The sequence below is a fragment of the Ceratotherium simum genome, chromosome 13, assembly GCF_057802395.1.
Source record: "Ceratotherium simum simum isolate JZ-2026a chromosome 13, ASM5780239v1, whole genome shotgun sequence".
NCBI classification, from domain to species: Eukaryota; Metazoa; Chordata; class Mammalia; order Perissodactyla; family Rhinocerotidae; genus Ceratotherium; species Ceratotherium simum.
The window spans coordinates 51,897,569-52,041,190 of record NC_141912.1 but is presented as its reverse complement, the minus strand read 5'-3'; the positions used below and the strand labels follow the sequence as shown (position 1 = coordinate 52,041,190).

The 143,622-nt window shown below is 46.8% G+C and overlaps 1 protein-coding gene across 2 annotated transcripts; it reads left to right on the top strand.

Annotated features, from left to right (window-relative positions):
* Positions 1-65,914: 65,914 nt before the first annotated feature.
* Positions 65,915-141,955, top strand: TRAM2 (translocation associated membrane protein 2). 2 transcript variants are annotated; one of them, XM_087438710.1, is made up of 11 exons: positions 65,915-66,114; positions 105,881-105,944; positions 122,463-122,647; positions 123,130-123,246; positions 129,083-129,141; positions 130,377-130,461; positions 131,069-131,139; positions 133,755-133,859; positions 134,147-134,290; positions 135,124-135,287; positions 136,497-141,955. In XM_087438710.1, exons 1-11 carry the CDS (start codon positions 65,995-65,997, stop codon positions 136,568-136,570), a joined length of 1,188 nt encoding a protein of 395 aa, XP_087294836.1. In that variant the 5' UTR covers positions 65,915-65,994; the 3' UTR covers positions 136,571-141,955. The 2 variants fall into 2 exon arrangements, with proteins under 2 accessions (XP_087294836.1, XP_087294837.1); XM_087438711.1 differs by having other exon boundaries at positions 65,916-66,114; positions 122,538-122,647.
* Positions 141,956-143,622: the final 1,667 nt, after the last annotated feature.

Sequence of the window (143,622 nt, the reverse complement as noted above, 5' to 3'; positions counted from 1 at the left end):
AATTGGCCATAAAAACCTTGTGAATAGCAGCGGAGCATTGTCTGATATAGCGCCTGAAAGTGAGAGGATGGCGCAAAAGACCAGGCAGGGTTCTGCTCTGCTGTACTCAGGGGCACTAGGAGTCGGAATCAACTCCACAGTACTAAAAACAAATGGTAAGTGCATGTTTAGTTTTTAAAGAAAATGCTGAACTATTTTCCAGAGTGGCTATACTATTTTACCTTCCTACCAGCAAGGCCTGAGTGATCCAGTTTCTCTGCATCTTTGCCAGCGTTTGGTGTTGTCACTCTTTCATGTTTTAGCCCTTCTGATGGATGTGTAGTGACATCACATTGTGGGTTTAACGTGCATGTCCCTAATGGCTAATAACGTTGAACATCTTTTCATGTGCTTATTTGCCACCGTTTGGTGAAATGTCTATTCATGTCTTTTACCCATTTTATGTTGGATTATTTATTTTTTTACTGTTGAGTTTTGAGAGTTCTTTATATATTCTAGATACTAGTCCTTTGTCACATTTGTGGTTTGCAAATGTTGTCTCCCGCTCTGTAACTTGTCTCTTCATGCTTCCAGTAGAATCTGTTGCAGAGCAAAAGTTTTAAATTTTGATGCAGTCCAATTTATCAGTTTTTCCTTTTATGAATTGTGCTTGACGTTAGTCAAGTACTATCCAGCGTTATGCACTAAACAGACATTGCGTCAAAGAAGACAGAGTCCCTCACTACAAAAAGCTTTCATGTTAAAACTTTCCAGCCAGGATGAAGATGTTCACTTCTGTTTTCTTGTTTAGGGTGTTGACTTTTAAAAGATGTTTATGGTTTCAGAGATAGCCCATGGATGTATACATAGACTTAAAGCTTCCAAAGATTTCAATTGTGAGACTGCTATTGCTTATCAGATCTTGTCCTTGACATGTTAGGCAAGATCCTCTCAAAGAAAGAGCTCTGTACTTGTGGGCACATGGAGTTGCTGGATATAAGGATAATTTCTGGGCTGTCACACACAGGCCATACAACCTCAGCAAGTAAATAGCTCATTGTGTAAAGAAAGAAAGAACTATTGCCATGATGGGAAGAGGTCAGGAAAAGGCTCAGTTGTCCCAAATGTAATTGCAGCTCATTCCTTTGCATAGAATTACTATTCATGCATTTGAAAAATAAAATAGGAAGATTTAAGCACAGTCCATGGGGATTATAAATTATTGGCAGTATGTTCCCTTATTTAGAATGTAGAAGGAAGAAAAACTTTTGTATAGTCAGAACAATGAGTTTCCAGTTACTGGAGGTTTTTGACCAGATCCTGGACCACCACGTAGCAGGGCTGTTGGAGAGGTGAGTCAGGCACTAGAAGGTAAGGTACACTTGGTGAGCTTTGAGAGCCTATCCAATCCTGAGTGTCTCTGGCATCATGACCCCTCTCCAAGGTAAGATACAGAAGTATCCTGGAGTTGAAGAACACAGGCAGGACTGATCCCAAGAAATTTAGGCAAAGTCCCAGACAACTGGAGAAGGGCCTTCTCTAGATTAAGTCAGATTTATGGAGCTGGGAAAGACTTTGGAGGGAGGCTATCTTACTCTTGACAAAGAGATGGAGAAACTGTATTTGTCAGATAGGCTGGACTCTGATGAATAATAAACAAACTATGAATCTCAGTGGCTTAACACAAGAAAAGTTTATTGCTCCCTTGTGCAAAATCCTTCGTGGATGTTCCCGGTCAGGCATCCCGGTCACCTCCGAGTGGTGACTCAGTGATCCAGATTCCTTCCATCTTGCATGGCCCTTCAACACGTGACCTCTAGGTCACGTGTGGAAGGGGAAGAGAGCTCAAGATAGGTACCTGGATACTTTAGACATCCAGCCCTGAGTGTTTCTTGCATCACTTCCACTCACATCCATTATGCAGAATTGATCACACAGCCAACCTAATTGCAAGGGAGGCTGGGAAACGGAAGACCAGATGGATATTGGTGCACACCAATGGTTTCTGCCACAGGAAGCCAAGACCCGAAGGGATGCCAAGATTTCATTATGACCATTGTGTTAATGTTGACAGAACTAAGATCAGATTCCAGATAGGGTAACCTATAGGTTTAAATGTGGTATATGATAGAATTTGAAGACTTCGATGGCCTGGTCCTGGGCATTACACCATCCTTTTCTGACACTCCCCACCTGGCAGCTAGAACCTCAGCAAAACAGAGCTGTTTATAGTTCCTCATGTCCACTTGGCCTTATATCTTTGCTCATGCTGCCCCTTACTAAGGTGTGAATACCTTCTTCTACTTCTTCACCTAATTCCTCTGTCCACTTATTCTTCTGGACTTAACTAAAGCATCTGTTCTTCCAAGAAGCAAATCTCAATCTCCTGACACCCCACTCCCCAGATTGGGTTAGGTACCTTCTGTGTTCCCACATTATCCCATCCACATCTCTGCCATCATAGGTACTCAAGGCTATGTCATTATCCATTTATGAGTCTATCTCCCACACTAGATTGTGTACCCCTTGAAAACATAGGACACCACATAAAAAATTTTTTTAATTAACCTAAAGTAAATCTGACTTATTGTGTACAGTTTATGAAGCTTGACAATTATATATATTTATTAGAATTGCGATTTTCCTGGTTCTTGGTATGCTGAATAATTTTGGATTGTATCCTGAACATTTTGAAGATCATGCTATGAGACTCTGAGTCTTGTTCAAATCCTGTGGAATGTTGACATTTTTGTTTTAGCAGGTAATCAACCCAGTTGGTTGCAGGCTCCAAGATCTGACCAACCTTCTGTGGGTTGTGGTTTCAATGTCAGTTGTGTTTCCAAAGCCTTTGAGGTGCGGTTCAGATCTTTCTGATGCGTATGTCGCCTCGTGGCCAGTCTGACAGCTGGGCAGTGATCCCTCCCATGGTTCCTTTCTCAGTCTCTGATATAATCTTTATGGTCAGATCCATGCATGCACAGCTTGAGAATAAGCCCAAGTTCTTAAATAACCTGAGAAGTGCCTCCAGCTTCCTCCTCTCTGAGATCTCCCTGGTGCCTTCTGGTTCACTGAAGTGTCCCTTTTTGACCCTCATCTGCTGTGCGTTTCCCGTAACTGTGCCGCTGTCTGGAGCTATTGTAGTCACTCGGCAGAAATTAGGTGGATCTCCCTACCCCCCAGAAAATTTTTTTTTTTGGTTTGGATGTTAAGATCAATGATACCACACACGCAACAAGAGGGTCTGAAAAGGTTTACTACTCACATGATGAAACATTCTGGCGAGAGCAGGGAGGGCTCCCAAGCTGGTCTGAAAATGGCTCGAGATCCAGGAAAGGAGACTGGCTTGGTGTTTCTGACGGTTAGGGAGTGAGGCGGGGGGAGAGTTCCCGCAAGTGGCTGGAGCTCTGCGGTCTGAACTTCCCACGGGTTACAGAGATGTATCGGAGCTTTCTTCCCAGCTTTGCTCAGATGTGGGGCAGAAAGGGAAGCGGGAGTGGTGAGGCTTGAAAGCTATCAGCAATCAAACATCAAAAACAGAATCAGATTCTTCATTACAGGGGCCAAGTGGCCAGAAGACAGAGAGAAAAAAAGCAACAGGCATTTGTGCCACTCTCTTGGGCCATGATTCTTCCAACCAGAGAGGAAGGTTCCTCTCCCTCGGAGTGTTAGGTACCTGTGGGCTCTCAGAGGCTGGGTTGTGTGAGAGACTGAGGAAAAGAAAAAGAAGGAAAAGAAAAATGGGGAATTTTCCCCACTTTCTCTGTTAGGAGACCCTTTTCCCACTCCTCACGTCAGAACTAGAGGGCTTCTCCTGGAGCGTTCTATGCGCTTGCTAGGTTTGGGGCTGCCTCGGGTCTAGGCCAGGGGATACCAGGAGAAAAAAAGTGGTAGGCTCACCACCAGTTTAGTGGTGCTTCAAATTCTGGTCTTTTCCCCAATCTGTCTGCTGCTATATACCTTTCATGGTAAATACCTGCTCCGTGTAATGTGTGCAGGCTTTATAGCTGTGTTCAGTGGAAGAAACAAGGTTACTTACTCTATCTTACATGGAACCAGAATCTACCTTATTTCATTTTATTCACCCTGTGCCTAGTACAGTGCCTGGTACAAGGAACGGACTTAACAGATGTTCATTGAATAAACCAAGTGAGTGGAAGAATCACTGAGTGGGGGCCGGCCCCGTGGCGCAAGCGGTCAAGTGCGTGCGCTCCGCTGTGGCAGCCCGGGGATCGCCGGTTCGGATCCCAGGCGCGCACAGACACACTGCTTGTCAAGCCATGCTGTGGCAGTATCCCATATAAAGTGGAGGAAGATGGGCATGTCTGTTAGCCCAGGGCCAGTCTTCCTCAGCAAAAAGAGGGGGATTGGCAGATGTTAGCTCAGGGCCGATCTTCCTCACACACACACACAAAAAAAGAATGAATGAGTTAACAGATCAACGATTTATTTATTTATTTTATTTATTTATTTTTTATGATTTATTTACAAATAACACAGAAAAACTCATGTTTCCAAAGAACAAATTTCTGATAACCATTCCGTGGTCAATTCTCCTCTCTTCTCTTTGGAAGAGTGAGGGATACTATACAGAGAGGATCTAGCCTAGCTTAATAAAAAGATAATATTTTTCTTGCTGAATCTTTTAAATCAGATAAGTATTTCAAAACCCAAATTGGCTGTGTCTCTGAAAAGGGTTTGGATTGCACGGGTTTGGATTGCACAGGTTTGAATGGACTTTCTTAAATTCTGTTCCTCCCTTGCCTGTCCTAGGATTAAAATAAAATGAAACAAAATTGAGAGAGCACTTTCTTCAGTTGCATGTGTTTACAGTCTAGTTACCACCAAAACAGGCTGAACTGTATATTTAAAAAAAACACTGAGGACCTCTGTGGTTCATTCATCTCCTTCTAAATAGTCTGCATATAAATTATTGGATCTACTAACAATCAGAATGCTAGGAACCCCCAAGTATTGGAATAGCAGGCTCTTTTATTTCTGCCTCCTTAATCCTAAGCTGCTCCGACCCCTGCCTGCAACAGGACTTAGCTGATGAGTCCGACATGAAATAGATTCCAGCTCATCTTTTCTGTTCTTGCGTTTTACTTTGACGGCGACCACGAGAGTCAATGGGATCTCTGTACAGGGACAAGATTCTCAGGAGAGTCGGGAAGGGACTGATGATTTGTGATATAAAACATCCCAAAGGGACTCTGCTTCCCTTTTCATTTTGTATCCGTGTGAGGAATTCCCATCGTGAGCTAAACAGGATCCCTGATACAGAGGAAACACGAGCTTCTGAGAACCAGGATCCAGCTCTCTTTACACAGAGGCCACACCAGTGGAGAAGGGCACCCTGCCAAATAGTGTGCACGCTCTTTTAAATGTGACCCCCTTCTGAAGAACCTTTTTTCACTCTAATTCCATACCAACAAATCAGTTATCTGCTCCCAGTTATCGAATGCCATTTCTCTCTCAGTCTGCTTTTCTCTGCTCCCTTTTTGTTCTCTCTGGGAGCTTCAGCTTTTGAATGGCCTTTTCTGTTCTGGTTTATCACAGGTTTGAATGGCATCCATAGCAGGAATTCTCTCATATGGCAGGTCTGGCACCAAATGGAGAAGTTAAAACCTTCCATAAGTCAAACCCACTTCCAGGGAGCTCCAGGAAACATTCCCACACTTTGACACAGTGGTTTTGGTTTTATCTGAGCTGTGTGTTATTTACTGCAACCTGGAACGTATTTGGTTATGCAAGAATTTTTATCGACATGGGACTAGTCTGGCCACTGAATCCACTCCCTGCCCCGATCAGTGCAATTGCAAAGGCCCAGTAACCTGCCTCATTACATCCTCCCGGCGATTATTCAGTCTGAGGTAACTCTGTGAGGCGGAGTCCTGCAGGGTCCTCTCCAGACTGGCCTCTTTTGAGGCACCTCCCTGCCTCTACTTCTTTCTAGCTGCTCCCTGGGAATGTCTGTTCTTTCATTTACATCTGGATTCAGCTGATGGGAAAGAGAGCGAAACTAGGTTGGTTTCTTTTCTTCTGCTATTCCTCCCCTCCTGTCACACGCAGAGAAAGGCAGATTAGAATCATCAGTCTGGGGCTGGCTGGGTGGCGCAAGCGATTAGGTACGCACACTTCGCTGCGGTGGTCCAGGGTTCGCCGGTGTGGATCCTGGGCGCGCACCAACGCACTGCTTGGCAAGCAATGCTGTGGCGGCGTCCCATATAAAGTGAAGGAAGATGGGCACGGATGTTAGCCCAGGGCCAGTCTTCTTCAGCAAAAAAAAAAAAAAAAAAAAGAGGAGGATTGGCAGACATTAGCACAGGGCTGATCTCCTCACACACACAAAAAAGAATCATCAATGTATCTTCATGACAAGTTTTGAGTCCCCAAATTTTCTTTCATTTTAGAGGTTGTCCCCATTATAAAAACTATACAAGTAACAAATGTTTGTTGTAGAAAAATGAGAACAGATATGTAGAAACAAAAAAGAAACATCCAAAAAATTCCTCCCAATAAAAAATCAGGCTTCTCAGTCACTCACTCTTCAGTCTTCTGAGGCTCAGCTCCTGCGAACTTTCATCAAGTGTTGTTCTCTCCCTGCATCCAGACGGTGCCCCTAGCAACCAACTTTTTTTCCCCAGACCACTTTAGCTAAGTTGCTTTAAGGAAAATATTCTCCCAAATAAAGTACAAAAGGAACATGTATCCGTAATAGAACAAAATATTCTAATGGACAATTTAAACAATTCTCTTATAAGGAAGCTATGCCTCAATACTGTTTCTTAGGTTGGTTTCCTCTGACCAGCTTCAGTCCTAAGGTTTCTTGACCCCTGGGTAATCTTGCTTTTGTGGGTGACTTTCAGAATTCCCTTCTTAGACCCTCTGAACTGTGGTTCCTTGCCAGGCCCAACCAGTCTCGCCCAGCTCTCAGCCCTGTTAGAGGAGTCCTTTCCTTGCTTGTTCTTAACCCTATGTCTCTACAAACTCTTTTTCCCATTTTTGGGGGCAAGTGTGGCAGATACAAACCTCAATCCACAAATTCAGGAATGTGAAAAATTTAATATTCTTTTTCTATAAGCCAACTATTTTCTACCTCAAACCTTCATTTCATCTGCTGGCAGGAGTAGATCTGTCCGTGCGGGATTTACACACACACACGCACTTCCCTATTCTGGGTCACTATCTATCCATGCTGGCATCCTCTGAAGTATGTCTGCTCCTATCCGGCCTTTGGGCTATGCAGATCACTGCTAAGTCATCCCTGACCCAAGGTTCCTCCAGTTCCAACTTGCTCTCAGCTCAATTCTTTGCTACTTTGAGGTGCAAAGGATGGGCCTTCTCTTCCCACAGTTGCTGGGAAAAGTGAAAACCTCTGGGGGCCGTCTACGGCCCTTCATTACATCTCTGCTACACTGGGGCACAGAGGTCTCTGGGGGCTGTTTCAGGCCTTTGTGCCGGGCCAGCTACATCATTTGCTGGACCCATTGGAAAATGAAAACGCACAGCTAGGCGGGGTTGGAGAAGTCAGCTTCCCCTTCCCACGGGTCCACAGCGCTAACCCACAGCAGACAGACGATCCCCAAAGGATTGCAGTCCTCACACCGGTGCACACTAGATCCTGGATCTGAGGGAGGCGAGAGACCCCACTGAGCTGCACACCAGACGGCTGTGGAACCTGCAGCCTGAGGCCAAAAGGTGCATCCTTGAGTCCCACCCCCAGATACCATGGCGTGTGTGCACCAGGCTCTGAGAGCACTCAATACCCGCAGCTGCACCCAGGCCCAGGCCAGGCGTGGAAGGAGACAGCGGAGTGTGACCCAGGGAGAGGGAGGCCGAGCTGGGCCCATGGCACCAGAGGACAGGGGAGTGAGCGGTGGAGAACCCAACCCAGGGGACAGCGGGAGGCAGGACTGCACGGGAGCCAAGGCTCCCAGCCCCTGGTGCCTGCTCCATTGTCCTGTCCTACTCTACTCTGCTTCACAAATCGTAGATTCAAAGATAAAACTAGGAAGAATTTCAGACAGCCACCGCAAAGCATTAAGCCAAGTGCCCTTGTGGGCGCAGTGCCCTGTGCAGCTGCCCTGGCCGCACGCACATGAAGCCGGCTTGCCTGTGTACCCAGATGCATGAAAGCCAGGAAATAGACTTCTTGTTTCTTGTACTGCATCGTCCCTTCCTTGGTGTAATGAGAATTGAACAGTTCTAGCTGTTGCCTGAAAGAGTCAGGGGAGAAGCATAGATAGGCAAAGTTCCTGGAGTAATAGGAATTATGGGAAAGAAAAAAAGAAAAACAACCTGAATTTATATCTTAAAAACATTTTCTCAGGGGCAGCACGGTGGCATAGTGGTTAAAGTTCCACGTGCTCCGCTTCGGCGGCCCGGGGTTTGCGGGTTTGGATCCCAGGGGCAGACATAGACCACTCATCAAAGCCATGCTGTGGCGACGACCCACATACAAAACAGAGGAAGACTGGCACAGATGGTAGCTTAGGGACAGGCTTCCTCAAGCAAAAAGAGGAAGATTGGCAACAGATGTTAGCTCAGGGCCAATCTTCCTCACCAAAAAAAAAAAAAAATGTTTTCCCACCACACAAGCATCAGCAGATCCTAGCACTCATGGTCTCCTGGCTGTTGTCCTGCATCTGACTCACAAGCGAGCTCACTGCAGGACTCCAGGCCCCCACCGCCCCCCCCAACCATTGTCCAGGCTGCCCCTCATGCTCTAGGGCATCTCTGCGAGGAAGTGGGGAGAGAAGGGGTCTTAACTTCTAGGACTAGGGCAGAGCAGTGTTGAGGTTTTCTGTCAACTGGCCAAGCTCTTTTCAGAGTTGTATTCTTAAATCTAAACCCTATCTTCAAAGTGTAGTGCCGTCCAGACAAGCAGCATCAGCAGCACGCGGGAACTTTTCAGAAATGCAAATTCTCAGGCCCCACCCCAGACTCACTGAAGCTGAAACTCTGGAGTGGGCTCAGCAGTCTGTTTTAACCAGCCCTCCAGTGATTCTAATGCACAATGAAGTTTGAGAACCACTGCTCTAAACGTATGTTACATGGGAGACGTTTTTCAGGATTCTTCAGTAAGTTTTCATTTACGATCTTATAAAATAAGTATTGGACCCAGTGCTCACTGGCAGGCAGTTCAGAGAATTCTAAGAAGGTTCAGCAACTCCAAAGTATGTCCTCTAACTACATGCCACAATATTTGGGATTCCTGCATTAGAAATTTATTCCTTTCGGCCCTTTTTACTGTTCTCTTTTAAAAGGTAAAGGTTCTATTTGGTAAGTTCACATAAAAGTATTAGTGATACCTGTCATATTCTGCTTCCCATGGCTAGGAGGGGAGAGAGAGGTCATTGTAAGAGGGGAAATAGCTGAGCAAAAATAAGCATTGCCTGGGGGTGGCAATTTTGCTTAAGGCTCTCATTTCTGGAATTGACGTAGTCACTAGAGAAAAACATTTATTTGAAATGGGCCCTATAGCTTAATTTAAAAATTTATTAAGGGGGAGAGAATGAAACAGTGAGTTCAGGGGGTACATGGTAGGTGAAACCTCGGTTCATTTGCTGCCACCAGCTAGCTAAAATCTTCTTTAAATTACTTAAACTCGGTTTCTGTAGACTGTGGTGATATATGTTCTCCAAGACGTTAGGATTTGGTTGCAAGTGACAGAAAATCCAACTCAAACTGGTTTAAACTGTTAAAGAAAAAGGTAATCTATTGGCTGTTGTAAATAAAATGTCTAGAGATAGTTCTGACCTCAGACATAGCTTGATCAGTGTTCACAAGAGGCCAGGAGAACCCAGTTGGTCTTCATTTTACACTCCGCTGGTCTGCCTGTTGGCTTCATTTTCAGACTATGCAAGTTGGCAAAATGGCAGCCCCAGCTCCAGCTAACATGTCTCCATGGTTCAAGTCTGGATCTGAGGGCAAACCCAGGAGTCTAGACAAACCCCCAGAAGGAGACTGATTGGCTCTGACCTGTCTCCCTTCAGTAATGTGCCTATCCCGGAACCAGTCACTGACCACAGGAGAAACCGATGCTCTGGATCGTATGCCAAGCCTGGATCACACACTATCCCTGGAATGGAGAGTGGTGGGAAGGTACTGTCAACACCACAAAAACCACAGGGACTGAAGGTGGGGAAGGGTGGTTCCCCCACGAACATTGGAGGCTGTTACTGGAAACAGGGTAAATGGATAGGGGCTGGCCAAGAAACCACACATGTCCACCATGAGGGTCTCAGTTCCAACATTCTGTAGTTCTGTGAGGTCCTTCCATGGCCCAAAGGCTGGCATAGAAAGTTACGTTCACCAGACTGCACTCCAGATGGGGCATGAATTGCGCTTGGAGAGGAAGGAATCTTGCTTCCATTTAGAATGACTAAACTCATACCCCTCAACAGCCCTGAATGGAAAAGCTTTCCCTCCTAGAAAACCAATCCGGTTTCTCATTTCTCTGTGAGAACACGTATCAAACTTTCCACACTCCTACCTGGCTATACCTCTCTGCTCACCTCCGTCTCCCTGTTCACCTCCGTCTGTCTTCTACGCTCCTGTCTCTCAGCACGTCTGTCTCTTTCTTTCCTTCTCCTTTCATCTCTGACCATCTCTGTCTCCTGTTAGATTTTCTCTGCTGCCTCTGTTTCTCACTCCTTCCGTCACTGACTGGCTGTCTCTCTCTTTCTCTCTCTCTCTCTCTCTCCCTCTCTCTCTGCTGAGCACTCTCTGAGTTTCTGTCTCTGTTCCTCTCTATGCTCTCTTTCTGGGTTTCTCCCTGTCTCTTTCTCATTCATTCTCTGTCTTATGTTATCTCTTCTTCTCTGTCTCTGTCTGTCTGAGTACCGGCCTGTCACTTTCTCTATCTGCTAATTTCATTCTTTGTGTCTACTTCCCTTTCTCATCTACCTCTGTCTGAAATAGACAGTTATCGCTGCTCCAGACAGGACTCTAAAATGTTCATAAGTACGGCTTATTCCACGTGGCTCAGCAAACGGACCAACGGTTTATAAGGATAGAGGAGAGACCTTGAAAGGAGGGAAATTTAGAGAGAAAAAGGAAGCATTGATGGGACACCTGTGGCATAGCACTGTGAATAAGGGGTTATTCAAACCAAAAAAGACACAGCGCGCGCGCACACACACACGCACATACACATATACACACACATTAAAGTCACAAGTCACTTTCAAGCAGGCGCTGAGCCTCTCCATCACAATTACAGTTGGGTTTGGTTGAAGTTTTGCTTTTCTTAGTTTAATTTTTCTTAACTGAATAGCTACTCCCTGGATTTCTAAGCAGTTTGGATATCTGTAACTGACACACAATTTCAGCACCACAGCCTGCCAGTTTACGACACAGGCAGTGAGGGACCTGACTTTGCCATAGTGTGTGTCTTTGTGAGTCCCACCCTGTGGACAGCTCAGCCTCTATTTTCTTTATGGTGGTCACCCAGGTCTGGCTCTTCAATGGCTAAACACATCTCTAATGCCCAACTCAATAAGGACCGACATGGGGCCCTTCTTAACATTAATCTGCAGTTTCCAATTCAATAGGAGACATTGCTGGGTTTTGAAAAATAGAATATGGCATTAGAAGTTAATATGTATCCATCAGGCTTTGCACCCAGACTTCATTTCCGTTCACATTTGAAAACCTGCTTCACATAGCATCCTGAGGACTGTCCTAATCTTCAACAGAGCTGGTCTTCATTTACTTGTGCCTTTGTTTTCGAAGGTCAATACATTGGCTTCTGTAGTCACTAGCATACCCTTTAACTACTACAATGTAAATGGCAAAAAGGGTGTAAGGTCATAGGACTCTTTTTTTTCTTTTTAACTTTAGCACTTAACTGTTCTATAATAGTAAGCAAATCAACCTCTGAGTCCCATTTTCCACGTTGGTAAAATGAAGGATAACAGGCGCCTAGCACAGTGCTGGTACTTAGTAGGTGCTAATTAAATATGCTTGTTCATACAAGAGAGTGATGCTCAGCTTTGGCTACCCATTAGAATCTCCCGGGAAGCTTTTAAAAACCCTGAAGCCCAAGCTGTAGATTAGACCAATTATATAAGAATTTCTGGGTCTGAGACCTGGCAGCAGTATTTTCTAAAATCCTACCACACAGTCTGCCCCAAATGATTCCAGTGTGCAGCCAAGCCTGATAACCACTGATTTCAGAGGAGGTTTGCCTTCACTTTGTGCTTGTTTTGTACTTAACAAAGGGTCAAAGGCCTCTTTTTTAAAAGTGCCCTTCAGGACCCATAATTTAAACTTGGACCACAGCCTTCACAAATTAATGTCCCCAATTTCCACAGATAGCCTATTCCTATAAGCTCATCTAAAATGAAAAATACCCAGAAAATCTTCTTTATCTGGTCAAGGAGAAGTACATGTTAAACATTCAGGTCAACAAAATATATTGAATATTTTCCAGGTACTGAGAACTCTGCTAAACCAAAAGTCTCTATCTTTAAAAAATAATCCGTAACTTCAAAAGGCACACCACAAGTAAAAAGCAACACTTCATAAAACAAAACAAAATCAAAACTTCCTTCCCTTGGAAATTGATGCCTTTAAGCACACACTCTGCCAAGTTAATTTTCTGCTGAATATCAGCTCTCCTGCTGGCTGTAATGAGGGGCCTCAGAAGAGGAACAGCAGTTGAGAACAGGAAGTTTGCAATGATGTGGGAGGTTTACGGGAAAATTCTCTGCCAAGAAAATAATTTCAGGGGTCAACATTGCTAAGAAAAATACATTGGGCTGACAAAAAGAAAAGTGAACAAGCTTTGTACTTTGTACTTGGACACAGTGTTTTTAATCTAAAAAAAAATTATGTGTGTACGTTTATGAATTTCTTCCTCATTTTGATGATACTCTTGGCACGCTTTGGAAATGATATGTGTTTCTGTTTTCCTTCATTCTTTACTCTGCATTGGTTGTTCCCAGTCTGGAAGAGAGATGTAACCTCAGAAAAGAGATGTATGAAAGGGAAACCAATTCAAGAGAGTCCATCGGGGGCTCCTCTCGAATCTTCACCCTGTAAGCCATTGCTGTGATGCTCACAGGCAGCGTCTCACGTCTGGTCCCTACATCTCCACTTTCTCCCTCACTCACTGGGTCCCCAGTATCACAGTCTGTGCTCAAGGGAAGATTATCCCAAAGCTTGTTTTCTGCTCTGGCCCAGTTAACCAACACTACTCTCAAAAGCATTGAAACTGGCGTCCAGGGTTAATGGCCTGTCCAGTGGGGAAAGATTTGGAGACCGGAGGCCAGAGTTCAAGACCTCATTTTGTTCCTTACCATCTATATGACACCAAACAAGCACATAACCTCTCTGAGACTTCATTTCCTCATTTATAAAATGAGAAATCCTAATATTACCTACCTCACAGAATGGTCGTAAAAACTTAGTCAACTATAGGCTTACATGATGCTTTATAAATGTCCAGTGCTATTTTGTAATGCTCTGCATCTATTTTATTTTTCCTTTTTTTTTTTTAGGTTTGGTAACATTTTACCCATAATGTGACAAATTTATAAATGATGACTTAAAAGAAACAACTAAACATTTTCTACAAACTTTAACCTGCAAACCTCCCAGCGCACACCTTAGCACAACCCTGCCCCTTCCAAATAGGTGACCCTGAATACCCTAGGAAGAAAGTCAGATTTCAAAACACTTTACTTTCTCGTTTTCTCTTTTCCCAGGTAATTTATTACAGAGATCTGGGCGGGCTTCACAGGGAAGTCTGGTGGCTCTGTAGGGGGTGATAAAGGCAGAAATGAATCTTGTTTTTAACCAAAACTGAAGGAAGGGCAGAGAGTTGGCATTTGGCTACAAGAGAGAACTCAGTCTGCCAGCCCTCCCTGTCCACACTCTGGGGAGCATCCTTCAGGGTTTGAGGGTCATCCCTGCACTGACGTGAGTCTCCACCACCAGCTAAGGAGAAAGCTGGCCTCCCACACAGCAACCCAGTCCCAGATCAGTGCTTCTTAGTGAGAGATAGAAAATAAACAAAACAAAAACAAGAAGAAATGGCCTTCCACGTACATTTTCAAAGAGACAAATAGAAACTGCAAATAATATTTTCATCACCTGTTATTATAAAATGTTCATGATGTTCTAGGGCATAAAAAGTGAGAGTCAGGGTGGGCCTGGTGGCATAGTGGTTAAGTTCTAGCGCTCTGCTTCAGCAGCCCGGGGCTCGCGGTTTCGGATCCCAGGTGCGGACCAACGCACCGCTTGTCAAGCCATGCTGTGGCAGCGTCTCATATAAAGTAGAGAAAGATGGGCATGGATGTTAGCCCAGGGCCAATCTTCCTCAGCAAAATGAGAAGGATTGGCATCGGATATTAGCTCAGGGCTAATCTTCCTCACCGGAAAAAAAATAAAAAGTGAAGGTCTCTCAGCCCTCCCTCCCCCACCCACCTTGATCCACCTATAGCCACCTCACCTGTAAAATAGTTCAAATGGGACTTGTATAAATACCCCAAAGAATGTCCAGATTTCAGAGTGAAGGAGACAACATTCTTTATTCTTGTTTTCTGCTAAAGAGTTGAGGGAAGACAGTAATATTTACCGAGCTCCAGGCATATGTCAAGGCATTTGCACAGACAGTATTTAATCTTCATTATGAAACTTTGAGATAGATATTTTTACGCTTATTGATGTGGAAACTGAGGGTTAGAACGTTTAAGAAATTTATTCAATACTACTCAGCCATAAAAAAAGACAAAATCGTCCCATTTGCAACAACATGGATGGGCCTGGAGCGTATTATGTTAAGTGAAATAAGCCAGAAAGAGAAAGACAAACACTGTATGATCTCACTCATATGTGGAATATAAACCAACACATGGACAGAGAAAACTGGACTGTGGTTACCAGGGCAGTGGGGGTGGGGGGTGGGCACAAGGGGTGAAGGGAGTCATATATGTGGTGATGGACAAACAAAAATGTACAACCCAAAATTTCACAATGTTAGAAACCATTAAAACATCAATAAAAAAAAAAAAAGAAATTTATTCAAGATCACAAAGCAAATGATTGGTAAAAACATCCTTCTAAGCCCAATCTACCTCATTCCTTCCATTAATTCTTCTTTCAAGACATGAATGGAGAGAAGTACAGCATAAACTATCCTTGTAGTTCTTCACTTCGTGAATTAGAAAAACTATTGAGCCTACCTTAAAATAAATCAATCAGTCCTGGTTGTTTCCTCCTAAAAACAATGTTGACTAGTAAAAACCCCTAAAAAATGAAGCCCTGCTGGTATTTGAAAATGACCACATTTTTTCAATAGATGTCAATGGGTCAAATGCTGACATTCCATTGAAATCCCTGCGAAGGCTAGAAAATACTACCATTTCTCAAACCAGGAGACGTGTCAAGGGAGAAAAAAAGCCTTTCATTAGACAGTGAACACACAATCATTCGTGTCCCACAAACTTATGGGGATCAGTTATGATGTATGTCTTAAGCAATTTATTACCAGTAACTGAAGTTACCGAATGATTACTCAGATATGCTGGAGTGTTTATTATGTTATACTTTCTACTTTTTCCTATGTTTGAAAATTTACATTTACAAAAAGACTTGTTTTGTTTCTTTGTATTTTTTCCCATTTTAATTGACGTATAACTTCTACACAGTGAAATGACAGATCTTAAGTATACAGTTTGATGAGTTTCAGCAGTTGCATACATCTCTGTAACCCACACGCCATCACAACACAGAATACTGCCATAACCCCCAAAATATCCCTCAAGCCCCATCCCAGTTAATCTCTGCCTGCACCAACCTCCACGGCCAACCACTGGCCTGATTTCTTTTGCCATAGATTGGTTTTGCCTACTTTAGATGTTCATATAAATGAAATCATACAGCGTGTACCCTTTTACACCTGACTTCTTTCACGCAGTACAATGATATTGAGGCCCATCCGTGTCTTGTGTGTATCAGAAGTTGTTGTGTTTTTTTATTGCTGAGTAGTATTCCTTTGTATGAGGTATCCCTTGTGTTTATTCATTCTCCTGCTGAAGGACATTTGAGTTGTTTCTAGTTTGTTGCTCTTCTGGTTGTTGAGGCCAAGCCTGGGAAAGGAGAAAAGAACGACGTAAAATTTTTTGAAATCTGATTTTCTTCCGGGAGTATTCAGTCTTGTGAATAAAGCTGCTAAGAACCTTCATGCACGAGTCTTTTCTGTGTCCAGTGCTTCCATTTCTCCTGGGTAATTACCTACAAGTGTATTTGCTGGGTCGTCAGATAGGTGCCTGTTTAACGTTATGAGAAACCGTCAGACCAATTTTCAAAGTGGTTGTAAGGTTTTACATTCCCGCTAGTCATACAGGAGCGTTCCCCTTGTCTCCATCCTTGCCAACCTTTGGTGCTGTCAGTCACGGTGTCTCACTGTGGCTTTCATTTGCATTTCCTGGATGACTGAGAATGTTGAGCATGTTTTTCATGCGCTTTTTGGCGTATCCTCACTTGTGAAGTAAATGTTCCAGTCTTTTGTCCACTTTATTTGTTTTTTAACTTAAAAATCATGTCATCTCAACACCCAGAGATAACCATCATGAGCTTTTTGGGCTTTTTTCTTTGCAGTTATATTTACACAGATATATTCTTTACAAAAATGCGTTCATGTTGAATAAACTGTTCTGTAACTTCTTTTTTTATTTAGCAATTGGTCATGAACCTCTTTATCAATAAAGACACTTCTATGCCATCTTTTTTTTTTTTTTTTACATGAATGGTCATTGCAGCTTTATTCACAAAAGCCCAAACAAGATCTAACCCAAATGCCTTTCATCTGATGAGTGGATAAACAAAATGTAGTATATATCCGTACAACGGACTATGACTCAGCAAGAGAAAGGAATGAACTACAGATAAATGCAACACCATTATGCTGAGTGAAAAAAGCCAAACCCCAAAGTGCAAATACAAACTATAGTGAACATGCAAATGTAGTGACAAAAAAACCCCTTGGGGCTGAGGGATGGATTGCCAAGAGGCAAAATGAAACTTTTGAGGGTAATGAAAATGTTCTATATATTGATTGTGGTCATAGTTTCATTGGTATATGCATGGGTCAGAACTCGTCAAATTGCATATCTTAAATGGATGCATATTGCAGGCAAATTATAGCTCAATAAAATTGAAATCAACAAAAAGCATTGTTGAGGAGATGCAATATAGCATACAGGCTGGGCACTGAAGGAGGTGGGACAAGCATGGCCAACACAATTAAAGAGAAGAGAAGTAGTAAGAAGACTGGAAGGATAGGAAGTTGAGATAAGAAAGTAGAGTTTAGATATCAGAAAAAAATAGTTTTGCGTTGAATTAGGGCTCTTAGTTAAACCACATTAAAGTAGTTTAGGCTAAAAGGGTGATTCACTGCCTCATAGCATACAAAGAAAGGTTAAATAACTGGAATTAGAGACTCAAGTAAAGCCAGGACTTTTTCTCTAGCCCTGTGACCTCTGATATCACACTTCTCGGGGAGGGGTGGTCAGGGTGCCCCATTATAATCTCACAAGGGTGGAGCTGTGGGCTCCCTACGCGGCCTTTGCTGGCGAGGATGGGGATGGGGTTGCAGGTTTTTCTGTGGTGTTTGGCTGGAGTAGAGTAGTTGCTCTCTAACAGTTTTCTGTCTTCCTAGGCTGACCCCTTTGGGTCCTTTGGCTGGAGCCAGCAGGCTTTTCTAAGGGCGTCTGTGTCACTCATTGGCATTTCCAGCTTGCTGGCTTCTCCAGCATCCAATCTGGGATGTATGAGGCAAAAAGAAAACCCAGGGAACTCACCACCTGTTCCTCAGTTCCTGAGGTCTATAGTTGGTCTGCCTTCTCTCCACCTTTTGGAGTCTTCTTATCTTTGCTTTTTATATAGAGTGTCCAGAATTTTTAGCTGTACTTAGCAGGAGGAGTAAGAGAAAAATATGTCTACTCCGTCTTTCTGGAAGCAGAATTTTTCTTGACTACTTTTTAAAAATTGGTTTGTTCATCTTTTTATTATTGAGTCATAGGAGTTGTTCATGTATTCTAGATACAAGTCCTTTGTCAGATATGTATGTTGTGAATATTTTCTCCCATATATAGCTTGCTTATTCAGTGTCTTAATAGTGTCTTTTGATGAAAGAAGTTTTAAATTTTGATTAAGTCCATTTTATCAATTTGTTTCTTTTATGAGTAGTGCTTTGTGGGTCCTGACAAAGAAATATTTGCCCACCTCTAAGTTGCAAACATAGCCCCTTGTGTTTTTTTCTAGAAGCTTTAAGATTTCTGCTTTTACATTAAAAACTATGATCTATCTCAAATTAATTTTTGTGTTTGGTGTCAGGTATGAGTTGCAACTGATTTTTTTTCTGCGTAGATAGCCAGTTGTTTCGGCGCTGTTTGATGAGAGTATTATCTTTCCCTATTGAGTTTCTTTGGTACCTTGGTCAAAAATCAACACATATGGGTCTACTTTTATACTATATTCTAATCCAGTGATCTATTTGTCTGTCTTTGTGCTAATACCATACTCTCTTGATTACCATAGCATTATAGCAATCTTCAAATAGTGTACACTCTCCAACTTTGTTTTGTTTTTTTCAGAATTGCTTCATCTCTTTTAGGCCCTTCAAACTTCTATAAAAATTTTATACTCCATTTTTCCAGGATTCTGATTAGGTTTGTGTCAAATCTTTAGATCAATTCTTGGAGAACTGATATCTTAACAAGAAATAGTATGTCTTTCCATTTGTTTGTCTTCATTGATTCTGTTAGCAATACTTGTAGTTTTCAGGGTACATATCTGATATATATTTTATTAAGCGCATATCTAAGTATTTTGGGTTTTCTGTGTTATTCTAAATGGTATTATTTTAAGTTTAATTTTTCAAATGTTCATTTGCTAAAATATAGGAATACAACTGAGTTTTGTATATTGCCCTTGTATCCTGAAACCTTCCTAAATTCACCAATAGCTCTGGTAGATTTGTTAAGTTGTTTATGATTTTCTGTGTACGTGATCATGTCTGTCTTCTGCAAGTAAGGACAGTTTATTCCTTCCTTCACAGTTCTATGCCTTTTATTTCTTTTTCTTGCCTTATTACGCTGTTGAAGACCTCTGGTAAAAGCCTCTAAGCCCTTTACTAGGAGTGGTGAGAGTGGATATACTTGCCCTGATCTTGATCTTAGGGAGAAAGTGTTTTAGTCTTTCACCATTAAGTATGTTGCTAGCTGTAGAAGTCTATCAGGTTGAGGAAGTTTCCTTTTATTCTATGTTTGCTGAGAGGTTTTATCATGAATGAGTGTTGAATTTTGTCAAATGCCTTTCCTGCATCTATGGAGACGATCATATGAGTTTTCTTCTTTATTCTGTTAAATTGCATCCATTTGTATTCAAATGTTAAACTAACATTGCATTACTGGAATAAACTCTATTTGACTGTGATGACTGTTCTTTTTCTATGTTGCCAGGCTCCATTTGCTAAAATTTTGTTAAGGACTTTTACATCTACGTTCACAATAATATTGATCAGTAGTTTTCTTTTTTGTAATGTATTTTTCTGGTTTTGATGTCAGATTAACTCTAGTCTCATAAAATGAGTTTGTAAGTGTCCCCCTCCTCTATGTTCTAAAAAGAGATGTATAGGATTAGTATTATTTCTTCCTTAAATGTTTGAGATAATTCATCAGTAAAGTTTGTTTGGTGTGTATGTAACTTACCTTGTTTGTTTCCCTTCTTTCAGGAATTACAGTCCTCCCTGACTGTTGTCCAGTGCCTGAAAAAAGCTATTTCCTGTATTTTACCTAGTTTTATGGTTGTTTATAGTGGGAAGGCTGTATGATATTACTTACTCCATCATGGCTAGGACAGAAGTATCTAGTAAGAAATTTGTTTAAATTGATGTTATTATTAGGGTAATTCTAAATTCAGTAGATTCAACATTACCCCAATATTGAACCTACCTCAACAGATTGTACTAATAGCATTTCTACTGAATCTACCCCAAAATTAAATATTAATATAATTAGTATAATTCAATATTAGCAAAAATTAGTACAATGAACAGCAGTCTAGATTCGATAATTAATAACGTTGCTTTTACTCACTTCAATTTACACTTTCTTGTATGGAATACAAAGTAGTTAAATTATAGGTAGAGTTATTTTGCATAACTCTCATATACTGCAGGAGTGTGTTTTGCATTTCATCCATTATGCTTGTTAATAGATTAGAAGTTTGAAAGCTGTTATTTAGAGACTCCCATGTTTCAGAAAGGTTATTGTTTAAATGTGCAAACGTTTTCTAACAAAAAAAAAGTCTGTAACTGATTCTGGAATCTTAGCAGAAATGAGGTGTTTCCCAGTAGAGTGTACAAGAACTTTGCCATTACGTCTGTGTTTCCTGCCCGTCTTTGTCCCTGCTGCTTCTCATCGTGGGATCGGACCATGTAGAAAACAAGTATTTTCCAAAATGATACATAATATCGAGGTTAAGTAGGGGGAATTAGTAGGCTCATATCTCTCTGCATAAGGAACCATGCTGGAAACCTAATAAGCATATCAGGCCTGCTCTGGGCTTAAATCTACTTTCTTAGACAAATAATCAAATTACTTCAACTTCCTTTTTGGAATTAAGTAGGAATATTAAACAAATGATAAAGTAAAACCAAAAATGATTGGGCAGTTGTGGTTTTTGCCTTCACTTACAGTAGGTGAAATAGTTTGGTCTATGCTCACTTAAAGCGCCCCCATCGTACCCTTTGGACCACCCAGGATCTGAAGTCTGCATCCCACTCTTGGGTCCAAAGGGAGAAATTCTCAGAGCCACGTTCCAATGTGAACTTTGAAGCAGGAGTAGATTTTTTAAAAAAACACAAAAGAAATCCTGGCGTTACAGATTGTTATATTGACACTGTGATTAAGGGTAATGTTACATCCTTTGAAAAATCTTAAATGATATTACAATGCAGAAAACATGTAAAAACACGCTAAATGATTACCACTGGGGAAAATTGTTATTTAAAAAACACATTATAATGTAATGAAACAAGTAATATGTACCTTTGTTGATAGTGAATTCTGGTGAATTTTATCTATGATTTATTCTAGAACTTTTCCTACCCTCTGTCCCCTTTAAAATTAACCATTAGAACAATGGAGGGTCAAAGAATCTTGTTAATCTCTTCCAACAAAATTTACAATAAGAAAAGATTGATGGCTTATTTAATGCAGTGGATTACAAGCCCAGGGTGCTTCAGAATCACCAGGGAGACTTCAAAAATCAAATGCCCAGGCCTCCTCCCCAGATATTTGGATTTGATTGATCTAAGTAGAGACTAGTCATCACTACTTTTTCATAGAATTTTTAAATTGAGATATAATTCAATACCATAAAATTCACCCTCTTAAAGTATACACTTCAGTGGTTTTTAGTGTATTCACCAAGCTGTGCAATTGTCACCACTCCCTAATTCAAGAACATTTTCATCTCCCCCAGAAAGAAACCTATACCCTTTAACAGTCACTCCCCATTCCTTTCTCCTTCTACCCCCTGGCAACCATTAATCTACTTTCTACAATCTCCATGGATTTGCCTATTTTGGACATTTTATAAAAATGGAATCATACACTATGTGGCCTTTGGTGACTGACTTCTTTCACTTAGCATATTGTTTTCAAGGTCATACTTAGTGTCGCATGAATCAGTACATCATTCCTTTTTATGACTAAATAATATTCCGTTGTATAGCTATACCACATTTTATTTATCTCTTCATCAGTTGATGGACATTTGGATAGTTTCCATTTTGGCTGTTATGAATACTGCTGCTATGAACATTTATGTACATGTTTTTGTGTGGATATATGTTTTCAGTTCTTTTGGGTATATATTTTGGAGTAAAATTACTGGGTCATATGGTAATGCCCCGTTTAACTTTTTGAAGAACTGCCAATCTGTTTTCCAAAGTGGCTGCACCATTTTACATTCCCACCAGCAAAGCATGAGGGTTCCAATTTCCCTACTTTCTCCCCAGTAGCACTTGTTATTATCTGTCTTTTTGATTATAGCTATCCTAGTGGATATGAAGAAGTGGTATCTCATTGTGGTTTTGATTTGCATTTCCTTAATAACTAATAATGTTGAGCATCTTTTCATGTGTTTATTGTCCATTTGTGTATCATCTTTGCAGAAATGTCTATTCAAATTCTTTGCCCATTTTTAAATTGGGTTATATGTCTTTTTATTGTTGAGTTGTAAGAGTCTTTATATATTCTGGATACTAGAGTATAGATTTATTGATATGTGATATGTGATATATGATTTGCAGATATATGATTTACAAATATTTTCTCCCATTCTGTGGGTTGTCTTTTCCCTTTCTTATAATGCTCTTTGATTCACAAAAGTTTTTAATTTTGATGAAGTCCAATTTATCTATTTTTTCCTTATTGCTTATGCTTTTGGTATCAAATCTAAGAAACCACTGCCTAATCTAATGTCATGAAGATTTACACCTATGTTTTCTTCTACAGTTTTTTAGTTTGACCTTTTGCATTTATGACTTTGATGTATTTTGAGTTAATTTTTGTAGATGGCATGAAGTAGGAGCCCAACAGCATTCTTTTGCCTGGGGATATCCGGTCATCCTATCATTCTGATTCTGATCCCTCTTCTGATCACCAACTACAATTCTGCACCCAATTCCAGTGTATGGATACTTTCTTTGTATTCTATTATACATCTATCCATGTTTCTCATTTAAAAGAAAATGGGAAATTTCCTCATGAGAAAATGAAAAAGCAATGCATTACAATGATTTACAATTTTCTTAATTATTAATAGTACCTCAGTAATGAGGGCTAATTTGGGGCTTTGGAGAAAATGGGGCAAGCTGTGTAACTGTCTTTTCCACTGAAAAAAGCACACCACCAACATCAAAGGCACAATCCATGAAAGAAATAATTGATAAGCTGGACTCCATTAAAATTAAAAAATTCTGCAAAAGACAACATCAAGAGAATGAGAAGACAAGCCACAGACTGGGAGAAAATATTTGCAAAGACACATCTGGTAAAGAACTGTTATACAAAATATACAAAGAACTCTTAAAACTCACTAAAAAAAAAACAACTCGATTAAAAAAATGGACCAAAGACCTTAACAGACACCTCACCAAGGAAAATATACAAATGGCAAATAAGCATATGAAAAGATATTCCACATTATATGTCATCAGGAAAATGTAAATTAAAACAACAATGAGATACCACCACACATCTATCAGAATGGCCAAAATCCAGAACACCAACAACACCAAATCCTGGTGAGGATGTGGAGAAATAGGAACTCTCATTCATTGCTGATGGGATAGCAAAATGGTACAGCCACTTTGGAATACAGTTTGGCAGTTTCTGAGAAAACTAAACATACTCTTACCATATAATCTAGCAATCATGCTCCTTGGTATTTACCCAAAGGAGATGAAAACTTCTGTCCAAGAAAACCTACACACAGATGTTTTTGGTAGCTTTATTCATAATTGCCAAAACTTGGAAGCCACCAGGATATCCTTCGGTAGATAAATGGATTGATAAACTGTGTATATCCAGACAATGGAATATTACTCATCACTAAAAAGAAATGAACTATCAAGCTATGAAAAGGTATGGAGGAAGCTTAAATGCATGTTACTAAGTGAAAGGAGAAAATCTGAAAATGCTATATACTGTATGATTCTAACTATATGACATTCTGGAAAAGGCAGAAGTATGGAGACAGTAAAAAGATAAGTAGTTGCCAGGGGTTGGAGGGTGGAGGAAGAGATGGATAGGCAGAGTACGGAGGATTTTTAGGGCAGTGAAAATTCCCGGTGTGATACTATAATGATGAATACATGTCATTATACATTTGTCCAAACCCATAAAATGTATACCACCGAGAGTGAACCCTAATGTAAACTGTGGACTTTGGGTGATTATGATGAGTCAATGTAGGTTCATCAGTTGTAACAAATGTACCACTCTGATGGGGGATGTTGATAGTGGGGGAGGCTATGCATATGTAGGGGCAGGAGATATATGAGATATCTCTGTAGTTTCCTCTTAATTTTGCTGTGAACCTAAATCTGCTTTAAAAAACAGTCTTTAAAATTAAAAACAAAATTTTTAAAGCACATCACGTATGTAAGAACTGAGAGTGGTAATATTGAATCTGTTCTGATTTCTAAAAATCTCAAACTGCTATAGTATTTCACTATTATCAGTAAAACACTAATTGAACATGTTTCACAGTTAACTGGGCTGAGATCCTCTGGTCTAAACTGATGGTCTCGGGCTGGCCCTGTGACTTAGCGGTTAAGTGTGCGCGCTCCGCTGCTGGCACCCGGGTTCGGATCCCGGGCGCGCACTGACTCACTGCTTATCCGGCCATGCTGAGGCCACGTCCCACATACAGCAACTAGAAGGATGTGCAGCTATGACATACAACTATCTACTGGGGCTTTGGGGGAAAAAATAAATAAATAAAATTATTTAAAAAAATAAAATAAATAAATAAACTGATGGTCTCCAATTTTTTTTTGCATATACCCTTACCATTAAAAAAATATGAGCATGAACTCCCGACTATATGTATGTGCATTTATTTTAAAATTATATACATGTACCACTGGACAGATATATTCCATACACAGAGAAAATAGTACACCTTTTAAAAAGGTGACATGAAAATAAATATAAATTAAAATCCTAACATCTTCTTGCTCCATCCATATGGAAGTGTTGCACAGACCTTGGCAAGTTTATTTTCCCCTCCAATTTCCAGCAAAAATAAAGCAGGGAGTTATTTAAGGGTCCACCAGGGACACGGTCTCTGGCTTCAAATTTTGCTCTTTGGTAAAGAAGCTTAAAACTACTAAAAAGCAGGTCAGATGTTTGCTTATGCATGTAATCTATATTATGTGGGTGTTAGGAGGAATTTGGGTTCCCTCCAGAAGCTTCCAGATTGGATTGATTTTAATCTCTCCTGTGAACTCTGGAAAGAAGAGGAAAATGAGTCATTACAGAGGGTTGGGCTTTTTATTTTATTTCCTCCTTTTTTCCCATTGAAGGACTAGCATAGAATTTTATGCAGTTTTTATGGTCTTTTCCTTTTGGTAAATCATTGAAATGTTGAGCCTTTGTCAATTGTCTATAACACAAGGTGTGTCATGAGATTCTTCATAGAAGTATCCATTTGACTTTTGATCTATTCTGTGCTTTGTTGTTTTCATTATTTAAGTCTCCAGTGTAAATTGTCTGGAAACTGCAGTCAACCATTGGAAAGCTTTTATTTTATCCTCAAAGGAACTGAAACAATGACAATTTGTTTACTTTCCTTGCTTGCTTTCTTAAATAAGGTTTACTTTATAAAAGAAATACATGTTATTATAAAAAATTTTGGAAAATACAAAAAGCAAAAGAACAAAATTAAAATGTCCTATATTCCTATTGACTAGAGATAATACCAAACTAGTAATGTTTTTCCATACAAGTAATGTTTTTCAAAATTAAGATCATATTGAATTTCCCATTTTATTTCATCCATAAAGATAACTTATTGATTAATACCTGGCCATTATGAGTGTTTTTTCATGTCAAAAATTTTTCACAACCTAATTTTTAATGATTACAAACTATTTCATCAAATGGATATATTATAATCTAACCATTCCCTTATGACAGATACTTAGGCTATTTCTAATTTTGTGTGTGTGATTTATTTTTTTCCCGACTTTATCGAGGAATATTGACAAATATAATTGCATATATTTAAACGTCAAGAGAATGAGAAGATTTGAGATTTGGTATCAAATCTAAGAAACCACTGCTGGGCCAGCCCGGTGGCTTAGTGGTTAGGTGTGCGCGCTCCGCTACTGGCGGCCCGGGTTCGGATCCCGGGCGCGCACTGACTCACTGCTTCTCCGGCCATGCTGAGGCCGCGTCCCACATACAGCAACTAGAAGGATGTGCAACTGTGACATACAACTATCTACTGGGGCTTTGGGGAAAAAAAAAAAGGAGGAGGATTGGCAATAGATGTTAGCTCAGAGCCGGTCCTCCTCAGCAAAAAGAGGAGGATTAGCACCGATGTTAGCTCAGGGCTGATCTTCCTCACAAAAAAAAAAAAAAAAGAAACCACTGCCTAATCCAATGTCATGTACACACTCTTTAAAGTGTACAACGTGATGATTTGATATACATATACATTTTGGAATGATTACCAAGATCAAAATAATAAACACATCCATCACCTCACATAGCTGACTCTTCTTTTTTGTGATGAGAATGCGTTAAGATCTACTCTGAATAACCTTCAAGTATACGATACCGTATTATTAACTATAAGTCACCACGTTGTACATTAGATCCTCAGAACTTATTCTCCTTTAATTGAAAGTTTGCATCCTTTGACATACATTTCCCCAATTTCCAATTTTTTGATATCATTTTTGCAGTGATAAGCATTCTTATAAGTAGATTTTTTTATTACCTCTCATATTATTTGCTTAGGATAGATTCCAAGAAGTTCAATTCCTTCCTTAGTAAAGAATTTAAACATTATCAATAGTTTTGACAATATTATAAAATTGCTTTATAGAAAGCATCCACTAATTACCCTACGGTTAATGTTGTATGGAAGTGCCTGTCACACGACATAATTGCAGGAGCTGAGTATTATCTCTAAAACATTCTGGAGGAGGATTGATTGGGAAGCGGCATGAGAGTCTTCTGTAGTTTTGATAGTATTCTGTGTCTTGATTTGTGTGGTTTCACCGTGTGTGTGTGTGTGTGTGCGCGCGCATGTGAGTCAGAATTCACTGAATATTACGTTTAAGATTTTTATCCTTTACTGTCTGTATATTATTTCTCAATATGGTTTTTTTTACATTGTATTTCTGTTTTATATTTGCCAGCTTGGTAGATGGGAATAGTATATCTATTTTTTTTTTTCATTTTACCATGTGGATCATTATGCCTGAAAGAGGGATCACTAAATTTCTTTGACCATCAATACATTTTTTTCAACAACTGGAATTTTGCACTTTAGTCAATGAGTGAAAGCCTTACTTGCTTTGTATCTGTAAATCAACATTAAATCTCCTTGGTGGATGCTACTTTTGAAAGTTGTAATTCATTATCTCTTTTCATTGTACTCATTGCTTTGTTCAAATGCTGTTTTGTTATATCCTCCAGATAACTAGTATAAAATAATTTTTAAGAGTATCAAAGCTTTGAAATTCTAGGTACAATATGAGGGGTTTTAGTATGTAGAATAGTGCATCTCAAATCCACCTGGGGTTCTTCTTTTTTCTTTTTTAAAAGATACATAACATAAAATTTACCATCTTAGCCATTTTTAAGTGTACATTTCAGTAGTGTTAAGTATATTCACATTGTTGCACAGCAGATCTCTAGAACTTTTTAATCTTGCAAAACTGAAACTCTATACTCATTGAACAACCACTCCCCATTTTCCCCTTCCCCCAGCTCCTGGCAACTACCATTCTACTACATTCTGTGAGTTTGACTATTCTGGATACCTCATATAAGTGGAATAATACAGTATTTGTGTATTTGTCTTTTTGTGACTGGGTTACTTCCCTTAGCAATAATGTCCTCAAGAGTCATCTGTATTGTAGCATATAACAGGATTTCCTTTTTTAAGGTGGAATAATATTCCATTATGTGTATATACCTCATTTTGTTTATCCATTCATCGGTTGATGAACACTTGGGTTGCGTCCACCTGTTGGCTATTGTGAATAATGCTGTCATGAACATGGGTGTGCAAATATCCCTTTAAGATTCTGCTTCTAATTCTTTTGGACATATACTCAGAAATGGGATTGCTGTATCATATGATAATTCTATTTTTAATTTTTTGAGGAACCTCCATATTATTTTCTATAGCAGCTGCACCATTTCACATTCCCACCAACAGTGCACAAATGTTCCAATTTCTCCACATCCTCACCAACGCTTGTTATTTTCTGATTTTTTGATAGTGGCCATCCTAATGAAGGTGAGGTGTGGTTTTGATTTGCATTTCTCTAGCCATTAGTGATGCAGAGCATCTTTTTATATATTTGTTGGCCATTTGTGTATCTTCTTTGGAGAAATGTCTATTCAAGTTCTTTGCCTATTTTTTAATTGGGTTGTTTTTTGTTATTGTTGAGTTGTAGGAGTTCTTTATGTATTCTGGATATCAACTCCTTTTCAAATATATGATTTGCAAATATTTTTTCCCATTCCATAGGTTGCTTTTTCATTCTGCGGATTGTTTCCTTTCGTGTGCAGAAGCTTTTAAGTTTGCTGTTGTCCCATTTGTCTACTTTTGCTTTTGTTGAGTATGCTTTTGGTGTCATATCCAAGAAATCACTGCCAAATCCAATGTCATGAAGGTTTTTGCCTATGTTTCCTTCTACGAGTTTTATAGTTTAAGTCTTACATTCAGGTCTTTGATCCAGTTTGAGTTGATTTTTGTATATGGTGTAAAGTAAGGATCCAGCTTCATTATTTTGCATGTGCATATCCAGTTTCCCCAACCATTTGTCGAAAGGACTGTCCTTTCCTCTTTGAATGGTCTTGGCACCCTTGTCAAAAATCCTTTGACCATATATATGAAGGTTTCTTTCTGGGCTTTCTGTTCTATTCCGTTGGTCTTCATGTCTGTCTTTATACCAGTACCATGCTGTTTTGATTACTGTAGCTTTGTAATAAGTTTTAAAATCATGAAATATGAGACCTCCAACTTTCTTCTTTTTTTTTCAGTACTGTTTGGCTATTGGGGATCCCTTGAGATTCCATATGAGTGTTAGGATGGGAAGGGTTTTTCTATTTCCATTATACCATTGAGCTTTTGATAGGAATTGCACTAAATTGCACTAAATTTGGATAGTACTGACATAGAGACAATATTAAGTCTTCCAATCTGTGAACACAAATGTCTTTCCAAGCTTGCTCTCTTTTATGAATAGCTTTTTCATATCCTTTGCCTTTCCTAGGCAATGTTAGTATCATTCACGTTCAACATTTATGAACTCTTTATACATTAAGGATATTAACCTTTTGTCATATTGTGGCAAATATTTTTCCCAGCAATATACCATCATTTTATAGACTATTTTTGGACTATAAATGAGGTCAAATCCTTTTTGAAATGTATTGGACAAGTGTATTTCCTTTTTTGCAAATTATCTGTTCATACCTTTTTGTTTTTAAATTCGAGATTGGCATTTTTTATAATTGATCTGAAAGAGTTAATTTTATGTTGTAGTAGACACCTATTGGCTTATCTGCTTAACACCCCTTGTTATGAACTTTTCTATCTGTACAGTTGCAGCAGGGAAGCCATGGTTTCACACTGAACTTCTGACTTCCACCTCCACCCTGGCCTCAGTGGATTGGTCCTAGGATAGATATCAGTCCAAACTGAGTTATTCATAGCCTTCCCCAGGGATTTGCAATAGAACCAACAGAGTCAGGTCATCCTCTCTCCAAGTAGCTGAATAAGTTATAATAAAACTTGGGTGGTTCTGGAGGCCATTTGACCATCATGTGCTCTGGGAAACAGAGATGGGGATCTGTAGGGAAAGCTAAGTAGGAAGCAGAGAAGAGAGAGAACAATTTCAGATCTTGATAATGTTCTAGTGCTGGTTTTAGTAAGTGAGGTCCAGCTGCCTTCCCACCCTTCGTCAGTTTTAACTTGTTAGCTCCAACGGTTCTCTGTAATTGTAATAAAAAGTACTAACTAACAAGTGTATTTATTCAGTCGTTTAACAAATAAATCCTGAGTACTACCTGCAGGCACTGTCCCAGATGCTGGAGATATAGGAGTGTTCAAAGTAGACACAGACTCTGCCCTCATGGAGCTTACATTCAAGAGGCAGGGAGACAGGAAACAGAGAAACAAGTAAATACATAGAATGTCAGTGGGGATTGATACCATGGAGGAAAATAAAGCAAGCTCCCGGGAGGGGCACCCCTACTGAAAAAGTGACCTAGATGTCTGAAGAAAGTGAGGGAGAGAGCCTTGAGGCAGAGTGAAGAAGAACAAGAGCAAAGGCCTGGGAATGGGAGTGTGCTTGGTGGGTTCAAGGTACAAAATGGCCAGTGTGGCTGGAATAGAGGAATAGAGAGGAAGACTAGAGGGAGAGGAGGTCAGAGAGGTGCCATAGGGCCTTGAGGCCACTGGAAAGACTTTGGCTTCAACTTGGAGTGAGATGGAAGCCACTGGAAGGATTGAAAAGAAGAGGGAAGTGATCTCCTGCATTGTAAAATGATAGCTGTGTCTGAGTTTCTTTGCCATATGTGATGAAGAAGTGCTTTTCAATTCTGCCTTAATTTAATTTGGATGATGGTGTTTTTTGATAGACAGAAGCAAGACTGTGGGGCTATGAAGGCTCCCAGAGTCACCATTCTTCCTCTGTAATTGTGTAACTCAAAAATCCTGTAAAAGGGGCCGGCCCCGTGGCTTGGTGGTTAAGTGAGCGCGCTCCACTGCTGGCGACCCGGGTTCGGATCCCGGGCTCGCACCGACGTGCTGCTTCTCCGGCCATGCTGAGGCCGCGTCCCACATACAGCAACTAGAAGGATGTGCAGCTATGACACACAACTATCTACTGGGGCTTTGGGGGGAAAAAATAAATAAATAAAATCTTTAAAAAAAAAAAAAAATCCTGTAAAAGAGTTTTACTTTTTTGTGTACTTTTTACATGATCTTTCCTTTTATAATCTTTCTTTTTTTTTTTTAATTTTTTGTTTATTGCAGTAACATTGGTTTATAACATTGTATAAATTTCAGGTGTACATAATTATACTTCTAGCTCTGCATAGATTACATCATGTTCACCACCCAAATACTAATTACAACTCATTACCACACACATGTGCCGAATTATCCCTTTCGCCCTCCTCCCTCCCCCCTTCCCCTCTGGTAACCACCAATCCAATCTCTGTCTCTATGTGTTTGTTTATTGTTGTTATTTATGATCTCTTTCTTTATGTTTGGAACGTTCTTCTCTATAAATATCAATTATATCTTAATCTACATTTTCAAGTAAAATTATATATCTTATGGTTATATGCAAATTTTGAAGCCAAAACACTGGAATAAGCTTGGTTTCGTTGTTCTTTTCATATAACCAATTAAAAAATATATCATCAGTTGAATAATCATTCCTTTCATCATTGGATTGTGGTATTTACCTCAAATACATCCATTGATAGCAAAACAGACAGAAAGATCTGTTTCAGGACTATATTCTATTCTGTTGCATTAATTTTTCTTTTGATTCTTATATCAATATCACAACATTTTCAAAATTGAAGTTCTGTGCTATATTTTAATATATTGTAGAACATAAAAATCTTGATTTTTCTCATCAGTTTATTCTTCCAAGTGAATTTGGAATTATGTCCTCAAATTCCAACAATAAAACAAAATCCCACTGGGATTTTTCAATGAGATTGCCTTCATCTTATAAATTAATTTGAGAAGTATTTGTTCATCCTTTACAATACTCAGTTTTTTCACCAGGAATATAATCTACCTCTCCACTATTTCAGTCTTCTTATATATTTCTTAACAAAGTTTTGGTCGTATAGTTCCTGTATATTCTAGAATGTTTTATGCCTTTCTGCTGCTATTATGAATGCAATTTTTTTCATTAGTGTCTTCCAATTAATAATTGCTTATATATTGGAAAACTAAGCAGAACTCTGGATATTTTATTCAATTTCACTTTATTTTGAGAGTTTCCTTATTTACTCTCAAGTTTACTTATTAAGTAGTTCCTGGTAATAAAGGTTTTCAGTAAGAAAGTCTTTACATTTTCATTTGGTTATCTGTTTTGTAGTAGTCTCAAAACATCGACTAATGGAAAACATGGTTTTGTAGTCTCAATACACTAACACTAATGGAAGTTCTTCCTTAAGAAGTCTAAGTTTCTTCAAGGTTTTTTTTGTTTTTCCTACGTGAATTCAGCAGATATCCAAGTGGGATCCTCATATTACTAACCCTAAAGCGTGTTCTTTTTCAAGTTAACTTATTATGATTTGTTTGATAATTATTACTAATTTATAATTACACAACAAATGGATGAATATATATGCTTATAAAAAATTAAATATTTTAAATAAAACTGAAGTCTCCACTTTGTCCTCATCCTCTATCCTGTCTTCTCTAGAAGTAATCACTCTTATCAATTTGCTATGTATCTTTCCAGAGCTTTTTCCAATACATTTACTCTCAGAAAAGATACAGAGTTGCTCAAATTTAGTTTTACTTTCTATTTTTTAATACACAAGTATTGTCAAACTGTACGTATTGTTCTGCAATTTATTTTTTTCGCTCAACTGGATGACAAGGAAAGCTAGCCCTCGAAATGCTTATTAGTGCCCATTTGTACTTCTTTATTCCTTGCTGCATGGTATTCCACAATATTACTACACTAGTGGATTAGCCATCTCCCATTAATGGATATTTAGGTTGTTTTCTGGTTTTTTTGCAATGACAAGCAATGTTGTCATGAGCATCTGTGTGCTTGCTTCCTAGGGTTGATAGTAAGTGGTGGAATATCAGCTGAAATATTCTGATTTCTCGTTGAGTTCCTAAACTATTTTTAAGGTCTCAGATCATTTTCGTTATTTTTTCCATTATTAAAGAGTAAAACAATATTGAGATCCAGAGTTATCCTCTCAGAGTTGAACTGGTTAACAAGCAGCTTTTGGCCAGTGTTTTCTTTATTGGGCAGGGGGTGATTCCTGGAAACCTCATGTGAGCGAGCTGCTGGTGTTTATTTTTCACCCTGTGCCGTTTGGCTTGGAACATTTCTGAAGTCATTCAGTTCCTGCACATCTAAATGAATGACTGTTTCTGGGTACAGGTTGGTTGGTGGTTTTTAAAACCTGGACCTGGGCCTCTGTTTTTGGAGGACTCAGTTCTGTGTACTTGTGTTCCTCCATACAAGGGAGCCTTATGTAAGGAACCATTCATTACCCCTCTCAAATGAGCCATAGAAGAGAAGCAATTTCACTCCAACCCACTAGTTATTACTATAAGCCATGGGCCTGAGTTGAAGTCCATGAGAGAAACGTTAGTCCTACTCATTTTGCTTGATTTAAATTCTGCTCTCCCATATCTTATCAGTTCACACCACCCTAAAACCCCCCTCACTCTCTCCCCTGAGGTACCCTCCTTTCCTGCTCATTTCTTTACCCAATGCTATGCATATTTTACATACCTACTGCTCTAGGCAAAGCGTAGATTCGCCTATACAGCTGGACTTATGAGAAAGGATGATGGAAAGGAAATATCCTAAAATATCTTTGATTAACACAGCGTAAATTTCAACTAAACAAAACCCTAAGATTACCTGTACTTTGGAGTGGGATAGTTTGGGTTCAAATTCCAGCTTTATTTGCTCATAGTAAAGCAAATATTTACAATCAAGGCTAAGACCTTGAGCCAGATACTTAAACTGAGTCTCAGTTTTCTCATCTCTAAAATGGGTCTGATAATATGTACCTCATGCACAGTCACATGAGTATATAAGCATGGTGTGAGCACTCAACCAGTGAGAGCTATTATCTTTATGGCAAGAATTTGGTATGAAATACCACCAGGGGATATTCTTGTCTCTGTATTGATTTAGGCCATTCTCCCATATCATTCTCCTAAGGCCCTACAAGAGCCTGAATTCTCAAAGAATGATTCAGTTGGATTTCTCATATATTCAGGAGTAATGGAGGGAAATTAATCAAATATCTTAACAAGATCATTAACAATAATCCTGAAAAGAAGGCCTTACTTAACTCTCCCAAACACTCCATTCCTGATTTATGGGGCTAGGGTACAGCATTCTGTAGATGAGAGCCCTGTCTGGTCATGACACTCTGTTGGTTCAAACCTGTCCATCCTGAACCAGTTAGCCTGGTTTGTGAGATCTCAGAGGATCTGGACTTGCTTTCCCTCTTCAGCCTCTTTTGCAATATCCTATCCTCAACACACACACACACACACACACACACGTATCCTACACTGCATTCTGATTCAGATTCTCTCAGTTCCTCAACCCAACGTGTTCTCATCACCAGGCCGTTGAATACATACACTGCTTTTTCTGCTTAGTACATACTTCTTCAACTTGTTGCCTAACTTCTACTCAATCTTTGTGTCTCACTTTAGATGTCATTTTCTCTGAGCAACATTCTTTGACTTCTCCAAGGCTGGATTAGATGTGATTCTATGCACTCCCATCACACCCAGTGCTTCATTACGTCCAGTGCTCCTTCTGTCATTACCATGGTCAATTTATTTGTCTGTCTTCTTAGCTGAAAAATAAGCTGTTTGAGGGTAGAAGCCAGGCACCATCTCTTATCGCAGCACTGCCATACAGAAGACATCCAGTCTGTTCTTGAATACATGAATAAGTGAATTGGAGCGGGGAAAGGATATGTACTTTTAGTATAGTAATCTGACCAATTTGTCCAAACAGAAGATTTATAATGAGGAGTTGTGGGAAGTAAAAACAGCAAACACGTTCATTCCAGATGAGAAGCTCTTAAATACTGAATTAAGAGTTTGATCTTTACCCTGAGAGCAGTGAAGAGGTATTGAAAGTTTTAACTCCATGAAATTAACTGACAAGATTAAAATGTTTACTTAGGAATATTAACTTGCCAATAGAGTGTTCGATAGAGAAAATGAATAAGAAATTGCAGACTAGAGATTAGACTTGAAACCTCAATTTCTCACATGTGAGGAAAAAACCTGAGAAATAGTTGATAATTGTGAACTTTAAGAAGCTTTGTAAGCTTCTTAATGGTGAGAACCAAGTCTTATTTCTTGTTTCTATCCATTTCTTAGAGTTATTCTTATTTCTATTCACTGCAACCAATACAATGGCTTGCATCTCACTGATGCTCAGTAACAGTCACTAAGTGAATGAATGAGGTGCATAAAAAGGGACAGATGCACAGGCTTTGGAAAGGAAGACTTGATAAGACTTGACTGATTGCCTCTGGAAGGATGTCAGGTAGAAAATCGTCCTATTGCTAGAAATAGGGGAGACAGGAAGAGGATCCAGTTTACGGAAAAGTTGAGTCCAGGAATCCACAATTTTTGTGTATTTTTTTCCTAGAAGAGATGGACAAAAAGCAATTCATTCTTAGAATATCCTTAAACCTGAGAAGCAATTCATAATATCCCCACTCTCCTTCTACCTTTAATGGCGGGAAGAAAGTTGCCAGATGGTTGAATGAGTTACCCACAGTCATAAAGCTAAGAGAGACTGTCCTAAGAAGAGAAACCTATCCCCTCCTGACATGGTTATCCAGGGCTGAGAACATGCGGTCTCCATACTTGCACTAAAAAGCAAAAGCCGTTTTTGAATAAGAGCCTCATGACTTCTGCTTTTCAACTTTTCATCTAGGTCGAAGGAGATGAGACTAATTGCCTGTAGTCTGGTTGCAATAGTGAAAAGAAGTCAAAACCGTGCTGCTCTTGGTAGAATCTTCAGGTTGGCTGTTTTCAGGGAATGCTCTCAGCTAAAGAAGTGAGATGTGGTAGAAATGGTTGACTTATAACTAAAGGAAAGGGTGCAAGTGAAGCTGGGTGAGATGTCGTCCACATTGGGGTTAAGTAAATGGTAATCACCCTCCATGCAGGTTTGATCAGGGCCTTTTGTTTTAAGGCATAAAGACGTTAACTTTCACATGTACTTGGCCTAGGGTCTGTGGACATTGCCTGCCTGCTGTGAACCACATGGAGCCTACCCAGACTGCCTCTGGAACTCCTTTCCCCCACAAATGCCCTGGCTAGGTCACCCTCATGTCAATGAGACTGTCTGCGTGATCGATGGATCGTGGTGGGCCACGGTTATCCATTCACATACAAATATTTATAGAGTGCCTAGTTGTGGGACACTGTGCTAAGTCTACTGGCAGTGGGAGAAAGAGAAGACCATACGTACCAATATGGCTAAAACATTCTTTGACCCTGAAAGGAGCTTACAATCTACTCAGGCAGACAAAATGAATCACCTGAGAAGAAAAAGAGTATAAAATTTTTAATAAAACATTAGAAGAGGTGTACATGTCCCAAGATACTAGGCTAGTACTTTACAATGTGCGGAAAAATCAAGAGGTGGTCTGGGCTTGTAGGACAAAGACATAGTTCACTTTTTGTTGGAGGGAAGATCTTACGGAGGAGGAGAACGTTGAGCTGGACTCTTTTGCTGTTACAGTATTATTCCAAACCTGGCCTGAGGCTGAGCTAAAAGATGCCGAATGAGTCACTGAGAGAGAAAACAATTAAACAACAGACTGCTTGGCTTGCACAACCCAGCATCCGCTCTTGAAGCCTTTTCCTCTGAATGGCTGGTTGTTCTGATATTGTGTAGCCTCAGTCTTTACTGCTTTAAGACTTTAAATGTACTGAATTTACTGTTTTAGGACCAGTATGAGCTTTTAGTTGTCATTATGAATGAGGAGTCAAATCCCTAGATAACTAACCAGCAAATGGAAACCATCTGACCCTAGAATTCTGAGTTGTCAAGGCACATTGGGGAGGGTCCCAGAGAGCAACAGAAGAGGCTAGACCTGATGGGTGACCCCAGTGTAAGATCTGAAACCAGACAGGAGGTCAGAGGCTGCTGCAGCCTCCTCTGTGCAGAGCCTTGGTAGGGAAGAAATGCTCCGAAGTGGGATATAAAGAGTATTCTCTGCTCAGTCCCTCCTTCTATAAGTGGAGAAAGATGATTTGGCGTATAGAACTGTGTGAAGTTGTTCATCTTTTATTCTAACCAAGAAACTGTGAGAAATCAAAAATCCAGTACAAGCTTTCCAGCACCATGGTTGTTAGAGAACCATGGGGGGGGGGGTGTCTGAGATGGGCAGAGTGAAGGGAGTGATTTCACATGCAAGGGCAGATTCTCAGAGGTAGGTACCACCAGGCCTCTTGCTCATTGGCAAACTCCTTTTCACTCAAGCTTCTTCTACTCTTTTTTTTTTTTTTTTTAATAATTTTATTTATTTATTTATTTTTCGCCCAAAGCCACAGTAGATAGTTGTATGTCATAGTTGCACATCCTTCTAGTTGCTGTATATGGGACGCAGCCTCAGCATGGCCGGAGAAGCAGTGCGTGGGTACGCGCCCGGGATCCGAACCCGGGCCGCCAGCATCGGAGCACGCGCACTTAACCGCTAAGCCACGGGGCCAGCCCAAGCTTCTTCTACTCTTGAAGTCTTCCCTGTCTGTGTCCCTTTGAGCCACCACGGTTCCCTGCCCAACCCTCCATAATTGCACACCATGTGGTAATGCAGTTGGTCATTCACGCGCGTGAATCCCTCCTAAGACAGTGAGTTCAGGGAGGTGAATTCATGTCTTAATCACCTGCGTAGTCTCAGTGCCTACGTCATGCCCGATACAGTGTAAAGATTCAAGAAAAATTTATTGAAAGAATGAGTCCTTAGGAATAACAGCTGGCAAAGCTGTGGCCTAGAGACCTGTTTCCCAAACTGGGATTTTCAGAGCCCTAGAGCTCCAGAGAGGTGTCTTGGGGGTCTCCCTGAGAATGTGGGAGACAGTGCTCCCAAGGGCCCCTTCTCCTCCTGTAACTGTCTTTGATCTAAGTGGTACTGCTTTCGTCTATTTTATATATTAGGGGTCTACATCTGGTTTTGTTTGAAAGAAGTTTGAAAACTGCTAGAAAAATCCTGCAAGTGGAAGGAGGAAGAGTCTTTGGGACTACATAGTACAATGTCAGCGGGATGTTGTTACAGGATAGAGAGGAGTCAAGCCACTCAGAAATGTCTGAGCATGGTCACAGCCTCAAGACTGATTGCAGGCCAGAGGAGAGAAGACCTATAGGAGAAGGAGAAAGTGGCCAAAGGGATCTTCTGAGTCACTTCTCAAGGCTTTCCTTTGGTCATTGGCTCTGGACCAATCTCCTTATTATAGCAGATAAGGCCCCACTTCCTTCTCTCGCTCTTTCCATTCTCTCACTCTACATTCCAGCCACTCTTCTCTCAAATGCAACGTGATCTTTCTTGCCTCAGGATCTTTGCACAGGCCATTCCTTTTGCCTGGAAAACTTTCTTCCTCCTCCTCTTTTCTGGGCCAGTCCTTCTTCAAGTCTCCACTGAAATGTCCCTGCCTCTCATCCTTCCTCCCTCAACCTAGAGCAGGATGTGTTCTTTATTCCCTGTATTTCTAATTTAGTCTGCTTATCACAATTGCAATAATCTATTTAGTGTCTGCTTCCTTTCCCCCAGATAGGTTGTGAGTTCTGATGAGAGAAGGATCATCACTATAGTCCCTGCACCTAATACAGTGTCAAGCAGCTAGGAGGTGCTCAATGAATTCTTAGCAAATGTGACTGGCAACCTCTAAGTTGGCCCCTGATCATCCCCACCTCCTAGTATTCACAGCCTTGTGTAATCTTACCTTGAGTAACTTGCTTCTAAACCATAGAATATGGCAACATTGAGGGTATGTCACTTCCATTATTAGGTTACAAAAGATTGTAACTTCCATCTTACTAGTTACCTTCTCAGCTTACATGCTCTGATGAAACAAGCTGCCATGTTGGAAAAGCTCATGTAACAAGGAACTGAGGTTGGCCTCAGGAGGAACTGAGGCCATCAGTCCAACAACCTGTAGGAACTGAATCCTGCCAACAGCCACATGAGCTTGGGAGTGGATCCTTCCCCAGTCAGCCTTCAGATGAGATCCCAGCCCTGGCCAACACCTTGATTTAAGCCCTGCCAGAGCCCCTGAAGCAGAGGACCCAGCTAAGCGATGCCCAGACTCCTGACCCTCAGAAACTAAGAGATAAGAGATGTGTATGGTTTTAAGCCACTAAGTCTTGGGGGCAATTTGTAATAGATAACTAATAAGACAAATAAATGAACAAATCAGTAACTGAATGAATGAAACTGAAGACCTCACCAAAGGAGGGGGAACTTAAGACTTGAGGGAAGTGGACAGAGGTGGTAAAACAAAGAAAATTGTTAATGCTTCCTCTTTGATTATGCTTCTCCTAGCTACAGACTCACAAGGTGGGACTTATCAGAAATTCAGCAGGTCACTGGACATTTAATCTGCCCAGCCACCATCTGACATCACTCAGGAGAATTTGTGTTTTTTTGTAGATGAATACCAAAAATACATCCTCAATGATGCCAATTTGGACCCAATTTATGTCAAAATGTACAGTCGGGCTTGGGCTTTATTTTAAATCTTGACCCAAGTGACCCTCTCAGAGTGACTGTGTCTCATGTGTATTTGGCTGCAAGAAGAGTCCTGTATGACTCAGAAAATGGAAACAGCATTAATAAATTGGAATGGGTTAGCAGGCTTTGACTGTGTTTACAGTCCAGATGTAAATCATATAAAGTCCTCGATCGAGCTATAAATATCAGCTCTATCACTAGCTCTCATAATTTATAATTTCCCAACGCATTTCAAAATGCCAGCTCTCACTTTTCCCTAGATTGATTTCCTTGCTTCAGAGTGAGAAAAGGGTGCAAAAAAATAATGATATAATTCAGAGTGCATTCGTGTTCCGACATCCAATGGTAACGCAGTTCTACAAAGACGTTCCTTTTCTACCTTCTAAAATCTCATATTTTTCCTGCTCAGTTACACATGGGAAGTAGACAGCTTATGGAATTTCCCTTGGGTTAGGCTTGTTTCAATAGGCACTACTAACTACTTTATCACCGTGGCATTGTAACCTGCCCTAACATTTAAAGTTTATTTGCTCTCAAATAAAGGGCATTTGTTCTCCCTGTTATTTATAATCATTTTATTAATCTCCTCCTAGCAGCTAAATCCCACTCAAATTGATCATTATAAAAAGCTCATGTTTGCTCTATAGAAATACACAAATGCATCTAATGGCATGATGTTCCTTTGTGTGTATCCAACAAGAAAGGAAGAGGGCCCATTTGAAGAAATCTGACTGGTGAAATCCTGAACTTAAAGATGGGTTGTGGAGTGCCTATTTGAGTTATAAACTTTTAAAAATCATTATCTGCAGAGGGATGCATTGCACTATTCTTTAAAATGTCCAGCTTCTGCAGAAGTTGCAAGACCAAGAGTCTTAATGCTGCAGTCTAAGGGGCCACTGCCAAGAGGTAATATGTCAGAAATTAAGATAAAGTAGCTGTGGACTTGCAATGGGAGTATACTGGGGCTGGAGATTTACACACATTATGCTCAGGTGGGCTGAGAAAACAGTGTTTCCCTTTCTCACAAGGCCTCGCCCACTGCACCACCTTAGTCTGCTGCAATCATGCGAGTGATACTTAAGGAAAACACTTAGTCTTTCCAATGTCGTTGCCCTCTCCTTTGCTTTCACAAGATGAGATTAGGAGGAGGGGTGTGTTAACTGAGTCATCATGGCACTAGAGTAGAGGGCTTCTAGAATCCAAGGAGTGACCTGGATGCTCTGATTCCCATTGTTGCCCACCTGTCTGGGCATTGCCCTCCCTGCTGACCTTTACATACAGCTAAGTTGATGGTAGGTGTGCTTCAACATCTGGCCTCTTGGCCAGGGTTTGGGGGTGATTCCTGGCTGCCTGGGGTCTCCAGCTTTTTGCTAGTGTTAAACCCTTCTGAGCCACATCCTCTTTCTAGCCCCTGGTCTAGGGGATTAGCCCTGGCTCTAAGGTCATCTCCCCTTGTCACAGTGAGCCACTCTCAACTCAGCTACTTTCTCTCCTCTCACTCCATGAGGGAACTTCAGGGGCCCCCCATACCATATGGGGACCAAGACAGTCACTGTGCCACCACATTTACTTTGGAGTGGCTATCACTAGGTTGGTGCAGGGCAGGCTGCAAGGCAATCACATTCCAGAGTCCAAGCCATGAACTGAAAAAAACAAAACAAACAAAATGCCTCTGCCCTTGGCGTTCCTCTCCACAGCTCCCCACACTTCCCCTAAAGTGGAGAGATGGAGAACCGTATAATTCCCTTCCTGCTGCACTGACTATCTCCTCTCCCCACTATCCGTTCAAGTAAGAAGGGGAACCTTGCTTTTCTTTCACCTTTCTGAATACCTGAGATCTCCTCTATGTCATCTCCTCCTCCCTGCCAACTCCAGCCTCACGGTGGAGACTTAATGAGTAACAGATAGCATCTGAGAAAGGCCAGCTTACCCATATAGGAACTAATTCAGGAGGCATTTCAAAAATATTTTACTTCTTCTATAAAAGTCAGCAGGAAATATATCGTTTGATTTGGAATGAAAATTGTAACTTGATTTTTCAAATACACTGAGAAATTTATTGGATGTCAAATACATAATGATGAGCTTTCTGCTATGTGCTGTATGGTTCCATTTATATGACATTCAGGAAAAGGAAAAACTACAGGGACAGAAACAGATCGGTGACTTCCTGGAGTTAGGTGTGGGGAGAGTGATTGATGACAAAGGGGCATAAAGGAACTTTTTGGAGTGATGCATCTTGATTATGGTGGTGGTTACATGATTGTATGTGTTTGTTAAAACTTGTAGAAATGTACAGGAAAAGTGGTGAATTTTATTGTACATACATTAGACCTAAATAAATCTGACTTTTACCAAAACATGATGAGCTTTCACATTCCCAAGCTTATAACCGACACGTATTGAGCACTCACTAAATAACACACTACCACTTTGATTGTAATAGCTCATTCATTCCTCACAATAACTCTACTTGAAAGGTACTGTTATTATCATCATCTCCATCTTATTGCTAAGGGAACTAAGACCTAGAAAAGTTAAGTAACTTTCCCAAGACCACACAGTGAGTACAGCTGGAATTCAAACCCAGACGTGTCTGATGCCAAAGTCTTCACCACTATGTTATATGGCCTCTCAAGATAAGTGACTTTAGGCTGATAAATATTTAAGAGGTGAACTGGTAACATTTATGTTTGCCTGTAACTTATCCTTCCTTGAGTCTTTTTTGGTTCAATCTCATCTAGTCTCAGATCAGAAAGTAAGTGGTACTTACACACACACGCGCGCACACACACACACACACACCCCATGAACACATGTCTCCAATTGCTCCAACCCAACATCCTCACTTAGATTGAGAGACCCATTCCTGCCAGTAGCCTTCAGTGAGCTAAGAAAGAGTCAGATCCGAGTGACTGTTGGTTAGGAGGATCCCTGGAAAGTCCTAGGGAGTTGTGTGGCCCACCATAGCTCCAACTCCTGACCAGACCCCAACCTATACTCTCAATTGGGGGTTTGCACTTCCAACCAGACACCACCACAGCCTGGCGTAACAAAGATGGGAGACTCCTCCTCCCTTGCTTACCGAGAGTTCCCTTCTCAAGTTCACATTCACTTGTCTTGGGTCTGAAAACTCCAGCTCATGCTGCCTCCGACAGCAAATGAATGCAGCTCTGTTTTCATTAGCTGCTGATGCTAGCACAGCCCAGAAGTCAGGATGTCTGAGAATCCTCCCGCTGCTTTTCTCCAAACAGACTGCTCTCCGTGATCAATTACGGAGCTCGATGTAGGACAGTGGTAAGATATGGCAGCCTTGTGGGAACTCAGGGCTGGTTCTTGCCGAGGGAACGGGGTCCGAGCCCCACGTCTGGTCTTCTAGTTCTCCCAACGTGGTATGTCTGCTGCCGAGCCCACTTACCGTTAGCAAGGCAGTCAGGGAGAGCGCTTCATTACGGCTTTGGGCGTGTGCTGAATCCACTGCAGAGGCAATTGAACTGCTCATGTATCAATTTGCTCAGCCAGGGACCTTGGATCAGAGGTAGACAAGGCAAACACACTGAAGAGGCAATGATCCACCACAGCAAATATCACCTTGTCTTTTCATTTTATCTGCTTTCCTTAGGGAGCAATTTGATCCTCCAACACTGCTGGTGAGTCACTGATGCCCAAAGGGCTTGCAGGAAGGTGCTCTGAAATCAAGGGAAGATCACCTCAGCCACAGCTTAACTCGTTTGTCATCAACCTTTGTTGGGCCCCTGGACCAAAGGGCAGGGCTGCTTACAGTGGGTGATTTGAAGGTCTATCATCTCAAAAGCGCACTTACCTCTAATTCTCACTATCAAGGGGACCTATTGGTAGATTTGGTCAATTTATGATGAAGACACAGATGGCTGGGACAAGGCTGGGTAAGTTTGCCTGGGGTGGTGAGAGGGAGACAGCTATGGGAGTTGGGCAAGGTGGCAGATATGGAGCCTTCCCTGAACTGATAGAGAGCCTCAGAGAGGTGCTCTTGAAGCCAAGGATGTCTTGACACTGAAAACAGAAGATCAAAAATAATCGAGGAGATCCTTAGGAGACGAATTTTTTCTGCTTGCAGTCTGGAATAGAACCTCCCTGTGCTACTTTAAACTGTTATCAGTTGTTTGTACCTCTGTATAAAGGAGTTTTTCCTTTTTTCTAGAGGAAGCCATGAAAATACTGGACCATTGATGGGAAGAGTCATGGTCAAGGGAATAAAGAACAGAGAGGAATGAAGACTGGAGACAAAAAGAGCAAATGTCACTTATATTTACCTCTGCAGCCCAAGCATGAAGGATAAAGATTATTTAAAATAGTGTGGGACTGATAAAAAAGCAGTAGAGAGATCAGCCAAGATAGTAACAGAAGGCCGGTCTTCATTCCCGAACAGCAGGTGGAGAGACCTAAAAAGGGGGCCCTCCTATAATTTTATTTCCTCCAACATTAGAAATCACATGCTTGAAACCTATAAAGGCATCTTATATGTTTAAATATAAAAGACTGTTGCTACATTTAGAGTCATGCCTTTTCTGGTTTCTTAGTAATCCGTTTTGTTGTTCCAATCCTCCTAAATCTTGTTGCTTCAATGTTCTTTTCCTCTATTTAACAAACAGGTATTGGGTGACCGCATATACAAACCTCTTTGCAAAGCTTATTGCTATCAGTGAGAAAAGATGGCAATTTCCTGAAGTTGCTCTGCGCTCTATGCTCAGCCCATTATGAAAGAAACATTAGCATATTCAAAAAAATGAGTACCTACTGTAGACAAAGCACCATGCTGGTAAGAGAGGACTGTATTTGTCCAAAGTTATGCTGCACCAGCACTTTTGAAGATTGGGAATCTCTGATTTAAAGGAAATGCCATGGGATGTGAAACTGAGTTAGGAAGGTTCCATTTCCATGATTACTTCCACCCTCTTCAACCTCCCTCCCCCAACTTGCTTTTTCTCCTCCATAAAATGCACAAGATCACAGTTCATTGATTTAGGTTGTCTGCTCATTGATTTGTAAACATGGATCAAGATGCCAGACCATCATTTATGCAAATTGGCCTTGCTCACATTCAAGGAAACTAAAATAAATCAGACCTCGGGCCAGCAAGCGGTCAGCATGACCTCAGGAGGCAGAGACTGGGTGCTCCTCGTAGGCCTTCTCTAGCCTTCCTTCAACGCCGAATAGTGATTCAATGCCAACCTGCCCTGCTGCTTCGTCTCCTTAACCCCACAAGATTCTTGTCCTCCTCTCGTCCCCAGAGGTCCAGTTATCTGCAGAGTGTACCTGCATGTACAGTATCAGCTCTTAGATGGTAAAGATTCCATTCTGGTTCCTAGTACCAGGGAAAAGACCTGTGAATTTTAACATACAGGATGTTTCAAGTTTAGCCTTTAAAAAAAATATAAGCAACATACGTTTGTAGAAAACTTGGGAAAGACAGAAAAGCGCAAAGAACAGATAAAATTTGCCTTTGGGTATGTTTTCTAGTAATTTTTATGCGTATATATCAGTCAAAGCCACCTTTAAGAATGTATTTTAGAGCAAAAAAATGGTAGTTTTAATACTATTATTTCTGCTTATTCTTTAAGATTGCCCAAGCAATCTGACTCTCTGTGGAATTTTCTTTGTCCTTTGCCCTACCCTCTGACTCAGTCAAGTATAAGGTCATTCTTGGTGGGGGAAGAGGACAAATTAAAATTCTAAATACAGTATGGCACAGGCCGGCCCCATGGCTTAGCGGTTAAGTGCGCGCGCTCCGCTGCTGCCAGCCAGGGGTTCAGATCCCCGGCGTGCACCGACGCAATGCTTCTCCAGCCATGCTGAGGCCACGTCCCACATACAGCAACTAGAAGGATGTGCGACTATGACATACAACTATCTACTGGGGTTTTTGGGGAAAAATAAATAAATAAAATTAAAAAAAATAAATAAATACAGGATGGCAGGCCTTTCCCAATATTTGGCATTATGTAAGACACTTCCAGGGCATGCAATTTCCCTGTTGTCTTTTAGTTTATGTTTTCGGTCGGGGGAGGTATGTGTGGAGGAAAATGCCAAGAAAACAACAGGAGTATTTCTTAGTCCAGAGTGGTCCTACCACAAGGAGCAGGAGCGTCTCGGCCCCACCCAGACCTGCTGATTGAGAATCTGCATTTTCACGAGATTTCCAGGTGCTTCCAAACTGTGCACCTTAAGTCTGAGAATCGCTGGCCTGTGGAGCCCTTTGCTGGCCTTCCTCAGGTGGTATTGATTGTCAGGATTGCACATAACTTTCACACTTCCTTGATGTTGAAACTAGCAATAAAAATCCCACCTCCGTGGGAGTAAACACCTTTTGCTCAAGCCACAGCTCATATTCTTTTGGGAAAACTCTAAATGTGTTACCTTTCAAATGCCCTGAGAGTTGTGGGGCACTCCAAATGGAAGTCGAGAGAAGAGGCCAACCCTTTATCTTGCCTCCCCCTCAAAGTCCATTCCAGGGTCAGAGCTGTTGTGTTTCAGGCCCCTCAAGTCACAATAAGTTATTCACCCAATGGGGGACCAGAGAGAGATTCACAACAGAGCTCTTCCAATTCTGTTGGAAAAAAATTGACAATGTCTGCCCCACCCCCACCCCTTCTCCGCCACCATGTCTGCCTTTATTTCCTGCTCAAATGATTCATTTAAATTCGCTCGTCCACCAGGGGACCCCAGGAGGCACAGACAGGGGGCACGGATTGCGCTGACCCTAATCAGGCGAGCTTGGATCAAGGACTTTGAGTGCAAAGCTGCCGATAGAGGGAGAAAAAGAAGTGACAGAAGCCAAAACAGTCATGTCTGTCTGGGCTGCCAGCCACAACCATGTGTGTGCATCAGAATGTCTGTCACCTTAGCCTGGGCAAAGCCCCCAGAGGGCTGCTTCCAGTAGGCCTTCACTTGAAATCTCAGACCAGGAAAGTGTGCCCAGGCAGCCATCTGCAGCCGTCTGTGAAGAGTAGCATTCCCCCTTCTAGGACTAGCTGCACCCATGTGACGTCTCGTTCTTCTCTCTCTTCACAAACTTGATCAGTGTCACAAAGTCTTTGTGCCCGGGCACCGTGGCTTCCTCTGGGTTCTGGCACTGGGTCCTCCTCTGTCTCTTCGGCAGCATCAGACAGTCCCCTGGAGCCCAGCCCCGGCCGTGGCTATCAAGCCCTCTTCTGGCGCCTCTCCACTCCTAGGCCTGGCTTCGTAATCTCTTGGGGACAGATCTGCAAATTCTTCCATGGGAGCATATGGGACACAGATGGGGTCCAGGGCCTGAGGTAACAGGGGGAAGGATGAAGGACGGTTAAGAATGGCTTCTTCCTGACCCTTGGGGAACTTACAAATACCACCCAGTTCATCCTGGCAACCCCTAGCTGTTTCTAAAGCAAGCAATTACCATGGTCTTTTTCTTTCCAGACGTTTCGGAGCACAAGGGGTTGAAAACTCAGGCCCTGGGGTTGCAGAGACCTGTGTTAAATCTCGGCCACCCGTCACCAGCTGGGTGATCCAGCTTTGCTTTCTAAATTTCTAGGCCTCAATTTGCACCTCTCTAAAATGAGATAACAATCCTGCCTCATAAGTATCACGAGGATTAAATGAGATGCCCTGTGTAAAGTGCTCAACACAGTGTCTGGTGCTCAATGAGCGCTCAGTAAAAGGGAGCTGTTGTCGTCGTTATTACTAATACCTAAGAATGGACAGCAAGCCATGCCACGTCACCTACCAAGTCAGTGTTGTCACCCAGAAGGCCTGGGTTTCCGTCTGGATCTGCCTTGAATTAGCCTTGTGTGCCTCAGTTTCTTCATCTGTAAAATGCAGATGACACTATCCGGCTTTTTGTCCCTGTCGTTGCTAACAGTATCAATGCCGAGGGTGTTCCAGGCCCTGCTGTAAGTGCTTCTTGTGTTAATTCATTTGATCCTCACCACCTCTCTGTTTGAGAGATGAGGAAACTGAGGCACAGGGGTAATGTGCCCAGGGTCTGGCAGCTAGTAACAATGGAGCAGAGATTCCAACCCAGGCCGTCTGTCCCCAAGGCCTGCGTTTCTACCTTTCTTACAGTGAAGAATCAAATGGTAAATGATCATGGAAGTGGGAAGCCTGTAGAAAATAAGAGATCCTTGCTATTTATCCAAGTCTCTTGGTGTTTGGTCTTCAACTGGGATCCTTCACCTTTCCTGGCAGGGCATGGAGTTGGGGGTCTACTTTAGGTTTTCCTAAAGCCTTTTAATCTCTGGCTGTTACGAGTTGAATTGTGTCCCCCCCAAAATTTATGTCTAAGTCCTAGCCCTTAGTACCTCAGAATGTGATCTTATTTGGAAATAGGGTCTTTACTAAGTAATCAAGTTAAAACAAGGTCGTTAGGGTGGGCCCTAACCCAATATGACGGTGTCCTCATAAAAAGGGAAAATTTGGACAAAGACACAGACACAGACATGCCCAGATGGAAGACTGTGTGAAGCCATGGGAGAACGCCCATGGGAAGACAAGGATTGGAGTGATCAGCTCCAAGCCAAGAAACACCTGAGGCTACCAGAAACTAGGAGAAAGGCATGAAAAAGATCCTTGCATGCCTTCAGAGGGAGCATGGCCTGCCAACACCTTGGACTTTTAGTCTCCAGGATTGTGAGACAAAAATTTTCTGTTGTTCTAAGCCATCCAGTTTGTGGTTCTTTGTATGGCAGCCCCGGGAAACGAATACACCGACTAAGATCCAGGAAGGTGGAGATGAAGGTGAAGAAGGTGAGGGGGAAAGTCAAGGCTGATGATGGGAGATAAGAGGATGCTGAGATGGGCCAAATACTCCTAGGTGTGCATGTGTGTTTGTGCACGTGTGTGCGTGTTTTGACAGTGTGAAAAGTGATCTGTGAGCTCTCCAAGCCTGGAGATCATTCCTCTATAAAAAGATCACATGAGAGACGAAATGAACATTGTCATATCCCATCTCCACTGAAACAGGTAGGGAAGAAGTCTCTCTGAGATCATTTAATTGAATCCAGCCTCTTTGTTCTGCAGCAGAGGAAGTGAGAAGCAGGGAAGCTAAGCTTCCAGGACCCTTTCAGCCGTGAAAAATGGAGTGGGATTGGAAATGAGTGTTCTGACTCCTGGCCCCGTGGTCATGCCATTCTGTCACACCAACCCTCAGAGGCTTATTTTTGGTTGGCACACAGGAATTTACTCTTGCTGTCACCACTTATTTCACATAATTACATCCTGGTTCCATTTTTTTGTAAGGAAACTTTTGATTGAAATATAACATACATACAGAAATGTGCACAGACCACAAGTGGACAACTGAGTGTGTTGCATCTGTGCCAGCAGCACCCACACAAAGGATTAGTACATCACCAGCACCCCTGAAGCCCCCCTGCCCCTCCCAGTCGCCAAGGCCAACAAAGGAACCACTATCCTGACTTCTAACATCACAGATTGGTTTTGCCTGTTTTTGAGCTTGATATAAATGGGACTTCACAGTACGCTTTTGTGTCTGCCTTCTTTCACTCCACATTATGTTAGTGAGATTTGTCTGTGTTTTGCATATGGAGTAGTTCATTCTCACTGTGATAGAGTATTCCATGGTTCTGAACCAACTCAAGAGGTACACAGAGAGAGACGTGTCCTGAAATCATTCAAGCTGGTCCTTAAAAAACAAGGAACCAAATTGTTTTGGTTTGGTTTGGAAATTAAAGCAACCAAATTGCTGAAACAACAACAAAAAGTTGGTTAATCTTTACAAACTGGATTCAATTTATTGGCCATCCATTAGAAGACACTTGCCCAGATCACTCCCCAACACTCCTTTCCATGCTGTTTTCCTTGATTCCCACAGCCCCAGCTGTGACACACTGGGCTGACCCAGTCTGGACTGATGGGACGGGGTTGGAGGTTAACTAGCTGTGTTCTACCTGGGTGAACCCATCTTCACCTCAGAATAACTCAGAGCTGAGACCGTCCCTCAGTTGGCCAGTAGGGTTCCCGAACCTTTAGCAGCATCAGAGCCACCTTCACCCACAGTCAGGGAAGCTGCCTGTCACATCTGAAATTTTGGTGTTATTCCCTTGTCTGAATCGGCCTCAGGATAAAGTCCTGCAGCCCCACCCCAGCCAGAGGCAGAATGGAGTCTGCAGAAGGGGGCCAGTCCCTGCCGAATCCTTCCCCTTGTGACCACTGCTAAGAGTCACTCCCACAGCTTTCACAGGCTCTGGCCCTCGTTCCCAAGAGCAGCTTGGCTGGAAAGGGACTGCACCCTGTTCTCTCATCTTTTCCTTGCCAGACCACAATTAGCCTTGATTTCTTCATGCTGACCAACCTTTCTGGGGTCTCCCTTTTGCTGGTAACAATGACCTAATCCTCAAATGCAATTTTAAGGGAGTCCCGATGCAAATCAGCAGGACTGCCGTGCTGAGCCTGAGTCCATATATGGTACAATCCCCGAACGGTGACAGGGGTAGTGCTGAGTGTAATGCAACACAGCTGATTCACCAGCTGTCCCTCTCCCTCCCTAAGCTGGGCCTGCCCACTCCAGTTTCCAGTGACATCAGCCCTGCGCCCATAACCAAAGGTTAAGACAGCCCAAGTGCATGACTTCTTTGTGCCTTAGGGAGGCTGCAATTTTGTTTTATTTCTCTCTAGGCTCTCCAATTCCTGGGAGGCTACCCTTTCTGGAATGTAGTAGAATAATAATAGGACTGGGGCTTTTTCTTCAGTCTGCTCTTGTTGTGGGCGTGGTCGGGGGCAGGCATGGAGAGAAGACAGTTATAACTTAGAGGCTTGCTCAAGGCCAATAGCCAAGGACCGTTGAACTGGAAGCAGACAGGGCCCCACCCTGACACTGGGCAGAGTTCAGTATTCACAGCCCTCAGCTGGAGGCTTGGCTGGTCTTTGGTCTCCACCCTCAATTAGTTTTTATTTATTTGGCCTTCTGTTAAGTATGAGCAATGGAACTAAGAAATTCTCAGACACAGGAAAGAATATTGAAGTCTGGGTGACCAGCTCTATTCAAAGTTCATTAGTGGATAATCATGTTCTTTTTATTAGCATCCTCACCACCAGTCCAGTGCCTGTTAAAAGCAAAGCACTATACTAGGCTAGCAGTGGCGTGCTGGAGCCAGCTCAAACCAGTCACGGCCCTAATTGTTAAATTCTCAGGAAATTTGCAAGCCAACTGTTAAACACAACGGTTATTACAGATTAAGTTACATGAAATTAAAATGGAATAAACTAGACTTAAAACAAAGATAATAAATAATCAAAACTCATTCACCTCCTAATTATTTTACTACATTTTACTATTATCTGTGCTCTTGAGGTTATTCACATCTACTGTATGCGTACAGTGGAAATATCATATAACGGTGTACCTCTGCACATCTCCTCCCAACTCTCCTTGTTCGGTGATGTCACATTGGGAGCTTGAAATCAGCCATGATGGGAGTATCTACCGCATGGAGAACACTACGAATCAGGGCTTCCCCTTCCCCCTGTCAGAGCCACTTGTTAACCTTGACCAGCACACCACTGACTCTGGGGTCAATAAGGAATGACTCACTCCCTGCCCTCAAGGTGCTTCTAATGCAGGGAGGGAGACAAGTCCTTCCAGACTTGAGTTGGGCAGTGTCTCCTCTAAGATGACAAACGGGGGAGTGACAGGACATGGGCTTTGAAGTCAGAAAGACCTACATTAGCACCCCAGTTCTGCCACTTACAGGCCATGTCACCTTAAATGTTACCTAATGTTTCTGAATCTTTCACCAGATGGTATTAATAGCACCTCCTTATAAGACTGTCACAAGGATTTAATGGAAAAGATATAAGAGCAGTGAAAGGGCATCTCTGATCGAGGGACCAGCATGAGGAAAGATGTAGATGCACAGAAGTGGAAGGACCAGTCAGAGACTGGCCAGCAGTCTAGGATATCTGGATATTAACTAGATATTAACCAGTTTAGTATATCTAGGGTATCTAGATATTAAGACACACTAGAAACATCAAGATGGGCAGTGTGCAGGTGTGAGGGGACCCTGGAAATGCAGGATTAACAAGGAGGGAAAAGCTGAGACTGGATGGGACAGGACTGGGGAGACTGAGCCGCCGTGAGGGCAGCCAGCAGTCCCAGTCAAGTTTGAAGGGCACGGCAAGTTCAGGCATAATTCAGACAATCGTCTCAAGCCGGAGGTACAATCTCGCAGGCAGCGTTATGGACTATGGGAGATCTGTTCATCCGAGACTAATCCCCAGCCATAATTGGAAATATAGGGGCCTCACCTGGCCCCTAAAGAAGAGGCCAGCAGGAGCTAGGCAGGGGGTCTAGGTTAAATAGGCTAGGTTGGTTCAGTGGCTCAACATCGTCATCAAAAGGCCAAGCTCTCTCCCTCTCTCTTCACTCTGATATTCTCACTGCTATTCTCAGTGTGTCAGGTTTTATTCTTGGTGTTGATGCCTAATGGTGGTAAGATAGCTGCCACAGCTCACACAACCTCAATCAAAGTACGGAGGAATGGGGCAAGCCTCCTCAATGTCTGTCTTTTTATCAGGGAGCAAAATCTTTCCCCCAAACCCCAGCAGATTTCCCCTTACGTTTCATCGGCCAGAGTGGGTCAGATGCTGTAGCAGGCAGAACAATGGCCTCCAAAGAGGCTCAGACTCTTCTCTCCTGGAGCCTGTGAACAAGTTACCTTATATGGCAGCAGAGACTTTGCAGATGTGATTAAGGGTAGAACCTTGAAATGGGGAGGCGATCCTGGATATCTGGGGTGCCCGGTCTAATCACATAAACCCAGCTGGATGACGGAGATGGCAGCATGAGGAGGATTTGCCGCTGGTTCTGAGATGAAAGGGCTGTGTATAAGGACTGGAGAGAGACTGCTAGGTGCTAACAGAGGCCCCCAGCTGACAGCCAGCAAGACAAAGACCTCAGTCCTACAGCTGCAAGGAACTAAATTCTGCCAACACCTGAAAAAGCAGGGAAACCAATTCTCCCCTAGGGCCTCCAGAAAGGGACTCAGTCCTAAGACACTTGATTTTAGCTCAGGAGACCTGTACCCAAGTTCTGACTACACAACTGTAAGATAATAAATTTTTGTTGTCTTAAGCTAAAGTTGTAGTAATCAGTTACAGCACCAATAGTAAACTAATACAATGCCCACCCCTAAAGCCAATAAAGGCAAAGGAGATGGGGTAACCGTGCTTGGTATAGTCCAGTTAGGGATTGTCCCCTGGAATTGGGTGACAGGCCAAGTTCTCTGAGTGTGCTGGCAAGTGTCCATAAAATAAGGAAGGAGGGAAAATGCTGAGGGGTTTGGAGCCAACAGGTAAGGAGTCATACAGCCGAGTGGGCGTCAGGTAAGCTCCAGGACAGACGTGTCACATGTTTTCAGCCGTCTTCTGTTCTGATTGGCCTGGTCATTAAACATTTTAAATATCACCCATGGTTACAACTAGGGGGCCACATAGGCCTCCAAAGCTCACCCCCATTACACCAAGACCCAGGCCTGATTGTGAAGAAAAGACTCAGAGAATGGGCACACTGGTTCCCAGCCTCTGGCTGAGCTTCTAGAGCTCAAATCTGGAAAGTGCTACTTACTCAACTTCATCAAATGCCTTCAGTTGTAAGATGCACTATTATTTCACAAACCACTGAGAAAGAAAAAGTGCTGCCAAATGAACGACGACGTGCCGTTGATTGCAAGATCAACGTTAAATGAACAAGATGTTAAAATGAGAAAAAGGGTGCAACTTAGAATTGACCCAATATGCGACTACACATCTTCCACCAAAGGTAAAGGGTTAACTCTTAAGATGCTGCGGCTCTGTCAAAATTGGCCGGGGGTGGTACTCACTAGTTTCTAGGAAAGAGAGAGGCCAAGGTGGGAAGGTGTGAGTGTGTCCTGGAGCTCCTTGAGGCCCAGCTAAAGGATGCCGACTTCCTCCTGCAGGCAATGGGCAGTCACCGAGGGGGGCCTGGCGGAGGAGTATAACTAATGTCTCTGATTATACGACTCCTGGTATCTGAAACAGTATTTACGACTCCATCTCATTTCAAAGCGTGAAGGGTCACTCCTCTCTTGCCCAAGAGAGTTGGCCTGGAGCTCACCTCTGACTAGCACTGGTCAGTGTGTTCAGCCCTGTTACAAATGAGGACACACTCAAAGGACAGCCCTCTTTTAATAAGGAGACCAGGTTGACCCATCCTGATGTGTGGACTCTGTGTGTCCTTCAAGTCATCAGGTGACGGACAAACCCTCCTTGTACCCACCCCGGGACCCTGCCCTGGGGCCCCGAGGGGCAGCAGAGATTGCACCAAAGGCCCGATCTGGACAGAGGGAAATGGTGCACAGATGAGCCTTTAGGGGTCACCGAAGATCAATTTTGCCACCTTTTTCATCCCTTTACCTGGGGTGGCCCCCAGCCCAGAAAATTTGGAGATCTTTCTGAGGACCTTTATAATTAGGGAAAAAAATCATAGCATCACCATATGGAAACGCCCCAAGAAATCACCTCATTGCCATAATTTTTCTGATTTTGGAAATGGAGACTTGAAAAATGAGCATGGCAGGCCTGAAGTATTGGATTCCGGCTTGGAATCCAAGCCTCCTACCACTCCCAGGGCTTGTCAGGAGAGGCAGTGGGGTGGGTGCAGGAGTGCCATCCCCCAGGCACACCCTGGCTCTGCCTTTTCTGGCCTGGGCCTTGGGCTAGTTACTTAACATCTCTTAACCCTGGCTCTGCCTTTTCTGGCCTGGGCCTTGGGCTAGTTACTTAACATCTCTTAACATCTTAACATCTTTATCTCCATGTCCTGGTCTGTCAAATGGGGCTCATAATAGTACCTACTGCAGAAGGTTGTTGAGAGGATTAAATAAATAAATCCACGAGAAAGGCTTGGACAATTGCCTGCCAGCTAGTAATTGCTCCATAAAGCGTGATTGTTATGGTTGTTGTTCCTCCGTGCCATCTCAGGCTGCCTCCATCACCTCACTCCTGCTATCAAGCTGGAGGTCTGAACTTTGAGACTTAGGGACAGAGGCATCTGTGGAATTTTCTCCCCTTGCTAATCTGGCTATGTCAACAAATCATTTCTGTTCAACCCGAGAGGAGCCTCGGGAGATGGAAGGTCATGGCAGGGAACGGTTTCGTGTGAGGGCACAGAGCGCAGGACGGAGGGAGGGTCAGCTGCCCAAGTGGGGAGAGGAGGCAGCTTTCGGAGGCTGGGGAGCCAGCTGAGCATGGAGGGAAAGGAGAAGGGGTGTGGGAGCCATGAGGCACCTGGCTGGGGGCACTTGGCAGGCAAATGGAGTGTAGAAGGCCAGGACAGGGGATGTGATGTGGGCCTTTACGGCTAGAAAGGAAGGGGACTCAGAGCCGATGAAAAGAACCATTTTCTGTGGCCTCTCACAGGGGATTTCCTACACAGGGCTCCAGGCCTTGGCCGCCTTCCCAGGGAAAGGTGGTGTTTGTCGTGGGGAACTGCACACTGCCCGGCTTTAGCTCAGCGACGAGCGGTGCCCACTGCTGTCTTTGGTACTGCCGGTCTGCCTGAGCCTTGTTCAGCTGGGAACAAAATGCTCTTTGCTTGAACCACGCACTTCAGACATCTCAATACAAGTCAGGGACCCTGAGATCAGGGCAGAAGTGGTGTAGAAGGGAATGGAAGCTCTGAATAATGCTGACATAAGGGGACGTGGGAGCCACGGAGAGCATGCTCTGAAGACTGGACAGAGAGGGCTCTTTGAAAGGAATGGGGCCTTGGCACAGAGCTTTAGTGTGGCCCTAAGACTGCTGGCCAGCCCCTGACCACTGGTCATGCTGACATGGCTAGTCAATGGAGCTCAATGCGGTCTAAGGCAAAACCCCCTTGAAGAGAAGAATTTCAAAATTAAAAAAAAAAAAACCACAATCAACTGCCTTTTCCTCTTTTCCCCGACCCCAATCAAAAAGTACAGTCTACGCTACTGAAAAATCACATCTCAGAAGCAGTGTGCACTTTCTGACAGCATCTGCCAAGATTTCCGATGAGGCTGATAGAAACGTGTTCCGTTTTCATGTTGTATAATGAGTAGATGGAGTCCTTGCACGTCTGTTCAGGCAAGATAATGACGAGATTATTACTGGAAGCATTGTGCTGCAAATATAATCTATTTTTTTTCCCTCCTACCTTCTGCCCATATCCAGCCTCATTTCCTCTCTTCTCTCCTTACTATCCTGTGTCTCCCTTCTTCTCATGTTTACTTTCTTGCTCTTACTTTCCCCCTTCTCTCTTCATTTCTTTCCCCACCTCAGCCCTGCCCATTTGGTAGGGAAACCCATGGGACAAAGTGAGGAATTCCTATCATCTCAGGAGGAGGGGCTGCTGAGAAGGCACTGTGGCCAGGAGCTAGCTGCCCGAGATCAGGAGAGGGGAGAGTCTTTGGGTCTCTCCTTGCAGCCCCGGTGCTTTCTATGTAAAGGGCCCTCCCCCACTTGTCAGCAAGAGTCCTTCAGTCCAGTCAGAGAAACCTCTGGACCTGCCCTATGCCCAACCTCCTCAGCAAAGCATCAGGAGAGACAGCAATGTGACTAGCTAATCCCTGCCAAAGAGACAACAGATGGAAAGGGTTTAATGTCTTTAACATCCAGGAATGTTTTGCATCATAACTGGATACTTTCTGGATACATAATTGATTTATAAAGGAGTGAAATTGTAATGTTGGAATGTAAGTACAAAAAATGAGAATGTGGGGGGGCCGGCCCCGTGGCTTAGCGGTTAAGTGCGCGCGCTCTGCTGCTGGTGGCCCGGGTTCGGATCCGGGCGCGCACCAACGCACCGCTTCTCTGGCCATGCTGAGGCCGCATCCCACATACAGCAACTAGAAGGATGTGCAACTATGACATACAACTATCTACTGGGGCTTCAGGGGAAAAAAAAAAGGAGGAGGATTGGCAATAGATGTTTGCTCAGAGCCGGTCTTCCTCAGCAAAAAGAGGAGGATTAGCACGGATGTTAGCTCAGGGCTGATCTTCCTCACACACACACACAAAAATCAGAATGTGGGGATGAATTTCAGGGTCAGGAGGAGGCTTCCTTTTGTTTCTCAAATCATTTATTTATTCACTTATTTTTATCAACAAATACTCATTCAGCACCTACTACGCAGCAAGGAATGAGCTCGTTACTAAGGCACACAGATGGAAGGCTATGATTCTGGACCCTCAGGGCCTTAAAGCCTACCCCAAGGCAAAGTTCTACCCAACCTAAATATAGCTTTGGTCTTGAACATATCTCCTGTGTGGTGCAGAATCCCTTTGGGGCCCCCTCACTATGGAAATTACCTTGGACACCAATATAAAGATGGAATGGTATAGATTCCTGCATATTGATCGATTAATCCATCTACCCATCCACTCATCTACACATCCAACCACCTACTTTTATAACCATTCATTCACCCGTCCATCCATCCACCACCCATTGATCTACCCATCCATCCACTCATCTATCTACTTACCCAGCCAACCATCCACCCACCTATCCATCCGTCCATCCGTCCATCCATCCATCCATCCATCCATCCATTCACTCATCCATTATCCTTCCAAACATGCGGTAGGAGGTCAATTATTAGCTCAGAGGGGAGCAGGGCACACCTAGCCAATTACTGTGGTAGGGAGCTGTGCAAAGACAGAACCCCAGTGATTGCATGTGGTGTCCATGCTTGACAAATCACAAGATCTGAACACTGGGCTGTGATCTGAGAAATAGAGAAGGGATGAATTTCAAAGACTGGTAACAAAGGTTCAGAGGGAGGTGCTTAACTCTAACCAAGATAGTACCTATGTTTCTCCCTAGCCTGAGAGAGCTGCTCGGAGAAGGCAGGCGCAGCAGTCAAGTAACAGCAGTTCATGAAGCTTTCTTTCCAGAGATCTTGCTGTTGAGCTTTTCCTCAATGTGATGGCCCACCGCATCACAAAGACGCTCTGATACTTATTGCTTTCTCCTTGAACATAGGAAAAGGAAGGATAAGCATGTTTGTGGGCAGTTTAAGTTCCCAATATACCTTCCATCGAAAGATGCCCCCTATACTGGAGAACTCAGTGGAAATCAATGCTGCTCAGATGTTGTATTCCAGGATTTTTCTGGTTGTGGGAATTCTGACGGAAATTTACTCATTTCTAATGTCAATTTGAGTTGTGTCTCTTTTTAAAAATGCCCCCCTCTTCCCATCTGAATGTCAGGTGGCACATTCCTTAATCGTCTGGAATTATTCTGTCTCTAGCTGAGTGAGAACTGGAAAGAGGAAATAGGGGGCAGTGATTAGAGCCCTGAGCTGTCACGAGTCCTGGTTCCCACCTCTTTCTCTGCCACTGAGTCACTAGCTGACATTGGACAAGCGACTTGGTTTTTCTGAGTTATTGCCTGTCTGCTAAAGGAGAGCAGGCATGCGATGCAGAGATGGTACTGGGAGCACTGAGCCAGGAGGGAGAGGTCCCGGTCCTCGCCTGATTCACCAAATCCTTATGAACAGCAGCGAGTTTCTGGACCTTCCTTTCCTTGTTGCTAAAATGAGGCGAGTGGATATCTGATCATTAAGGTAGTTTCTAATACCTGGAATCTTAATTCCACTCTCTCTCAGACTTAGCCTATTTAATACCTGGAGCAGATTGTTTTTAACACTCTGCTCTTGTACATGAAAAAAAAAATTCCAGAAATAATTATGGCACATGACATGAAAAAAATAATAATAATGCCATTTTGTACCCTGTTTCATTGCTTTAAACGTGAAACACAAATAGAAGCTGCAAGTGGTCACACAGAACGACAGACTTAAAGTAACAAGTTCTGTTTCTTCATCTTTAAAATCACTGTGCTGTCACTGTTTGTTTCAAATTTGTGGTTCAAATGCAAGATTCTGTAGTACCATAGTGCTGGAGACACGACCGTGCTAGAAACCAGCTCGGAAAATTCCAACGGAATATGAACTTACTAAAAACAAATGTGTGCATCTGAGGCTGCACATATCAGGGGTCAGCTGTGTATATGCGAGTCCTAAGATTAACGTGCACGTAGAATGCAATGTTTACTAAAAGATAAATAATAAAAATGTGCTAAGTTGAAACTTACATATATATTATTAAGACTCAACAGTAACTCAACAATAGTTTAGAATTTAGACCAAAATATTTGGGGCACAGGAGTATTTTTATCACTAACATTGTTTAGATTGCCATGGTGGTAATAAAAAAGCAGACCAATTTTTAGTCAGTTTTATCTTTAAAAAATGTTTTTTCATTTTGAAATAATTTTAGATTTATCAGAGAGTTGCAAAAATAGGATAGAGAGTCCCCTTATACCTTCACACAGCTTATATAACCATGTGCATTTATCAAAACACAGAAATTAACATTGGTGCAATACTATTAACCAAACTACAGACTTTATTTGGATTTCAGCAGTGTTTCCACGAATGTCCTTTTTCTGTTCCAGCATTCAATCCAGGATACCACATTGTATTTAGAGGTTTATCATTGTTTTAAAATCCTTTACGGATCATGCGAGCCCTTAGTGCCTGCCCCTGGGCTGACCGCTCCCACCGCCCTACCCTTGGTACATCCCTGATTCCATCAAACTGCTACGGTATTGGGAGGAAGAAGATCTGATGACTGTGAAGTCTTATCCTTTGGTGAAAGGCACCGTTGAGCCTGATATAATATGCTGGACTGCCAGAGCACAAACACGCCACTTTATCAAGCTGGAGATCCTTCAGCCAGACACTCCAACAGTGACTGTTAGGGGTGTGATGTTTGCAAGGTTCGTGTGCCTCATGTACAGACACCAGAAAGCAAGGCTTGTTTGGGGCCAAAATGCCACATGTCCTGTGAGGCAAAGAGGCAAAAATATAACGAGTAAAAGGCCCTGGAAACATCACAGTGCAGACACTTCTGGGTGGCTGCTCCACACCAATCCTCCCCTTTTGTGCTGCCATCAGAATTTTTATTTTCTTGAGGTAAGGGGTAGCCAAGGTCTTCAAAGGAGGCTGGAACTCTCCTCAGCCCCTCTGAGGATGGCTTCCTGGTGAAGTTAATCCAATCATGTCAGTTCCACTCACCTTGCCAATGACTGCTTTATGAATGGGCATGCGATGCAATTCTGGCCAGGGGGACATAAGTGAACTCCAGGATTTCCGGGAGAGTTTTCTTTACCTTCAAAATGTCCTTCCTGTTCTCGTCTGAATTTTGGGTCTTGTTGTATGAAGGACAGAATGCCTGGAGCTGTTGCAGCCACTTTGTAACCATGAGGGACAAGCCTGAGACCGAAAAAAAAAAAAAACGCAGAGTGGCAAAGTGGGAGGATAGTGAGACTCCAGTCTTTGATGGATCACTTACACCTGGGAATGAACTAACTCAGGACTTCTTGTTATGTGAGAAAATACATTTTCCACTGGTTGGGGAAGGTGGTCACATTTATACTGCCCACGGCAACAGCATCTCTCATTCAATCGTTCATTCAACCAATGCTTGATGAGAACACACCATGTGGGACTCTTGTGATTGATACTGTTGGAATATGAGGCCGAATGGCTGGATTCTTGCCCTGAAGGATACACCATCCAAAGGGGGTAAAACTCATAGGAAAACACACCGATTGCAGGGGCACCTGCTGCTACCTGAGAGGTGTGCACAAGGTGCTGTGTGCACACCTCCAGCCTGGAGTCCTGAAGACAGCTTTGTGAAGGAAGAGGTACACGCTCTTGATTTTGAAGGATGGTCACCTTTTAGGCAAAGGGGCATGGAGCAAGGGCCTTGTGAGTGGAGCACAGACACAGAGATCGGAAACCACAGGGTCGGTTCTGGAAAGAGGGGCTAGTCCAATTTAGCTAAGAGTTGGTGTAGCAGAGTAGTCAGCAGCCACGACTGGACAGCAGAGGGACAGATGGTGACCACCTGATCAGTCCCACGCTTTAGGAAGCCTGAAAGGCTACAGTGTAGTCCAGCAAGGGAACCCTGCACTGACCTGCTGGTCTGAGTCCTCGTTCGGCTACCCATTTTTTTATTTTATTTATTTATTTTTTTCCCCCCAAAGCCCCAGTAGATAGTTGTATGTCACAGCTGCACATCCTTCTAGTTGCTGTATGTGGGACGCAGCCCCAGCATAGCCGGAGAAGTGGTGCGCTGGTGCGCGCCCGGGATCCGAACCCGGGTCGCCAGCAGCGGAGCGCGAGCACTTAACCGCTAAGCCACGGGGCCGGCCCTCGGCTACCCATTAATTATGTGGGTCATCCATGTGTCTCAGAACAGCTCCGAGAAGGGGCTGGTAATAACCGTCTTGCCTCCCTCACAGAGCGATTGCAAAGTGCAGTATGAACACGAGAGGTTATTATCTCCTCCACCTCCAGACGTAACTAGCTATTCACCATTCTTAGGTCCTCACTCTGGCCTCTGAGTTTTCCTTCTTCCTCCTGTTGTTGGAGTTACCCTGTAGTCTCCTCGGTTTCAGCAATAATCTCCCACGTTTCTAGGATTTTCAGTATTTCCCTCTCTCTCCTGAGTGTTTCTTCCCTGTCTCCAAACATGTTCCAATCTCAAAAAATAAATATAATTTAAAGATCCTTCCTTAGATTCTCTATATCCCCCGGAACACCATCCATTCTCCTCTTTCTCACCAAATTTCTTAAAGGAATAGACTATTTTCCCACATCCTTTTCTCATCTTCTACCCACTGGTAAGCCCACTCCCATGTTCAGTTAAGAGCGGGGTCTCAAAGGCACGATGCCTGCCCCCAGGGGCTCAATATCTTCTCATCCTGCCTGGTTGACCCTGCCCTGTGAAAGGCGTGTGTCGTGGCCTCCTCCACCCCCCTTTCCTTTTCCTCCCCCTCCCTTCTCAGTGTTGGGCTCCCTGGGACTCCGCTGACCTTGGGCTTCTTCTCACTCAGCACATTCTCCGCAGAACACTTCCTTAACCTGACGGCTTCAACAGTCTCCGTGCAGACGAACCACAAATACCTTGAATTCTGGTTTTCCCTCCCTAGAGTCAATCCAGCCGTTTCCAACTGACCTGTCAAGGTGTCAATCTGGATGTCCCATGACTCCTCAGCCCAGCTTGTTCAAAGCAGAGACCATCTTCCTCTCCTTTCTTATGCTGCTCTTTCTCTGTTGTTTATATATATATATTTATGTATTTTTTGTTGTTGTGAGGAAGATCAGCCCTGAGCTAACATCCATGCCAATCCTCCTCTTTTTTGCTGAGGAAGACTGGACCTGGGCTAACATCTGTGCCCATCTTCCTCCACTTTATATGGGACGCTGCCACAGCATGGCCTGACAAGCAGTGCGTTGGTGCGCGCCCGGGATCTGAACCCTGGGTTGCCAGCAGCGGAGCGCACGCACTTAACCGCTACGCCACTGCGCCGGCCCCCATATGTTTTTTTTAATGATTCCACCATCATCATCCCAGCCTAAAGTTTTGACCCCTCCAACTCCTGTATGTCTTATATTAAAGCAGTCATCAATCCAGTTAATTAACCCTTGAAATGTCTCTGAAATAATTCGCCTCCCTTTTATTCTTAGCGCCACTATTCTTTGAGAAGTGTTCATTTCTTTATTGGGCTGTTATAATAGTTTCTCAAGTGGTCTTCCTGACACCACTCTGTTTAATCAAAATGATCTTTCTTATTCCTGATAGTTCTCTCTCTAAAGACCGATTTGATCATGCTTAAAAACTTCCCATTCCTTCCCACCATTTGCAGAATAAAGTCACAATTCTTTTTTTCTTTTCTTTTGGTGAGGAAGATTGGCCCTGAGCTAACATCTGCTGCCAATCTCCTCTTTTTGCTTGAAAAAGATTGTCTCTGAGCTAACATTTGTGCCAATATTCCTCTATTTTGTTTTTTTTTTTTTAAATGCTCCATGTCTTTTATTTCTTTTTTTTTTTTTAAGATTTTTTTTTTTTTTTTTAAGATTTTATTTATTCAGTTTTTTCCCCCCAAAGCCCCAGCAGACAGTTGTACGTCATAGGTTCACATCCTTCTAGTTGCTGTACGTGGGACCCGGCCTCGCGCTGGACGGAGAAGTGGTGCCTCGGGGCGCTCCCGGGATCCGAACCCGGGCCGCCAGCATCAGAGCGCGCGCACCTAACCGCCAAGCCACGGGGCCGGCCCTATTCCTCTATTTTGTATGTGGGATGCCACCACGGCATGGCTTGATGAGCAGTGAGTAGGTCCACACCTGGGATCCAAACCTGCGAACCCCAGGCTGCCGAAGTGGAGCGTGTGAACTTAACCACTATACCATCGGGCCAGCCCCCACAAGACTGTTTAAAAAATGTTTTTTCACTTTTATTGACATATTATTGACAAATAAAATTGTAAGATATGTAAAGTGTATAACGTGATGATTTGATACACATATACATTGAAAGTCACAGTTCTTTATCACGGCATTCAAAACCCATTATAATCCAGTTCCATCTTAGCTCTCCAAAATCCATCTCCTACCACGCTTCTGCATTCTCTGTCAGTAAAATCCTACTAGACAAAGGCCCAGCCCAAATGTCCTTTTCCCTCTACCCCAGACAGAATAAGTTACCTTTTCTTTGCACTCATAGTGTATATATCTCAAGTTGTTCTTTTTTTTTTTTAATTTTATTTATTTATTTTCCCCCCAAAGCCCCAGTAGATAGTTGTATGTCATAGCTGCACATCCTTCTAGTTGCTGTATGTGGGACATGGCCTCAGCATGGCCAGAGAAGCGGTGCGTCGGTGCACACCTGGGATCCAAACCAGGGCCGCCAGCAGTGGAGTGCGAGCACTTAACCGCTAAGCCACGGGGCCGGGCCTCAAGTTGTTCTTAGAGTCACCATCATCACACCGAATTATAATGATGCCTCTGTCTCTTCTAAAAGATGGTAAGTTTCAGCAGGCTTCTTAGTTACCTCTTGCAGCATAACAAATGACAAAAAGATTTAGTGGCTTAAAACAGCAAAGGTGTGTTATCTCACAGCTGCTGTGGGTTAGGAATTTGGGAGTGGCTTACCTGGCTGGTTCTGGTTCAGGGTCTCTATGAGGCTGCAGTCAAGAGGTCACCCTGGGCTGTAGTCTTCTGAAAGCTGGCCTGGGGCCAGAGGACCTGCTTCCACGATGGCTTGCAAGCCTGGCAAGTTGGTGCTGGTTGTTGGCAGGAGGCCCTGGTTCCTTGCTATGTGGACTCTCCATCAGGCTGGTTGAGTATCCTCACAACATGGCAGCTGGCTTCCCCCAGAGCGAGTGATCCAAGACAGAGAGAAAGGAGAAAGCCAAAATGCCTTTTAGGCCTGAAGAGAGGAGTATCAAAGAATTTGAGGACATATTTTATTTTATTGTATGTTTTATTTATTTATTTCTTTGTGAGCAAGATCAGCCCTGAGCTCACATCCATGCCAATCCTCCCCTTTTTTGCTGAGGAAGACTGGCCCTGGGCTAACACCTGTGCCCATCTTCCTCCACTTTATATGGGACGCCACCACAGCACGGCCTGACAAGCATCAGTGCGCACCCGGGATCTGAACCTGGGCTGTCCAGTGGAGCGCATGCACTTAACCGCCATGCCACGGGGCCAGCCCCAGGACATATTTTCAAACCACTACACACGGGTTGTTTTATCTTTCTGTCTCCAGTAACTAGCACAGTGTCTGGCACTTAGTATGTGCTCAACAGACGTTCCTAAAGGACTGACTTGTTAAAGGGGGAGATATTGGGGGCGGCGAGATCCCTGGTAACGAGTGTGGGCCAGGTGAAGAATGGCAGAGGTGGGAGTTGGTGGGAGAGATTCTGAGGTAAGAATTCATAGGACTCCATAACTGATTAGATGAGAAGGCTCGAGAAGAGATCCATTTGGGGTTGAAGATGGTTTTGAAACCAGGACTGAGAGATGGCTTTGATGGCTGAAGAAGGCATCTCGTACTTCCTCCATGGGGTTTCAAGGTGATGAAATACCAAACTACGCATCTAAGAACACTATGTCTAATTGTTCAATTATATTAGAAAAGGCCCAGGGCTGGCAGTCAGCAGTATGAGTACTGTCAAAGCTATCCCCTTTGCTTCTGGTCTCTCATTGATAAATGTGGAGGTTATAATACCTATCTCCAGGACTCTCAGCCCTAACTCTTAACGTTAAAAGCTTGACAACATCCCACCTTTTGCAACACCACACCACCACAACATCCTCTACAAATGGTCATGGGGAAATACAGGGGAACTATCAGTGTGAACCATCTGAAATGCTGGTATTCCAGTTTTGACCTATAAAGCAACCAATTTCATAGGGTTCAACCTAATAGAGGTGGCTGCAGTTTGAAAATTTGAACACCTTTTCACAGATGGAAAATTGAGATGCAGCAGAGTTCTTGATCTTTCTATTCCTCACAAGACTAAGGTCCAACTTTAAGAAAGGTTAGTCTTTGAAGTGAAATGAGGTTTAGTCCAATATAGGCATTACTTTCCCATTTCCTTAAGTCACATAAAGGAATTAAAGACCAAAGACTGTATGCTGAATCCTGAACAGTCAAGAAACTGAAGAAGTAAATTTATCTAGGAACTCCACGTAAGTCTAGTCTCAATCACATTTCATACACTGTGCCATTTTGAAGAAATCATATTTACTTAAAAGTGAAATAACTGTGGACTAATAAAAAAGGGAATAGGAATTAAGTAGCTCTTAGTTCAGTTCATATTTTTGCACATTTAGAAAGTGATTAGTTGACTCATTCCTTACTGGTAGGATTAAACTCAATATTTGCTCATATAAATTAATTTATTAAAAGACATTTTGTCCTTTCCAGAAGTACTTTTAAAACAATATTAAATAGAAACTTTCAGTGAGAATGTTCCTTTCTTCTTCAGTGCTTATGCCTCCACTTCTAGATCAATTAATATTGAAGGTAGACTTTGGGTAAGACGTGTAAAACTAATTTAACAACTACTGAAATCCATTCACTTTGGAACGCAAGCTCCCCCAGGGCAGGGTCGTCTTTGTCCCTTTGCTGCAGCCCAGCAGTCCGAAGCGTGCCTAGCCCACTGCAGGCACTCCTCAATACTCGGGGAGCCGTCCATTCATTTCTCAGCCGTGCAGGGCGCTGTGGCCAGCGAGAAGGCCGGCCTGCGGCTGCCCTCCCTCCACCGAACCTGCGCCGCTCTCGGCCCCCAGGGCCACCGCCCGCCCCCCCGGGAAGATCCGGCCGCCCGGCGCCCCCACCGGCCGGCCGCGGCCTCCCGGGCCCTTCCCTTCCCGCGGAGGAAGAAGCGGGCGCCGAGGCGTGGAAGCCGGGGCCCACTTCCTGTGCGGGCAGGGCCGGGCGGCGGCGTCCCCGCGGCCTGCCCCCTCGGCGCGGGAGGCGGCCGGGCAGCGGCGACGGGCACGCGGTGGGGCTCCCGGCTCCGGCACCCCGCCGCGCTCGCCGCCCCGCCCGCCCCGCGCCCCGCCCCCGCGCGGCCCCGGCGCCGAGAGGGTTAAGCGCGCGGGAGGCGGGGCCGGTGAGCCCGGCGCGCAGAGGGCGGCGGTGGGGAGGGGCTGCGGCCGGGGGCGGTTCCGGGCGGCGCGGCGCGGCGCGGCGGGGCGGGGCGGGCGGAGGAAGGGGGCGGGCCCGAGAAGTTGTTGGGCGCTGGGCCGGCGGGCCGGAGGGCGAGCGGGCGGCGGGCCGGGGCTGGAGAAGTTTGCGCGGCGGCTCGTGAGCGCAGGGTGCGGGCCCGGCCGGCCGCTGCGCGCCCGCTGCCATGGCTTTCCGCAGGAGGACGAAAAGTTACCCGCTCTTCAGCCAGGAGTTCGTCATCCACAACCATGCGGACATCGGCTTCTGCCTGGTGCTCTGCGTCCTCATCGGGCTGATGTTCGAGGTGAGCGGGGCTGGGGAGGGGAGAGCCCCCCCGCGCGCTTCGCGCCGCACACCCCTGCAGGTCCCCGGGGGCCTCGTCTGAGCCGGGGCGCCCGGCTGCCCTGGACGTTAGCTGCACGCCCGGCTTTGTGCACTGTACCCCTTTGGCCTCCTGGTCAGCCCAGACACTGCCCCCCAGCTCCTCGCCCTGCCAGCCGGGCCCCGCTCTGCCGCCCCCTTGGGCACCCGCCGTCTCCTGCAGCTCGCTCTCTCTGCAGCCTTGAAGTCCCAGCCTGGCCTCGAACCAACCGCAGCGCTGCCACTCTGGCCTGACGACTGGGGTTTCCTTTCTGGTGTCCGGGAGCCAAGCCCGGAGACTCCCAGACCCGCAGTCATTTCACAACTCCCCCTCCCAAGCGGTGGCTGCCAGCTCTTCTGGGCTTTTACAGTGGGAGGGACCCCTACCCTTTCCACCTCCCGCCGGGCTGTCTGGGCCTTTTGCATCCTCAGCTCTGGACCGTGCTGGGGTGTTCACGTGTGGCCCCGGCCGGTCCCAGCAGTGCTCTTTGGCCGTCCTCCTACCTCACTTTTTTTTTTTTTTCCGCTCCTGCCCAGAAGGCCAGTTTTCATATCCCGTTTATCACTCTGTGGACTGTCCCTTGAGAGCCCTGTGTGGTGGGCGCAGAGCTTCTCCTGGGTAGAGGGGCAAGGAGAGGGACAGGGATACCCTCTGCTTTTAGAAGAAAGGTGATTCTCTCATCGCCTGGGGGTGGAGGGAGAGCGTGGGGTCTCCCCGACAGCACTGCTGGTGTGGGCCTCACAGAACAGGGGGTCATGGTCCAAGGAGGCTGATGGGAAGGACTCTCTCCTCTGGAGAGCCAGCGACAAGATGTGATGTTCAAAGTGGGAAGAACTGGAGGCAACTGGGTATAGGGCTTGCTGTGGTATATCTTGTCTCAAAAGTGAGATAGGTGAGTAACACTCCCCTCATTCTCAGCTGGTCCGCTGGGAGGCAACGCCTTGTCCTCCGTCTGGTAGGACTGCTTATCTGCATTCTCAGGGATGGGATAGGAAGCTGTAACTATTTATGAACTGCCTTGGGGATGGAAGAGTCTTAGCCTGGCTAATGTCTCCTTTTTGTGTCCCTCTGTCTGTGGGTCCCCTGTCTCCTCTCTATGGATGACAAGGGTCCTCCTTGGCTGGTGAAGCTGCCCTCAAGCTGGCGACATTCTTGCGGTGGCCCGGTCAGAGTTGGATGTGTGAATGTGTCCTCAGCTGGGCTTCAGGGTCTGTAGGAAATAAACCTGAGCCTAGGAGTGGGGTCGCACTGCACCTTTTGGGAGTGCCCCTTTACTTCACTCCCTCCTCCTTCCTCAAACCTGGGCAGCTCTCATGGTGGGTTTGAAAGGGCTTTGTCAAGCAGGGTCTGCCCTGTGTCCCAGGCCTTGCTCTGTCACTAGTCTGATGAAAAACCTGACTGCAGCCTCAGTTTCCCCATCGTTAAAGAGGTTAGTAAAACCTGTCTTCTCCACAGGGTTATTGTAAGGTTTAACTAAGATCGTGTAAGCAACAAAAGCCATAACCGATTCCACAAATGTCGCCTACTCCTGAAGCCCTGTAATTATTTATTATCATAGTAGCTTAGCGAAATAGGAGAGTGTTTTTTTTTGTCCAGCTAATACCCTCAGTATCTATTTGCTGTCCTCCGTTCTAAGAGGCCTCCCAGTGCCGTGTCACCAGTCTGGGAGGGTGTGGTTGGAAAGACACACGTGACAGCTGTAGACCTCGTAGCCACACGCTCGCAGCCAGCGAAGTCTCTTTTACAGCCTTATGGCTGTCTCTGCTGTGTTTCTGTCATTTGTTAAGGTTTGTGGCTCTACCTGCTTTATCTTTGCTCAAAAAGAGCTGCCTAGTGTTTGAGCTGGGTCCCTTCTTCCCTCCCTCCCTCCCTCCAGTCTGGTGGAAAGTCCTATGCATTAAACTTGGCACATGATGGGAGTTGAAAAGTGCTTGGAGCCCTTACTCCCAGTACCTGACAGAAGAGAAAGGCCCAGGTGGAAAACAACTATGACCAAAACAACTGCCCTCCTCTCTGCCCCCTCCTGGGATTGGGCTCTGAGTGAAGAAAGGGACCTGGCTGGAATGCCTGCAGGCTCCCTCTTCCCCAACCCCTTCCTGTAGAACCATCGGCCTGAGGTGTCTGCGCTTGCGGGAGGTTGTCTCCTTCTTTCCGAGTTGCGTGGAAGGCATGTTGTGGGGTTGTCGGTGTGTGCTGGTCTGGGAGAGAGGGCCGTGCCCAGACCTTCCTTATGAAGGACACATGCTCTGCTGTGCCAGGCACATAGTAGGTCCTCCTGGTCTCTGCCTACCAACTGACTCTCCACAGAGATAGGCATTTTGGGGGAACTCAGGTTTTTGGAACTCTGGCCTGCCTACCAGATGAGAGCAGAAACAGCTAAGTTACTTCTAGGGACCTCAGAGCAACACATGTGGGCATCTTCACATTTGGAGGAAAGCCGGGGGTGGAGTGGCTTCATAACCCAGCGCAGGACTTTCTAGATGTGAGTTGGGGCCTTCTGGATTCTCCCTGGGGGTGTGGTGTGTTTGTGTGTGTATGGAGCGCTGCTATGGGGGGGCAGCCCTGCACTTAGCACACATTTTCCTAGAAGTGAGGACAGAAGGAGGGGAGGGAAGGGGAGACAAGGAGAGAGGCCGGCAGGCTCTTGCGTTTCTAACTTGGGCAGGGCGAGGATTCCTTCATTCAGAAGCTGAGTCAGGCTCAGTTATAATTCTTCCCACAAAGAGCCACTCTCCTGGCCACTCCGCCCTCCGGGGTCCCCCCTGCACAGCCTCTGCCAATGAGCTGGGCCCCTCTCCCCCGACCCCAAGCAGCCACAGCCCTCGCATCCTAACTAGTCTCCGTCTCATCCCAGCTGTGCCCCTTCCTCAAGTCGCTAGTCAGCTGGCCAGTGTTCAGAGGGGCTTTCGTTCCCCTCTGGGGGACCCCAGGACTTCACTTCTGTCCCCTGGGAGATGAGGACTCCAAATTCCTTCCCTTGGGATCACTTCCTTTTGGGAACACACATGAAAGGGTGCGCCTCCCTCCTCCTCTTGGTTTAGTTTTGGGCCATCCTAAGATTCCTTCTCCCATTTCCAAGGCAGGGGGCTGATTCTTCCCCCTGGACCCAGGTTTTCTTTCCGTCTTGCAGACTGTTTGGAATAGAGCTGTTCTGTGCAGCCACAGCACTTGGCTAAAAAATCTCAGGAATGTGGAGCTTTATTTTCCCCCTCCTTCCCTTCCAGCTTTCTCTTTCTTAACTCTGCTTTCCAGAGCTGGTGCAAGGGAGAGTTTCTCCTCCACAGTTTGAGCCTTCAGTGCTGTCTTAGGTGGAGTCCGGCCTGCCTTCCTTCAGGGTGTGGGCGGCCAGTTGAGGTGTGTGTCAGATTTGAAAGCAGCCTTCCGACCCTCCCCTCTCGCTTCGCTCTCCAGTGTCCCGTTCAGTGCCACGTTTCAAACTGAAATGGGCAGGGGAAGAGGAAAACTCGCATTAGCGAACAGAGAGTGAGGAAAAGGGGGAGCATCGAACTGAGAGAAGCAATTATACATTACCTCTGAAATGTCATTTCGAGACAGAAACTTTTTTGTTTGTTTTAAAGCTCACTGCGGGCTCTGCTGGCTCTACAGCGAGGAAATGTTTCTAAAATTCTGGGCCCGTCGTTCGTAGGTTTGGTTTCTGTTTGGTCTGTGATGACTTATGGGTTTAGGACCCAGAGGAGTTTTTGGGTAGTGGCTGGTTTTTGCTTTTTAATTGTTTTGGAGGCAGATATGGTAGAGCTGCCTATTCTCCAGGAATTACCTTCTTCCCTGTTCCTGGCTCTGTGATTGACTTGTCAGGATGATGTGTTGGCAGCATATACAATGGGAGCCCCGTGCGTCACAGCCTGTTAGTACTTGGGTTCCGTGGCACCAGTTCACATCCTCCCAGACGTACCTGTAGCACCATCATAACCTGAAGGGAAGCTGCTGGTCCTGCCTCTTAATATTAGCATTACAAACAGTTCTGCTTAGATTGTGTTGATACAAAGAGGTATGTAACTGGCACAGATATGCATCTGCGGACATAGGTCGTCTTTCTTTGACTAACTTCTAATGCGCTTTTGAAACATTCTTTTACCAGCTTTTACAGTTCCTGGCTTTATGCATCTGCCTCTCCAGCCTCTGACATGGTTCATCAGTTCTAGAGAAATTAGTCAGGGGAAACCGAGAAGGGTCACTTAGTCCCTTGGGTGCCCTTGTTCTGTGGTTGGATTTCTACACACGTTGCTCAGTGATCTGACGACAGAGCAGAAATTTGGAGCTGGTTTTTCTCCTGGTCAAGCCTCCAGCATAACCCTATCCTGTGGGGTGTAAGGGTACCTCTGTTATCCCTGTTCCTTGCCTTGGCAAAAATGTGGTTTCCAGAAAGGTGGCATTGATCAGTTAGTGAGTTTTAACACTAACTGCAGGATAAAGACTGATCCCTGTAGAAATGCCCCGCACTGTGCCTGGCACACAGGCGCTTGATCAATGTTCTCAACAATCACACCGAGGACTACCATTGCTGGTGTCATTGTAGGGCCTGTGAGGATGCCTTCACCGTCAGACCAGCTCGTTGGGCACCCCGGCTGTACTTTCTTATAGACGTGACGTGTTTCACGATGAGACCTCTGCCCAGGTTCCCCAGTGCTGGCTGTCTGCTCCCCAAAGGGGAGCATTCTTCTACACTGAGCCCCTCTTTCCCTGGGCAGCTGCTCGACGGAGAGCATCTGTTTTCTCCCTGACATCCATCTTATTAGGACACAGGCCATGGGGACTGGGGAGTCAGTGCTGCCGTGTCAGCTGTGTGGAGGAGTGAATGGCCCCGCAAGCTAAGTAGGTGCCACTTTTCTCTCGCTCCCTCTGATGCTGAACGCTCAGTCTGCCGTTTCTCGGGGGCACTGTTCACACCCTTCACAACAGAGTGCCTCAGTCCTGGCTGTTTGCAGAGTAACATGTGTTGCTATGGTGCAAACTTCACCTTGGCAGGCATGGGCTCCTTTTCGATCTGCCTCCTCGTGGGCAGGGGCCCCAGAAATCACTCTGTGGCAGAGCTGATGTACCTCCCGTTCCCACCCTGATAAGTGACGAAGCCAGAGGGTTGATAAGACCGGATTAGAGTTCCCAAACTACAGAAGGGCTTTCTAATCAGCCAGAGCACTATTAGCAGGCTTTGGTGGGAAACTCACTGATACTATCTCTTAACCTTTTTATCCACCGCTGTGTATCTGGTATCCCTTGGTACCTAATGGTTAAATAAAAGAAAAAAAAAGGAAAAGAGAACAGTAAACTACTGACATGGCTCCTGTCACAGCCCTTCTTATTTCAGGAGCGACCTGTATCTTTCACACAAGTCTATGGCTTTGCCTGATTTACCTCTACTGCCTCAAATGTCCCGCAGGAGAAGAGAAGCAAACCTAACTTAGTCACAGCTGGTTAACGTTGCAAGTTAACTGTGTGGTTTAAAGAGCTTTGCAAGCGGCTCTTCTGGGCAGTGTCGGTTCACATGGCTTTCCTTGCTTTTCAGCAGAGGAAGTGGAGCCAGATTGCAAGTGGGGGGCTCTGAGGCCTCCGGAGCCCTCCAGCGAGTTTGTGGGAGCGCACAGTTGGGTGAGGGCTGCTCTGGGGCTCTCCTCCCAAGCCACGTTGCCTCTTGACGGCTTCCCTCACTTGTCTGGAGTGGTTGGCAGCACGTTACATCTGTGAAATGCTTTACTCGCCTCACCCTGTAATCTGGCTGGTTTATGGGGGTTGTCATACCCATCCAGAGCCTGGCTTCTAGAGGAGAGACTTGGCCAAGGACCATCCACTCCGAGTTAGAGGCGGAGCCAAAATAAGAATTCGGCACCGTCTGGCTCACATTTAGAGCTCAGCCCTGGTGCTTCCAGGGATGGGGCGGATGTAGCCATGGGCTGCTTTATTTGTCTTTGTCTGAGTGGAATCTGTTTATTACCTGGAAGTAATGTCTGCGGGTCATTGTTCCACTTGGAGGCTTTTCTGCCAGGAACAATCATGGAAATTTGCACCTCCCTAATAGAGAGTGACCCAAATGTGTGTCTCACGTGTGAGCACAGGCGAATGGGCAGAGGCTTTACCTACAATTAAAGCTGCCGCTCATCTGCCTGTGATGAGCCGACATCTGTGTAAGAAGGGCTGCCTCTGGCTGTTGTATTTTCACTGCCCTCGTCATCAGGTTAATATTGTGGCCGTAGCTCAAGGGCACATCTTTTCTTTGCATTTTACAAGCTTAATGGCTACAGGGAAACCTGTAAGTCATCTACTGTGTTTATAGAAGAGGAAAATAAGACCCCCGGAGGTTGGGGGATTTGCCCAGGACAGTGGAGTGAAGTTTTGGCAAACTTGGGGCTTGAATCCACATCTTCTGACTCAAGTCCAGTGCATTTTCTACACATCTGCCCACTGGAGTTCTAGATGCTGCCTTTGAATGCCAGTGTGTGTGTAGAAGCCTTGAAATTGGTCTGTCTGTCTTAAGTGTGCTGCAGTCATTTGTTTGGCAGCTGTTTATTGAGTGCCTGCTGTGTGCCTGTGTGAGCTCTGGGAATGCAGATGAAGAAGGTGGGGTCCCTGTCCTCACAGAGGTCACAGTGGTAGCTTAAAGCTGATAGACTATTTGTGGATAGGAGTCAGGTCTTGCACTTGATGTAAGTGGCAGGTGCCTCTTACAGACTTACAGATCGTTGGGCCTCAACTTCCAGCCATTGCTGTTGGTGGAGGAGGCGGTTTACTGAACCGAGACCTAACATCCTGAGGGTGGGGTTGTCAGAAGTCAAAGGACAGGAGTGGCGGTCACTCCTAGACATCTTGTAAGGCACAGCTGGTGCTCTTGTACTTTACAGCTTTACGAATAAGTGAGCTGACCAAAGGCGGTAAGTGTACGTGTGTGTGCGTGTGTGTGCAGGTGCGATTTCTAGTCCTGGGAGGCCTTTACTGATTGAAACGTTGGTTGAGGTGAAGGAGAACTCTTCCATGTGGTTGCTTAAGATTTTTACCATCAAACTCGAACTTGGTCTGAATGTTCCTTTTGGGGTGGTGGGAGTGGCACTCATACCTGGGGAGAGAAGGACATAATCCTCTGAGCCTTAGGTGCCCTGTAGGGAGAGGGTTTCTTAAGAAAGCTCCTGAGCTTTGCAAACGCAGAGTATTATTAGTTTAATCAATTTGTTCCTTCATCTTTATTATAAAGGCGTAGATACTCTCTTTTTATAGAGAATTTTAAAAAGAGACTTTTTGGTGACCCACCACCATTATGAAGGCTTCTGTGGCTTTAGGGGAGGGGGAAGAGTGTGTCTACCCAGGACAAAGGGTAGAGATGTAATTTTTACAAACATGCCCCTCCTTCCTCTGTTGATCACCCTGCCTTGCTTTGAGGAATGCCCAGGACTATGGTCAACAAGTGTTGACGGTCTGGTCTGTGTGCCTGGGGCGGTGCTGGAATCTGCCAGAAGATAGCGTTGAGAGTCGTGGCTTTAGGTTGAGAGGCCCCAGGGATGCATTATCAGCTCCTTTCCCGAAGGTTAAGAGCAGTCTGGGGGCTCCTGACCTGGAAAAACAGGCCTTCCCTCCAGCGATTCCTGGAGTCCCTCAGGAAGTCGCAGGGCCCGCTTCACAATGCCTGGTTTCCTGCTGAGAATTGCTCAGAACTCGGAGCAGAATTGAACTTTTCAGACCCAACACTTCTGGAGTTGAGAGTGTGTTTAGTTTGTAGTCTGACTTTGTACTGGATCAACTTTTGACCTCCATGGGCAAGGACTAACCTGTTTGTATGGATTTTGTGACTGTTGTTTGGAAGAGGGATGTTGAGGTGGAAAGGAATGGTTGGTAGCTGATTTTTTTTTTTTTTTTAATTACAGCTTGGTCTCTGGTTTGGCATGAAGTGTGAACGTGTGCTCCTCTTTGAGTTCTCGAGGCATGAGTTGTGGCCCAGGCAGGGAGGTGTGTGGTGGACGGGGAGGACTGAGACCTGGGGGCCTGGATTCTTCTCTGGGCTCTGCCACTAAGTAGTTGTGAGGCACACACAAGGCCCTCACCAATCTGGGCCCCACTTGCTTCCTGGGGGTGTCAACCGTCCTGTGGCTCAGTCATGCCTTCTTCACATGGCTGTGTGGAACAGGGCTGGGAAATGTGTATAAAACTTAAGCTGCTGGTCAGAAATTGGGAGGAGAGGGAAGGAGGCATCATCTTCCCAGCCGTATAGATTTAGGATTAGTCAGAATAAAATTGCACCTCCACTGGGTTGGTGGTCTCAACTTCCTTTTTTTTATGAGGAAGATCAGCCCTGAGCTAACATCCATGCTAATCCTCCTCTTTTTGCTGAGGAAGACCAGCTCTGAGCTAACATCTATTGCCAATCCTCCTCCTTTTTTTCCCTTTTTCTCTCCAAAGCCCCAGTAGATAGTTGTATGTCATGGTTGCACATCCTTCTAGTTGCTGTGTGTGGGACGTGGCCTCAGCATGGCTGGAGAAGCGGTGCGTCTGGTGCGCGCCCGGTGCGCGCCCGGGATCTGAACCCGGGCCGCCAGTAGCGGAGCGCGCGCACCTAACTGCTAAGCCACGGGGCCGGCCCCTCAACTTCTAATCTTGGTTTCATTTCTTATTTGAGTTGAAGTCAGGTTCTGGCCTAAATTTGGGTTTCACAGATAATACAACTTAGTGGAACCAGTGGTGGGGAAGGAGAAAATCCATGTATTAGAACGGAATCTTCTGGAGTGGAGGAGGGGGAAGGCTTGGTTTGTGACTGTCATGTCAAAGGCCCTGTGGCCTCTTCAAGGCCCACCAGGGGACCTGGGAAGAGCAAGGCCCCACTGCCCTGGGGAGAATGGCTCATGCCTTCGGCTTTGTCGAGTCAGGTCTTGTCACACCAGTCCTCTGAGTGTGGCCTGGGGCCCTGGGCTTGAGCATATTCTCCTATTCAGTGATATGCTCAAACATACACACAGTCGCTCATCTGTGGCTTATTTTTTTTTCAGATCAATAGGGTGAACCTAGTGTCTGAAACCTGACCTGTGATCTGCCAACCCCCCCAACCCCACACCCCCCAACAGCACTCCTACGGTTTTGCCTGGCCAACTAATACCGTGAAGTCTCCCAGGTCCTGCTTCATCTGGAAGGCCTCCTCAACTAGTCTGACCACCTGGCGTGCTTTCTTCCTCAAAATTATGAGAATGAATTAAAAGCAATACAGGGGTGGAGATGTTAAGGAGAGGCATCAGTGCTTAATTACATTTTTCTGAAGCCTAGTTTCAAGTGGGAGTGACCTATTATATCTAATGTTTGAAATATCACAATTTTTGACTCACCAAAAGTAGTCCACACCTGTGCCATCCACTAGGTCACTACTAGCCACATTTCGCTATTTAAATGTAAATTCATTAAAATGAAATGAAATTAAAAATTCAGTGCCTCAGTCACACTAGCCACATTCCAAGGGCTCCGTAGGGCAGATGTAGAACATTTCGATCATCTCAGAAAGTTCTGTTGGACGGCGCTGGTCTATACATTGCTTTCTGAGTTTTTGTGGAAGTAAAGAATAAGGGGTCCTTGTGATGTGGTCTGTTAGGGGATCGTTAGAGGCCAGAGGTTGCATTGGCCGAGGTCATGGCCTGGAGCTGACTGCCTGAGTTTGAATTCTGGTTTTCCGTGTCCTAGCAGTCCCATCTTGGAAAATTATTTAACCTCTCTGTGCTGCAGTTTCCTCATCAGTAAAGTGGGTTAGTAATATGTCATAGAGTTGTTGGGAGGATTAGAAACATTAATACAAAATACATGACATTACATTAACATTTCTGTTAATACAAATACAGCATGTAGAAGGAAGGCCTGGTATGGGGTAACAGCCCAATACGTGTTACCTGTTGTTCTTGGTACATTCGAAAAGTGTTGGGGTGATACCTCGACTATGTAGACCTCCCCTTTGTGGCTGCCTCATCCATTTGGAACATAGCCGAGAGAGAGATGCAAGGGGAGGTCCCAGAGCAGCCAGATGATGGCCCTCAGCTTGCGCCCCCACGCCCTGATGCTCTGTACGCCTTGCCTGAGCTGGCCCCTCAGGCCCTTGCTCACGGCCCATCTACACTTACTTTACATACAGTTATGTGAAGCTTGGTTATCTGGTTCCCAAGATGACAGAAGAAAGAAGTTAAGGTGGGAGAAGGTAGCCTGGGGGTAGCTGACAGCTGGGAGGGCTATCCATTATTAAATACTTAAAAGTCGTAAGAAATGAAAAAAAGACAGGAGTACTTGGTGTCATTTAGAATATGAACAAACAGCTTCGGTAGATTTTCAGGTTATTATGATAGACTAATGCAGGGATGGTAATGATTACCTGTAGTTTCATGAAAAAGTAAAGGTATGCAATATACTCAGAAAGATTTTAGAAAGATTTCTATGCACAATGATTAAAATTTCAATACCTAAGTCTTTAACAATATGGAAAATTTGGCTATCCAGAATGATTCAGCCTAGAAATTTCTGGCGAGCCAGTTGTATAGCCCTGAAATAAAAGGCAAAGTTGGTCTGCTATTCAGTGCACTTTATTACCCAAGAAATGTGAAAGAGGCACTTTTGACATTCTTATGATCCAGCCTGGGTAATACCTTCGTTCAATACCATTCAACTACCTGGCCATTCAACCTTCATTCTTTTTTTTTTTTTTTAAATCGTTCATTAAATATACCCACTCGGTGCAAGACACTGAAGTCTGCAATGGAAGCCGGCTAACATTTGTTGACATGACTTGCTCTACTGTGGTCAGTTTTGGAGAATGAGACGCTTCTCGGCTACTGTTTTTGAGTTTCTTGGGTCCAGATACTCCAGACATGACAAGGCCTTGTCAAGTTGTCTCTGGACACTTACCACACCATTAACCTGCAGCTTGTAGCCAAGTGTAGCTTGACCAGTGTGGCTGGCCTCTCAGTCTCACCGGTGGGGTCATTGCTCACGTGGCCCAAGGGATGTGAGTCTGGCCTAAGGTGGTTCTAATCTCTTGCCCCCTCATTCTAGAGACATCGAGTAAACAGTGCTTTTGTGCGAGGCATTGTTCTAGATTCTGGGAACACAGGAAAAGGACATGTTCTCCACTTGCAGGGAACAACCTTACCGTCTAGTGAGGGAGACAGATAAAAGGAAACAAGTACAGTTACTTGACGATGAGTCTCCAGTTGAGCTGCCATCTGGTCTTCTGTGTCCAGCACACAGTGGTGTTCACTGAGCGGTGGTCTGCTAGAGGGGATGCTTTGGGAACATGGAGGGAGGGGCTTCTAGCCCAGAATAGGGGCGAATGAATGCTGGGTAAGGCCAGGGAGAGAAGAGGATGTGGGAGAGGGCGCTAGACAGAGCTTGTCCTTGTGAAGCCACAGAGGTGAAATGGGGCTGGGGCTGGTGTGGAGAAGGCTGGTGTCCTAGGATACTCTGGAGGTGGGGAGAAGAGGGGAAGGTAGATCATGGAGGGCCTTGTAGGTCACGCCAAGGGGTTGAGACTTTATCCTGGAGGTAATGGGGAGGCATTGAGGAATTCTGGGCAGGACAGTGACGTGAGGCGTTTGCTCTGGAGACTACATGGAGGGTGAGATTGGAGATGAAGTCTGGTCAGGAAGCTGTGGCACTGATCCACATGAGCACTGCCCCCTACCCCTCGAAATTTCAGTCTCCACCCCCAACCAGGATGTCTGCCCGGGACCCCCCCCACCTGAACTCTCAGTGTTGATCCAGAGTCCCAGAACTGCAGGGCCTCCTCAGTCCCAGCTCTCCTTCCCGTACTCTCTGTGTGACACGGACGAGCTGCAGGGCGGCTGTGTGGGGCGGACAGGGACCGTTAGAGCTGGGAGAGAGACGGCTTCTCCTCAGAGCTCTTTGTAACCCGAGGCGAGCGTCGATGCCATGCTGCCCTTGAGCGGGAATGTCATTCTGTTTTCCTGTCTAGTGCTGCCTTTGCATGACTTTATCACTGTAATGTCCTTCGGACTTATTAAAAAAGTATTTTCTGCATCTAATGTGATTTCTAATTTTTTAAAAACTAGGGCTTCAGCTGGATGGAACATCTTTTTCCTCCGCCTTTTATTTTTTTTAGCTAAAGAAGCCGTGCAGAGGCTTGCATTCAAGTTCTGTGGCCTTACCGAAGGAAGCTGGTTTTGTTCCAGTGTTCGGGGTTGGGGGATCTTCTTTTGGGGAGGCTGTTCTAGGGATAGGTGGGGGTGGGGAGGGACATGGGGGGTCGATTGGTGGACAGGAATGTCGGCATGGCCTGGATGTAGCATTCATTCACAAAGTTCTCGAGCCCTCACTCTGTCCTAGAGTCTGCCCATATTTTGTCAGGGAGGACCTCACAGCTGTCAGTAAATAATTCTTTGAAGTGAGCTTGACAAGATGAGGTCTAGCTGATCCATCATGTGCCTTCCATCTCTAAACTTCCACCAGACCCCTGGAAACGTGCAATGAGACTTTCCCCATGTCTGATTTCTAGCTCCATGGTCGAACACCTGGGGGTCTTCTTACCAAGGTCTGTTGTTGATCCTCCACGGTTTTATTAACCACCCTCTACCCCAATGAGTGACCGTGGTTTACATTGTCTCCAGAAGAGGGAGAGAAAACAAAAGCCCACAGTCGTCACTTCTCCCTTGCCTCGTCCCCCACATCTGGTCACTGAGTCCCATCGGCTTTACCTCCTGAATTGCCCCCATGTCCCCCCTTCCCCTTACTGCTCTTTGGCCTTAGCTCAGACCCTTGACATCTCTCACCTGAAGGTAATGGTGGGTCCTGACTTGGTCCTCAGCCCCTTGTCTCCTCTCTGGTCCCTCGTGCCCACAGCTACCACTGCTTGCCCTCAAACAGAGAGCTGAGCACGGGTCTCCCTTACTCACAGTCCTTCCATGGTGCCCACCTGAAGTCCGAGCTGCTGAGCATGGCGTTCAGGGCTCCCCGGAGGCTGAGCAGCCTTTGTGCTCGACCTCCTCTGCTCCTGACTCAGGCCCTGCCTCTGCCCTGACCCCCATGGCAAACCACCTACCTGGGGTTCCTGAACATTCCCTCCTCTTTCATGTCTCCCTGCTTTTGTTCATGCACCACTCCCATCTTCTCTTTGTCCCTTTCGTCTGACTGACTGCTACTTCTCCTTCAGTGCCCACCTCTGATATCGCACAGGGACCACCTGCTCGGAACGTGTCGCTGGCCCTCCTTCCCTGATAAGAGTTCATCGCTCCTGTCTGCCCGCCCCTGTATTTCTCTTGTTTATTCATTCAGCCAGACTCAGACCGAGCATTCGCCCTCTGCCAAGCACTGTTCTCCGGGCCAGGATAAAAGATGAAAAGGCGAAGATTCTGGCGTCACGGAGCCAAGAGTCCTTAGCGAGGTGACAGTGTCATTGCTGCTCTTGTGCATACGAGGTTCAGTGCAACAGTCAGGGAAGGGAGCATAACTCCCCTGGGAGGGTGAGGGACAGTTGATTTGAGAAAGGAGAAGTTTGGTCTGGGCCTTGAGGCCTGAGGGGCATTGGCCAGGCAGACGTGCTGGGAAGAGGGTGTTCCAGGCAGTGGGAGGACCTGTGTAAAGGACAGGGATGTGTATGGGGGTGTGGCAGTTGGTTCTCTTTTGCCAAAGTGGAGGTGTGGGGGTTAAGGAAGGAAGTGATGGAAGATGAGTCTGGACTGGCAGGCAGGGTTCAGGCCATGGAAGCCCTTGTTCAAAAGTTTGGATTTGCTCCTCAGCTTGGGTATTGGGGAGCCATTGAAGATTTCCGAGCATGGAAGTGACTTGATCATATTTGTGCTAGGAAGGTCCCAGGCCGCGGGGCTGAGGCTGGCTCCTTGATTTGCTGTGAGCCCCCTGAAAAGAAGGGTTGCTGCATATTTTCTCAGTCTCCCCAGCATCTCTGGTACCTGATGCGTAGTTGGTGTGACCTGATCGCCGATGGTCCAGTGCACATGCAGGATAGTGTGTCTTGAGTTGCTTTCCTGCTGCTCCCGCTGCTGGTCATTTGCAGCTTTTCTATCCATGCCGTCTCTTCTGGGTTCTCAGGTAACCAGTAGGAGATGCTTGCGAGCACATTAGGAATGCCGGCTACTTCAGCATGTGCGTACAGATAGAGAACCTACAATCTTAGCCTTTTAAAGCTTCAAAAAGAATTTTTTTGAATAAGTGATATTTGTCAATACAATCACATTGTTCAAAAATCAAAAACGTGTGAAGAAGGATACGTTGAGAAGTGTCCCTCCCCAACCTCTACTCATCCAACTCCCCTCCGCTGCCCCCAGGTAACCACTTTTATTAATTTTTGTGTATCCTTCTTGGGTTTATTTATGCAAATACAAGCAGCTATAAATATATGATAGATTTTACATACGCGAGTATGTGTTCCTGCCCCCTTTCTTACGCAAAATGAAGTGTATAATCTACCCTGTTTTGCACCTTGCCTTTTTAGGTTAACAAAACATCCTAGAGATCTTTCCATGTCAGTACACAGAGCATTTCCTCATTTGTGTCTACGGTATAGGTGTCTATTGTGCAGGTTCACTGTAATTCGTTTAACCAGCCCCTTTTGATGGACTCTGGGGTTGTTTCCAATCTTTTGCTCTTATAAACAGTGCTGCAATGAATATCTTGGTACACATGTCATTTTGTACCTATACATGCATATCTTGTAGCATGTCACAGTTCTTATTGCCCCCACCTCTACGGTGTGTGGCCTTGTCACTCTCCATGGCTTGACTGTGTGTCCCTCCAGGGCAGGAGAAGCTCTTGCTCCCACTGTGTCTCCAGTACCCAGCACAGTGCTTGGCATTCTGGTGGTTCTCATGTAATATTTTTTCAGTGAATAAATGGTAAAATAGAATTACCAATTGATAACCAGTTTTCAAAGATTTTTTTGCATACTTAATTGGGATATAATTCATCATTCATCATAAAATTCACCATTTAAAGTGTACAGTTCAGTGGTTTTTAGGATAGTCACCATGTTTTGCAACTATCACCATTCTCTAATTCCAGAACACTTTCCTCATGCCCCAAGGAAACGAATTAACAATCACTTCCCATTGCTCCCCCACCCACAAACCACTAATCTACTTTCTGTCTCTTTGGATTTGCCTTTTCTGCACATTTCGTGTAAGTGGAATCATATGTGCCCTTTTGTGATTGCCGCCTTTCACTTAGCATAATGTTTTCAAGGTTCATCTCTGATGTAGCATGTATCAGTACTTCATTCCTTTTTATGACTGACTAATATTTCACTGTATGCAAATATCGCTTGTTGTTTATCCACTTATCAGTTGATGAACATTTGGGTTTTTTCGACTATACTATGTGAATAATGCTGCTATGAACATTTGTGTACAAGTTTTTGTGTGGCCCTAATGTTTTCATTTCTCTTAGGTATATACCTAGGAGTAGAATTGTTGAGTCATCCAAGAACTTTAATACAGGAAGGGAGCCAGCATTGAAACTATATTGAACAGTTTGTCCTTTTGATCTAGGAGTTATATCTCAGGGCCAGTATTGTGAATATTCCTCATTATTATCCAGGCTTCACACAGCAGTGCTGGCTATTGAGAGTTTTGTCTAATAGACTCTGTCCCAGTGTCATCTGTGATTCAGAGGCAAATATTGTCAGAGTTTACACAACAGAATTTACTGAATTCTTACACAGTGTGCCCTGTGCTAACTCTATGGCAATGCCAAAATACACAGAACACAGCTCTTGCCCTAAAGTCAGCATTCATTTGAAACAACCTAAATATCCATCAGTATTGAACCGATTAAGTAAATTATGGGATAGCCATACAATGGAATACTCCAGAGCTGTTTAAAAGAGGATAAGGTCAATATTTATGTATTGACATGGACTGATGTCTCAGGAGGTTAATACGTACAGAAGGAGCCCATTTTAATAAAAAACTTATGTTTATGTATGCACAGGCAAAATCTGGAAAGATCACAGCAGATTGTCAACATTGATTTTGTCTCTAAGAGGTAGGTTATGGAAGATTTTAGCTTTCAACGTTATATGGTTCCCTTTAAAAATTTTTTTACAGTAGGTATGCATAGCTTTTAAATTCATTTAACTTCCCCCAATTCTATTTTGGAAAACAAGGAACTTGAGATAAGAATTATATCTGAAACAGTAGATGTTAGTGTTGGATATAACCCTACATATCAGCATTTGACTAAATGCCAAATAAATTTGTGCTAAATATGGTAGTCTTACAAATGGTATAAGCCCAGTGGGGAGAGAGCTTTTAGATTCTGGCCATCAGGGAAGCTTCATGAAAGAAGCTTGGCTGGGCCTTAAAGGATGGTAACATTTATACAGCACTTCCCAGTTTATTGAGTTAAAGAAGAAATGTGTATGGAGTGCTTACCTCGTGCCGGGTACCGTGACAAGCACTTTACCCAAATTCTCTCATTCAGTCCTCACAATCACTCTGTGGGGTAGAGGCTATGGTTACTCCCATTTACAGATGAGAGAACCGAGGTTTGGAAAGACCAAGTAACCTGACCAGGCTCCCATTGGTCATAAATGTCAGAGCCAGAATTCAGAGCCCATCCCTCTGACTTCAGAGTGCGGGTCCTGTGCTCCATTTTAGAGGGAAGGAGACCAAGGCCTAGAGAATTCAAGTAACTTGCCCAAGATCACACAGTCAGGATCTGTCACACACCCAGATAACCCATCGTGTCTGTTACCCTGATGTTTCCCTCTCTGAGTTCCAGGCTGTTGAAATCCCTGGCTGCGGTCATGGGAGGTGGGGAGGTTCTGGTCGCAGAGGTGTGTGAAACTCTTGGTACCATGCCCTCTTTCTTGGAGATCCACATATCATATAAACTTATTAAAGTAGCGTCCAACATTTCCCAGACCTTCTGACCATCTCTTTCAAGTAGTATTTAGTAACATCCCACAGATCTCGCTTTGTGAAACGCTACCCTCCCCTCCTATAAGGAAGCACGGGTGAAGGCGGGTTGCTGCCCTTTCTCTCTGTCTCTCTCTCTCCGTTAATAAATAAGAGTGCCAGCTCTAAAGGCTGGGGTTGGATGTGTGTGAGGAAGAGCATATTCGTTGGAATTAGTGGAGTGGAATTTCCTGGGTGGATTTGGGGCCACATCTCAAACCACCTACACATTTTATTGAGTCTTCCTGGAAGAGAAGACTTTCTAGACGTCCGTTTATTGACTTCTACCTGGAAGAACTTACTGAGCATCGTGTTTGCCATCTCTTTGTGACCCTTCGTTTCAGTAAATCTTGATCCGCTGTTGATGACAGTTACCTAATTAAACCCACCCCATGCTTCTTAAACTCAAATTATTCAACCACACTCCACCAAATTTCATACAGTGAGTACTGGATGTTTCTGAGTGTCACCACCTTTTTTTTTCTGTCATATGTGCTATTGTTTTGTTTTTAATTGTGATAAAATATATACAACATAAAATTTAGTATCTTAACCATTTTTTAAGTGTACAGTTTGGTAATGTTAAGTACATTCACATTGTTGTGCAACCAATCTCCAGAACTCTTTTAAATTCATTCCACAAACATTTACTGAGCACGGACTAATTGAAGGTGCCCGGGACATGGGGATGATTAAGATATACTCCCTGCTCAGGCTAATGAGGAAGATGAATAAGAAAACCAGTGGTTACAGTTGAGTGTGGTCAGAGTTGTGAAGTGCTTCTTATGGGATTGGATCCTTGGGGGGCTTCTGCTCCCTGGGATGGGACCACGTTACCACCCGGTGCTTCAGGCTCCTTGTCTCCTGGCTTCTTGCTGCTTATTTCTCACCCCATCACTCCCTGGAGTAGTGCCACTTCTGCTCTCCAGAGCCCTGGGGAGACGTCCTTGGATTCTGCCTGTGTGAGAGCCAAGCTCTGTAACCGAGCCACGTGGCCGGGGGCGGGGGCAGGGTGGGAGAAGGGCGCCGCTGCCAAAGCCAGAACTTCACCAAACCCCAAATCAACGGTTTGCCCAAATATAGTATCCTAGACCTTGCACCCGTCGTGTTTAAGCTAAATATACTGTCCTCCAGCTTGCAAGCTCAGCGTCCTCCAGGAATGACTTCTGGGATTATTCCTAAGTGCCTTTTCTCCATTTTACTGCTAAAAAAATGACCGTGGTGACGTGGCCGAAGTCCCAGACTAGGGGCATGTGTAAATCTAAACAGATTGGAGAGGGCTGGCTCCACGTCGCATTTGGTTTTGTGCATTTCCATGGGGACCTCTGGAAAGGAAGAGAGCCGTGGCATTCTTGTATAATGCGGAGAGCTCCTTATAGAGAAGGTTTATGACGATGAGTAACTCGCAGGCTCTCCTTCCCCTGAAAGATAGAGCGCGGGTTTGAGGCTCAGTTGCCTTAGCCATCTGGACGTGTACCCTGATTCTGCATGTCACGTTAGCAGGTTGGGTTGGGCCCGTAGTAAAGACCGTGGAGTGTGTAGAGGGCGGGAGTGCAGGCTTTGCATCCAGATTGCCTGATTCTTTCCTGGCTCCTTCTCTGCTCTAGATAACTTGATGAAGTTACTTAACTGTGCCCCAGTTTTTTGGTCAGTAAAATCGGAATGAAAATAATTGTGCCTACCTCACTGAGTTTTTGGAAGGATCAAGTGAGCTCATAATGCAGGCACAGCATTTTTACAGAGCCTGATATCAAGTAAGGACTCAATCGATGTTAGTTCCTCATGAATATTAATTAATGCCATGACTATTGCAGCCGTCATTAGGCAGCGATTGTACTACACCGCTCATTTCCATATTATAGTTATGTAGAGTGTGTACCTCCTGGTGCATCCATTCTGCACTGGACACGCCTTTTACACTCAAACATTGCTGCCTGACACGGCGGGTCACCAAGGCTGTCAGGAAAGGTGCAGGTTGAGTCCATTTGCTGAGGGCTTCTCCTCGGTGGGCTCTGAGCCCGCGCCCCCAGTCCATGGTTTTCCCCATGAATTGCCCTGATTGCCCTCCCTCCAGTGTCTTGAGCTCCAGAATTACCCCTCTCCTTTTCCCTGTCTCAGAGATCTTATGGCTTCAAGATTGCTATCTCCCTTTTCCACTGGGAAGAAAACTATGAGGTTAAATTAAGTGGAGATCATCTGCTTGAAATATCTGATACTGAGGTGTGACCTGTCATACCATTTTTTTAAATAATAGGGATTTTGGTTTTTACAAGTTATTTTTGTTGAAGGACTTTCTTTGCTGTTTGAATACCGCTTTTATAAACAGATTTCTTTAACTCCCCCACTTAGCACAATTAATTTAACTACTCTGTTCTTATGCCTGGACGCGAGGGTTTTTCGTGACTGTATTAAAAATGCACAGACCAAATTCTGATTTTTTTCCACTCAATATTGTATTCAAATATTTTGAGATGTTAGCATTTTTAAAAGATAAGGTTGTTCCTAAATGTCTACCAGTAAGGGATTGGTTAGATTAGTTTAAATGAGGATATAAATTGACATGCAGTGTCACAGAATGATGTCCCAAACATATGGTGGCATTTTTTTTTTTAAAAGCAGATTGCAGATTGCGAGACTGGTGTGGGCCTTTTTCTCCAATTTGGATTTGTTTTATTTTTATGAAAAGATATCTATAAGGATAATCATCAAAATATAATCAGTGGTTTTCTCTATGTGGTAGAATTTGAAGTAATTTTTATTTTTTCTCTATGCTTTATCTACTCATGTATATATTTCAAGGAAATGTCTATCATTTTGAGGATCAGAAAAGGCATGGTAGGGGCCGGCCCCGTGGGTTAGCGGTTGAGTGCGTGCGCTCCGCTACTGGTGGCCCGGGTTCGGATCCCGGGCGCGCACCGACGCACCGCTTCTCCGGCCACGCTGAGGCCGCGTCCCACACACAGCAACTAGAAGGATGTGCAACTATGACATACAACTATCTACTGGGGCTTTGGTGAAAAAAAAAAAGGAGGAGGATTGGCAATAGATGTTAGCTCAGAGCCACCCTTCCTCAGCGAAAAACAGGAGGATTCAGCATGGATGTTAGCTCAGGGCTGATCTTCCTCACAAAAAAAAAAAAAAAGAAAAGGCATGGTAAAGCTGTTTTCATTTTGGGAATGGAGAGATGGCAAGTTTGGATTAGTGACAGGGCCTGTTGCTTGGGGAGCAGGAAAGGTGAGAGGAGGAAGGGAGGGAGAGAAGCGGGAGCATGGAGTGGAAATTGGGGTGGGGAGGGGAGAGAGCGGGGGGTGGGGTTCAGCAGAGCAGCTCGGGGATGCTGTAGAGATAAGACCGTGACCTCGATCATAGAGATGTCGTTCCCACCTACTATAAATAAAAGGTTTGCTTTTCAGAAGCCTTTTGAAGAGTGGCTCAGAGGGTGAAATGGGGGTGTTTTAAACCGTTCAGAGAAGCCTATACAAAAGCATCAAGAAAAACGCAAGTCAGGGTTGACTAGAAGTGGAAATGAAACTTCTCAGTTCCAGATATTAACTGAGCAAGTCACATGAATGAAATGTGGTGAAAATTCAAGCTTTTAAAACCAGCAACTGAAAATTTAAAGTTTAAACCCCCGTGCAGCAGCCTGTCATTGCCCAGTTGTGGGGCTGTGGAAATGGAGCCCCCAGGCCACTTTGGGATGAGGCTTATTCACTCTGGTTTCCAGAGGGCCTCCCCACCCTTCAGGGGTGTAGTTAGCAAACAAGTCGGGGGTGGGCAGGGCAGGACAGCAACCTTCAGGGGGTTCTGAGAACTATTAGGACTTGTCTGCCTCAGAGAGTCTTTGGACCGCCAGCCTCCACTCAGCACCAACAGATGAGGGCAGGTGGTTCTGCTTCGTGCCCAAGGTGTGTGCTCCCCTGCTCTCTGAGGGGGGGGGAGCTGTTGGGGGGTTTGCCTTGTCAACATGTGATTGGTAAACCAGATTTATGTAGGGGGAGGGCAGAGGAAGGGACAGTGCTTAGCCCTGGGGCTTCCAGAGGCTTCTTGTCTAGAAGATACACAGAAAATGATAAACGACATAGCAATGATAAAAAACAAGAAGAAAAATGACTCATTGTTACTGAATACCGTGATGTGCCAGGCCTTGTGGTATAGACTTGATCTTCTAATCCCACTAACCCCCTCAACAGTCCTCTTTAATAGATTTTGTTCTCTCTCTACATAAACAAGCCGAACGACTCCATCTCAGAGGTAGTGAGGGCAGAACCGGGATTTTAACACCGGTCTCTCTGAATTCAAAACTAGGCTCTTAGCTGTTGTGCTCTCCCGCCTCTCAACAAGGAGGTATAGGAGGCAGCTGCTTCAGGTGTGAGGGAAGGAAGCAGCATGGGTACTGATGGTAGGATGGGGGAAGCTGCCAGAGGAGGGGAGGCCAGAGCTGGCCCTCAAAGGAGGGTCAAGGCAGAGACAGAAATGGAAGACAGAACAGAGGGCTAGTGGTCAGAGAATGGAAGAAAGCAGTTCCTAGATGCAATGCTACAGAAAGTTCTGGGGCCAGATAGACTTGGGAAATGCTAGGCTAAACAGGTTTCTTTACTGCAGGACTTGTCAGAGCCTTTAATATAGTGGTAATGAGTATTGTATATGTGTACCAAACGTATTTGTTGACCTTGGAGAGTATTTCATGGAATAATATTCTAGAATATTCTTTAGGACTCCCAGGGCTGTTGTACTAGGTTCTTTTGGGGGAGTTGTGATCATTAAGGATGGAGAGAGGAGGAGGTTCAGGAATGTCAGATTAAGGAGTTAGACGTTCTCCTGTAAGCAGTGGGGAGCCATGAAGGGGCTGTCTGTTGTTTATATTATGTGTGGCGTGGCTGTTCTGTCTAGGATGGTGGGAGGCGAGGGAGGAAGGTGGAGTCCTGAGGCAGATAATCTAGTTAGAAGCCTCTTCTACAGGCTGGTGAGAGATGAGAGTGTGAGGCTCTTTCGGAGCACTGTGAGTGGAAATAACAGATTTAATAACATAATAAAGGAGAAAGCCAACAGGTGGCCGTTAGGGATGGTGGGGAGTCCCTGAGTGCAGCCTGGCACGGGTGTAAATTCAGGATGTCTCCTGGGCACCACTTTTGGAAGAAAGATGCAAAGCTTGGTTTTTGGCATGCCGAATGGGAGGTGATGATGCACTGTTTAGGTAAAGATGCAGGACCGCCCCTCAGGAGGAAGATCCGAGTAGGGAAGTAGGTTAGAGTGTCATAGGAGCGGAGGTGGCCCCTGGTGGCAGGGATTGCCAAGGGAGCTGGAAGGGCTGAGGCTTGAATCCTGTCCTGGAAGCCCGTGGAAGAATCTGAGGAAGCAAAGGGACTTCAGAGAACAGCCTTGGAAAATAAAAACCCTGAGGCCTGGCGAGGGGGGTGGGAGTAGCCTGAGGCTGCACATCTGGTCTGTGGCTGAGCTGCCTAAGAACAGGTCTCCCGACTCGACTCCTCCCCGCCCCTTGTGCTTCTGCTCTTCAGTGCTGCCGCCTTCCTCTTCTCAGGGATAAACATAGCCGTCTGGGGTCTGAGATCTGCAGGTGCTTCAGGAGGGCTGCAGGTGGCCTTCCCAGCAGGTGTGGCCACCAGTGCCTACCAGGACTTTTGACTTCCGTCTGTTCCTGTCCCCAGCTCCCTCTGCAGGGCAGCCGAAGGTCCTGAGTGGCCTGGTGGTCTTGTCAGGTGGGCTATCTCCTCGAATCCTTGCCCTCTGGGCTTTGCATGGGAGGGCCTGAGGTCTCTCTCTCTAAGCCTGGAGGCCAGGCTGGCTGCCCGGGACTGCTGGCTCTCTGTCTGGGCCGGGCCTGGTCTGGGCCAGGCCGACCGTGGCCCAGGGCCTGCTTGTCAGCACGTGGTTTGGGTTTCCGTGTTAACGTTCCCAAATTGGGATCGCAGAGGATTGAGTGTCTGTGCTGTCTGATCACGCTGAGACTTCTCGAGCAGCCAGCTGAGAACCTTTCAAAGGGCTGTGTGTAATTGGTTTGGGAGATGTTGGGGGGGTGCAGGGGGACTGAGAGGGAGACAAAGAAGTCAGTTTTTAAAAGGAAAAAAATAAATGAACATAACAGCCTTGGGCCATTTGTGTGGGGTGTGGTGCTTGGGCACATGCAAACCCCTTTCCTCTCTTCTTATTTTTCCACTTCCAGAGCCTCCTTTGGCCAATGTCTTACTGACCCCTGCAGACCCCATCGGTGTAAATACAGCCTCTGTCTCCCACCCCCTCACTCATTACGCATTCCTTTAATCTGACCCATCTGCAGGTCGCCAGCTGGCAGAGACTCAGCAGATTCCAAACCCCAGCTGGTGCCAGAGTGTTTACACGGGCGGGGAAGCTTGGCAGACAACTTGCCACCGGGCTGCTCAGCTGTAGGGAAAGGTAGAAAGACAGCCCCAGATAAGTGGCCCGTTTGTTTGCAGACTCTCCCTCCTCCCTCATTCACCCTCCCCCTCATGCCCACCCTCCCTCTGATTCCTGCTCCATCTTGAAAAAATAGAAGGGAAAAGAATCTCTTTGTGTCAGGGGAGGGACTGGGCTGGGGACTCCCTGGCTCATCCCTTGCACCCAAGTAACCCCTTCCACGGTGCTCTGAGCACATGCAGGCAAAGAGCCTCGGGCTTCCTGGCTGCAGCAGAGCAGATGTTATTTACAAGGCATTATTGGTCAGTATAAAGTCAGTGCCCATTCAATGTGGGCATGATTTTCCAAAATCAATACTAAAAGCTATGTAGTTGAATGTTCATGAAGCCAGGCCCGGGGGACGTTACTACAGCCAGAGGTCAGTGGTGTCCTCAGGGCCTGCGTCCCGCTCATCGGTCCTCAGTAAAGGTCCCTGAAACACTCAGACAGGTGGGCGCTGATCCGCAGTGGGGGTTTGTCTTGATCGGAGTTTGTGAGAAGCCAGTCCCAGGGCGTCCTGCACAAAGAGCGCTGTTTCTGCTGGTTGTCAGCATTGCTGGTCATCAGAACTTAGCTGACCCTTAGAGAGTGGCTGTTTGTCCGCCTCCCACTGGTTTCCTGAAGAATATTCCCGGCACGTATGGATGGGAGAGAATTTTGCTGATTTGAAGTGCCCCGTGCCAGCGGTTGTATTGACGAGGTTAATTATTATCATGTGGTGTTAGTAGTAAGCCTCTCATTGAGGAGCATAACTGCATCAGTCAGGGTCCCACAGGAAACAGATGGGGTAATTAGGGAAAGGTTCTGGAAGGCCCTATTAATAAGGGTGTGGACTGGATGGGGAAACAGATAAGGGGTGGTAAAGCATCCAAGGCTTGCAAAAGTGAGGAGATAGCCCTAAGGCTGAAGAGAAGGGGGTGGCGTGGATACAGAACTTCTTAAGATGTAAGGGAGAGAGCGAGGAGGAGGGAGAGGTGATGCCAGCGAGCTGTGGCTGAAGGACAGGGGCTGGACCTTGGGAGAGGATCGTGTCACTACCCCACCTGCCCAGCAGGGAGGGGTCCAGGGAATGAACACCCTCCTGGTGCCCTCTATTGTCCTGCAGCTTCAGCTGAAGCCAGAGGACCAGGAAGCCCATTGATGCACTCCATGAAGGTCATCCGCTCTCTGCTCTGGGACACAGGGCACGGTGGAGAATTATCCAGCCCGGTAGCCCTTAACAGATTCTGCCCTATCTCCTATTTGAATCCAGCCCCATTTGCTCCCACAGGCGATCGGAAAGGGTGGCACAGCAGGACCAATGCTCCTGAAATACTACAACCTCTGACATCAGGCTTTTTGGACAGATGTTTCCTGATTGCAACAAGCCGAATGGTGTAACATCTACTTTACGCTACTTCTTGCCCTGATCTCTGGTGAGACCAGGATCACCTTTGCTTCTTAAAAGTGGCAGCACATTAGATGCTTCCAATTCCGTCTTTTGCAGCTAGTTAGGTAATACTCCAGGACCACTGAAACCCATTTCCTTCTCTTACCCCAGTGCTTTGCACACTCGGCCCTCAGGGACCAACATGAGTTTCCAGTGCAGCATAAGTGGGATTCTAATCGCTGTGTCCAGTTACCGCTAGTCTTTGGATGTCTGTAGCCAACAGGAAATTACTTCCTTGACAGTTTCACATGGATGAGCGCAGACTCGCTTGTCCATTAGGTAACTGATAAAATTTAATTGGTAAATTATGATATATGGGATAGTTTTTAGCGTTTGTGGCTAGAAATAGAGTTCGAATTTTTATATTACAATGTTGCCTCCCTTACTTTGAGGGAAGCAATTGTTTCTTTATTTTGGCTTGAATGATTTTGGGAAGCAAGGTTTTGAAATGCCCTCTGTGCTGGAATAGACAGCATCCCTACTGATGGACTCAGTAGGCAAAGCCAGTTGACTTGGGGGCCCAGTAGCTTTTAGAATGAATGAATGAATGAAAGCTTCAAGGGGTCCGAGGGCCGGATTTCCTTTCCTCGTCCCGTTTTGGACTAGCTAGTTTGAAACACGAGGGGACAGCTGAGAACTAAAGTTGGCCCGCACAGTGGGTGGTCCCCCAAAGCCACCGTGACCACATGAATCTAAGCCTCGCCATCTTGCGGCCTCCTTCTGTACTTTCTCAGCACCGTCATGACCCTGTTCTAACCCTTGCCGCTCTCTTCTACTTATCCACTCTCTGTACATCTTTCTGGCTCAGCTCACCCTCTCCCAGAAGTCTTCCCAGAGGAGATCCGTAAATCTCCAAACTCGGAGCACTTTACTGAGTCCTTCCTTTGTGCAAAGGACCGTGGGGGCACAGAGATGAGTAAAGCCATGGTCTCTGCCTTGAGAAAGGGGGAGAGCCGCCACTTCTCCTTTGCCTGATTGTGTCCCAATTCCTGACATCTTGTTGTCTTAAAACTAACTCTTCCCGCGTCACAGACTCGCTTTGACCATTAGTTTCAGGCACATCGCTCGGGTAGCATGGTGGTTAAGAATCCAGACGTCACAGTCTGATGGATCTTGATTTCCACTCCCACCTCTGGGGCTTGTTGGCTGTGTGCCTTTGGGCAAGAGTCTTAAGCCTTCTGTGCCTCACTTGTTCTGTATCATGGGGCCTCTGGGAGGATTAGAGGAGTTAATTTCTGTAAACGTTTAGAGCAGTTCCTGGCATGTGGTAGGCGCTCAGAAATAGTAGTAGCAGCAGTAGTTCCTTCTCGAGTTGGAGGGTAAATGAGGTAACCTCGGGTATGTAGCGTTTAATGACCTCACACCGTAGTTGTCGGTGTTCCTTACAGGGGTGTTGAGGGTTACATGAGGTGGTCTTGTCAAGTGCCTCGACCTTGCCCGCTTGCCGTAAGTGTCCAGTGAAGGGTGGTCAGTGTTATCAGTTCTGAAATAAGGGAGTTGGACTAGATTGATAGCCCAGCTCCTGATGTTGGCTCTGAGCCTTTCAGGGAAAGAGGTTGGTCGTATAATTTTTTTTTCATCTCCTGTAGCATTGTGCCTCGCCCAGAGCGAGCACTCAGTAAATATTTTGTGATTGAAGGGTTGATTTTATGTATTTTCAATTCGGTTTTTCTAGAGACTGTGCTAAACAAAGGCTTGTTTCTGGGGGTGTGAAAGTGCCTCAGCAGCCAGCTTTGCACACACGCACACGTGCACACACACTTCTAATGCTTTCCTTGGCAGATCGGTTTGGAAAACCTGGTGTAGCCATCTTCTCTCAAGATCCACGAGAAGGCCCTGGAATCAAGCCGGTGGCTGTGGTGCAGTCACTGCAGGCCTCAGAACATGGACCCCAGCCCACGGACAGATGCTTCTCTGCGTGCTTGAGGGTTCTGGTTCTGAACCCCATCAGTTCGGCCAGAGACAGGAAAGGCTGACAGACCGATGGGAAGCTGGAGGCCTCCTGATGGCCATCTGGCCGGCACCCTAACGCTTCCCCACCTTGGAACCCGCTGAGCAGCCATCCTCTTGGGAAATGTACATCCGTCCAGGTGGCCCTCCCTCTCGGGAAATGAGTGAAACAAAAGTCCTGCTGAGAGGGGCAGTGTGGCACCGGTTCAAAAGAACTGACTAAATAGATAGCAGAAGCGTTTCCTAGTCCTGTTGTGAATATGATGGGGGGTGTGCGTTTTGGTTTTGCCTCTCTCCCAGGTCCTCCATATTCCTCTTCACCTTCCTGTTTCCTCCTCTAAATCACATCAGGTCCAGGAGTTTTGATTGAGCATCGTCTCTGTATCTAGTGTTTGTATCTGGACAAGTATCAGAACTTCAGAGGGAGCAGAGATCTTGGTGACCTGGGGAGGCGGTGGAGTCTGGTGGGGAGCCGCCCAGGGCTGCTGCTCCCCGTTGGGCACCTCTCCTGTGCTCCTGGATCTCATTTCCTGAAGAAATACCCCTTGAGTTGATATATTCTCTCCAGTTCCCCCGACTTCTCTGCATATCCAACCACTTTTCTCCCCGTGGTCTCTCTCCTCACCACACGTTGGTTCTGGCTTCTCCATCCGTCCCTGACCTCTCAGCCCCTGTCTCCCGGCTGCCCCAGCAAGCAGTCCAGATTTCAGTCTCCACTCTCCTGCTTCACGTGCACCCACGCGCATCGGCTGCTGCCCCCTCTTTTCCTCCAACATTTACTCAGCGAGGGTCCCAGTGACCTTGTGGTCCCCAAATCTGATGGACTCTTCATGCTTTCATTCATTCCACAAACATTGATTGAGGCTCCACTGTGAGCCGAGCACTGTTCCAGCCACTTGGGACCCATCAGAGAAAAAATTACCACTGCCCCAGTGCAGCTCGCACCTCAGTCCCAGGCTGCCTGGCTCTCCCTGGAGGTCCGCCCAGCTCGCACTGACTCCTCGCAGTGCCATCCTCCCTCGGCTGCTGGGCCCCCCTGGGTTTCCTCTGGCCTCTGACTTGTCCTTCTCAGTCTCCTTCTCCCCTTCCCCCCCAGCCCTGGACTGCTGCTGTTTTTCCTTGTGATTGATGGTACCACCATCCACAATACTCTCTGAACACCTACACGTTTTGTGTTTTGTTTTGTTTTTTTTTTTGGTGAGGAAGATTCGCCCTGAGCTAACATCTGCTGGCAATCTTCCTCCTTTTTTTTTGCTTGAGGGAGATTGTCCCTGAGCTAACATCTGTGCCAGTCTTCCTCTGTTTTGTATGTGGGATGCCGCCACAGCATGGCCGATGACGAGTGGAGTATGTCCGTGCCCGGGATCCAAACCCGCGAACCCGGGCCGCTGAAGCCGAGCACCAGGAACTTGAACCACTCTGCCATGGGGCCAGGCCTCTGAGCCCCACTCTTGACCACTCCCTCACCTTAATTTATCGTGCCTCAAGTCTTCTGAAAATCGCCCCACGGTGTCCTGCGTCTGTTGCTATTACCTTCGTCCAGGCCTGCGTTAGCCCTTCTCACAGCAAGCTCCCTCCCAACTGGTCTCCACGCTGCTTGGCCTCCCTCCTCTTGCCCAGCCGGTCCTCTACACAGTGAGCAGAGGAGCTCTCTGCCAGGGCCGTCTCATCGCCTTATCCCCTGTTCGCACTCGTCAGTGGCCACCTCCTGCATGTAGGACAGAGTCCACTGTTGATTCCTGCCCGAAGGCCTTTCAGAGACCTGGTTCCTGCTGGTCCTCCAGCCCTGTCACCTTCCACACACACACAGTCCAGTCATTTTCCCCAGAAGTCACCTCTCTCCTGCTTCTCTACCCTAGTGCACGCAGCCCCCTTCCCTCCTCCTTTTGGCCTGTCCATCCCTTTACGACACAGGCGGACAGAACTTCCTTGGTGATGTTCTCCATAGGAGGCGGGGCTCAGTCCCTGTCTCAGCTGGGGCCCCCCTCTGGCCTCCTGAACTGCCTGCGCTACCCTCTAATAACGATGATTTTGTTGTGTTGTAAATGGGCTTTTGTATGCCGATTTGTCTGACTGGGCTCCAGATTTGGGTGGTGCCTTTCCTACCTGGGATGGTGTAGGGGTGGGGGGTAGGGGGCATTCCCGTGTCTGGGAGTTGAGGGGGCAAAGCTTAGAAGGGTGAGGTGGGGTACCTGTGGAGTCTGGGATGCCAGGCCGGGGTCCTGATCCTCTCCGAGGCACTGGGGAGTCACGGAGGACTGTGGAACAGGGCATTTAGGAGGGTGGATGTGTCGTCTTCCCCAGGGCAGTCAGGGGAGATGGCCGAGACAGCTCTCAAGGGTAGTTCTTTCATCTGCCCTCTGCAGGCCAAGGCCTTGGTCCCTGCCTCAGGGTGCATAGACAGGGAGGGGACAGAGCAGGGCTGCAGATAACCGAATCTCGCTCACCGCCCCAACAAGGCCTTGGCAGAGGGGGCGCTTTCCTCTTCCCTCCCCCTTTGTGTGTGTCTGTGTCCTCCCCTCCTTCGGCTCTCACTGTGCGATTGTTTCGTGTAAAGATTATCTGTGCTTCTTGGCCAAAGCTTAAGGTCACCAGTGTCCCAGGTAGTTCCTGTTCCTTCTTGTGTCCGCCTGAAATAGAGTTGCCCAGCGGGCCTGGGTGGGGGACACCTGGACTTCTGGCTCTTGCTCCGAGGCCCGGATTCATCAGCAGAGGGGGTGTTGCACCTCGAGCCCCGGATGTGGGTGCCGCAGCCTCCTGTCAACCTCCAAGGACGGGCTGAGCTCAGACTGGGGATCTAGCCTGTCCCGCTGAGGTTTGTTTCTTCCTGGGCTGCTTTTGCTGTGTGTGGGGTCACAGCCAGCCTCCTGGGGTGCTGAGGGGCTGTGATTGAGACTGGCCTTGCCGGGCTGAGAAAAAGCCCCTCAGATTTTTAGATGTTATTTAAAACTCCACTTTCAATTAGTAAAACAAGATTTTGTAATAATGTATGCAGCTATATCTAAGTGTGTGTGTGTGTGAGAGAGAGAGAGAGAGAGAAAGGGAGAGAAATATCTTGGAATATGGCTTTTAACCTAAATATCAGCATTTTCCTAGACTGTTTATTTGGTTTAGGGGTGTGGAGGGACTGGTTTGTGGCAAAGCTTGGGTAGTGTTTACCTCAGCCCAGGCCTTTGGGGTTAGATTTGTCTTTTCTGTTTATCTGTAGCACATTTTTCTGGGAACTCTTGCCTTTTATGTTGTTATTTTCCTTCACTTTGAAGACGATTCAGCACATCCCTTGTGAATGTTATTTGCTGAGGAGCAGGGATATTAGAGTGCTGGATGTTTTTCATTAACCTTCTTGGCCTTGATTTAATTCACCTGAATCGAATCATCATCATCAAGTTCTACTTACCAGGTGCCCTCGTGCAGGTGGTGCTTGGCAGGTCTTTGTAGACCCATGCAGAGAGGGCTGGATGCCAGCCCAGAGTGGGGTTCTCATGCACGTCCCACAGGAGTGGGGTGCATTGTTGTAGCGCAGAGAGTGCTGGGAGCTAAGGTGATTCAGAATCAAGATGCAAGAGCAGAGCTCCCGGCCTGACCTCCGCTTCTTGCTGAGTGGGGGAGAGGAAGGCTCCTCCTGGTATCAGAATGGTACCACGGTGGCCCATTCCCTGGGACCCTGCACTTAATCTCTTTCCTGCCCCAATGGAGTAGGGGTGTGTGGAAACTAGGACATCAGAGATCCCACGTCTAAAATTCCTACAGAATGGCTTTTTTTAAAACTCATCTGTTTGCCTTCCAGCCCTAGTTCACTCAGTTTAGATGTGGGCGGGGGTGGACACCCCGGGTTAGGGCCTCTCTCTAAGTGCCCTGACACAGATTCCTAGGGGAACCTGAAGGCTCCCTGTGCAAATCAGCTGGCAGCCCTGCTGACAGACGTGGTTTATGGCCCCTGGAGACGGCTTCACTTTGTTCCATCCCTGTAAACTCGCAGTTCACTTTTCCAGCAAGCTCTACTCCACATGCCTGGCTCTTCAGTCAAAACATGGGGATCGACAGGCTGATGTCTGAGTAGGAAACTTTCCAGGTGGTAGAGAATAATCAAAAATGGTTGCAGTAGATCGCCGTCTGCCTGTATTTTCCTTCCCTAAGCGTAAACAAGCAAATGAAGGCAAATGCACCTGGGCCCCGCTTGGTCCAGCTACCCTGGGTCTTGGGAGTAATCCTTTCATTTCCCCAAATACCGGGAAATGCCAGAAGTTCCTTGGGGATGATTCTTCCTGGCACCCACTCTTGATGATTGCCAGTGACGAGTGATGGGCTGTCGCAGACACATCTGTGACAATTAGCATTACCCCCTCCCTTTGTGCTCCCTGCCTCATGGAGCTGAAGCTTCTTTAAAACCTGTGGCTAAGACCACACTGTGATGTGGTTGTCGCTGGGCTAACATCTGTGCCAGTTTTCCTCTACCTTGCCTGTGGGACGCCGCCCCAGCATGGCTTGATGAGCCGTGTGTAGGTCTGCACCTGGGATCCAAACCTGCGAACCCCAGGCCGCCAAAGCGGAGTGTGCAAACCCAACCACTACACGACCAGGCCGGCCCTGATTTTTAATTTATTTTTAAGATGATGTTGCATCTGAGCAGGTGGCTTTTGGCCAAAATTAAAAATATTTTTCCCAACCAGTGTGTGTGTGTTTTAGGAATATCCACAATGCAACCAATAATCTGAACTCTGCTATGCAGTGCGAGAGAAATACATTTTAAGAACATTGATATTCTAAACAATTATTTTATGTGAGCACTTCTATATCTTTATTAAATTTTTAGCTTCCATGAGGAATGGTTTATGAGTAGGCTATGCTTTCCAAATAAGGGCAAAGTTGTTGGGAGCAGGTGAAGGAGAGTGAAGTATATAATCAAGTAAGAGTGTTAGAAATATTGATCAGGGCTCTTTTAAGGGGACAGATGAAGGTATGTATATTAAGACCTTCAGAGAAGAAAGATATTTATTTTATGCAAATACATGTATTTTATCTAAGGTTATCTTTAAGGCACATGGTAGGTCAAGTTCAATCTGTGCAAGCATAGGTTGCATAAATGTGCCGTCTTCTTAGAGTCTTAATGAAGTGGTGGAGATCAAGGAAGTGGGAAGCACTGTCTCGAGGCCACCTCCTGTTTTTCAGGAGTGGATTGACTTCCCAGATTGGGGATGGATAGCATGGCAAGTTCAATCTTCGTATGTGTCTTTTTTTAAAAAATAAAAATTTAAAAAAAAATTAAAAAAATTTTTAAAACTAAGTGACCCTTTCTAAATTCCTCTTTATCCCGATATAAAGTTTAGGCTTTAAGACTGATGAATATAATAAAGCAAGTAATATAATTTTATCATGGCTGTTCTGATTATGGGTTTTTCTCATAAATGTACATTGTCATTTCCAATCCAATGTAAACTGCATTCGGGACTGTTAATGGTGAGTCTTTTCAGCGTGTGAACATGGCTCATAGAGAATCTGTTGTGTGTGTGTGTTTAGCTTAGCCTCATTCTTATATCAAGGCAGTTTTTCAAGTGAGAAAACCAGAATCTCGGGACGTTGCTAAAAGCCACACAGGAAGGCACCGTCAGGACTCTGCCCCCTGGTTTCAGGCGCTCAGGCCTCCCAACCAGACTCTGGTCACCAAAACGGAGAATTTCAGAAAGCAGGAGTGACAAGCATCTTTGTTTCAGCTGTATCCGCCATTTATTGAGTGACAGAGGGGCTGCAAACCCAGGAACGTCGAGTCCCGGCCGTAAGAACACACGTGCAGCTGATGAGCCCGACTCCCGGGCTTCTCCTGGAGCGAGAACTTCGGGGAGCGAACGGTTCAGGAAAGAAGGGCTGAGACTCTTTTATTACAGAAAGCCACTGCCCCACCGATTGGGCATGACTTTCACGTGTTTTCCTGTCTGACTGAGATTTTCCCATCCACTGCGTCAGCAGAAAGATGCCAAGTCAGTTTTGGGAAAGTCTGAGTGGAGACCATTTGTCTTCCTGAGAACAGGCTGCGCTGGGGGAGAGGACGTTCCTCTTGGCTCTACCTGTGCTTCCGAGGAAGAAGGTAGCAACCGCCTCGCTGTCCGTCATGGGGGGGTCACAGTTCGGCCACGTGCTCCGCTTGGTGTTTCAGCCCTGGGGTGGCAGTGGTGGTGTCCATGGGACAGAAGCGGTTTGGAGCAGAGGCTTCATCCCCCATCCTGTCCTCGGTGGCTGGTCTGCAAACACAGCCCCTTCCAAGTGCCACCATGTGGCTGTGTCTACCCAGAAATAAACGGAATAAACCAAACCAGAAGATCGAGTACGTTACCTACTTAAAAGAAGGCGATGGGCCTGCCTCCAGCACAGCTCTTCTCTTTTGTCTTTGGTGCCCAGATATCAACTTGCAGTGAAAAGGGAACAGATTGGGGCATTCGGAAGCCTGGGTATGCCCAGTGTCGGTGGGTGGCAGGCTGGCGGGTTAACTCGAGAGGCCTTATTTTCTTGCTTTCTCAGACATGGATGATACCTGGACCTCGTCTTCACGAGGCAGAGAAGCAGTAGTCTATTTTAAACTTTAGGGAAGACCTCTCAGCAGGTTGTCAGTGTAACGCTGTGTTTTTGGTGTTGACAAATAAGTGGAATCAGGAAATGATAGCCTGTTGGAGCTGAGGCTGGAGAGGACCTTTAAGAACATCCCTTCTGATCACCTGAGTTAGCCTTATCCTTTCCATGCTCATCTGTAAAATGGGGATATTATTAGTATCTACCTCACAGGGTCATTGTGAGAATTACACGAGATAATTTATGTAAGGCACTTAGACCCGTGCCTGGCTCTGAGTAAGCACATGATAACCTTAATGGCCATTACAGTTGTTAATGGGTGAAAAACTGGGGTCCAGAGAGGTAACTTGCCTGTGGTCACCCAGCTGCCCCAGAGCAGAACTGCGACTGGCATCCTAGCACACTTCGCTTTGCTGGAAGCAGCTGTTTCACCAGCATCCTTGGTCTAGTTGCACCCAAGAGCTCAGACTCGTGTGCCCCTAATAGAATGCGGCATGTGGAACGGTTTTGGTTTTGTTATAGCTACACAAGCACGCTCAATGTCACTGCCTTTGTGCTTGATGCTCTGTTGTAGTTACAAGTTCAATGAAGCTTTCTGTGTGTGCGTGAGAGAGAGAGAAAGAGGGACGTGATCCCTCCTGCGTCATTGAGTGTTCTCCCTCTGCGTTAGTGTATTAGCACATTGTCACTTTTAACCCTTCACCCACCGAGCCTGGCGTTTAAAATGCTAGTAAACCCAATAATGTGTCCTATAAACAGCCTTAGAGGGATGGGACATAATTGGAATGACATTTTTAATAGGCTCCTGTTTCAGCCCTCTGCGCTACGTGAACCAAACCAGCGCATGCAGAGAGGAGCTTGTTAGTCGTTTTGTCCCTGGTCTGAAGTTGGGAGAGGGTTATGGAGGGAAGTTTTGGGGCCAAAGGACTTCTTAAAGCACAGAGAGTGGTTTTTATGCTGGAGAAGTAGAGCTGCTTTTTTTGAGCAGTCTCTGTTTTTTTAACTAACGGACGTGGTGAATCCAGGAGCTGATGCCCCTTCCTCCTTCATATGGCTTCCAGAAAGCTCAGAGCCAAATTTCCAGCCACCTTTAGCCAATGAGTAGAACTTCATGGAATGCAGTTTTGTAGATCAGCCTCATTCCTTGCTCCGTCTCTTTGCCTTCGATATATTTTTCTTGGTCCTCTCCTGCTTCCATTTCGTGTTGCCTTCCATTTTATGTGCCGTATTCCGTGTATCCTAAATTTGTTTTTGGAACAGATTTTTAAAAAAACAAGTTGAATGTTGCTTTTTCTGCTTGTAAAGGTGTGAGGTCTTAGGAGGCCACTTGCCCTCTCTGTGCCCCAGCTTTATTGAGCTTCTTCATCTATAAGACGTGGAAACTGACACCATCTTGCTGAGACTTGGTAAAGTGGGAGCAAGCATGGCTGTCGACAAAGAAAGATTCACGTTTTGGAATGACCTGCTGCTTCTACCAGGGGGGTAGGAATGGAAAAATACTGGAATCTAGTATTTTTGCTTTAATCAGAGTCCTAGATCCTGTTCTCTTCTCAGAATTGTGTTCAGAAAGCATTTGTTAAGCATTTGTCTGTGGTTACCAAATATTACAGCTGCTTGCAGTATTAGTTCATCAAATAGGTATTTATGAGATTGGGTTGAAGATGATCAAGACAAGTAAGATCCCCAGTTTCCTAGAACTTATGTTCCAGCAAAGAGAGAGTTTAAAAACAAAGATACACCCCATAAAGCTGTACTCTTACAATGGGTGAATTTTATGGTGTGTAACTTATACCTCAATAAAGGTGTTAAAAAAGAAGAAATCTTGGCCCTCAGGGAGCTTGCATTTGGGTTTACCCCAATACAGTTAATTCTCATTCTTCGCAGATTGCCTATCCGCCAACGCTCCTACTCCCTAAAATTTATTTGTAACCTCAAAATCAGTACTCACAGCGGTGTGGCGGTCACTTGTGGACTGCACAGAGTGGTGAAAAATCTGAGTCTCCCGATGAGCATGTTCCCAGCTGAGGTCAAATGGGAGGACACTCTGCCGCCTTGTTTCAGCTCTCCTGCTACAGATGAGCATCCTTTTTATAGTCTGTGTAGTGCCACACCTTTTTCATTTTTGTGCTTTTTGTTGGTGATTTTACTTTTTAAAGCGGCCCTCAAGCCTGGTGCTGAAGTGCTGTCAGGTGTCCCTAAGTGCAAGGAGGCTGTGACATGCCTTCCCGAGAACATACGTGTGTGAGATGAACTTCCTTCAACATGAGTCACAGGGCTGCTGGCCGTGAGTTCAGTGTTCATGCTTCAACAGCAGATATCGAAGACAGCGTCTAAACAAAAACACATAAAGCAAGGTTATATATTGATCAGTTGATGGAAATGTTGTCACCAGAGACTTGTCGGAACCTAACTCTGTATTTCTCCCGGGAGCGGTGGTTGAGGATCCCCTAATTCAGTGTTCACAGTGACTTCATAGACCAGAACCACTGGGAAGAACGAGAATTGACTGAATATGTGGGAGTAGGGCAAGAATATATGTAGAGCCCATAGACCAAAAGTCTACCTTCCTTTCAAAAAAGAAGGTGGGATTATTCTGAGAAGAAAGGACAGCAGACTCTATACGTTTATGTACACTCCCGCAGAGCCTGTTTTATTTGGTTGAGCTTTTCAGTGTTAAACATTAGGGGTGACCCTGTGGGAAATATTAATGAAAAGCACCAGTATGTATAAGGAAGGTTTTAGTATATAACCACTCATTTATATGTGGGCATTAGTAAATAAAAAGTTGACACCCGCATTTTTATATGTAACTGTACTTGGATACTTTCATGTATGTTGAACAGATTTGTACCTTGGTCTGTATGATGTGCAACAGCCATTGATTAACAGAGCTAAAAAAGTAATTTAAATATTATTTAATAAGTCGTAGCTCTTTTAAAATTTTTTCACTCTTTAATCCCTTGTGTCAGTAAACACAGTCCAAGTTATAATGCCAAAATTAAATAAATTCCACATGGATAAACACATAGGAAAAGCTCTCAGAGAATTGACACCGAACATGCAGAGGGAGACATGAATATGGTCTGGAGAAGGGGAAAAAAGCAAAGAACATAGAGTGAATATTAGGTTTTTCGTACGTATTCTGGATTGTTTCAGTTTTTTAAAGTATGTGTATTTCTCTTGAAGTTAAAATAAAAATTTACTTAAAAAATAAATTCTATGAAGGACACAGAGAAGGTTCCAAGACAGACTGACCAGAGGAGCCTGCTTTGAGAGCATGAGGAACAGTCTCTGCACAAATGGCTCTTGGACTCGGCTACATGTTGGAATGCTCTGGGGAGCTTGATGACATGCTGATGCCCCAAAGGGTCTGGTTAATTGGCTGGGGATGGCCTGGGCATAGAGATTTTAAAAGCTCCCCCAGGGATTCAAATATGTAGCCAGGATTGAACACCAGCACTCTACACGTTGAATAATAATGTATCTTAGAAATGGACTCTGGCCAACGTAGGGAGTGCTCTGGGGGTTCCCACAGTTGATGGGGCTCTGGGGCACTTCAGGGGCAGGGCTGTGGGGACCACAGTGGAAGCATCTGGGCAGGCACACGGCACTGACCAGCACTTCCTCCATTCCTGCCCAAGATTCAGAGCCCAGGAGAGGGTGTCCGATTGGCTGGCCTCTGTCCTGGAGAGAGGGTCTGGCCCCTTCATCCTTCTAGGAGGGAGGTGGCCACCACAGTGACCCCCACACACCCTGTGCTCCCACAGCTGGGGAGAGGTGTTTCCTCAGGAAACTTGGGTGCTGTTAGCAAGGGAGGAATGGATGCTGGTGGGCCAAAACCCCACGCAGGTCCACTCTGCCCCATGGCCTTAAAGGACGAGTGTGTTTCCTGAAGGAAACTGAGTGAGAGATGTGTGCCTGGGGCATGGCACAGTGTTTGGTAAATATTTCCTTCTTGCCTGCCCGCCTGCCTTTTCCTCTCTCCTTCCTCTCTTCCATTTCCTCTGATCCTCCCTCACAGGGATTTCAGCCTGAGAAGACAAGGTGTACCCTCAAAGGAGTCGTGGCAGGCGATGTAGAGAGCTAGGTGGTCAGGTCAAGGATGACCAGCGTGTGTGGAGTTGGGGGGTTGGGGAGACCACTGTGGCTGGAGTGGTGGTGGTGGTGGGGCCTTCATGACAGAGCTGGCAGGGGTTGGGTTTAGGTGGTTTGGCAGCTAGACGAGTCTCAAGGCTGTGGTGACAGAGGTGACAGAGAGGACAGCTGGAGGGACAGCACTGGGGCTGCTCCCACTAAAGACAGATACAGTTTGTATTTGGGAACAGTACGTTGGAGTGAAGCGAGCCAGCGCAGACTCGGCTTTTGACTTGCGTCTTCTTCAGTGAGCGGTTACTGAGCACTTCCTGTGAGCACCTGGGGTAGTGACTTGAGCAGGGTGTGGGGGAAGGTGAGGCAGCACAGCCCCTGCCCTCAAGGAGTGACGCTGAGGAGAACTGCATGGAATGGTGGCACAGTGGGGTGTGGTCCTGAGGCTCTGGAGGAAGAGCCCCTGTGAGTGTGGTGACCAGGGGGCAGGCTTCGCAGACGGGGGGCAGTTGAGCTGGGTTACGGAGGATGAGCGAGGTTCTGATCAGTGGAGCTTTTTCTTTGCTTTGTGGGGGAGGGTATGGAAGTCGGGTACAAAATGAGAGGGGCTAAAACCGGCAAAGGGTGAGCGGCACATTTTGGCTGAAACAAAGTATGTCTGTTCTAAAGAAATAAAGCCATGGGCCACATAACGAAGTTTCGGTCACCAACATCCCACAGGGGACGTCCCATAAGATGTGTACCATACACCCTGGGTGTGTAGTAGGCTATACCATCTAGGTTCGTGTAAGTTACTCTATGATGTTTGCACAATGATGAAATCACCTAACGACACATTTCTCAGAACGTGTCCCCGTCATTAAGTGACACATGACTGTGCAGGTGATTGGGCTGGAAGGGAGGTCAGGAACACACTGGAAAAGGTCTTGAGCACCAAAGTGATAAGGCTGTGGAGTGGGGAGAGGGAAGACCTGTGTATCCAGATAGGGTGTTGTGTTCCCAGAGCGCCTTCTCGCCTAGTCCCATTGGACTTCGTCCCTGCCAGCCTGACAGAACACGGCTAAGGCAGCAGCGCAAAGACATGGGAAGGCTCGTGCATCACTAGGTACAAAGAGCAAATGACCCCCCACTGCAGAGAAACGGGGCTTGTTGACGGGGGGAGTTTTGCCCTGTAATGGGGAGGGTGGTCTCTCTAGGCTAGGCCAGCACAGTGACCTCCCTCTGGGCTGTCAGGAATGATGCATGCTGCTTTTGCCATGCCCAGAGTGTTTCCCCTCACACCCACGGTGTGTCCTTCAAAGCTTTTTGTGCAGAGGAGGACCCGTAACTCTTTCTTTAATGATGAGGTGTCTCCAGAGGCCTCCTTCTCACCTGGCCTCCGCACATGCTCCAGAACTGTGTGGGTAGTGGTGCTCAGCCCCAGCTGCACATCAGAAACCTCTGGGGAGCCTCAGATACCACCAACAGCTGGGCCAGCACCACCCAGACCAGCTGGGGTCCTACAAATGTCCCTGCTTTCTGGACCAGGAAGTGGAGGCTCGAGGGGTAAGGTGACTTGCTCATGGTCACACAGCAGCAAATGGCAGAGGTGGCACATGAACCCAGGCAGTCGATTCTTGAGTCTAGGCTTTGGATCCCCGTGTTTGGAATCTCTCCCCTGCAGGCTGAACTGCCAGAGTACTGGTTTGGCCATTAATAACCAGGTGACAACCGCAGATTTTTCACGGCACAATTAAGATTTTAAAAGCAGCTTTCGAAATAAACAAACCTGCAGTGTGGGGTGTTATGGCTTGCCCCGTGCCCCACAGGAAGGTAGATGTGAAATTAGCAGCTGGAATTCTCAGTTTCTGAAGCTCAGGTTTAGACTTTGGGGCTGCTGTGCAGTGTGCAGTCAACCAATGTGCTGGGGAAACCTAGGTCTGAAGCTTCTTGAAGGCTGTGACCTCATCTGCTGGTTTCCATCTTCCGCAATGCTGGGTATGTAGAACTAACTTAGTAAATACTTGAATGAATGAGTGGATGGTTGGATGAATGAATGAATGGCAGACGGATTTGTACCCTTAGCCTGTGAGCTCTCAGCCGGCCGAGCACAGCTTGTTGCATTCCACCTGCAGCGAGCACAGGTCTCGATTCCATCCAGGGCCCGGGATTGCTTTGTTTGTTTTTGTGTAGGTATTGGGAGGGATGTCATTAAAGAAACAGAGCAAACCTGGTGCTACCTCTGTGTTAGGTAAAACCCCTCACTGGAGAGGCCAGTGGGTCTGAGACGTAAAGGGGGCCCTGGGGGCTGGTCGCAGGCTCCACTAGTTTCTTTTGATGTGAGCAAGAAGCTAAATCGGAACCTTTTTCCTTTATTTTACAGGTCACCGCCAAGACTGCCTTCCTATTTATTTTACCTCAGTATAACGTTAGCGTGCCTACAGCAGGTAAGAGAAGCACTGGCTCTGTCCTTCCCTGGCACTGTTAGCTTGGGAGGACTTGGAAACCTCCCCTTCCTCTGTATTTGTATGATCTTTTTAGATATTTAAACTCAGTGTCCAGCATCCTACTGCTGTTAAGATACAGTGCAGGCCACGTCCAGCCCTTGGCCCACAGCTCCACAGCCTTGGGGGGACCCCTCAGGTCCCACCGCCAGGAACCAGGCATTGCCCTGCTTTCCCAGTTCCAAAGCGCTGGGTGCCCTCTTGATGAATAAAAGAGGAATTTGTGTTAGCGGAACCTGGTCCTGTGTTAGCTGAACCTGGTCCCGTCCTTCATTCTGTGGCAGAGTGGTGACTTGTCTGGACTTCAGGGTGAGACTCCATTCTCTGCCTGGCTCCATCAGGAACTCGTTGAAGGGCGTTGGGGGCAAATCTCTTAACCCGTGACCTGTGAAGAAAACTCCATGCTCAGGGAAGAAGAGACAGGCCAGGCCATGGCCAGCGCCACTGTCAGGAAACAAGGCAAACACTGCTCGTCCCAGGGCAAGCTCCAGCCCTGGGGGGCATGATGGATTGTCTTGCTCAGTGCCATATGTGGTCCAGGGTCAAATTTAGCCTTCTCCACTCCTGTCTCTTGAAAATCTTAATACTAAGTTAGACACCTCTAGACCAGCTCTACTTAGGATTTACTGATTTAATTTTTTTTAGTTTTTAAAAAAATTGTAGTAAAATACACATAACATAAAATTTACCCCCTCAGCCATTTTTCAGTGTACAATTCAGTGGCATTAAACACACTCACATTGTTGAGCTGCCATCACCACCATCCACCTCCAGAACTCTTTTCATCCTGCAAAACTGAAACTCTGTCCCCATTAAACAATAACTCCTCATTCTGCCCCCACCCCAGCCCCTGGCAACCACCTTTCTTTCTGTCGCTATGAATTTGTCTATTCTAGGTACCTCATATATGTGAAATCATTTGTCCTTTTGTGACTGGTTAAAATTTATTTTTAAAGAAACATTTCTCAAAATACATTTACATCAGTGATGCATGACTCGCAGAGGAAGTTTATAAAATATAGGTAAATGTAAGAAGATAAAAATCACACATGACCCCACCACGCAGCAAAAATTAGAGTTAACGTTTTGGAGTGTTGATTCATAACCCTTTTTTTTTTTGGTGTTAGCATATGATGAATCTTTCTTCCATATCATTCTTTATTATTCCAGTCAATAAGATATTTTGAAAAGCTGCAGAGTATTTCTTAATAGGGATTACCACAAGTTATCTATCCAATTCCATATTATTGGATATTTTAAGTTTCCAATTTTTATTATAAACAGTGCTACAGTAAACGTTTTTGTGACTAAACTTGCATACATTCATACATTCATGATTATTTTCTTAGGATAAATTTCTATTGGAATTTCTGGGTCAAGTAGTATGTACATTTTAAAGGTTTTGTATATGTGTTGCCAAAATCCTCTCTGTCATCTGATTCTTATGACCCATAAATCCTAAGTTTGTAAACTTTTTGTAAATACAAAATGCATAGGCTTTTTCTTTTTTTTTTTTTTTTTGGTGAGGAGGACCAGCCCTGAGCTAACATCCAAGCCAATCCTCCTCTTTTTTTTTTGCTGAGGAAGACTGGCCCTGGGCTAATATCCGTGCCCATCTTCCTCTACTTTATATGGGACGCCGCCACAGCATGGCTTAACAAGTGGTGCATCGGTGCGCGCCCGGGATCCGAATGGGAAAACTCTGGGCTGCCGCAGCGAAGTGCGGGCGCCTAACTGCTTGCGCCACCGGGCCGGCCCCGGCTTTTTCTTTTTTTAAGGTCAGAATGCTAATTTATTAATTTATAAAGAGATATCCAGCTATCAAATTTTGTGCTGGTATTTTCATTACATTTCTCCCCGGAGTCAATTTATATCGGATGCTAGATCATAACCCAACTCTGCTTTATTAATTTACCATGAGAATGTATCGTCCTGGGGGTCACAGCAGTTGACGTGTGTGTGACCAGGGCATGCCTTTATTATAGGAGGGGCCTGTTTGTAAAGCCAGATCGTGATCAGACGATGAGTTTGACACTTTCTCGGAGAAGTCAGCAGACAAGTCATATCCTGAAAGCATGCCTCTCACAGCAAGGATGAGAAGCCTAGACTGTGCTCCAGGGCTGCCCTTGGAGGTTCTGCGCATAAAGAGCTTCCCTCTGTCAATCATACCATGCCTTCACTTGTTTGTTTTAAATAATTAATTGATCAATCCAGACAAATATTTGTGTGCCTACTGTGCACCAGGCCCTGGGTGTAAAGTGATTTGTAAAACGTGTCTGGGGCCCGGCCCCATGGCTTAGCGGTTAGGTGCGCGTGCTCCGCTACTGGCGGCCCGGGTTCGGATCCCGGGCGCGCACCGATGCACCGCTTCTCCGGCCATGCTGAGGCCATGTCCCACATACAGCAACTAGAAGGATGTGCAGCTATGACATACAACTATCTACTGGGGCTTTGGGGGAAAAAAAAAAGGAGGGGGATTGGCAATAGATGTTAGCTTAGGGCCGCTCTTCCTCAGCAAAAGGAGGAGGAGTGACATGGATGTTAGCTCAGGGCTGATCTTCCTCAGAAAAAAAAAAAAAGGATTCCATTAAAACTCGTCTAATCTCTGACTCATCGAGCTTGACCTTTGATTAGGGAGGGAGAGATAATAAAACAAGTACACAATAAATAATTATAGTTTAGTGATAAGGGTAGTGAAGGAAATATACAAGGTTGTGTGATAAGGAAAAAGAAAAGGGTGATGACAGAAGATGATTCTGAGAAGCTGACGTTTGAGCCGAGTGTGTGTGGGAAGTTGTGTCGGAGGGATAGAAAGGAGGTCTGGGCAAAAGGAACAATGTTCCAGGCTTAGGGATCAGCGTGTGCAAAGGCCTCAGGTGAGAAACAAACACATTGGCATGTTCTAGTAACTGAACGAAGGCCAGGGTGACCCGAGCCAGCTCGGTTTTGCATTTTTCTGGGGTGGGGTTATTGAATTCTGCTTCTGGAATTCTCCTCCGGGCCACACAAGGCCTGGGTACAGGTGAAGGTGCATTATAGTCCATACTGGATTGAGGAGGTTTCAGTTACTTTGGAAAGAGAGGATAAAGTATTGCTCAAGAGCCTATCTTTTGTTTAAATCTTGCCATTCGGGGCTATTTGAAATATGACAAGCAAATAATCAAGAGAGACAACGGAATCGGAATAGCCTGCTTAATTTCGTTTTGAGCTCCTTAATCACGCACCCAGGATGGTAATATTTGGTTTGTAAGTACTGAAGGAAAGCAAACTTCTCGTGGGAGAAAGTTCACAATAACGGCTCTGTTGAGGCTGTGATTTTTAAAATCCTCCCCCAAATCTCTTTAAGGCTGGAAGTGCTCGGGAAGGTATCCTTTTTTGCATAACCTGGGTAAATTCTGATTTCTGAGGTTTCTTCTTTAAACAGCGTGTAACTTGTTCGACTCCATATCTAAAATTTGAATTTCAGTAGAGCAGTGACTATCCCCAGACAAAGCGGTCTACCATCTCCAAATCCCGTGTCCTCCCTCGCTGAGGATCGCGTTCTACGGAAAAGAGCTCGTGGTGATGTCGTGTTTCCTCGCCTGCTCTGCTTCACCGCCTCTCCTTCTCTCCCCACTTCTTCAGCCCCCAGCGTTTGTGTATCAGGCCGCGGTGACAAAGCACCACAAACTGGGCGGCTTAAACTCAAACTGGGTGGAGAAATTTATCATCTCACAGTTCCGGAGGCAAGAAGTCCACAGCACGGGTGTCGGCAGGGCCACGCTCTGTCTGAAGGCTCTAGGAAGGGTCTGTCCCGGTCCTCAACCCTCGCTCCTGGTTCCTTGCTTGTGGCAGCATAACGCCCATCTTCGTGTGGCATTTGCTTCGTGTGCTTGTCAATCTCTGTGTCCAAATTCCCCCTTTTTATAGGGACATCAGTCCTGTTGGATTAGGGGCCCATTCTACTCCACTGTGACCTCATCTTAACTAATTACATCTGCCCTTAGGTGATTTCCAAGTAAGGGCACATTCTGAGGTGCTGGGGGTTAGGACTTGAACATATGAAATTTGTGGGGACACAGTTCACCTCATGACACCAGCTATCGATGTATGATTTTGTCACATTATAATGAGCTAGTTCAGAAGATTAAGCTCCGTTCAGAGCTAGGAACTAAACAAGGAGACGGCACAGTTGCACATCCTGGTGGAGAGCCTGCCACGCTGTGTCCTTGTGGTTTTCTTGAAGGTGGACAGCGATGAAGCAGGAAATGTGCCTTGTTACCAAACCCCCTCGCTCCTTATTCCCACCTGCCACCCTGTTATCTGCTAAGTCCCTCAAATAAAATCCAGGACCACCAGTTAAATTTGAATTTCAGATAAACAGTGAATACTTTTTTTGTGTGTGTAAGTATATCCTAGATTATGCATGGGACATGATTATACTAGAAATTATACTTTGTTTATCTGAAGCTCAAGTTGAACTGGCCATCCTGCATTTTATCTGGCAACTGTACACCCTGCCCAGCTCTGGCCAGGAATAAAGTGTCAGGTTTCCGGTCTCACCATTAGACACTCTGAGTCTTTCTGATTAAAATACCATAAACTATCTAGTATTATGGCCAGAAATATACAGAATGTAAAAGCTCAGCAAAGGATAGAGGTTTGATCCTTTCCGTAGACAGACTCAAGGCCTGCTGGCTTCCCTTCTGATCCAGAACAGGTGACCCCAAACACGCTAAGCATTTACCAAGTTGTTTTGGGTTGTGCCACTAATTTGCTGAACTGTCTTGTGCAAACCACTTAATATCTCAGTCTCCATCCCCATCTGCCAAATCGAGGCCGATGGTCACTGTCTCAACCCCAGCGTCTCCTGAAGACAGGAAGCCCTGCGAGGCCTCCGGTGCACTTGCTGCTCAAACTGTCCGCAGACCCGCACCATTCGCATCACCTGGGAACTTGTTAGAAATGCAAATTATCAGGCCCCACTGCAGACCTACTGCTCCAGAACCTTCGTTTTAACATGATCCTCAGCTGGTTCCTGTGCCCGTTAAATCTGAGAAGCACTGCTTTAAGGGCCCTGGGTGACAAGCTCCAGGTGGGCTTTCAAATGACCCGGTGCTTCTAACCCCACAGGTGAGACAGGGAAGCCTGCTAAATCCAGAACTCATTTGCATCTTTCTGTTCTCTTCCAATTTTGGTTTTTCTATAACTGTTTGGTCTGAGGTGGGGAGTATCAGTGGGTGGCTTTGGTTTCGGGCTGGGCCCGCCGCTTCCTCAGAACTCATGGACACGTTTATAAGGCAGTGTGGGTAGGAGTTGGTAGCTTTCATTTTGCTGAGCCCACCCGCGGCTGCCCACCCAGAACAAGAAGGCTGAGAGTGAGGACTCTTCAAGAGGGGGGTTGCTCTGCAGTAATCAAATGTGACAAGGACCCATCCGCTGGCTCTCTTGGTCTCCATGGTTCTATCGCCACCAGCTGCTGTGTAGCATTTTGCAGCTGGAGATGAAAACCCCGGGGGCCTCCCACACCATAGCTTGGCCGTTGTTCTCACGGCCCCTGTAGGATGAGACACACTGTCTCGTAAAAAAAACCTCAGACAGATGGTTTTAAGGTTTCATTCGGCCAAAGCCTTTTGTCCAAAGCTCAGAGTGTGTTTTTGTTCCCTGTGCTGGCCGGCGGGAGTTCATCTTGTCTCATACTTGTGTCATGACCTTGAAAGATTGGCACCACATAGCAAACTGAGCGCCTCTTTGTGAGATGAGCTTGTAGGCAACAAAAGAGAGAAGAGATAGGTGGGCAGCGGTGGCTCTGGAGATGGAAGCCTTACTTGATTACAGACGAAAGCTACCAACCAGACCTGTAGCCTCTCCAGCTGGAGGAGACCTGAGACTCCTGTAGCTCGGCCTGATCCTTTTACACCAAGGGGACTGAGGCGCAGAGGGTTGATTGACATTCCCAGGGATACACCAGTAAGGGCAGGGGAGGGGCTGGGCTGCTCACACCCCATGCAGCACTAGGGCCCAGGGAAGCTGTGGGAAGGTTGGTTTTCTCAAATGGGGTGGTGGGCAGAGGGGGGACTCAACCAGGGAGGCAGAGACCTGGCTCTGTTCCAGTCCCTTGGGCCAAACAGCCACTAAGAAACCCTTTGACCCTAAGGTCCTGTCTATGAAGGAGAGAAAATAAACCAGAGTCCTCAGTGTCCCCGGCCTTATTGGTCAGCCATCTGAAGAAGTGGGAGCCTCTGATCCAGGACTTAGGGCCAGCCCTGCACTTGATGTTTTTCCCCAGTAAACAGAAATTCCATATTAAACTTACTGTCTTAGTCCATTCAGTCTGGGTGGCTTATAAACAATAGAAATTTATTTCTCACAGTTCTGGAGGTTGGAATCCAAGCTCAGGGTGTGGCACGGTCAAGTGAGGGCCCTCTTCCAGGTCACAGACTTCTTGTGGTGTCCTCACATGGTGGAAGGGGCTGGGGAGCTCTGTAGGGTCTCTTAGGTACTAATCCTATTCGTGAGGGCTCCACCCTCGTGACCTAAGCACCTCCCAAAGGCCCCACCTTCACCCCCATTACACTGGGCGTTAGGATACCAACATGTGAGTTATGGGGAGACGCAAACATTCAGACCATAGCACTTATTATTTAAGTGTAACAATTGTGTGAAAAAGTGGACAAACCATAAGTGTTGATGAATTTTCACAAAGTGAACACATCCATGTAGCCAGCACCTCAGGAGTGTCGCCTTCCAGCCTAGACTTGACTCTGTCCAATTCCCTGTTACAGCCCAGAGAATTTACCCTGTTCAGTGTGACCTTCCAGAGGTTGAAGTGGGTAGAACCCCTGAGTTGCTGGGCTGATTGTTCATCAGCCCAGATGGGCAGGAACAGCGGCCAGAACTCTGCCAATGGCTGCTTTGAATTGCTGCCTCCTGCTGCCTTTCCCAGGGTCTCCCCTCCTGGTGGATCCTCCTTCCCTTCCCTCCTACAGACCCTCTGACCTGGACCCCACCCCTCATTTTACTCCTTCCCATTCCCTTTTCTCCTGATCAGATCTTTTCTTCTCCCATCTAGCTAGGATAATTTTTTTCTTACTCAGTTGTTCTTACTGAAATAATTTTTGTCCTTAATTTAATAATGGGCTTGTTGACATTGTTATTTTAATCCAAATTTTGAAAAAAGACCATGATTTTAGACTTTTTTGGTATGTGATCCTGAGGCATTATTTATCCTTTATGACTCTCAATGAATTAATAAAAGAAAGTTCACCCCTTTCCCTGCTGTCGGCCTTCTTCACGTGCTGCCCGTTGTCCACTCAGGCTGGGTGTGTGTGGAAGCCTCAGCCGTGTAAACCGCAGTGGGGCCGAGCGTGTGCCTGGCCCCAAGCAGTTATTGCTATATTTCTTTCTTGAAGGCCAGAGGGAGGATTACAGCCTTATAAAAAGGAATGGAACATCAAGAAAGCTATTCAGGAGCTAGGCACTTTTATTTCCAAATTCTCTTTAACACTTCTCTCATTTTCACTACATTTCTCATTTTTGCCACATTTTTACATCTTAAAATGATCCTTTCCTTGTTTTTCTACCTTTCTGTAAAACTGGAGAAAATATATTCCAAATCATGCAATATGGGGTTAGAATGGTGACTTCAAAGATTCCTCAGCTAGATCTTCAATTCTCTGGGCAGCCTGGGACGGAGGGAGAGGGCATATGTGAGTGTGTGTGTGTGTGTGTGTGTGTGTGTGTGTGTGTGTGTGTTAGTCGGCTTGGGCTGCCATGATAAAGTACCACAGACTGGGTGGCTTATATACAACAGAAATTTATTGTCTCACTGTTCTGGAGGCTGGATGTCCAAGATCAAGGTGCTGGCAGAGTGTCAGGGCTGTGAGGGAAGGATCTGTTCCAGGCCTCTCTCCTTAGCTTGTGGAGGGCTGTCTTCTCCCTGTGTCTCTTCACATCCTCTTCCCTCTAGGCGTGTCTGTCTGTGTGTCCAAATTTCCCGTAATAGTGACACCAGTCATATTGGATTGGGGCCCACCCTAATGACTTCATTTTAACATGATGACCTCTGTAAAGACCCTATCTCCAATTAAGGGCACATTCTGAGGTGCTGGTGGTTAGGACTCTAACATATCTTTTTCGGGGGAGGGGTGCAGGGGAGCCATAATTCAAAGCATAACAGCCAGCGTGTGTGCGTATGAGGACCATGATAGTGCTTGTAGTTCAAATGCCACTGGCCACATCTTCCAGGCTGGGAGGCCACGGAAGGTGTGGCCTGGCAGCCTGGGGAGACGGGGCAGGGGTGGAGGTCAGAATGCTCCCCTTCGACGCTGTGTGCCCCCTGCCTGTCCTCAACCCCTTTCTTTTCCCTGGCACCTCAGGGAGCAGGCAAGCCTCCAGGGTTTAACCAGTGCACTCTCGGTGTGATCTGAAGGGGAGGCAGGAAGCAGAGAGAGGCCTGGTGGGGAGACGGTGAGCTTTGGCCTCTGGCATCAGCCCCATGGTTAGGGTTCTGGCCCACCCCTAACTAGCTGCAGGTCCTGGGGGCTCAGTCACTCCTGGTCTCTGACTGCTGTGTCTGTAAAACAGGATAATACTCAGGATTCCTGTGAGGGGTACAGGATGTCATTTACCAGACGTGCTTACTACAGGGCCTGGCAGTGAGCAAGTGGCCCATAAATGGCTTAGAGTTGTCGTTTGTGTTATTTGTCCTAATTAAGCACCCTAATGGGAGTATTTTTGTGTGTCTGTTTCATGGTGACTGTTCTGTTCTTTTAGCTTCTGATTCCTTCTGTTGGAAGCAGTCATGATGATCTCATCTAGTTGTGTAGCACTGTACAGTTTATAAGTCAGCTATCTATTTCATCCTTACAGCTTTGTGAGAAAGGGTAGATGGTACATCCCCATTGTCCAGAAGCGGTAACTGAGGCAGAGCAACCCTGGATCACATGATAGGCAAGTGGCAGCTCCAGAAATGAGCTTCAGGTCTTGTCATGCCTGGTCTGGGTCCCTAAGGGAAAAAATAGAGAAATGAAGTAGGGAAGACACCACTTTTAAAATTTTATTTGTATGAAGCAGGAAGAATTTGAAGATTTATTTATTAAAAAAAATATTTTTTGAATAGAAAATACACAGGTTTAAGTATGAACCTGTACGAAAAGTCAGAGTGAAAGTCTTATTCGCAGCCTGCCCCCCGTTCCTTTGACTCCCATCCCCTGTGGGTCTTCACTGTTGTCCCCTGTGTCCCCTTCCAGAATTTTGTACCTCACCTTCCAGTGTTTCTTTATGCAAATACAAATACATATTTTTCTTTTCTCCCCTTTCTCACGTAACAGCTGGAATACTGTGTGTTCTGTTCTGTACCTGGCTTTTTTCCACTAAGTACTGTATCCTGGATATCACATCTTAGCGATATGTAGAGTGTTGTCATTTTCTTCGGAGATTTTACAGAGAGAGAACGCGTGCTGTGACGTGCACACGTTCTGAAGAGTACAGCATGATGAAGTTTTACCCGTGTGTACGCCCATGTAACCATCACCTCCATCGAGATGCAGCGCCGCTAGCTTCCTCGTGCCCCTCGGCGTCAGCAACCCCTCCTGAAGCAGCCACTGTTCTGCCAAGTCTCCTGACCAGTTTTACCTGCTCTTGATCTTCATTTCTGTCTGATTTTTTAAAACAGCTCCGTTGTGTACATCGGTGCTTCTTCAATGTTAGCGTGCGTCCGAGTCACCCGGAGATGCCGCGACACATGAACTCCTGGGCCGTACTCTGAGTGTCTGATGCACGAGGCCCTGGTAGATACGCAACAACGTGTATTTCTAAGCACGTTCGAGGGTGATGCTGACGCTGTTGGGCCACAGCCACACTTGGAGAGCCCCAGTGTATTAGAACCATGGTTTATTTAACCAGTCGCCTATAGGTGAAAGCAGCTCGAGTCGTTTCCATTAGTTTTTTGTTAAAAACCGTGCTGCAGTGCATAACCTTCTACACGTGTCATTTGGAACGTGGTAGGTACTGGCTATAAGATAAATTCCCAGAAGTGGACTTGCTGCATCAAAGGGCCGATGCATTTGTAATCTGGATAGAAATTGCCAAATTGCCCTTCCAAAGAGGTGGTTCACTTTGCATTCCCACCAGCAGTGTGTGAAAGAGAGCCTGTTTCCCCCAAAGTCTCCACAAGAGTGTGTTGTCAAGCTTGGATTTTTGCCAATCTGATAGGTAGGAAATGGTATCTCATTGTAGTTTTAATTTGCATTTCTCTTCTGTGTAAGGTTGAGCATCTTTTTAAATGTGTAAGGGCCATCTTTGTTTCTTTTGTCTGTGAATTGTCTGTTCATATCCTTTGCCCATTCTTCTGTTGGATTTTTTATCTTTTTATACTCAAGTTCTAGGAGCTCTTTACAATTAGCAAGATTAGCTCTTTGTTTATGATCTGAATTGTAAATGTTTTCCCCCAGGTAATCATTTGCTTCTTGATTTTGCTTATGGTAGTTTTCTCCTACCTAAGTTCTGGATTTATATATATTGTAAAAGATTCGAAATAATATGAAAACAGAGGTGGCCATCTGCACAGAAACCAATAGAAAGTAAATTTTACAAATCCACATTTTCAATGGCGAAGAAGGAAACTGAGAGAGAAAGAAGCATCCAGGCTGTGCAGTGATTCTCTTTAAACAACCGATTTTTCAGACAAAGGAGAAGCCTCGTTGGCAGATGTCTGGACTTGAAGGAGATCTGAAAGCAGATGGGACTGCAGCAACCAGGGGCCACCAACCAGCTCAGGCCACAGGGAGGAGGTCAGAGAGAGACTGCCCAGTAGTATTGGGATGAGGTGGGAACATGTAGGAGCAGACAGGAGAAGCTGTTTACAGGTGACACCAAAGGAAACAGGAAAATATCTATTAGTCATAGGAAGCAAAACAGGAGGTCAGTAAGAATGTTACTCCCAAAAAGGGCCAGCCAGTAACAGAGGTTGTCAAAACAGCCAACGCTCTGATTGATTATTTTAGCTTTCTTTTCAAACTGTAATCAGAGATAAGCAAAGCAAGTGTCACTTTTGATGGGCGATGGGATAACTCATCTGCAGTGGGAAGATCATTATTGAAAGTGCTTTCTTCCGCAGCTGGGTTAATTCCCACAGGAGGGCGTATTGACATACTCCATGGGGGTGTGTAGGAAGAAGACTCAGAATATTGGTGTTGGAAAGGTGTCAGGGGTCATCTAGGCTGGAGATTGCAAATTGGTGGCCTGTGGTCATAGTTGGCTTACAGATGTGTTTTCTTAGGCCAGTTTGGTGTTGGCCCATAAAGTGTTTTTAAAATTTTTGAATTAGTCACCAACATTTTTAAATCAGATGATTTCATGTAAAGATCTCTCTCTTTGCTTTTGAAATAGCAAGAATCTGTCCACATGGGGCTGCACCCCTCCCGTGGCCACAGTAGCTGAAAAGCACCTTCCCCACTCCCTCCTTCACCCCCTTGGGGCATGCACTCTGCAGTTTTCCACAGTCACCACTCCTCTCTAGTGTGTCCCTGGCATTGAGACTACCTGTCAGTCGCCATTTTTCCCAGTTTTAACTGTTATTTTTCTTTCAGTAAGGTTAAAAAAGAAAGTGGATGTTCCTTTCTCAAAGTGGAAATGTGAAAGATAGACCAAGAGGGCGATACGTTTAAGGAAAAAATGGTGGAAAGTATATTATGGAAGTGAAGACTATTACCTGTTTAATGCAGCGGACCGCTATGTGGAAATGATCTGTCTTAAGACACCTGGACCACTTTGCTCATTTTTGTGACCCACCTGGTCTCTGCAGGCATTTTGCTGTGACTTGTGACCAGAGTCACCTCCCTGGTCTGATGGCTCAGAGACGAGCGGAGTCGTACTCTTCTCAACACTTGTAATATGTTATCACCGCACCATTGCCGTTCTTGTTGAGAGCTCACGTGAGACAGGGGCGGTGCTGAAAGAGGGGAGCTCCAACTTGGGTAATGAGAGGATTTTTATAAGAATTAGTGAGCAATCCAAGATTTAAAAAGAAAAAAATCCAAAACATCAATTTGTTGCTAGCCTCCTGGGAGAACACAAAGCTCCAACCTCCATAGCTCTGTGGGAAGCAGAAGGAGCCAAACGAATTTCCTTTCGGCTCAAAAGCAGGAAGATGGCAGATGAGGGGAAGCAATGGAGAGGATTTGAGTCCAAGCACAGCTGTTGAGTGTTTGCGTGTGACTGCACTTGTTGTGACTGCAGGAGAAAGAGATCAAGGGAGTGGCTTCTTACCAGTAGGGACGTAGCCCTGGGAGGGTCTGACGGCCGTGTAGACCTGAGGTGGCTTTTGGTGGCTGGGCTGGGGTGCGGACACTGGGAGAGCTGAGAAATGGCCCATGTCACTTAACTTCTGAACCTGTTTCTTCATCCACTTTCCTTGCCCATCTCATGAGATGGTGATGAGGATCAAACAAGATAACACACTGTAGAATTCTGAAACCGTGGAGGGCTACAGAGTACAGATGAGATTCCAGAAGGAACTCGTGAATCATCCCAGAGCCAGTCCATCAGCTGGTTCTATTGATTCCATCACTCACAACTCTCCAAATGTATCTTCTGTCCATTGCTCTGCCACCAACCTAGTGCAGGGCGTCCGCTGCTGTACCCCCCGGCCTGGAATCCCCGCAGGCGCCTCCTAACTGCTCTCCCGGCATCGTTGCCCTACTACCCCTGCTCCATATGGCAGGAAGAGTGATCTTTATAAACACGCATGTAACTAAAATCCTCCATTGCCTTGTTGATACATGTCTTGCCATGACCTATAAGGGGGCCCTTCGTGATATGGCCTCCCACCTCTGCAGTGTCCCCCACCCCTGCTCTCCAACTCCACTCCATCCCTCTACTGCCTGAAGCTTCCCCGCAGGGGCTCTGCCGTCACCAGCTCTCTCCCCCTGCACACCTCAGCTTCTGCTTCCCTTTCCTGTCCCCTCCTCGACCACCCTCCGTGGGGCTGCTGCTCCTTGTTATTTCCCCCTCGGCCTTCAGTCCACGTCACAGCACTTATCACACCTGGCCGCTAGTGTTTTTTTTTTTTTAATTGTGGTAAAATACACATAACATAAAATTTCCCATCTTAACCATTTCTAAGTGTACAGTTCGGTGGTGTTAAGTATATTCACGTTGTGGTGCAGCGAACCTCCAGAACTCTTCATCTTGCAGAACTGAAACTCTATACCCATTAAACCTCAAATCCTCGTTCCCCCTCCCCCCAGCCCCTGGCCACCACCATTCTTCTTTCTGTTTCTGAATTTGACTGTGCTAGGAAGCTCCTGTGATGGAATCATACAGTATTTGTCTTTTCGTGACTGGCTTGTTTCACTTAGCTTAATGTCCTCTAGGTTCATCCATGTTGTAGCAAGTGACAGGATTTCCTTCCTTTTTAAGGCTGAATGATATTCTATTTTATGTGTATACCACCTTTTATTTTTCCATTCATCTGTTGATAGATGGGTTGTTTCCACCTTTGGCTGTTGTGAATGATGCTGCAATGAACATGGGAATACAAATATTTCTTTGAGACCTTGCTTCCAATTCTTTTGAGTATATACCCAGAATTGGAATTGCTGATCATCTGGTAATTCTATTTTAATTTGTTGAGGAACCACCATACTGTCTTCCATAGTGACTGCGCCATTTTACATTCCCACCAGCAATGCACAAAGGTTCCAATTTATCCGCATCCTCACCAACACTTCTTTTCTATTTTTTTAAATTATAGCCATTCTCATGGGTTTGAGGTGGTATTTCATTGTGGTTTTGATTCGCATTTCCCTAATGATAGTGATGTTGAGCATCTTTTCATGTCTCTGTTGGCCACTTGTATGTCGTCTTTGGAGAAATATCTGTTCAAGTCCTTTGCCCATTTTTTAAGCTGGTTGTTGGTTTTTTGTTGTTGGGTCGTAGTTCTTTGGCCTCTGGTTCTTAGGTGTATGAGAATTTGGTGTGTACTTGCTAACATCTACCGGCAAGGCTGTGCCCACCTTGTTCCCTGCCGTCTCCCCAGCGCCCATTGTAGAGCCTGCACATGGTTATTGGCTGATGAACAAACATGCCTGTAGCTCTCAACAGCGAAGGAGTAGAAGAATGTCTTAATTCGTGCATTCATGCTTGTTTTGAGGAGGATTTAAGGCTCTGGTCACCTCTCTTTGGAACCATAGCATTCGTGGTGAAGAATGGCAGGTGACCCTGAATAGCCTTTACAATGGACAGATCAGTCTAGATGGGTGTTATTTCACTGCTTTTGGACTGCTTGTTTGTCGACTGTAAGTCCCATTTTGTCTAATAACGCTGGTCCTGATGGTGGAACTGTCCATGTGTCCTGATGGTGGAACTGTCCATGTGTCCTGATGGTGGAACTGTCCATGTGTTCGCTTATTTTATAGTTTCAAAATATGCTGCCATCTAATTAGTGTCCTTTGACCCTCCCTTATGAGGAAGGCAGGGAAAGTGTACTGCGGCCTCACGGGTGGGCAGAGCAGAAAGGAGAGGCTGAGTCACCCACCATCTCTCCTCCCACCTCTAGTGTCTGTCTTCTCCTCGGTCCTCGGTCCTCCCTGACTCCCCCCCCAGGTCTCCGCCCCTTTGGTGGGTCAGCCCCAGGTCTTACCAGTTCTCTGTCACTGACAGCCCCTCCCTCCCTCCCTCTGTCTTCTCCTGCTTCATTCAGGCCCTGTGGTTCCTCACCTGGATGGTGGTTCCTCACCTGGATGGTGGCGAGAGCTCCCTACCTCGTGTGGACCTGTGGGCACGATGCTATTCACTGCTGCCAGAGTAAACGTTCCAAAACCCCAATTTCATCATTTCCTATGGAATTTGAATTCTTTGATGTTTCCACGTTGCCTTCAGGATAAAGTCCACACCATTCACGTGGCACCCAGGCTCTTCACAGTGGCCTCAGCATCCACCACGACTGCCGCCCTGGCCGCCCCAGCCCTCCAGCCTCTTTCCCTGCAGCCTTTCAGACGCTGCCACCTCTGCCTACGATGCCCCCACACCTGACTACCCCGACTTATCCCCGAGTGTCAGTGTCATCCTGTGCATCCTGACCTGCTGCCCCCCACCTCCGCCCCAGCCGGAGTCGGGCCCCCGCCTGCCCTGGCTCGCTGTGTCTCTGTGTTTACTTCTTGGTACCGCGTGCCCGTGTGTAGGTAGTTGTACATTTCTTTGTCAGTCTCCTCGCTGGGCTGTGCATTCTGAAGCTGGGGCGGTGTCTTTTATCTCCGTATTTCAACAGTTGGCCCAGTGCCTCTCACAGGGTAGGTCTTTGTGGAAAGGAGGAGGGAGAGGAAAAGGGAAAGTTTGTCTGATTTCAAAGTTCATGTGCTCACTGTCCCCGCCACCCCCTCTCACCCCGCCCACCATCACATTCTCCCAGTCTAGGGTGAGGGAGGTTATGGGTTGACTCCCAGAGTGGCCCAGTCAGCAATTCTTGGTTCCATGGCCACTCTGAAACTCACCGACCCCGGCCTACCTTCTGGTAAATGCATCCTGGCGGAGAGGGATGACTCATGTGTGTGACTCAGCCTGAATGCAGCACAGCTGGAAAGGCGGCCCGTGTGTCTGCCTGGGGGAGGAGGGTTTAGGGAGCAGCAGAGAGCCAGGCCCTGTTCAGGAGCTCTTGCAACCCTGCAGCCTGCTAACTGGAACGAAGGTATAAATCCTCCTGTGTGCGTGGAGAAAGAGGCTGTGGTAACAGAGCTTTACAAGTCTTATACAGCTGGGATTCTAGCTAACTTATTACTGTTAAATAGTATTTTAATAAACTTCCACTTATTCCGTGCATACTATGGTTATAGGCACTGTGATGAGCATCTTGCATATGAATTGTCTCATTTAATCCTCACAATAGCCCAATCTCAACAAGAATAATAGCAACTTCATGGATAGCAGTTACTATGTGCCAGATACTGTTCTGAGCACTTTGCGTTTATTAAGTCATCTAATTCTCCCAATGACCCTGTGATACAGGAACTGTTATCCTTATTTTACAGATGAGGAAACTGAGGTACAGAGAGGTCACTCATAGAGGTGTTCTAAAGTCACACGGGAAGTAAATGACAGAGCTGTGATACACACTCAGGCTTCTGAGTCCACATACTTAACCCCTATGCTGTGCTTCCTCAATAAAGTATAACTACAGTGCCATTTTATAGAGAAGGAAATTGAGGCTCAGAGAGGTTGGTTACTTATCCATAGTCACACAGCCAGGGAGTGGTGGAGGGTGGCAGTCTCCAACCCTGGGCTGTCACCACTGCACCCTCCTGCCCAGGCTCAGGAGATGTAGTCATCACGATATGCAGTGGGCTTGGTTCTCCTTAGCCTGCCCCGTTGGTGCCACCCAAGGGCCAAGTCCACAGGTTGGGTAGGATTCTAGGGAAGGAACTCTTTCTTCTAAGTCTAGGGTTACAGCAAAAGGGAAGCATTCGATGGCACATTCTGTTTCAGATCTCTCTTCAGTTTTGGGTCCCAGAGCATTTGCTCCCCCCAGGGACGCTGACGGGGCTCTTGTCACCTCCACAGACAGCGAGACTGTGCACTACCACTACGGGCCCAAGGACCTGGTCACAATCTCGTTCTACGTCTTCATCACCATCATCTTGCACGCCGTGGTTCAAGAGTACATTTTAGACGTAAGTGATGTGTCTGGATCCTGAGACAGAGATCGGGGGGCTGCTTGGAGGAAACTGCAGCTCTGTACCTGTTCACCCCCTAATTTGTGTGCCCTCTTTGGTCCTGTTGACTCCATGTCCCTCACCACACTTTGGTCTCTGTCGCTCTCACAGCCTCCTTTAGTCAGCACGTGGGACGGCAGTATTTATCGCACGGGAGAGAGCTGCCCGGGCTGTGACAAGATGGCGTCCTTGTGGGTCTCTGGTACATAGCATGATGGGGGCGGGTTTCTTTACATCTAGGCTAAAGACATTAATCTTGCTTTTTCTCAGAATGCTTGCCTTGAACTAAGCACTGTATGCACACAGTAGGCTTACACTGAATAACTTGGATTATGGCTGCCTTCAAACTTCAGCCCTTTCGTGGGGAGAAAACAGGAGTCGATGCCTGGTACCAATACACTTTTATATTAATATGCAGGATTCTCTTTATTATTTTTTAGAAAATCAGCAAACGGCTTCATCTCTCCAAGGTTAAACACAGCAAGTTCAATGAGTCTGGACAGCTGGTCATCTTTCATCTCAGCTCGGTGATATGGTGCTTCTATGTGGTGGTGACGGTGAGTGGCCCTCGGGACTGCTGGAGGGGCTGCCAGGCAGTGGGTCTCTTCGTGGATTGCTAATGAGATGTCTGCGAAGGGCTTAGTGAGGAAGAAAAAGAGTAAGGGGCGGTATGTAAACTTGGGGCAGTTTCTTAGAACTGAAGCTATTTTTGTAGCCTCGTGGTATTTGCAGTGAGAGAGAGGCCAAACTGTATAGATGCCATTTTATAGCTGGAGAGTCACCTTGTCCAAAAATAAACACTTGTTATGGCTGTAATGTGGTGTTACGATAATGATACTGTATATCTACATAGCACTGCATCGTTTTACAGGGCCCTCCTACAAATGCTATCCATGAGAGAAATTTTATGTTCATTCTGGTACCCGTGTGATGGATTGAAGAAACCCAGGCTCAGATTTCACAGTGTGCTCCTGATCACCTGGTTTTTATGTTTTGATTGGCCCTGAGCTAACATCTGTTGCCAGTCTTCCTCCTTTTTTCCTTTTTTTCTCCCCAAAGCCCCAGTAGATATTTGTATGTCATAGTTGTACATCCTTCTAGTTGCTGTGTGTGGGACACCACCTCAGCATGGCTTGATGAGCCGTGCTTAGGTCTGTGCCCAGGATCTGAACGAGCGAATCCTGGGCCACCAAAGTGGAACTCGAGAATTTAACTGCTGCGCCACTGGGCCGACACCGATCACCTGGTTTTGAAGTGTCAAGGACAGGGGTTGGACTTGAGGGTCTGGTTCCAAATTCAGCACACTTTCTGTTTTATGACTTTGTCCTTCTGCGAGCAAAGCCAACACCCCCGTGTCCGTAGATCAGATCTTGTGAGAGCTGACGCCATTCCCACAAAGGCCTAGAGGACCAGACAATTTGTCTACTCCCCTTTCTATGCAATAGGGCTCTTACTTCAAGCAACCTTTGATACAGCAAAATTCCTTCATACGAAGGAACGTGGACAGTCCTTTGGGGTTCGCTGTCACCAGACCAGGCTTGTCGTGCTCGGAAGTGTTTAATTAGTGCACATGAGTACACACACACACACACACACACACAGAGCCCCCTGGAGCGCCGCCTGTCTGTAACCTGGTCTCTTTCTCAGGAGCTAGCATTGTCCCGAGAGAAATCCAGGCTCAGGGCTTGGAAAATTCAGCAACCCTGTGTCACCTTTTACAGATTTCCTTCCCTCCCTCCCACTGACCCCTCACCCCCTTCCTCTTCCTCCGTCCTTCAGCAACAGTGAGGAGTTTTCACGCACTAAGGAACTCTGTCTGCAGAGCTGAGAGCTGAATTCATATTCTCAAAGCAGGAGTGACATGTCCTTTTGATTATTGCTTTTGTGTCTATTATCATTTAATCTCACAACAGTTTTCCTAAACAGAACTGTCCTCTCAAGCAGGGCTGCGGTGTTCCTCTGTCCCAGGGGGTGACTTCCAGTGTGGTCTGTGTGAATAGCACCCCTTGGCGTGGTGCAGCGCACATCCTGGCCCTGGGAAGCATAGGTGCTTCTGGATTCCAGACCTCTCCCGAGTGCTTGGCGTTTGGTTCATGGGGCCTCTGGAGACCCTGAACTGCTTTGAGGCACACCGGCCTCAGGGTGCCTCATTTAACTGCTCTTTCAGAAGAAGCATTGCCTCATCTCTGAATCACTTTGACCCTTTCTACCTTACATCCAGACATTCCACCCCAGCTGTGACACATTAGATCGGATTGGAGGCCAACAGCCAAGTTACGTAACACCCCTTCCAGAGTGTGAAATGCTCAACCGCTCTCTCTGCTTCTCTCGGGCCTTCAAGGGCTGCAAAATGGTGATGTTAATTAGTCTGGGAGTGTGTAGCACTTTTCTTGAGGAAGCTCAGAACAGGCTTCTGTTATGGTGAAAGCCAGTTCCTCACTCAACATCTTCCACAGGAAATGGAGCCAAGGGGACCCTGGGAAGCTCCAGTAACCCCAACTCCTAATGACACCAAGTAGCTCCTGGCCCTCACCTGTTCCATGTGAGCCATTCTGCAGGGGATGAAAGTGAACGAAGAAGAAAGGGTAGTTTTGTAAAAGGAGTAAAAACAGCTGGTTTTTTAAAAAATTATATTTTTTATATGATGCAAATTTTCCTTGATTCTTCTCTTTCTTTCATTCTCCACAGTCAGTCCATCAGCAGGTACCGCCAACCCTCTACCTCCAGACACAGTGAGGTTCTGTCGGCTGCTTTCTACCTGCACTGCCGCCCCCAGGCCAGTGGCTCTCTCCAGGAAGAGTTTGTTCCCCTTGGGACATTTGGCAATATGCCACTGGCATCTAGTGGGTAGAGGCCAGGGATGCTGCTGACTCCTACAATGCACAGGACAGTCCCCACAACAAAGGCTTTATCTGGTCCCAGATGTCAGTAGTGCCAAGGCTGGCTGATCTTTAGTCTGAGCTACCATCATCTCTTGCCTGGATCACTGAATATCTTCCTTCTGGAAAGAGGCTCTTTCCACTCCTGTACCCTCCCGCCCTAATCCATTTTCTGCTCAGCCAGCCAGACTGCTCAGCCAGTCATGCATTCCCCTGCTTAAAAGCCCCCATCCCACTGGCAGTGAAATTGTTTTTCTTCCTCACTTCTGTACTCTGGGCCCTGCAGCCTTGCCTGTCTCGTCTCACTGGCCCCAGCCCCACCGTCTTGCCTCTGCTCCTCTAACTCTCCTGGCATTCCTGCCTCCTGGGCTTTGCACGGTGGTTCCTCTGATCAAATGCTCCATCCCCTGACATCTTTTGGCTGGCTTCTTGCCATCCAAGTCGCCACCTAAATGTCACCTCCTCAGGGAACCCCCTCAGTTTATATTTTCTGCACCATGCCCATCACCATGGTGTTTTTTCTTGTTTGTATGTGTATTCTTTGCTGTCTCTCCCACTAGACCCCGAGCTGCTTGCAAGCAGGCGCCATGCTCTCCTGTATCCCTGGTACAGTCCCTGGCACGTCCTAAGTGCTCACTGAATACTGGTTGTGAGAATGAATGAATAAACTGCAACCGTCTTCTTGCTCCAACCTTCAACAGTTTTTAAAGTAACAAATTGATTGTTTTTATAAGCATCATGGATGATCATTTTTTAAAAAGTAAGCAATATGTAAAAGTTCAAGAAAGAAAGCAAAAATTTACTTCAAATCTCTCCCTCCAGAAATAACCAGTTTTATTTTGCCTGTCGGTGGGTGGGATTGGGGTGGGTTCCAGGTGCTCCCTCTGCCTCACTCGGCCCCCTGTGGCCTCAGGTAGTTGGGATGCCTGGGCTCTGAGGGTGTCCCCCCCCCCCCGCCCAGGCCACCCTCAGGTAGCTGCCTGGCCTGAGCTCTGGAAAAGGCTGCTCTCAGAGCAGTGAGTCATTTTTCCTTGGGCCCCCCTGCTCCCCTCCCTCCAGCCCCTCCTGCACAGTCCCCATGGACTGGACATTGCAAGCAGGCAGCATTTTTCTAGGGAGTTTTCTTGGCTTGTTGGCTTCAAGGTCTTGACCTTTTTGTCTCCCAAGTAAAGGGGCCAAGCCAAGGAGGGTTCCTGTTGAAGAGCACAAGATCATCTGGCCTTTAGATTTCTCTCAGTGCTGCTTTCCTTGGCCAGACTTTTTTTTTTTTTTTTTGGTAGAAGTTCCTCTCCCACCTCAGTCCCAGAAGTACCATTTTGCTCCTTAAATACCTCGCTGCTTCCTCTAGGAAGGAACATTCTCATCTCTCTGATTTCCCTGGCGTGAGGTGGCGAGGGTGGCAGACCGTGTATGGCCGTGTGCCCGGGGCCACATTCTGATGTAGGAGAGAGGGATGACAGCAGTGCGGGGGTTGGAAGGCACTCCTCCCACCCCGCAAGTGCCCCAAGACCTTCCACCTCTGTGCATGACCTGGGGAGAAAGGGCTACAAGAGTGAGGAGAGAGTAGAAAGGAGGCCATGAGGGTTTCGGGTGAGACGTCACCATGACTACACTGGTGCATGTGCCTGATTGGACCTGCTGGGTCATTGGGCTAATGAGGGCCTAGGGTGTGGGGTTGGGGCTGTGGATTGTACTCCATGTGTCCAAGGACGTTCAGTGACTTGGCTGAGTGGATCAGCCCTCCATTGGAAATACAACAGAGGATCCGCTGGGCAGTCCACCCAGGGTTTCTCACTCAACCCTGTTGGCCTCCCCCTCCTCCTGAGCACTGCCGCCCCGTGCCCTCAGTCCCACTGTGAACACTGAAGGTCTCAGCCTTCTTGTCAGAGGCACCAGCTCAGTTTATTTCCTGACTCGCTGAAGCAGCCTGGCCGAGGTTGGACAGGAGGTTGGTGGCGCAGCTGAGATTTCAGCAGCACAGCTGAAAAACCATCTCCTTTCAGGAGATCCTTCCTGTCTGTTCCTTCATTTCCCTGTTTCTAAAATGAGGCCATACTAATCTAACCTCTGAGTGACACATAAGAGCCTTTTCTTTTTCCTCAGAAGACAGAAATTTTCTAAAGCATTCATCATTCATTGATTCATTCAACCAACAAGTTTTTATTGGACTCTTGTGGAGTCAGCCGACTCTTGTTCATGGTGGATTGTTTCCTCATGTGTTTTGTAATCTTGGATTATAAACTCATCTTTAGCAGGATTTTATGTGTGAGAATCCTGGACATCCTCCGATGAGAGTATGTCCCAAAGGTATCACTGGCCCACAACACTACTAATACTGATTTCTTAGCTTGGTGGTTCCTGGACCACACAGGTGCTGTAAATTTCAACTCCAAACCCAAACCCAGGTGAAAGTGAACCCGAGGTTACAAATTCTCGCAGGATAATATTTTGTTTTCATCCTGAGTCCAGGGTGAGCAGACATCTTCATCTCCCTGTGTTGGTTGTCAGACTCTTTCTAGTCGACTCTTTCTCTGAGGTGCTAGCCCTTTGAGGGTCCTGATTTTTTGCAAGGGTCTCGCCTCCACCTCGCAAGGCACCAGCTTCTGTCCCCACATGGGCAGGAACACCCTGGCCCTACAGCGCCACCTTACTGCTCTGGCTTTCAGCTCCTTGTCCCTTTTGGGTCCCAGGGGTTTTCCCTTTCTTATTGTGAGCTCAGCTTTGAGTTTAAAAGAATATTTGTTAGATATTATTCAGCATTTCTAGATGTGTTATGATGGGAGGGTTTTCGGGTGACCTGCCACTTTGTAAGAGGCCCAGGGCTAGATGCAGGAGGTACAAAGAAGGGCAAGAAAAGACCCCAGAAGGAAGAAACTTGCAGCTTAATGGAGGCAACTGGCTGCAGTGATGCAGTGTGACAAGTGTCGTACTCATGAGGCCTGTGGGACAAGGCCTCATGGTGAGGCCTGTGGGGTCCTGCATTCTCTTTATTCATGGTGATGTGAAAAGCCAAACTAAGCTTTTCATTTTCCCAGTGGACGGCAGTTCTGGAGTCCATTTGCTTATTCATTCTACAAGCATTTCCTCAGTGCCAACATGCCAGACATAAGAGTAGACACTGTCACATCAACATAAACTGTCACATTTATTTCTAATAATAACTCTGGGAGGGTGAGTATTTTTATCATCATTTTACAGATGAGCCAACTGAAGCTTAGGGAGACTAACTTGCTTGGAGGATGCAACTAGTGAGTGTGTGACCCACGTTCAGACGCAGGGCTTCTGACCCCAGAGCAGGGCTTTCCTACTCTGTCGTGACTCTGTCACAATAAAGAAACCGGCCAGGTGCCAGCGGGTCCCACAGGGAGGTCCTCTGTTTTCACGCTTCCTGTTCCTTCCTCTTTCTGGCAGCTGGGGCTTGGGTGCATCCCTGACCCTGGATCCCTGGGCCTGCCCAGACCCCAGGAGTCTCATGTTCACGTCTTTAAATGCTGTCTCTTCTCGTCCACTACAGGAAGGATATTTAACAAACCCGAGGAGCCTCTGGGAAGACTACCCGCACGTGTACCTCCCGTGAGTATGCTCGTGACTCGGGCCCTGGGGAGGAGCGGGCTGGACCCTGGCTTCCTCCTCCCAGAGTGTGGCCAGAATGCTACAGGGCCAGCTGGCGTGTGGACCGGCTCATACACCAGCCTGTCGCGGCACAGTGCTGTGGGAGGAGACTTGTCTGGGAGCTGCTTCCTCCAGTGTGCTTGACTGGAGAATCCCACGGTGAAGTGTGGTCTGCACTAGCCCCCATCACAGAGGCAATGTCACAGTCAGCTCGGGCTGCTGTAACAGAACACCACTCACTGGTGGCTTATAAACAACAGAAATTGATCTCTTACGGTTCCAGAGGCTGGGAGGTCAAAGCTCAAGGTGCCAGCAGGTTTGGTGTCTGGTGAGAGCCTGCTTCCTAGTTCATAGATGGCCATCCTCCTGCTGTGTTCTCACAGGGCAGAAGCAGAGAGGGAGCTTTCTGGGGCCACTTTTGCAGGGACACTAATCCCACTGACAAGGGCTCTGGCTTTATGACTATATCACCTCCCAAAGGCCCTTTCTAATACCATCACACTGGGGGTCAGGATTTCAACATGGGAATTTTGAGGGGACACAGACATTCAGGCTGTAGCAGGTACCCAAACCACATGAGACAGATAGGGAAGCAGAGTATCTCCATAAAGTTCTCTGGGCTTTGTACCTTCTTGACGACCCATCACGTTGTCACATCTTCCCTCCATTCGTCCATGGCTGGTGATCCTTCAGAGGCAGCATCCCCTTCCTCCCCTGCTCTGTGCCACTGGGACTCCAGGAGGACGGCCCCTGAGCCCGCCTCCCTCAGGAGACCACTCTGCCTTTCCTGAGACCCTTTAGAGCGACAGTAGAGGACTCACAGCTGAGTCACAGCCTGCCTTTGCTCTGAGACGCGTCATTCCTCAGTGTATCTGTGTCGCCATCTTCTCCATTGACGGTGCTCTAGAATCCGCTCCCCCCTTAGCCTGCCCTTCTGCAGGCGGAAGACCCTCCCCTTCTGCACTCTTTCCATCATTTTTGTTTCTTTCCATGGACTTTCTGGCCCTTTAAGTGCCCTCGTCTGTGGAGCAGGGTCCCCAGGCTCAGAGGTGCAGTGCTGTGGCCTCCCTCCTTCCCTGGCTCCTGGACCAGCTCCTTAACAGTCCTGGCCCTCACCTCTCCTTCCTGTGCTCGGCAAGAGCCTGCAGGGACGTTTGTCTCCATCCCTCCTGTGTGACTCACTCCCTTGTCTCCAGCTTCCAGGTGAAGTTTTTCTACCTGTGCCAGCTGGCCTACTGGCTGCACACACTTCCTGAGCTCTACTTCCAGAAGGTACGGAAGGTGAGTACTCACTTCCCCCTCTTGGAGGCCACTCGTCTCCCCTCCCCTCCTGCTGTTCCCAGCGCTGCCCCAGGCCCTTCGTCTAGAAGCACGGAGGTTGGGTGGCGATGGGGACGTGTTGGCGGCTCGAGTAAAGCGCCGAGTCAGAAGTCTGTAGAAGTCTCCATGCAGACCTCCAGGAGAGGAGGGCACCGGCGCCCGTCTCTTTCCTGCCTCCCACACTGGACATGTGGCTCTGGGGGAAATCGAAATCTCATCTTCTGGAGAGCGGCTGGAGAGGATTTTGCCTTTCCCACAGTCTTTTTTTTTTTTTTAATAGCTTCCTTCTGAATTATTTCCAAAAGCCCTGTTCCCCAGTCCCTGTCTCTTCTTTCTCAACCCAACCTCGCCCTCTGACCGTGAACCTGAAGCTGCTGCCTCGTCTGCCCTCAGGCTTTTCAGCGGCCTGATGCTCTGGCCTCTGGTGTGACCTGGGACCCTGGGACCGTCTGTGTTAAAGACATGCGGGGGGAGTGGCCTGGCTCACCCCGTCCCTCTGTGCTCCCCTCTGTTCCTGCGTCTTCAGTCAGGGAAGAGCACGGTCACCGTCTGCTTCTCTCGTTTGCAGGAGGAAATCCCCCGCCAGCTCCAGTACATCTGCCTGTACCTGGCCCACATCGCTGGAGCTTACCTCTTAAAGTGAGCGAGACCCCAGAGCCGGCCCATCTCCTTGCCCTTTTATGTGTGTGCATCTCTCCACACGTTCATTCAATTAGGAGGCATTGATTAGATGACTTCTGTATGCCGGGCATCATGCTAAGACCTGGGAAATACAAAGATGGATAACAGATAATTCCTTTGTCTTTAGCGGTTCATCCTTGGCCTAGTGGGAGAGTGTTACAGACGTAGACCAGCACGGTTTAGCGTGGTGAGCACTGTACTGTGTGTCATCTGCCATGGGAACCCAGACGGGTGACTGACGACCTCAACGCAAGACCGAGCCAGGAAAGCCTTCTGAGGGGTGTCGTGCTTGAACCGTGCGTGGCTTTGCAGGTTGAAGGCAGCCCGGAGCTGGGCTCCTGCCTCATGTCCAGTGGCGGACGCCGGCCGGGGCTTGGAGCCCTAGGATCCCTTCCCCTCTGATCTGTGATGAAATGTGGAGTAGTCGCTGGGTGGTTGTTCAGAAGTTGGAAGAGTTGCTATTGTGTTGGGCCTTAAATGTCTCCTTTATAAAAAGAATCATATTGATGAAGAGGATCAGTCATTGCTCATTTGGAATTTTCTTGAGCTTGATCCATGCCGTGTAGGAGAACACCCTGTACTTTCTCTAGGCCAGCATTTCGAGAACTTGTATAAATTTCTGCTAAGGTGCCTGGAGGTCCTGGGGCCCCTTATCTCCTGGGTCCCCACAGCAGGCATCCTGTGAGAAGGACTGACTCAGGTGGCAGAGTCAGGAGGAAGGCAGCTGTCAAACACTGCTCTCCCGTCTCGGGAGGCCTAGGGCAGTGTCGCTCCCTAGAGGGGTCCTGGAGGGGCACAGGCTGTGTGGTGGGGCCAGCTCGGTTCCTGTATTGGATGCTCGTGTGTCGCACGCAGGCTGGGTGTAAGAAAGCCAGGGTGTGTTGTCGCCCCAGCAGTGTGTGGCTAGGCCCAGGGTGAGAATGCACAGGCAGGACCACATAGAAGGAGAGCTTCCCGCTGCTCTCGAGTCCCTACTGTATCATCACGTATTCCTCCCAAAGATGTGAGACACTCCAAGGTCTGTTTTCCCCACATCCGACGTGTCCCAGCGAAGGACAAGGGCAGGTGTCTGACCCTGTTTGGACCGAGTCCTGAGAATTCTGGTTTTGGAGTTGCACTAGAACCAAGAGGGCAGGGGGCAGCAGATCCTCCACAATCACCCATTCCGTTCCATTCCCAGTGAGGCTGGCACTGTTTTCAAGGTGAGGCCTCCTCTCTCTGCTCCTTTAGGGAGCATGACCTCCTTTCTCCTCTATCCTTGTTGTAGTTTTCAGAGGGGAGTGTGGGGAAGGGAGAGACCCTTGGCTGCAGGATTTCCCAAGGAAGAAAGACCTTTGAAATGCTGAAGGATACGGGGTCTCTTTTTGGTGAAGAGCTTGGCTTTGGGAGGCCGTCACTCACTCAGCACATACCTGAGCCCTCTCGTGGGCCAGACGCTGCTCCAGGAGCTGTGGTCACGTCTGGGTGAAGGCAGACACAGCCCTGCTCTTCTGGGGCGTCCGTTCTCTGGGAGGCAGACCATAGCTAAGGAAATAAATAAATAGTTTCCCAAGGTGGTAAGTGTAATGAAGAAAATGAAGCAGGATAGTGTAACAGAGTGACGTGTCCACCTGGCTCCTTTGGTGTGGTGAGGGAAGGCCTCTCTGAGGAGGTGCCTCAGGTTGAGGAGTGAATGATAAGAGCCAGGTACATGAAGAGCTGGGGAGATTGCCAGGCAGGCAGAGGAAACAACAGGTGCAAAGGCCCTGAGGTAGGAGTGGGCATAAAACCCAATGTGGCTGGAGTACAGAAAATGAGGATTGGGACAAGGCCATGGGCCAGATCATGCTGGACTTTCTAGGCCATGTGAAGACATTGGGTAGTTTTCACATCATCTCTTGACCATTCTCAGGATCCAGTGACCATAGTGAAAGATTTCTACTTCTTTGGTCTCATTCAGTGGAATCGGCTGGATCCTTATTTATCACTGCCCGTGGGAGTGCTCCCACATGATCTCATCGACTTCCTGAAGCCCTGCGTGTTTGGCGGGATCTGTAATTTCACTTTGCAGTCTTTTCACATTAGTTTGAACTTCAACTGTCTGCAGGAAACTGCCTAAGAAACAGTAACAGTGTCACGCCTGGAATTAAGCAGAGGGGCATGTCTGAGTGGGTGCTAATTTTATAAGAGTTCGGTTCACTCGCACAGATTTTTGCGTTATTAGCTGTGAAGACTTGGATGGTGACAGATCAGATGGTGGGAATCCCTCGTATTTCTGCATGAAAGTGCAGCAGACTTGTTACGTGCTTGGTCCTGGGCTAGGGGACAAGGACAAGGTGACAAGTGCTGTAAAGAGCCTAGGATAGGCTCCCTGTAGGTGCAGGTCAGGGCGCCTACGCAGACAGGCCGGGTGGACGGCCAGCGGGGTCACTATCAGGAAAAATTCTTAACGGTGTGACAGCAGAACTGCATCCTCAAGGAGGAGGCAGGGCCAGCCGGGAATGGGGGGTGGAAAGCAGACCCGGGGCGCGGGCCCCTCGCTCTGCTCTCGTGGCGTTTCGGGGGGACTGTGAGGCTCTTCCGTTTCTCCGCAGCCTGAGCCGCCTGGGCCTGATCCTGCTGCTGCTGCAGTACTCGACCGAGTTCCTCTTCCACATGGCTCGGCTCTTCTACTTTGCGGACGAGAACAACGAGAAGCTGTAAGTGGCGCTGCTGGGTACTGGCCCCCCGCCCCCCCCCCCACCCCCCCAGGCCTGGCTGATGGGGAAAGTCCTGCCCTGGGGGCAAAGTGCCCCCTTACCTGCAGGCGCCACCCCGAGGTCGTGCTTTTTCCTTGAGCATCTTGTTCTAGATACCTCATCCCTCAAGCACCCTACTCGGCCACCTTTGAGAACCCTCTTCCCGCTTGGGGTCGCTTCTGGAGAAGCGGGGCGGGTTCCCTCACGGGTCCCGGAGGCTGACGTCCCTTTCCCCACTCCGTGAGCAGGTTCAGCGCCTGGGCTGCCGTGTTTGGGGTCACCCGCCTCTTCATCCTCACCCTCGCTGTGCTGGCCATCGGCTTTGGGCTGGCTCGCATGGAGAACCAGGCCTTTGACCCCGAGAGGGGGAACTTCAACACTTTACTCTGCAGGTGAGTTGGGCAGAAGCCCGAGGCGATAAAGCAGGGCTCCCCGAGTGCTGCTGGGGGAACTTGGCACAGCTTCCGCGGAAGGTCAGACCCAAGTCTCCCGCACATTGATATTTAGCTGGAAATCTCTGGACGCCAGGCCTGAGGGCAGAAGAGAGACCAGCCTTCTGCTCCTATCAAAACCCCCTTCCCTTCCTGGCCCCGCCCGCTCAGACTGCAGTCGGGGTCCCAGTCAAACTGGAGTCTCCTCACCTGGTCCAGCCTCTCAGCTGACTGTCACAACCACTGTCACTTGGGCTCTTTACAGCCATGTTCTCAACGGTTTGGCCAGTGGCCTCCCGTGGCAGCAAGGCAGGCAGCGAGGAAGCCGTTGTGTCTCATGAGACCCTTGGGCCTGGGGGGGCGCCTGCTTTGTCTAGGGTTGCTTAGCGTGTGAGTGGCTCGCTAGATGAGAAGCCACTCTTCTAGAATTATTTCTGCTATATCATAATTCATTTGAATTCTTCCAGTATATATGGAGCTTACATGAGTCGTGTTCTGTGCTGTGGGCACAAAGCCCGTGGATGCCCGTCAGGCCTGGGGACCGTGACTGTGGAGCTGGACGCGCGTCTGTCCTCCTTCCCGGTCTCTCTAGCCCCTGTCCCTCCGTCACCACCCCTCAAGTGTGCTAGCGCAGAGATTGGCCCCGAGATTGGCGCTCTCCCCGGTGGTGGTGGTGGGATGGGGGCGTGCCGACGCTGAGGGTGGCGGGAGCTCGGCTTCCTGGCCCCGTCTCCCCATCTGCCCGGGGCTGTGGGCCCGCCCGCAGCCCTGAGCCCACACTGTGCCCTCTGCAGGCTCTGCGTGCTGCTGCTGGTGTGTGCCGCCCAGGCCTGGCTCATGTGGCGCTTCATCCACTCCCAGCTGCGGCACTGGCGGGAGTACTGGAACGAGCAGAGCGCCAAGCGGAGAGTCCCGGCTGTCCCCAGACTGCCAGCCAGGCTCATCAAGAGGGAAGCCGGTGAGTGCCGGGCCGCGGCCAGGCAGCAGGTGAAGTCTGGCTCCATGGGCTCTACCCGACCAGTGCCGCCACTCCTCCGCCCTGACCGCTCCTGGGCCTGGGGCTCCTGCCGGGGCCTGCCTGGCTCGTGGCTGGGCATGGGCCAGGGACACGTGGTGGGTGGGGCTGGCCCTGACTAGGCGGGGAGCCCTCCTGGCCACGGTGGGCAGGGCAGAAGCTGGGTGGGGAACTCTGGCGAGAAGCGTGTCCTCAGGGTGGCGTCTGGACGCCAGCCCAGCTCTGCCGCCTGTTCTCTGTCCCCACCTGCCCTCTTGCTCTACATCTCGGCCTGGCCCTGCCTCCCAGGTTACTGGCTCCTCCTCTGTTTTCATTCGGGAGTGACTCAAGGTGACACAGTGCTAGGTGGGCAGCAGGGGTGGGACACCCACGTCTCGTCTGGCCCCTGCCACACACTCTAGTAACCCCCTGCTCCCGACCGGGGCCCGGGGCACTGCCAGCCCTGCACTTTCTGTCCAGCCTGGGGGCCTGTCTGCACCAGGGTCTGTTTTCTGACTCACCTGCCTTTCTCCAGGTGTGGCCTGCTTGGCGAGGGCTCCTGTGTGTTTGAACCAGACACGTGCGTGGCTGGGTGTGACGAGGCGTCAGGCCTGGTTGGAGGGTGTAGGCAGGAGGCCGCAGCCAGATGTGCCTCCTTGACTGTGAGCAAGCACATGGAGGTGTTTTTGACAACAATGAAAAGATAGCACAACTTTTCTGCCAGAGGCGCGTCAGGCATCTGAGTAAGGCCTTGTCACTACAGTCTCTGCCTCCTCTCTCTGTTCTCACCTTCCCCGGAGTTGGTGCTGAAGTGGGCTGGCGCCCAGCAGGGGCCGGAGAGAAACTGAGGACATGGGCCGGCAGCCTCTAAGTGATTTCACAAGCATCTGGCCCCACCTCAGGCCTGGGCGGGCGGGCCTCTGGCTCTCCTGGGTTACCTGTGTCATCCCAGCCCCTCCTGCTGAAGGACAGTCAGAGAGCCACCACCTCAAACAGAGCCGCTGGCAGCCAGACCAGGGAAGGCACGAGCCCCCGGGAGCTGTCCGCTGGTTTCCAGTTGCTGTGTCCCCTGGGCTCAGCCTGTGTACAGCCGCAGGGCAGCCCGGCCCATGTCCCCTCTCCTGCTGCAGTCCCAGCGGGAACACCGTCTCTGTGTCTCCCTTCACTTCCTAGGTTACCATGAAAATGGCGTGGTGAAAGCCGAGAACGGAACCTCCCCACGGACTAAGAAACTCAAGTCTCCTTGAGGCCAAAGTGCTGGGAACAGGAATCCTCCGGCGGGGCCCAGCAGGGCGGCGGGAGCCCGGCCTCCATCCCTGCCTCCCGCTTCCAGCCCTGGACGCTCCTCCTCCAACAGCAGGAACCTGTCCTCCAACAGGGCTTTTCCTCTGTCTTACTTCTTGGCTTTCTCTTTTTCTTCTTCCATAAACCATTCTCAATAAAACCAAAAGCCTTCCTCTTTCTCTCCCTCAGGCCACCTCATGTCCTCACCTCTGTCCTGGGTTGGGTTTTCTAGAAGCCCAGCTTCTCATGGTTAGCGTTCTGCTCACCTCCTCTTTCTCTTCCTTCACGGCTGCTGCCTTCTCTTTTTACTTCTTCATTTCACTGTATCGTGCAATCTCTCTGTGTCTGATTTTTACAATGAGAGGGAGCTGAGACTGCGCTCCTGGCATCCAGCACCCAGCGTCATTGCCGGGACCTGTCAAAGTCTGAAACCTTGTGCCAAGGAGCCTCCGCCTGGGGCCGGTGGCAGGCCCCCCAGTGGTCCCCGTGCGGATGGGCAGGAAGAGGAGAGACCGGCCCTCTTGGATCACGATCTCCTAGGTGCTGATTAACTGACGAGATGTGTGGTTCCAGTTCTGCACGCGCCGTCTTGAGGCCCCGCAGTGCCACTGCTGGTTGTAAATGCCAAGGCCTTTGGCTTCCGGGCAGGACGGCTCGGTCCAGAGGATGGTGTGAACTGCCCTGGGTCCCATGACTCGAGACAGCTTACTGGGGGGCTGGTCCTGGCCTGGGAACTAGCCTGCTCTCGCTTTGTCGGGGAGGCACCGCAGGAAGAGAGGTTGCCCACTCGAGAGCGGGAGCAAGCGGACTGAGCAGCAGGCTCTTCTGGAAAGGTGACAGCCGCGGAAGTGGTGGTGGAGTCGCCCTGGGCCTTTCTTCAGCAGCCTCGGCTGCTCTTCAACCATTCACCAGCATTCGGAAAACCAGATCAGACCGCAGTTAACCGACCAGCCTGGGATCTGCTGGTCCTGAGCCCCAGCCCGGCCGGGCCTGCTCCCCGACTTCTCTCTAGCTGCAGGAACACTAAGCCCCACGCTGGCCCCCTGGTGGCCCAGGGAGGGTCACCTGGGCACTCACCCTCTGGACTCACTCGTTGAGTGTTCTTTGGAATTGTCATCTGCTGATGTTTGCTGGGCCCACCGGCAGCATTTAGACCGCATGATACCAGGGCTCACTCAGAGTCGCTCTGCTGGCTTGGGAGCAGACACAGCTGTACCCATAGGAGGTTTCTGCGCCGACCCTCACACATCCCTCCCCTCCCTCCACCCAAAGACAAGGCCCCAGGTCCTTATGGTGCCTGGGGAGTACTTCCAGAAGGGGAGTTAGGCTTTCAGGGGTCCTAATTAAGAACTCTTGAACTCTGTGCTGAGGCGAGGGGCAGCAGTTCTTGGTGGGCACAGGACTATTAGTGTCATTTGATGTGCTGGTCCCCTTTCTGATGTCACAGGAGAAACCAAACCTTGGATTCTTACCCAAAAGGGGGGAAACGGGTCTTTTCTTCAAGGCAGCTCCCCTTTTCCATGTCACAGAGATCAATTCTCCAGTGGCTGAGGGATTTGTCACCTAACACCATTGTAGACCCTCCTCTCTGTCCACGATCAGGTGGCAGAAATGGGAAGGACTACCCCTGGCTTCTTCTGATCACCGTTAGGAAAATATACACTTCTCCCATCCTGCCCTCTTCTCCCTGATGCTTCTCTGGGCACCAAAGCAGAATGTCGGTCAAAGGGTGCATTGGTCTCACCCCAGCAGACCGAGCTGGACCCCCTTAGTCATTTCAGTCTAACAGCCCTGACGTGGCTGGAGTTGAGTTCACACCCCCCGCCTTGCCTGGTGACCGCTAATGGAGGGGGTGTTCAGCCAGTGGCCGCCTCAGCCCGCCCGGCAGCCTGGCTGTCCATCCCAGTTCTGTCCAGCCTGTATCCTGGACAGGCGTGCCTGCGCCCGGCGGCAGGCTGCCCCCCAGGTGTGCCCCAGGGTGCCTGCTGAGTCAGGCCTTCAGCAGGTACCGAGTCCATGGCTTGCGGGCGGGTGCTGCGGGCAGGGAGGTGGTGACAGCTGATGTCATGCCATCAGGCAGCTGCCCTTCTTGTGTATGAGGGTGGTGGTTGCCGGAGACCACATGGCTTCATGTTCCTAGGTCTCCTGCAAGCCCCTGGCTCTGCAGGGTAGTGCGCCTCGGAGGTGGTACCACCGATCCAGGGGCCGGGCGACGCCCGCTCTGTTCCTGGAGGACGGGGTTTGTTTGGTGATGAGAGTCAGGAAAATCTTTGCTGCTGTGTAAAAACCCCTGAGACTGAGTAAGGCTAGCAGCTCACCAGCAGGGCTTCAGGAGTGATTTGCGAGGAGAGAGGGCAAGGGGGAGGTTGTAGGGTCTTTGTCACCCCACCAGCATTCCTGGCACATTTATTGCAGAGCAGAGCCAAGGCTTTGGCAGTTTGGCTCAAACCATGTTGCCAGGGGCCCAGACAACTCAGTTCCACTTCATCCTGAGCCTGGTGGGCTGGCTTGGCTGGATTTGGCCACTCTGGCTGTTTTCTTCTGTCCCAGACACTCTCCTGTTCCCAAAGTGCCGAGCCGTCTGTGAAGGCCCTGCCAGACCCCTCCAGCTTGAGAGGCCACTCAGCGCCACCCGCCAGGAGCAGGCGAACAGATGCTAATCTACCTCAGCAACTGCTGCCTCTCAGCATCGCTGACCGGCCCAGGCGGGGGAAGCGGGCAGGTGGCAGTGGTGGGAGAACGAGGATCCCGTGCTGCCCACTCCCCTCCTTGGAGGTTCGGTGATGGGAAGGTTATTTTTACCATCCAGTCCCTGATAGCTGTACTATTAATCAGTTACATTTGTTCCTTTTGAAGGTAGGGAAGGTTCTGGGGAGAGCCGAGGAGATGTGCTTCTCTCCCATTCTAGTCAATTCTAACCCTATGTGTGTCTGGGCCACCAGACCCAAACTGTTGCTGAGAACCTTTTCCGTTTCTGTCCCGAGGCGGAACTTAACATTTCAGAAACCAGAGCAGACGTCTGCGCTCTGGCCACCGCTGCAGGTGCTTCTCGTGGCTGGGATCCCTCGGACCCTAGAAAGCCCTGAAGCCTGGGTTGGCTGTCCCAGGAGTGTGCGCATCTGGCTTTTCTTTTGGGACCTTCTTCCTCAGCACCCTTTGACTTTTTTCTAAGTGGCAAATATGAGGTAGGGGCAGAGAGTGCACCCCCTCCCACAGTTCTGCAACAGAAAATTCTATTCCCTGGAGGCCCTTTTCTTTTGCAGCGGCTTGCTGACCCCATGTGGCTGGGGAAGGCTTGGCGTGGATTTCCTTCGTGGCTTCAGCCTTCCCGGGTGGTTTTTCGTAGGCCTAGGGTGAGAGAAGGTGGGGTGGTCTGGACGTAAAGGCCCTGCGTGAGGGCCTGGTGTCACAGTGAGCAGACTTCCATTCCTGACCTTCCAGGCCCCTGTCCTTCTCTAACGGCGAGCGTGCTGAAGGCTCATGAGTCAGGATGGCTGGGTGGTCTTGCTTCCCTCCTGCTGCCTTCCCAGCGCTCAGCCCTGTTCCTCAGGAGGGACTCTGGGCATGACTGGGGAGCTGGGTCATTGTCAGATCATTTGAAAACCTAAAGAAAATCCCTCTCCTGCCCAGGGTTGGCCAATGAGGAAGCCTTCACTAACCTCCTCCCACTCTTTACCCCGTTCTTGGTTCTCACATGAATATCAACTGCTCCTCCCAAAAGGCTGAAAAAGACCCCTCCCCTGCTGCCCCCCACCCCCTACACTTTTCCCAGAGGTCTCAGAGAAGCACCAGGACATCGGGACTTGCTGGCTCTGTGTGGCCTCTTGCTCGGCAACCCCGGCGAGTGTTTGTCGTAAGCAGATCCTTTTTCTTTTGGTGTAAGAAGTGCCTTACTTGCTGGGTGGTCTTCAGCCTTCCCTTGTGCTGTATGGCCTGCCCCCAGCTGCCATGTGTCATGTGCAGCCAGGGACACCAGACCTGGTACTGTTACATGTAAAAGAGACACGGATTGTGAGAGTTACGCCTCATTCGTCTCCCCCTGTTGTGTTGGGTCTGTGGTGTGTTCTCTGTGTTGTTTCTGGTTTCTCCCTTGTGTCAGTTTTCTGTGGGGCCCATCGGCAGGCACCTGTGCCTCCTGCCTATTAAGGGAAGCCGGGGGCACCAGCCCCCCTGGGCCTCTGGCCCCACGCGGTGAGCCCTGCTGTTCCAGCTCGCCCCACGTTAAAAGAAAAGGCAGCCTTGCGATAACCTCTTCCCATCTCCCTTGCTTCCCATTCAACCCAAAGTTGGTATGATAAAGGTGTGTACTTCTACTTCCAAGTCACCAGTGTTAAGTCGTGGATGCCCATGTGATGGTGGGTCTGGTTTGGCTGTTGCAGAACTTCCTGGAGCTCCTCATTCAGTGTCACCGCGTGTTGGCAGCAGCTCCCCGGTCCCCTCCTGGCCTGCCTTTTCCTTGCTCTTCCGGGTTGTGCAATAACTCTCCCAGCCAGTGGTCCTTTCCACAGGCCTCGCTGCCCCTTACAACGCCCTGCAACTGGGGAGGGAAGGGACCCACGGGAGGGGTGGTGGTCATCCCCTGCAGAAGACACGTCAGCCACTTTCCCTTTGTTGCTGTCATTCTCGTGAGCCTGGCTGGGTTTCTGTGGCACTCTAGTAGAACATTGTAGCATCATCTTAGAAGTCCATCTATTTTTCAAAAATCTGTTGAAAAGGAAAAAAACCATCCTCATGATGGGGCATTAATAAGTCAGCATCTGGGAATAAGATCTGTTTTGACACCCGAGACATCACCATCACTCTGGCTAAGAGCATTCTGGAGTTTCTAGTTCATGTGGAGAGGGAGGAGATTTCCCTGAGAATCAGCCCCGCGTGGACAGCCCTGTCCACCTGGTAGGATCTGGCTGTGACTAAGTACCGCCGTGTCCTTGGGTACAGATTCGAGTGTTTATGTGACGAGATGATAAACCTCATTTTTCAGTTCCTCGTGTTTCATGAACATCTGAAGGATGAGCTGAGGCTGCTGGTGTCCTGAGCAACTCGTAATGCAAACGTGGACAGACTGTCTTTGTTTTCCACTTTAGCCTGTTCATGTTATGGACCAAATTTCAACAAGGAACTCAAGGAAAACTTGTACGTGCCATATTTATGCTTTCATGTCAAAGGGTTTTGGGGGGGGACTTTTTACTTTCAGTGAACTTTTTTCAAAATCCTTTTTCAACTGTTTCTGTCTGGTTTTAAAAGAAATTACAGTTTTGTATGGATTTTTTTTAACGTACATTTTGAAACAAAGGATCAGCAAATATTTTTGAAATAACTGAATAAAAGGCATAGAATTATCAGTCTAATTGTCTCTGGTATAATTCCTTATGTTCCTTTTTAAATCTGGATGCTTCATTTGCTTTTACTTGAAAAATGAGGTCGCATCAATTTTAGCCTCATTTCTAATGCTTTTCACTATATTAGTCTTTTCTTGTATATCTTTTGAGATATAGTTGTTCATTGTGGTCACATGAATTAGGGTGTTGGAATTAAGGATGGAGAAAGAGTTGGTATATTGAGTGCTGGGAGTAATAGGCATCATTTTACATGGTCTATAACGGTGAAGTATGAGAGTGGGAAGTTGTCTTGGCGTGGATCTGTGGGTAGGAAGCACCCCATGCTTTATGGCTACTGTATAATGAGTCATCTGGCTAGGAGAGGATGGGATTAAGTAAGTGTGTGTGTAAAAGCCACCACATATTAGTGTCGGTGCTGAATAGAAGACGTCCAAGTGTTCGTAATAATGGTGAGCATTGCTGGTGTCATTGCCCTGCTGTGTTCTCCAGAACCATCTTTAGAGATGAGAGCAGTTACAGGCAGCAGCTAGCAAGGACCCCCCCCGCCCCAGGGTCTGAGGATTAACCAGCAAACGCTGACGGGGGTGCAGGGGCGCGGTACTATCAGAGGGCGAGCTTTGGTGTGGAGTTGGGCTGCAGCCCTGCTCTGCCGTGAGAAGCCGGCTGACCTCCAGCAGCTCGTCTTCCCGAGCCTGTTTGTTCCTCTGTGTTCTACAGCTCTGCAGGGTGGTTGGTTTGCCTGCTTGCTTGCTTTTGCAGAGAGTGGTGGGGATAGATTTAGGGATAGTGAATGCTAAGTTCATGGTACAAATAAAGCACTCAATAAATTTTTTTTAATGAACATACTCATGTGCTAGCAGGATGTAGAGGAGTCACTCACCCAAGTGCCCCTTGATTCTCCGGAAACAACATTTAGAGACATCTTCTCTACCTCTTGGTCCCAAATACCCTCAAAGCCTGTAGATATGGGTTGTATATACCCTAATCAGATGGTATTTTCAAGGCTCCCTGGTGGTACAGACAGAGTCCAGGCCCAGGGCCTGAGGAGTGGCTAACCCTCAGCCAGTCTTCACCCACAGGCAGATTTTACTAGCCCTGAACCCATAAGCCACCCTAAAGCATCCTAACAACACAGCCTTCAGTTAGAGCCACTACCGTAGCTACTGGCATGCCTCGGTTCACACACTAACAAACAGGTGATGCTACTTCTGTCTCGGCTCCCGGGGGGCCCCTTCAAAAGAGCGTCATTTCTTCTTCCCACGGTATTGCTGCTGCAGGCTAGTGCTCGGCTCCCTTCCATCCCCTGAGCCAGGACTCCAGGTGCATGCCAGGTGTGGCTATAGCATAAGGTGGCAAAAGTGACATCCAGTGGTTGCACTGCCATTGGTTGCACTGCGATTCAGGATCTCAGCAGGAGAAGTGATTAGCTCTGACGTTTGTGGCTCCTACGCTTGCCCGCCTTGTATCAACTAGTGAGTGCCGACACCACAGAGATGACCTGCTGGCTCTGGTCTTCTGTGCAGTAGCTTTTATACCTTGTGGTGGTGCTGGCAGATCTCAACTTCTCCACCTTGGGTAAATCTGGAAGGTGAGGAGTGGACAGCCAGCTTAAGGCATACATGTGGATGGTGCCAAGCTTATTTAAGAACAGGTCAGACACTTCTAACAATTACAGT

Bases quoted from the DNA above. Each gene is read 5' to 3' on its own strand.
- TRAM2 (XM_087438710.1), top strand. From the start codon at position 65,995: ATGGCTTTCCGCAGGAGGACGAAAAGTTACCCGCTCTTCAGCCAGGAG. The intron at 133,860-134,146 runs GTAAGTGGCGCT...CTCCGTGAGCAG, and splicing joins GACGAGAACAACGAGAAGCT to GTTCAGCGCCTGGGCTGCCG. The intron at 135,288-136,496 runs GTGAGTGCCGGG...TTCACTTCCTAG, and splicing joins GCTCATCAAGAGGGAAGCCG to GTTACCATGAAAATGGCGTG.